The sequence below is a fragment of the Podarcis vaucheri genome (genome assembly GCF_965113315.1).
Source record: "Podarcis vaucheri genome assembly, chromosome: 6".
Taxonomy (NCBI): domain Eukaryota; kingdom Metazoa; phylum Chordata; class Lepidosauria; order Squamata; family Lacertidae; genus Podarcis; species Podarcis vaucheri.
The window spans coordinates 91,453,728-91,597,906 of record NC_138764.1 but is presented as its reverse complement, the minus strand read 5'-3'; the positions used below and the strand labels follow the sequence as shown (position 1 = coordinate 91,597,906).

At 43.9% G+C, this 144,179-nt stretch overlaps 2 protein-coding genes and 1 long non-coding RNA gene across 5 annotated transcripts; 2 read left to right on the top strand and 1 right to left on the bottom strand.

Annotated features, from left to right (window-relative positions):
* Nucleotides 1-7,601: 7,601 nt before the first annotated feature.
* LOC309534438 lies at nt 7,602-8,577 on the top strand. The gene is made up of 3 exons (XR_014220725.1): nt 7,602-7,700; nt 8,074-8,191; nt 8,386-8,577. It is a non-coding gene; the product is annotated as an uncharacterized lncRNA (long non-coding RNA).
* Nucleotides 8,578-30,851: 22,274 nt separating this feature from the next.
* Nucleotides 30,852-33,395, bottom strand: MC3R (melanocortin 3 receptor). The gene is made up of 2 exons (XM_082225364.1): nt 33,223-33,395; nt 30,852-33,000 (listed from the first exon to the last, which is right to left on the bottom strand). Exons 1-2 carry the CDS (start codon nt 33,374-33,376, stop codon nt 31,970-31,972), a joined length of 1,185 nt encoding a protein of 394 aa, XP_082081490.1. The 5' UTR covers nt 33,377-33,395; the 3' UTR covers nt 30,852-31,969.
* Nucleotides 33,396-47,837: 14,442 nt separating this feature from the next.
* Nucleotides 47,838-123,214, top strand: LOC309534067. Of its 3 annotated transcripts, none has more exons than XM_082225996.1 (17): nt 47,838-48,168; nt 74,581-74,715; nt 77,090-77,176; nt 82,435-82,608; nt 82,811-82,959; nt 91,512-91,685; nt 93,036-93,435; nt 95,558-95,720; nt 98,400-98,511; nt 100,003-100,093; nt 101,248-101,334; nt 104,437-104,589; nt 108,590-108,719; nt 108,849-108,881; nt 110,882-110,985; nt 113,761-113,844; nt 122,962-123,214. In XM_082225996.1, the coding sequence occupies exons 1-17, from the start codon at nt 48,133-48,135 to the stop codon at nt 123,064-123,066; spliced, it is 2,217 nt and encodes a 738-aa protein (XP_082082122.1). In that variant the 5' UTR covers nt 47,838-48,132; the 3' UTR covers nt 123,067-123,214. The 3 variants fall into 3 exon arrangements, with proteins under 3 accessions (XP_082082122.1, XP_082082123.1, XP_082082124.1); XM_082225997.1 differs by lacking the exon at nt 122,962-123,214 and adding an exon at nt 121,092-121,630; XM_082225998.1 differs by lacking the exon at nt 74,581-74,715.
* Nucleotides 123,215-144,179: the final 20,965 nt, after the last annotated feature.

The window sequence follows — 144,179 nt, the reverse complement described above, 5'->3', positions numbered from 1 at the left end:
TCCTGCTGTCAGACTGGAAGAATCAGGGAAGAATGGCAAGTTCTCAACGCCACCAACGCACATGCTCGGCTTGTCAATCCAAGTAATATTCTTTCTGGGCTTGGTGAATGAAAGCAGAGTATTTAGGACCTTGGACAACAACAATAGGGAGGAAAGGGAAGGAATGCAAATTGGTAGCCTTGACAGTTTTCCAAGGACTCCTGCTTCCTAGACTAATGGAACACATAGTAAACCAATGGCTCTACATTTTTCGAAAAATGTTTTTATTAAAAAATTCCTTGGGTTGCAGTTTGGCAGCTGTGGCTTTTTGTCACTTACTGGACAGTCCACGCTGGCCAAAATGACCACTTTAAGGCAAATATTTAAAGTCATTTTTGCATCTGTTCCATCTGAACCCTACTGGATTGCGCTCCTCCGCCCCCAGGGGTGGGGAAGGTTGGAATAGGAAGATGGAGTGGTTTCATGTTTTGAAGCTGCTGGAGGCTTCTGCCAAGGCTTTGGCAACTGTCTGCCTTGAAGGAGCTGGAATGTGTTTTAGAGCAGGATGGCTTCATTTCAATACCACCCATCATAACAGAATTCTACGGTCCACCAGCATGTTGCAATTAAGTGTGCACCTTCAGAATCCCTTAAGTGTTAAAACAATTAGCATCTGGCGAAATGAACCGTAGTTCATGGAAGTGTATGTCATAGTAAATTAGTTAGCCTAAGGCAGGGGTGTTGGCATTTACACAGCTAACTCCTCAGATGCCTGCCAGTGCATGGCAGAGAACTGCAGAACCAATTTCATTGTTTTGGAGAATGAAAAGCAGTAACTCCAGAAAATCTACCTCTGGCCTAAAGTCACAACCCAATCACACATTTAAAGCACTCCTTTACCACTTTAACAGCCATTGCTTCTCCCAAAGAATCATGGGAACTGTGGTTTGTTTAGGGTGCTGAGCGTTGTTAGCAGACCCCTCACAGTGCTACAATTCCCAGCACCCTGAGCAAACTACAGTTCCCAGGATTCTTTGCAGGAAGCCGTGCCTGTTACAATGGTATAAGAGTGCTTTAATTGTATGCATGCGCATAGCCAGGATTTTTGTGGTTTTTTTGAGGGGGGGGGCAGAACCTCAGTTAAGTATTTTTATTATTTTTTATTGAGTTGGGGGGCAGTTTCCCCCTTGCCCCCTGGCTACACCCTTGAATATATGGTGGGGATGTGATACTATGAGATCCTGCTGTTTTATAGCAGCTCAGCCAGTACAGCATGAGACTCTTAATTTCAGGGTTGTGGGTTCAAGATCCACATTGGGCAAAAGTTTCTTGCGTTGCAGGGGGTTGGACTAGATGACCCTCGTGGTCCCTTCACATCCTGTTGCCACAGTGGCCAACCAGATGATCATGGGAGGGATTCTATGGAATTCAAATTTTAATACAGTGCAAAAGAAGTAATTAAAGAAAATATACAATTACGTCGATCTAGCACAGTGCATTACGATTGCTACCACAGGCAGAAAAATCATTAAGTACAATGCCAGGAGTCTCAGAAATTATAAAGAGTCAGGGGGGTAGGGTGGAGTGGGGTTGGGAACCACTAGACTAAAATACAGTCCATGTTGCTTTCTATAATCTCAGTCAGTGCCAGTGCTTTTTTACCTTACCCAGTAAAACTGGCTGCTTACCAAGTTAACTGCAAAGATTTTTGCCCTCTAACTATTCCGAAGATGTTTTGTGGGTTGTTTCTTGTGCATGGAACCAAGATGATGCATTCTTCTAAATGAGCAGAGACTGGAGATTTGACTACATTAAGTAATTGCTTATCCGTATGTCACTTAAATTGCACAATGATGTTACAGTATGTTCTACCTTTGCACAATATGCATTCAGAAACCTGTATTGTTGAAATTTAAAGTTCCTCCTGAAAGCATATGGGAAATAGGGTACTTAGCTGAATGTCCCCCCCCCCCCGCCTTCTGCCAGGATATGTGTCTAGAACAGTGATTTGGCAGGTGGAAACTCAAAGGGTTTCAAACGCACAAGTACAGTGATGCTCTGCCAGTTGAGTTTTTGGCATATGCACCACTTTTAAAGAGCCTTTTCTGGGGGTGATGGGGGAGCAAACATCTGGCAACCTTAGCCAAAGCTTCTCTTCTACTTGCCAAAACATCTCATAGTCTTCTCAGAGTCTTTTAACATCCCAGTGCAAAATTCCATATATAGTAAATAGCAAATTCAAATTCTCCAGGTGCGGGTAAGACTGTTGGCAAAATGGCACTGTGGGTTAAAACACAGAGCCTAGGACTTGCCGATCAGAAGGTCGGCGGTTCGAATCCCCACGACGGGGTGAGCTCCCGTTGCTCAGTCCCTGCTCCTGCCAACCTAGCAGTTCGAAAGCACGTCAAAGTCCAAGTAGATAAATAGGTACCGCTCGGGCGGGAAGGTAAATGGCGTTTCGGTGCGCTGCTCTGGTTCGCCAGAAGTGGCTTAGTCATGCTGGCCACATGACCCGGAAGCTGTACGCCGGCTCCCTCGGCCAATAAAGCGAGATGAGGCTGCAACCCCAGAGTTGGCCACAACTGGACCTAGTGGTCAGGGGCCCCTTTACCTTTAAGTGCAAGAGAGAATGAACAGCAGGTCTGTGAGAACCCCAAGATCTGCAGAAGTACAAATATATATATAGGTGGAAAACCTGCCCCCAATCAAAAGAGCTCAGTGAGAAATATTTCTTTTAAGTGTACTGCCAGAAGAAATAGGGAAATCGAAAAGAACATTGTTCATGTACGGGATAAAAGTGGGCAGAATTTTAGTAGCAAGAAATTGGAAAAATACAACAATACCTAACACAGCAGATTGGCACATCCTAATGGCAGAATACCTGCAGCTAGCAAAGGCGACAGGAAGGATCAGAGGCCAAACAAAACAAATAGTCTATAAGGAATGGAGAATTTTTAAAGAATACTTACCTCCTGGCAGAGCTAGACTGACCCTTGTATAGTGTAAAAAGTAATTGACCAGTTCACAGGGATGTAAAGAGAGACTATATAAGAACTATGTAACTCTGCAGTATAAGGTAACCAATAGATAAAGTACAGTGAGACTAATTGGAAGTCATTTTTAATTTTCCTCTTTACAAGATCTATAATTATTTGCATTGTTGGGTGTATAAATAATGTTTGTTATACTATTGTTTTTTCTTTCTCTTTTTTCTTTCTACAAATGTATTTATTTTAAAACAATAAAGACATAATCTAAACAAAAAAACAAAAGAGCTCAGTGAGGACTTAATACAGGGGTACCTTGGTTCCGGAACGGCTTAGTTGTCAAATAAATCGGCTCCCGAATGCTGCAAACCCGGAAGTAAGTGTTCCGGTTTGCGAACATTTTTGGGAAGCCGAACGTCCGACGCAGCTTCCACTTGCCTGCAGGAAGCTGCTGCAGCCAATCGGAAGCCGTGCCTTGGTTTTTGAACGGTTTCAGGAGTTGAACGGACTCCCAGAACGGATTAAGTTTGAGAACCAAGGTACCACTGTATGTTTGTTGTGGGGTAAAAAGAAAAAAACAAAACATTTCTTCAGAAATAAGTGACGAACACTTATTTTCTTTTCTTCATATACTTTAAAATGTCAAGCCATTTCCCTGTTGTAAAAGTGACAGTACTGTGCTTAGTATTTGATGCCATATTCCAGGTTGTCAATGGCAAAAGCAGGACAGCTGACAGTGTCGGTTGAATCCAGCCGGACCCACCTGCTGTTTTAAAAGTTCATTTCTATTGTTTATGTGACATTTTTAATGATTGAATGCCAAAGCTTTTGATAAGGACCTGGAAACCTTCCTGGATATTGTGCTGCATTCTTTCATGGCCCTGCCCACTCCTTTTATTCTTTTTAAAACCTGGCCCTGACATGAGAAATTTTGGTTCTGAGTACAAAAGGTACAGGGACGCGGGTGGCGCTGTGGGTTAAAGCCTCAGCGCCTAGGGCTTGCCAATCGAAAGGTCGGCGGTTCGAATCCCCGCGGCGGGGTGCGCTCCCGCTGCTCGGTCCCAGCGCCTGCCAACCTAGCAGTTCGAAAGCACCCCCGGGTGCAAGTAGATAAATAGGTACCGCTTACCAGCGGGAAGGTAAACGGCGTTCCGTGTGCTGCGCTGGCTCGCCAGATGCAGCTTTGTCACGCTGGCCACGTGACCCGGAAGTGTCTCCGGACAGCGCTGGCCCCCGGCCTATAGATGTGAGATGGGCGCACAAACCCCAGAGTCTGTCAAGACTGGCCCGTTCGGGCAGGGGTACCTTTACCTTTACCTTTACAAAAGGTACAGGGGAGATCAGGATAGAAGTCCCAAGGAATCGATGAAATATCCTTAATAAAGTGTATGTGGAATGAGCAATGCCATCCAACCCAAATTGCTCAAGGAAATATTATTATTATTATTATTAAATTATTATTTATACCCCACCCATCTGGGTGGCTCCTAACAGAATATTAAACATGCGATAAAACATCAAATTTGAAAAACTGGCAACTCCAGGTAGGGCTAGGAAGTCTCCTCTCTTTCAATCCACGTAGACAATATAGAGATAGATGGACCACTGGATCTGACTCAGTATAAGGTAGATTCCTTTGTTCCTATGCTACACTTATCACATGCTTGTGGGGGCAGAAAGTATTTGGTAATAATAATAATAATAATAATAATAATAATAATAATAATAATAATTTATTATTAATAATAATACCCCACCCATCTTGTTGGGTTTCACCAGCCATTCTGGGAGGCTTCCAACAGAATACTAAAACCATGACAAAACATGAAACATTAAAAACTTCCCTAAAGAGGGCTGCTTTCAGATGTCTTCTAAAAGTCAGATATTTCCTTGACATCTGATGGGAGGGCATTCCACAGGGTGGGCGCCACCACTGAAAAGGCCCTCTGCTTGGTTCCCTGTAACCTCACTTCTTTTAGTGAGGGAACCACCAGAAAGCCCTTGGAGCTGGACCTCAGTGTCCGGGCAGAATAATGGGGGTGGTGATGCTCCTTCAGGTATACTGGGCCGAGGCTGTTGAGGGCTTTAAATGTCATCACCAACACTTGGAATTGTGCTCAGAAATGTACTGGGAGCCAATGAAGGTCTTTCATGGCCGGTGTTGTATGGTCTCGGCGGCCACTCCCAGTCACTCCCAGAATCTGTTGTATGCTACAACCAGACCAGTCCTATCACTGGGCAGAATGGGACAACTGTATCAGGTGGTAGATGCTGAGGGCAATGGTGGCTGCCTTCTGGTAGTTCCTCCTGAGACCCCTGCACATTTCCCTGTGTTGGAAGACAGTGCTGTATATGCCACATGGCCTTCTAAATTACAGTGGTGCCCCGCAAGACGAATGCCTCGCAAGACGAAAAACTCGCTAGACGAAAGGGTTTCCCGTTTTTGCGTTGTTTCGCTAGACGAATTTCCCTATGGGCTTGCTTTGCAAGACGAAAACATCTTGCGCTTTTTTTTAAAAAAGCCGCTTGGAGAGGCGCAGTTGCGACGGACCGTGCTTCGCAAGACAAAAAACATCGCAAGACGAAAAGACTCGCGGAACGAATTCTTTTCGTCTTGCGAGGCACCACTGTAGCCAGTTTCCCTCAGATGCAGTGGAGGATACGATTCCATTTCTAGTGTTGGTAGTCAGGGTGGCCACGAAGCCCCAAGTTGGACCACTAGACGCAGCTTCAGCATCGATATTGAAATCACCCAGAACTGTTCTGGGTTGCTCCAACACAAAATCTGAGGTGGCCTCTGCCAGCTTGGTGAGAGAAGCTGCTGGGCAGCTGGGTGGAAAGTACATCACCAGTAGTCCTAGGTTACTGTCTCCTTGGCCCAACTTGAGAAGACAGAGGGGTTTCCTGGTGATGGAAACAGAAGTTCTGTGGACCACTGCAACCCCTCCTCTGGCACTGCAGCCTGTGTTGATTCTGCACTGAGCATCCAGGTGGACACAGCTGGGTTAGATCAACTCCTAGCTCACCCACCCAGGTCTTGGTAATAAAATGCAGGCTGGCGCCCTTTTCATGATCAAGTCATGGATAAGTGCGACCTTATGATGTGCTCATCTAGATAACGAGTGATAATGCCTGCGTAGTCCAAACAGGGCCTCTGAGAAACACGAAGGAGGGTGAACACAGGTTTGTCAAAGTACAAACTGTTATGTACTGAAGTTTTCACCCTGGGCCAGCAGGGGGAGTTTTCACTCAGTTTTCACTCAGGTCCACATATGCAAATAAGGAATTGAAAGTGACGTTCGGTGATTGGATAGTTACAGAAAGTTGTTACTGTTGCTTTGTAGTTGAGCTCTTTTTAAGCAGGCTGGCTCAACCCTTCAGCCCAGTTCTGTTCTCGGCCTGTGAATAAACAAGAGCTGTTTGAAGAATCACTGTGTCATCTGATATGTTCACCCACAACTTACCGTAACACAAAGAGTCCTCTTCAAGGTCCAGGGTTGTATATGTACGTTCCAGTGAAAACACCTCAGTGCAGAAGGGTTCCATGAAGCTGTAAAATCTCAGAACCAGCGAATTAGCTGGCGGTCAGTAGACAATTAAAGGAATTTAATCATAAAGCAATCCATGTGCAGCCGCGTGCTGTCTGTTAATTATCTCGCAGTGCTAGAAATTAGAGAATTAAATAAATCCAGGTTGCAACTGGTTGTTGTTTTTTACCAGAGCTTGTACAAAGGAGCTTATTGGTAAAAGCATACAGAGGATAAGTGTTCATTATTGGAATGGTAGGAAGATAAACTTTAGTATTCCCAGCTGCTGCTTTATATTTCTTTTGCTCTCCTTTTCCCCTCTGTGTTTTGTGTTTCTGTGTGTAAGTGTTAGCACTGACCATTACTAATTAGCTTCATCCTATAAACAGCCTCATCAGTCTGCATTCAGAAGTAGATAGTTAATGGCAATTTTCGCTCTTCAGAGCCCTCTCAGTGTATGAGGAACAAACACTTGTCAACCAACTAATTGGTATACTGAGAGGCTTTGTGCAGGGTGGGAAGTGGATTATTTACATGCAGGTGGGGTGGGGGAGAAATTCAACAAAGTTTGCATTTAAAGGCAAACCAACCAAATTCGCACTTCCTGAAAGAATACATGAACCAAAACAGCCATCCTTTGAAATTCACACTTTCCCAAATTTTGCTGTCCATATGTATAAGAATTCAGCTATCCGCAAAAACAACATGCAAAATTACATTACATAATGGAAGATTGCTTTGTCCAAATAATGTGTCTATTAGGTTAAATTGCATTCAAAATAATGTGTTTATTAGGAGATAGTCATATCAAAATGCTGATGTATTTTCATGCGGATTTTTTTTTTTAGGTGAACAAATGGCTGCAGAAACAATTTGCATTTATTTATTTTATTTATAAAAGCTTTCCTAGACCACTGCATCATAAAAAGCATATCGCAGTGGCTTACAAAAATATAAATAACATAAAAGCAAATGATAACATCATAAAAAGTTAAAAACAAGTTAAAAGCAAAAAAGAAATTTAAAATGTTTTAGCCTTGATTCCTGTTTGAAGAATCGCTGTGTTGTCTGATATGTTCACCCACAACTTAACACAAAGAGTCCTCTTCAAGGTCCAGGGTTGTATATGTACATTCCAGTGAAAACACCTCAGTGCAGAAGGGTTCTCTGAAGCTGTAAAATCTCAGAACCAGCGAATTAGCTGGCGGTCAGTAGACAATTAAAGGAATTTAATCATAAAGCAATCATAAAGCAAACCCTTGGGGGTCCCTTCCAACTATATGATTCTATTAAACACCGATAGAGCATTGTGTACTCTTAAAGACCTGCACAGGGCTGGCAGAATTGCAAAGTTTTCAGCAGGCATTTAAAAGTTGGCATGGGATGCATCCGCTGAATCCCTATTGGCAGGGTGTTCCACAGGACAGGGCTGATGACATTAAAGGTGCAATGTGGGGAACTGAATTGAAGATTGGAAAAATGAGAAACTGAGCAAACTGAAACTGACAGATCCACCCACAGGTTTCTATCCTTCCCCCTGACTTCATAACATTAGCTGACAGGCTTTCGTGTATTTTCAGTCTGCAATGTTATGACCTTTTGCTCCCCAGCTGGAGAAGAATACTGATGACTCACACAGTGGAAGATCGAATGAGGATTTGTCATTCTAGCCCGGCAAGCGCAAGAAGAATTCTGTTTGTGAGTGCAGTACCACTTGAACCGCTTTCGTACTGGGCATTTGTTGTGAGGGGTTGTCGTGTGTGTGCTTTCATCGCTCCCTGTTAGTGGGACACAGCACCAGGAACAAAGCAGCCCCTCCTCTTATGTTTCCCCTGCTCATCTTCCTGTTTCTCTCTCAGGTACAACATTTAATCTTTCCTCTTCCTTCTCAGGAACCTGGGCATCAGGCACTGTGGCTAAAGCATCTGAGTTTCTTCCTAACACATGGAGCAATCCTAACTCCTGGCCAGGAGAAGTTCTGCCACTCAGGGTGGACTGTGGTGGGTAGCAAAATGTGGTTTTCTACTGTGCCAGCTTCTGCAGCAGACAGTCCTGGGATCAGACAAATTGCTACTACAGTGGTACCTCGGGTTACATACGCTTCAGGTTACAGACTCCGCTAACCCAGAAATAGTGCTTCAGGTTAAGAACTGTGCTCCGGCGGCGCGGCAGCAGCAGCAGGAGGCCCCATTAGCTAAAGTGGTGCTTCAGTTTCAGGTTAAGTACGGACCTCCGGAACGAATTAAGTACTTAACCCGAGGTACCACTGTATCTGGACTAGCTTAGGATTCTTCTTGCCCCTGCTGGTCACTATTGGCATCTGCTTGTCTATGCTTTTCACAAGTGTAATGAGGACATCCATGCTGGTGGAGGACCTCTGATGGCAGAGCTCAGAGTCTGACGGAGGGACACTTGTATGAGTCAAAGTGAACACCTGAATGAAATATCAGAGGAATGGGAGGGAAATTGGTATTGACCCAACTGTGATAATTTTTAAAGCAAACACCCTCCACTTGGGAGCAGGTAAATGGAAAGAGAATTTGTCCTCCATGTTTTGCTTCTAAATCAACTGCAACCTATTTGCAGTAATAGTGGATTTCCTACATTGGAAGGAGGAGGCGGTAGATGATACCTAAGTTCCCTTTTAGATACTGTTATAGATCGGGGGGGGGGATCCCCCTGAAGCCTAGGGATGAATAAATGCTAGGATTTTGATTAATTGGGATATGGATTAAAACATAAACTGCAGAGTTGTGCCAGACAGGGAATTCCTGGGCTGGCATATGCAAAACCAACCTGGTCCAGCTATGGCTGTCAAGAGTATAACTGAGGGCCATTAACTTCTTCCCCCAGGTGTGAACACTGGCTGGGGATTTGGGAGGTTGCCAGGGTAACTGCTCTGGGGGAGGGCAAAGGGTTTTCTAGGACGAAGAACAGGAGATCCATGCTTTTCCAGCTGCACTGGCTCCCGGTGGAGTACATGGTTAAATTTAAGGTGCTGGTTTTGACCTTTAAAGCCCTTCACGGCCTCGTACCTATGGGACCGCCTTTCCCGGCATGCCCCATGGAGGACCTTAAGGTCCATATATAGCAACACCCTAGAGGTCCCAGGCCCTAAGGAAGTTAGATTAGCCTCAACCAGAGCCAGGGCCTTCTCAACACTGGCTCCAGTCTGGTGGAACGCTCTGTCTCATGAGACCAGGGCCCTGCGGGATCTGATTTCTTTCCACAGGGCCTGTAAGACAGAGTTATTCCACTTGGCCTTTGGCTTAGAATCAGTTTGATTCCCTCCCCCTCTTTCTTTTTCCTTTCTCCTCCTGTGAAGAGGCTGCATCCTAATGTTTTAACGTTGTATTTTAATCTTGTTTTTTAAATTGTATTTTAATCTTGTTTTTTAAATTGTATTTTAATCAACATGTTTTTATTATTGGTTGTTAGCCGCCCTGAGGCTGGTCTTGGCTGGGGAGGGCGGGGTATAAATAAATAAATTATTATTATTATTATTATTATTATTATTATTATTATTATTATCTTGGAGGCGAGCGGCCTTATGGTTGCCTGCACTCCTGCCTCTGGAAATGTGTATGCCGTAAAATCTGGACTCCCTCCATGCAGACTGAAGGTAAAGATAGGTGAATAAACCATATTTCTTCTATTCTCCAAAGAGACACAGACCCTGTGTGTGTGTGTGTGTGTGTGTGTGTGTGTGTGTGTGCCTGGGACCCCATGGGCTTTTTGCCACCGCTTGTCAGAGAGAGAGAGAGAGAGGCAGGCACCTGGCTTTTGTGACAATACTATGACTCTAACTCCTTGCTGACTTTATTTATTATGTCAATACCCTGCCCCCGCTCCAAGGAGATCCATGTGGCATGCATGGTCCCCGACCCCCTGCTCTGTTATTCTCACATTATACAGTCCTGTGGGAGGTTATTTTATTTTATTTATTTCATAAAATTCATACGCTGCGTAATTGTAAAACAAAAACAAAACCCAAACACCTCAAAGCAGTTTATAAAAAGATGAAACAATAAAATCAAGGCTAGACTGCAAAAGTGTGAGTGGCTGAATATGAGCTTCATGGCTGCACAATGTTTTGAAGCTGGTTGGCTCCTACTCTGGCACTGTGTCAGAGCGCAAGTACTGGGCCACACTGACTTCAGCGGGTCATAGATCAACTTGCAAACATGCAGTCTTCTGCTTGATGGATAAACAGAAGCATGCTGTGCTGGAGAACTGTCATCTAGGACCTCTTCACAGCTGTAGTGCAAGCAAAGCCTGCTCTCAAAATTCTAATCAGGCGCCTCTCTGGATAACATCTGGCTTTTTGCTTTTCTCGACAGCGATAACAAGGCTTGCAATTATATTCATAAAGGTCCTGCAATGTATTATCAAGTGGGGGAGTGCGTAGTTGCCCTGTAACGCCCGTGAGCTCCATTAGTCATATATTACCATACGTTTATGAACTAAAGATGTTGGGCCTCTATTCTGAAATTGCAATAGGGGCCTTTTGTTGTTTGGGGCACAAACAGCATGCAAACAAGTAACACTGCGAAATTTACGTGGTTTGACTTGTTACGTGGTTTGAATCTACAGGGAGGGTTTTGAGGAATTGGAGATGGTGTTTATATGGTGTGGCAAGTATAGTGGGTGGGGCATTTCAGATGATGACCAAGATGGAGGTTTGGGGGGGGGGCAGGATGGCAACGCAGCGTGGATGGACTGTGGGAGCACTGGATTGATTCTGCCTGTCTGCCAGTGCTGCAAAAAGGAAGTTTACTTTAGGCAAGAGTTTTCCACTATGGTAAAAGCATCAGACAAGGCTGGTATTTTTCCATTAGCGTGAGATAAGCTACCTGATGACTTATCTCTGGGAACAGGAGCGGCAGAGCTCTCACAGCAGGAAACTGAAATATGAGAAATCCGTGTGTGCTTGTTGGGAGATGGCTAGCAGCAGCAGTTTAGGACCTCCCTCTGGGACCAGAGAAAGAAAAGTTTGCTGAACTGTATAAAAGACTGAACCCCACTACTCATTTACAATGTCTTACTTTGTTATTTTGCACCTTTTATCTTATTGTAAGGTAAAGGTAAAGGACCCCTGGATGGTTATGTCCAGTCAAAGGCAATTATGGAGTGTGGCTCTCATCTCGCTTCAGGCCGAGGAAACCAGTGGTTGTTGACAGGCAGCATTCCAGGTCATGACTAAACCACTTCTGGCGCAACGAGACACTGTGATGTAAGCCAGAGAGCATGGAAATGTTGTTTACCTTCCCACTGCAGCTGTACCTATTTATCTACTTGCACTGGTGTGCTTTCGAACTTCTAGGTTGGCAGAAGCTGCAACAGAGCAACAGGAGCTCACCCCGTTTTGCAGATTTGAACTGCTAACCTTCAGATCAGCAAGCCCAAGAGGCTTAGTGGTCTAGAGCACAGTGTCACACACATCCCCTATCTTATTGTAACTAGTATTTAAGAATGTTCCTCAGTAATGCTTTGAGGCTTGTTCTTGTGGTGGAGAAAATTCATTTCCACACAAGGTGCAGATCATGGACTCTGCTGAACAACTCTGGCATTACTCACCTTTTCCCTAAATGAAAACAAAAACTTCCTTTGCATCCTCCATTTGAATTCAAGAGAAACATCTATTCCTTTGAAGACACAACTTGAAATCTTTCTTTAGCAGTTGCCAGGGGGATGTCCCCATGACCCCAAGATGATGCAACTGCAAAAGAAAGATTTCAAGTTGTGCCTGCGAGGGGGACAGAGGATTCAGAATCCAGCCAGTTCCCCTCCGCTGCTGTAGGTTAAACTACCAGTGCAGTATAATACAGAAGGAAATTGAGAGATGGTAACTTACTTAAGACTAGGGCAGGGTAGGGAAATGAATGGATCTCCAAGTGCTGTTGGCAGCCAGAATAGACATGTGGTTGCCAGCATGGAGCCGTCCAGGAGCTGATGAACTACAACTCCCATAATCCACAGGCAGATTGGTCAGACATGATGGGAGCTGTAGTCCAGCAACACCCAAAAGGCCACAGATTAGCCATCCTAGAACTGTAGACATTCCAGTGAACACCTCGTGCTCTGATCATGCAATCCTATGTACAGTTTATTGGGAATAGGTCTTAGTAAACCCAGTGGGACTTACTTCTGAGTAAATATGCATACGACTAGCCCAGTGTTTCTCAAGCCTGGGTCCCCAGCTTTTGTTGGACTACAATGCCTATCATCCATTGGCCTTGCTAGATAGGGATGATGGGAGTTGTAGTCTACCAACAACTGGAGACCCACTCCACAACCTGTTAGCCACAACATCACCCCAGGTTCCACATCCCTGCTGGTGTTTTTAGGCATATACACAAGTTATAGCTAGGGAACACTTTGTTCCATCAGCTAATGGTGGGTTTCTGTGGCAACAGACGTTTGCTTGTAGTAGAGGCAGCATGACCTTGAGCAGCAGGGTGCCAAACCAAACAGGCAATCATTAGCTCTGTAAGTTGTCAAATGAATTCATGCAAAATGTGAAATCCATAAAATAATAAATTACATTGCTCGAGGCAAGCAGCGTGTGTTTTAAGAATTCACATTTCCTTGACAAATAGAGACTCCAGAAGTGTTTAACTTAAGTTCTCCATGGATCTCATGCAAAGAATGATTTTGGTACGGAAGTTGCAGCCGCACAATGCTATATCGAGGAGAGGAATGCCATGCTGTTGATTCCAGGTTTGGGAACAAAAAGAATTAGGTTCAAACTCCCTTCTCGGCTGCAAACATCAGGATGTTTAGCTGGCCATGGCTAGGGATGATTGAACTTTCCTGGCCTGGATTCAGAATGGGCTTGCCTATAATGTGCTAATTTGGGGGTAGTGCCATAGAGCCGTCCTCCAGATAGTGGTGTCACTGTCACTTAAAGTGGTGGCAAGATCAGGACAGCACTGGCAGACCGGCAGAATCAATCCAGTGCTCCCAGCAGTCCGTCCACCCTGCACTGCCATCCTGCCCCCCCCCCCCAAACAACACATCTTGGTCATCTGCAATGCCCCACCCACTATACTTGCCACACCATATAAACACCATCTCCAGCTCCTCAAAAGATTCCATCAACAGTGTCTGAAAAATTTTACAAACCACTTGAGAAGACAGGCGAACTAATGCCAGTGTACTGGAAGAAGCAAAGATCACTGGTGTTGAAGCAATGATTCTTCAACATCAACTTTTTTGGACTGGTCATGTTGTGCGGATGCCTGATTATTGTCTTCCAAAGCAACTACTCTATTCCGAACTTAAAAATGAAAAGTGTAATGCTGGTGGTCAACAAAAGAGGTTTAAAAACTGTCTCAAGGCAAATCTTAAAAAATGTAGTATAAACACTGACAACTGGGAAACCCTGGCCTGCGAGTGCTCCAATTGGAGAACAGCCTTTGCCAAAGGTGTCATGGGTTTTGAAGATGCTCAAACTCAGGACACAAGGGAAAAATGTGCTAAGAGGAAGGCACGCTTGGCAAAACCTCACCATGATCAACTCCCGCCCGGAAACCAATGTCCCTACTGTGGAAGGACGTGTGGAAACTGGAAAACCCTCCATGTGGAGTCAAACCACGTAAATTTCTCAGTGTTACGTGTTTGCATGCTGTTTGTGCCCCAAACAACAAAAGGCCCCTATTGCAATTTCAGAATAGAGGCCCAGCATCTTTAGTCTATAAGTGTATGGTAATATATGACTAATGGATCTCACGTGCGTTACAGGGCAACTACGCACTCCCCCACTTGGTAATACATTGCAGGACCTTTATGAATATAATTGCAAGCCTTGTTATAGCTGTCGAGAAAAGCAAAAAGCCAGATGTTATCCTGAGAGGCGCCTGATTAGAATTTTGAGAGCAGGCTTTGCTTGCACCACAGCTGTGAAGAGGTCCTAGATGACAGTTCTCCAGCATTTTGTGCACATTCAAACTTATAACTGTAGCAAGTAAGATGTGACATGACAGAATTATGTAGAATTATGCATAACATGGGGAAAGTGGACAGAGATAAGTTTTTCTCCTTCTCGTACAATGCTGGAACTCACAGACACCCAATGAAACTGAATGCTGGAAGAGTCAGGACAGATAAAACAAAGTACTCATTCCCAAAGGATGCAGTGATAGCTATCAAGTTGGATGACTTCAAAACAGGAGTAGACAAATTCAAGGGGGAGAATTGAAGGCACAAGGCTATTGGTGCTATGATAGCAATACTCTGCCTCCACGGTCAGAGGAAGGAATGCTTCTGAATGCCAGTTGATGGAAACCACAGGAGGGGAAAGGGTTGTTATGCTCAGGTCCTGCTTAAGGATTTCCTGCAGGCATCTGGTTGGCCACTGTGAGAACAGGATGCTGACCTAGCTGGACCACTGGCCTCATCCAGCAGGCTCTTATTCTGTTCTTAAACAGGAGCACACTCTTTAGTACAGTGGTACTTCGGGTTAAGAACTTAATTCCTTCTGGAGGTCCGTTCTTAACCTGAAACTGTTCTTAACCTGAGGTACCACTTTAGCTAATGGGGCCTTCTGCTGCCACCGTGCCACCGCCGCGTGATTTCTGTTCTCATACTGAAGCAAAGTTCTTAACCCGAGGTACTATTTCTGGGTTAGCAGAGTCTATAACCTGAAGCGTCTGTAACCCGAAGCATCTGTAACCCGAGGTACCACTGTACATTCTCAAGTCTTCATTAGCAACTAAAAGTCAGCCCTTGTTGAATTTGGCGCCATACAGAGCCACTGATAAAAGCATTGAATTCAAAAAGCCCCAGATTTTGGCTACAAACAAAGAATGTGCTCTTGATTTTCCTTCCTTTTAGCTATGGCTTGAACGTTCTGGCATCTTATATGATGTCAAACCGGGGGGGGGGGGGAATGGACACGGTTTGCAAAAAAATGGCTTGGCGAGCCAAGCTCTGAAACCTGGGAGACCCAATTAGTAGTGAAGGCTAGAGGTTCCCCAGTATTGCTCCACGGGACTGTTGTACAGTTTGAGATGATGAATGAAAAGCAGCTGATTTGTACTACATGCGAATTGTTGTTAAAAAACCCCCACAGAAGCGGACACAAACAAAGGCCACTTTGTCCAACAAGACATCCAAGGTAGAATGAAGCATCAATTCCATTTTTCTTTAGAGGTGAAACTGCTTAATTTGCACAACATGAGGACAGACACACAGCCATCCTGTGAAATTCACACGTCTCTGAATTTTGTGATGTGCTTCTCTAACCAAACGATGCTTGCAAAAACGCATCTGTGAGAGGAGATTGTATATAAAAATGAACATATTAGAAAAATATATACAAAAAGTATTATATTGGGGGAAATTGCTTGCAAAAATATGTACGCTGGTCAATACCGCATGCAAAAATGTGTTTATTAGGAGAAATTCATACTAAAACATTGACGAATTTTCATAAGGTGTTTTTTTAATAAAAAAAATCATTGTGGAAATGTGGAGAACTGCATTTAAAATAATAAAAATGAGAACTGGAGAGAATAGAAATGGACAGATCAGCCTTTCCCTACCCACCTTCTTTGAAAGAAGATACTTTCCATCATGCTCTGGGATAGATCTCATTCCTTGCTAGTAAGGGATATTTTCCATGTGTCAACAAGGGGTGGCTTTCAATAGATTGCAGTGAGAGAACTGCTGTGGTTTGTATGAAACCCTGACCCAGAATCAGGTAATCTACAAATGATTTAGGTCTGGGTTCCCCATGAACCTGCCAGATGCCACGGGCAAGAGGACGCTTCCTTTTCATCATGCTCCACTTCTGAGGGCACCCATGGCTACAATGCCATACTAGGACCCAGAAGACTAGGTTTCAAATGCCCACCTGCCCATGGAACTCACTGGGTGACCTTGGGCCAGTCACTGCCTCTTGGTTTCACCTCACTCACAGAGGAGTTGTGGGAATTAAATGAGGAGGGAAAGAGCCATGTATGTCATTTTGAGCTCCTTGGGAAAAAAGATGTAATATGAAAGGCAATAAAAAAATTAACTTAATTGAAAACAAATGAATCCAATCTGCGTGTGTATACAGATTCCTTTGAGGACATTACAGTGTATGACCATAGCAGGTTTTGAGCCCTGGATGCTGCTCCTAATATAGGCTTTGTGCTTCTCCTGAATGAAGTAAAATATTCTTTTATTGGTGACCTTCACCAGGTAATGGCTACCTTTGGTTGGGCTCTGTAGCTGAATATGTGCTGTTCAATTTGATAGCTGAATACTGCAGTTGAGGAGCCACTGACTGAGGAAGAGGGTACAAAGGTGCTGAGATTGCTTTGCTCGTCTGCCAGGGACAATAAGCATTTCCAGCCTAAATTTGAAGTAAGGGCTATTTGCGTGTGATTACTATAGTCTCAGAAATGTGCAGGCCAATTTACAATAGCCATCAGCGACAAATTGTGAGGAGAGAAGCATTTCAAAACAGCTGTGAATTCTGAGGTTCTCTGTGTCAATCCTGTTCTCACAAAGTGTTCTAGTTGTACTCTGTCTTTCATCCATTATGCTTTTTAACTAAACCCACCTTTGAGGACTGTTTCATAATTCATTTTCTCCCTTTCCGAATGCTCCATTTCCTTCAGAAGAGGTTGGCAGGGAAGCATTTTATTAGAATTGGATCTATTTGGTGGGGTCTGGCAAAGCTACAGCTATGCCGGGGGTGAACAAACTGGCCAATTTCAGTTTTTCCTCTATTCCTAATCTGAATCTTATTCATATATATGAATCTTATCCATTCACCAGCATTTCAATGGTCCTTTCTCCTATTAATACAAATTGCTGTATGCAATATACACTTTTTTTTCCAAGCAACTGACCTTCGTGTAATGCATTTGTGTATGTTACTTCCATAAATATATACATCTTTGCCCTAATATATATTTACAGGCACACTTTTGTATTGGTCGTTGTTGTTGTTGGAGAACCAGAACATAAAATTTTGAGAACTGCAAATTTTGAAGGATAACTTCAGTTTGCGTTTTGTTTCAGGAATGAGGTGGGTTTGCATTAAAATGTGAACCAAACCATTCGCCATCCCTAAACTAGGCTCATTTCATATAAAGCAGGCAGCTCATGAGCTGCAGCTCCCAGGATCCAGCAATCTGATCTGAAGTATGCAGAACCAGTGTGATGTAGTGATCAGATCTGTACCTGGGACACCCAGGTTCAAATCTTCACTCAGCCATGATGCTCACTGAGAAATACTGCACTCTTCGCCTCACCTCCCCGCACGGGTTTTATGATGATAAAATGGAGCTGGGGGTGGGGAGAGAACTATGTATGCCACCTTGCGTTCCTCAGAAGAAACGTGGAAGAAAACTGTATTAAATAAATATATTCACAGAGGTGCCGATGAATGGCTTCTTTCACCCCATGCACAATACAGGAAAACAAGATACAGTGCAGTAGAAATCATGTAAAAGGAAAACAAAATCTAATTATAACCCCTATCTACTAGTCTTCTTCTTCTCCTTCATCGATCACTTGTAGCCAGGTAAGATTGTCTTTCATGAACATGGTTTTAGCAGTGAGTTTGTAAGTGACTGTGGAGGCCAATTCTGGATCCACACGTCCTTCCACAGTGGGGACATAGGTTTCCGGGTTGGAGTTGATCACGGTGAGGGTTTGCCAAGTGTGCCTTCCTCCTAGCACGTTTCTGCCTTTCGTCCTGAGTTCGAGTGTCTTCAAAACTCATGACACTTTTGGTAAAGCCTGTTCTCCAATTGGAGCACTTGCAGGCCAGTGTTTCCCAGTTGTGGGCGTTTATACTACATTTCTTCTAGATTTGCCTTGAGATATTCTTTGAACCTCTTTTGTTGACCACCAGCATTATGCTTACCATTTTAAAGTTTGGAATAGAGTAGTTGCTTTGGAAGACGATAATCAGGCATCCGCACAGCATGACCGGTCCAACAAAGTTGATGTTGAAGAATCATTGCTTTGACACTGGTGATCTTTGCTTCTTCCAGTACACTGGCATTAATTCGCCTGTCTTCCCAGGTGATGTGTAAAATTTGTTGGAGACACTGTTGATGGAATCTTTCGAGGAGCTGGAGATGGTGACTATAAGTGGTCCACATTTCACAAGCATACAGTAAGGTTGGTAGTATAATAGCTTTGTAAACAAGCATTTTGGTTTCCCTGCGAATGTCCCAGTCCACAAACACTCTGCACTTCAATAGGGAGAAAGCTGCTAGTGTTCTGGTGATGACATCTATGAAAGAACAAAGTAATTGACAGCCCCTCCTTGCTCTGGCTCTTTCAATGCATCTCAGAGCTATTCTCCTCTAACTTTCCTCTCCACAACACCAGTGCTGTCAAGACTTCTTTGCCCCTGCTTGTTTTCTCTGTGATGCTGGAAACACAAGGAGCCAAAGATTGCTTGCTGGCATATGAAAGGGAGTATGGTACCAGGGGAAACAGCATGATAGGAAGTGCTCATTGCATCTGCATGCTAAGGAGGAAGAAATGATCAATGCCCTAAATGCATGAATTCAGAATTAAGACTTGGATGCATCTCATAGCACCCAAGATGTAACTTTCATTTAAACAGGAATGGGCATATGTGCAGAACCATAACCAGAAGTAAAACTCAACACAAGTCAGATGAATATTAATAGGCCATTCCTCCTATACCCTAGTGCAGTGCTTCTCAAACTTTTTTTCTCTGGGCCACACTTTCACAAGAAATTTTTTCTCACGCTACACCCGTTTTTTAATTGATAATAAATACATTAGAAAACAAAAAGAAATGACTCCCAGTAGTGCTTGATTTATAACACAGAACACAACTACTTTATAATATGATCATGGGACATTCAGAAAGTATACCAATGCAGCTGCATAAGAACATGAATCATCCGCAAAATATAATGAGGAACAAGCCTCCTACATATGTCCCTTAAGTAGGTATACAGGCTCAATGAAAGGTGTGAGCTTGCTTTTGCCAGGTAATCTCATTTATATGAGGTCTCACTTGAGACAAACTCTCATCTCCTCATCAACACAAAGAAGCCTTTCTCTTTTCTCGTCTTTCATATTTGTCAGAGATGAAATTCCCTGTTCAAAACAATATGTCGTAGAGTACTGTAGAAGAATAGCTAATGCTCTTGAAGATTTGTGTGTGTGTGTGTGTGTGTGTGTGTGTGTGATACTATACTGTACTATACTACACTGAAATGTTTAAATGTTTATTTGATTGTCCTTGAAACTTCCTGGCACACTGGCACACCACACCCTTTGAGAACTACTGTGCTAGTGATTTTTCCACTGCCAGGCTGGCTGCACCTTTCTCTGGCTCATTTGTTGAAAGTATTTCTGCAAAGAGATTGATTTGGTTTGTGGCTTGGGCACCACATGTTGAGCATGTGGAGAAAAAACTTAAACACGTTGCAGAGTTCCCAAAAATAGACCTGAGGCAATTGTACTTCATCCAGCAGAGCTTTACTGCTACTGTGAAGGCAAATGAGCATAATGGTCACAAATCCAATACATTCTGGCTTGGCACAGTCCATAAAAAAATTCAGTTGCAGCAGACTTATCTTAAACTAAAGAAAACTTGTAATAAGACTAAAACTGAACGCTGTATACAGAACAGAACACCATACCAGAACAAAGAGATAGAAAGAGTAAGTGAAACCCAGGGTCCTTCTGGCCTGACTATTATAATCAGCATGATCTTGACTGAAAGATAACAGAACCAGTTTAAACCAGCTGTACTCAGCTTCTCAGAAGGAATAACCCCAAAAAGAACCTTCTTTCACACAGAGTAGAAACCTTTCAGAACCCTCTTGAACTAAGCAGAACAGGAAAGATCTCTATACATTAGATCAATACTTTCTGTACTAAGAAATGCAAACTGACACCACAGTCCTCAAAAAATGGGGATTTAGTTTTTGGGATGGACTAAACTGGCTCATATACATGCAATCTGCTCTAGCTTTGATTAGGCTTTAGACTGGGTGTACCAGTTTAGGGGGTGAAATTAATTTATGCAAATTTCTTCAGTGAAGGGTCTTAAAAATATGTTTTCGGGTGTGAGGAATTCAAACATGCTATTATTTTTGTGGTTGGGCAACATTTAGCTTGGTAAGTCTACATTTAGTGAAGAAGTACATAAACTGCTTTCAGAAAGCCGCAGTAATAATAATTTTAATGTTACCTTCTGAAAATGTCAGGTTATGCTATGTAACAACAACAATTAATATCAATAATATAACTACAAGTACCTGGCAATCATTTTTAATGATTTATGTGCAATATTACACACATTGTCATGAACTGGCAGGACAAGGAGCTGGGACTGGGACACACCGGGGCAAGCAGGGGATGGGGAAGGAAGTACTCACAGGTGATGGAGGATTGCGAGGGGATGGAGGTCACGGCACAGGAACCAGAGCAGCAGAACCCACCACCAAAGCCAGAGGGACCTCTCTCAGTGTGGTGTAGTGGTAAAGAGCAGTAGTCTCGTAATCTGGGGAACCGGGTTCGCGTCTCCGCTCCTCCACATGCAGCTGCTGGGTGACCTTGGGCCAGTCACACTTCTTTGAAGTCTCTCAGACTCACTCACCTCACAGAGTGTTTATTGTGGGGGAGGAAGGGAAAGGAGAATGTTAGCCGCTTTGAGACTCCTTTGGGTAGTGATAAAGTGGGATATCAAATCCAAATCCAAACCATAAACACGGAGGGCTCTGAGGCATAGGGAGCAGTGGGAGGGCCACTCTAGGAGGCTGAGGCAGGCAAGGGCCCACAGCTTAGTTCCCCAACTGACCAGATGGGGCTTGCTAGCTCTGGGAGAAGGTGTGTGATTCTTCAGATGGAGTAGGCTTGGAACAGTTGAGGGTCACCTGACTCCTCTAGCCCAGATGCTGCAATAAGAATGGAAAGTACAAAAGGGAAGCAGAGCTGAGGTGCAGAATATGCTCAACTGCCCATGTCGATGGACCTTGCCTTGGATGTTCCTGCACTTCTATGGGATTGTGTTTTGGGATTGACTCTGGACTGTATCCTGACTGCTGGACTTCAGACTTGGCTACTTGGATTGACCCTGGACTGCATTTCCTGACCTTTGGACTTTGTCTGCATGGATTGACACTTTTAACTTTGGACTCGGCATACTGACTTGCTGCCAGGTAGGCCAGGCATTCAGGACACACATCTTACTTGCCAAGCAAAACTAAATTATATCAATCTAACTAAAATATCTTCCACATTCCCAAGTCACGTTACAACATTTTATCACCCATCGTTTCTGGAATTTGAAAGCTGAAAGATTCAACGTGCCAAAGTGAGTGTGATTCGGGGCAAACACCTTGTATTCTTTGCTCACAGAAATGTAGAACTTAGCATGCCGGAACAAGTCCCCAGTAAATAGACCCCTACTGCTGAGTCTCCCACAGGGCTCAGTGCCAGGGATTTCATATGACTTTGTAAAGCCCACACTCTTCAGCTCTAACACAGCAGGAGCTTGCTTTCATCTTGACACCAGCAGCTCAGGTTTTTTCTATTTTGACATCTTCTGGCAACCATGCTACTTTCTCTTTTCTCCTCAGCAAGAGCTCATGTTGGTTCTCTTAAAAGAAAAACGCTCCCAAAATGAGACTGGCAATTCACATTTTTACAAATTCATTATACTGGGATACTGGAGTTATGCCAGGAAAGGAGAGCAGCACGCTCTGGCTTCCATCAGGAGATGGATGGGCACGGGGTTGCTGTGTCTGCATGAAGGGGAAAGCTAGTCTGGGTCTAGGACTGGCCTGCCCGTGAGGTATGGTGAGACAATTGCCTCAGGGCAGCAGACTTGTAAGTTACAGGGAACCAGGCAGAGGGCCTTCTCGGTAGTGGCGCCCTCCCTGTGGAACGCCCTCCCACCAGATGCCAAAGAGAACAACAACTACTAGACTTTTAGAAGACACCTGAAGGCAGCCCTGTTTAGGGAAGCTTTTAATGTTTGATGTATTACGGTATTTTAATATTTTTTTAGAAGTCGCTGAGAGTGGCTGGGGAAGCCCAGCCAGATGGGCGGGGTATTAATAATAATAATAATAATAATAATAATAATAATAATAATAATAATAAAATAGGGTTGTAATTTTTTCTTGATTCTCTTCTTTTCTCTTTTGTAAACCACTTTGAGGGTTGTTTTTTAAAAAATAATAATCAAGCAGTGTATAAATTTTATTGACTAACTAAATAAAAATCTGAACCCCATTTTCCAGGTACCAATCTAACACACTAACCACTACATCACACAGACAGACCCTATTTTCCAGGGACGTCCCTGATTTAGAGACTCCGCCCTGGTATTTGAACTGATCCAGGAATGTCCCACTTTTCCTTAGGCTGTCCCTGTTTTCATCGGAGAAATGTTGGAGGGTATGCACAAGCTCTGAATTTCTTCCCTATACCTATATCGGGCAACCCTGTTTCCTTGGAGATACACTTAAAACTAAATGAACACCAGCAGGTAAATAATGCAAAAATCCCTGTGCAAGACCCTCACTATAGTTACAAGTCAGCAAATGAGCGTCTGTGAGTAATACAATGTGACTGAGCTACTTCATCTCTGAAGTGACAGTCACAAATAATGCTTTTTAACAAAGTGTAGCAGCTTTGGGCTATCCTTTCATTATGCTGAATGGAAGCAATTTGAAGTTGAAAATGGGGTTAAGGCCATTGTGGGAAACCATCCTTTGATAGTAGGTGGGGGAGCTCGAGGAAAAACTGTGATATGAAAGTCCTGACAAAAGGGAGAAGTGCATACAGATTAAAATGAATCCTGTGCCAAAACCTGTTGTTGTTGGTTTTTGGTTTTTTTAATTCTCTATCAGTTAACAAGAAAAGAAGCTGCATTTGAAAATTATCATAGAAAGTTTCAGTGAAATTTTCCTGGAAAGGGTGGAGGGCATTTGCTACACTTTCCTTAATTTCAGAAGGTGTTTCTAAGTGCCCTTTCACTCTCCAAATGATCTCTCAAGCGTTCTGCATTCTGTTGTCCTCCTGGGTGACTCTGTTAAATGAGAATTTCATGATGTACTAAGCTGCGCTTTCCTGAAATAATGGGGAAGCGGGGATACTTCTGTGATGTAATTAACACCTGTTAATTAAAAAAAATGAAGTTCTTTTAAAGAAATCACAAGGAAATATTTTTAAAAGAAAAAGAAAGGACTTCCCTTAAAATCAACATCAGCGATTTCATCGATCTCAGCAGCTCAATAGCCAGCCTTCCTGACCTCATGTACTTCAATTAAAGCTCAGGGGTTTATTTTCAAATTGTAGCTAGTTTTCAGTGAAATAGGGTTTTTGTTTTTTTGTTTTGTTTTTACATCAATTTCCTGTATGTGTGCAGCCCACAGCTTTTTCCTTCAGGCTATCAAACTCTATATAAGCTTTAATATCATGGTTGCTGTTAAACTAACAGAAAACCCATTGTCAGAGTGTGGATTCCTATATACCCAAAATGATGCTTGGTAGAAATGCCAATATTTTGACCAAAGCGTTAATTTTGACAGCTGTAGACCTCAATAACTGCTGGAACATCTTTCCAGTTTTAATGTGCCCTGAACCTTAAATCTTCTTCTGATACTTTTCTCCAAGTCCTCACTCTGAGGGAATTTCGGAGAATGTGCTCCCCACCTGTGGACAGCTCTTCCCAAGGAGGTCCACCTGGTGCCTTCACTGACATTTTTTCAACACCAGGTAGAGACTTAACTTTCACCAACCACCCAGAACTGAGATGATGCTTTGCTGTTAGTGTGTTGCCAAAGCTTCCTTGTGGCATTATGGAGAGGGGTTGTACATATATTAATGATTGCAGCCATTTTGTATGTGTTACTCCAATGGTATTGTACATGCCACCCCCAATATCTGCTGAACAAGATTCCAGGGGATTCTAGGCACTTACCGTTGGGAAATCGAGGCACAGCTGACACTAGTGTCTTTAAGAAATATGGTGGGTTTGGTTTTTTTGGACACATATTTACACCTACAGCCTTCAATGGAGGGGGTGCAGAACATTACATCCCAAGAGTTTTTCATTTTTCATCTCATAGCTCCAGCAAGTTTAGGCCCATAGTAACAGTCAGTCATGGCTCCCAGTCTCTTGGTGCAGAACTCCTCTGCATTGGAATTCTGCATGGAATTCTCTTTACTTCCTTCCTTGTTCCCAGAACACCTTGCCAAAAAACCTCTGTGTGACATCATGCCCTCGTTTCCCTAGCAAGCTTCCCCTCACCTTAGAGCCTTTTGTCTTGTAGATGGCTTAATGATATCATCTTCCTCTGCCCCTCAGAAAAACAAGCCCAGACTTTCAGCTCTCATTAAACCCTGGCACCCAATAATCTAGAGGGGGAAATTTGGCACCCAAGGACCTAGAGAATCTCTGTTCCCCAACTAACCCATAACTAGGACTCCCCCCCCAGCCAGAACTCATCAGAACTCACATGTAGGATCCATTGCCATTCTAAAAGAACGAGGGAACTTTTCACAGTGAGTTCTGGCACCTCCTTTTCTAGAAAAATAGCCCTGCCCATAACAGTATAATGTATTTCAAGAACAGCTCAAGAACAAAGAAAAGCATGCAAGGAGGGTGGGGAGCAGGGTGAGCAAACAGTATAGCCTTGGCAGGGGTCGTAGCCTGGCCAGAGTCCCAAGGGCCACTTGGAAGGGCCTGGAGGGGTACATTTGACCCCTGGCCCTGAGGTTCCACACCCATGCACTGGATCTTAGAATCACAGAATGGTAGAGTTGAAAAGCAACCCAAAGGGCCATCTAGCCTTTCAATGCAGGAATCACAGCTAAATTTGGGCCCCTGCAATTCCAGAGCCCATTGAATGCATCTGGTTGTGTGGGTCCCTGCTCCCTTCCAGTTGCTAAGCCATGCTGAGGAGGGGGGTGGGGTTGTTAAGCATTGGGACTATGGTGGGCAGGAAGGGATGATAACATTTTTCTTCCCCAGAGGCATGGTTTCAAGGAAAATTGCCCTTGCTAGCTGCTATTTGCCTCGGTAAGGACAGGTTTTCTTCTTGAATGAGGAGCATCTTCTGTGCATGTGTGATTTTTTCACCAGGGACTCAGTTAGGTAAAGGTAAAGAGACCCCTGACCATTAGGTCCAGTCGTGACCGACTCTGGGGTTGCGGCGCTCATCTCGCTTTTTGGCCAAGGGAGCCAGTGTACAGCTTCTGGGTCATGTGGCCAGCATGACTAAGCTGCTTCTGGCAAACCAGAACAGCGCACGGAAATTCCAGAGCAGCACACAGAAATACCATTTACCTTCCTGCCAGAGCAGTACCTATTCATCTACTTGCACTTTGACGTGCTTTTGAACTGCTAGGTTGGCAGGAGTAGAGAACGAGCAACAGGAGCTCACCCTGTCGCAGGGATTCGAACTGCTGACCTTCTGATCGGCAAGTCCTAGGCGCTGTGGTTTAACCCACAGCGCCACAGGGACTCAGTTATACAGCTGCAAATAAAACGTTTAAAATGTGTTGTAAAGTGCAATATACAAATGTGACAGTAAGCTATGCAAAATCCAATGTATTTTTCAAAACTTTTTTTGAAAAAGCATTTTCACAGCGCTTTATATATGTGTGTAGATTCCACCCTGGACTGCCTCATGGGGGAAAGGTTAACCCTCTTCCTTATGTGCTGTGATCCCAAGATCATTTTCCCTCCCACATGACTGCTAAAACTCCCATATACATAAATTACATGATCACATTTAATGCAACATGTAGTTTCGTCTTAAGAGCTACACAGCTCTTTGAGTTATAAGCAACCTCCATTCCTGAGGAATTTGTAATTTCTATGTTCATGAAGAACATTTTCAGAGAGTAAGAGCAATTGCGAAAGGAATGTGGTGAAAGGTTTTTAAGAATCACAAACCAGGTAAGGCTCTCTCAAGAGCCAATATAACTATAATTGACTTTGCTCTAAGGGGTTGTAATAGTAGCTACCCCTTGCTGGAAACTTTTCCTGCACACTAGAATGACTTGTCAATTATCAAGCTCATGCCCATTAATGTTGTATATGAAGCACAGAACCGTTGGCAGGTAATTTCAGAGCAGTTTTATTCAAGAGTTCATTGCGTCTTCTTTTTTCCAGCAGAGGAGCTTCAGAGAACATCAAGTACAAGTGAAATGAATGCCACAAATATGTTATTAAAATGACAACTCCCCCAAATGCAATTGGGTTCCAGCAGAGCATATAGCAAGCAGGATCGCAATAAAGAATCTTAAGAACGGGGACATACGGAGCTCAGATTGTCAAAGAAGCCTTGTTTATCCTCCATGAGCTGCTCTCCAGAGTTTCAGACAGGCCTTTTCCAGTCCTACCTGGAGATGCTGATGACTGAACCAGGACAGTTTGCAATCAAAGCATGTGGTCTACTACAGAATTGCAGCCCTTCTCCAAACAGTGATATTGATGCCCCCAGCATTTGTGGAACCCGATACTCGATAGTATTAGGCTGATGCCACACAAGAAACTGCTATCCAAACCTTGCCCCATAGATCTCTGCCTCACAAATGTGCTGTTCAGGGGTTATCTGTGTTTACGCGGCATATAAATTCTGTTAAATAAAGATCGTGAAACTGAGGCTCCAATACTTTGGCCACCTCATGAGAAGAGAAGACTCCCTGGAAAAGACCCTGATGTTGGGAAAGATGGAGGGCACAAGGAGAAGGGGACGACAGAGAATGAGATGGTTGGATGGTGTTCTTGAAGCTACCAGCATGAGTTTGATCAAACTGCGGGAGGCAGTGGAGGACAGAAGTGCCTGGCGTGCTCTGGTCCATGGGGTCACGAAGAGTCGGACACGACTAAACAACAACAACAAAGAAGCACTGCTGAGAGTACCACCACATGCTCCAGAGGTGCACTTAATTTACACTAGCAACAGGGTTTTTAGTGTTGCAGCTGCAGCCCTCTGGAATCAATTACTGTATTTTTTGCTCTATAAGACGCACCAGACCACAAGACGCACCTAGTTTTCGGAGGAGGAAAACAAGAAAAAAAATATTCTGAATCTCAGAAGCCAGAACAGCAAGAGGGATCGCTGCGCAGTGAAAGCATACACATTTCCCCTTACTTTTTAGGAGGGAAAAAGTGAGTCTTATACAGCAAAAAATACGGTACCAGGTAATTAGTCAGGTACCTAGCCTCTTATCATTTAAGTAGCTACTGTAGATGTTTGTTTGAGTGGGTTTTCCCTCTGAAGTATTGAATTTATGAAAATAATAAGAATGCCCCACATAATCGATCACATGACATGACCAGTTGAATGGCAATGTTCATTAACTTTGGGAGGGCAACCCCTTTAAATATTTTAGTGGGGGGGGGGCAAAGGGACCTCAGCCCCTAGGAGTTGGCTCCTATGTTTCTGGCTGTGAAATGGTTTATAAAAATGTTAAATTAATACAGTTGATTCCAACTAAGTTTCACTCAGTGGAGACTCATGGCAATTAATAAAGATAAGTTCGTCATGCCTATTAATTTCAGTGGGTCTAATGTGAGTTATAATAATACAGTGGTGCCTCGCAAGACGAAAGTAATCCGTTCTGCGAGTTTCTTCGTCTTGCGGATTTTTTCGTCTTGCGAAGCACGGATGCACCCTGGTACTGTATTATAATGGGATAGCGGGCAAAGCACAAAGCGGGTCGCTCCCCAGCAGGAGGAGTTTCCCCAGCCTGGAGGATCTGTTGCCGGGAAGAGGCAAAGACACCCCCTCCCACCTCCCCACGAAAACAGCCCCCCTTCCTCTGTCGCCAAGCCTTGCCGCGTCTTCGCTCCGCCAAACCGCGTCCCACATCAAAGCTCCAGCCCGCTCCTCTCCCTCTCTCTCCACGAGGTGCCAAAGGAAGTTCGAGCCCAGGAATCGAGGGCGGACGCACGAAGCACCCGGCGCGGACTCTCCCTTGCTCCCCCCGTTACCTTGTGCCATGCCGCCGGGCTCCCCACAGTCTCGGCAGCTGCTCCTGGCTTCTTCCCACCCCCACAAAGGCGCCTTTGCGGCGGCCAAAGCGCAGTGGATGCCTCCTCCTCCTCCTCCTCCTTTGTCCCGCCTCCTCCTGCCTTCGCGCAGTTAGGGCAAAATTTAGCAGCCACGTGGGGAGGGGGAGAGAGAGAGAGGCGGCGGCGGCGCAGAGACCCAGCCAGATCCGCTGGATCCCAGCCCACCTGCCTCCTCTGTGCCCTCTCCAGAAGAGGATCCCTCTGGAAAAGGTAGGTCGCTCCCTCGCTCCCTGCCAGCCCAGTTCCCGCTTCAAAAGGAAACAAACTCGCAAGACGTTTCGTCTTGCGAAGCAAGCCCATAGGGAAATTCGTCTTACGAAGCACCTCAAAAACCGCAAAACCCTTTCGTCTTGCGAGTTTTTCGTCTTTCGAGGCATTTGTCTTGTGGGGCACCACTGTAATAATAATAATAATAATAATAATAATAATAATAATAATAATAATAATAATACTATTTTATTATTTACACCCCACCCATCTGGCTGGGTTTCCCCAGCCACTCTGGGTGGCTTCCAACAAAATATTAACATACAACAATTCATCAAATATTAAAAGCTTCCCTAACTAAAATTGAATACAGCCCACAGTATGGGATGTGGGTGGCGCTGTGGTCTAAACCACTGAGCCTCTTGGGCTTGCTGATCAGAAGGTTGGCGGTTCAAATCCCCATTACGGGGTGAGCTCCCATTGCTCTGTACCAGCTCCTGCCAACCTAACAGTTCAAAAGTACACCAGTGCAAGTAGATAAATAGGTACCACTGCAGTGGGAAGGTAAATGGCATTTCTGTGCTTCCATCACAGTGTTCTTAGGGTTTTCTTCTAAGTTGAAAACAGAAAGTTATCCCCCTCCCTCAGGAGGTAGGAAGGTGGGGCTGATTATAGAATCAGCTGTGCATCAGTTCTCTCTAGGAGCAACTCTATGCAGTTGGTGTCCCGAGAATGCATAGAACAGGTTGTCCAGAAGAGGTACAAAAATGACCTCTAGAGAAGGGCCATAGCTCAGTTGTGGAGCGTTTGTCTTGCACATAGAAGGTTCCAGGTTTCATCCCTGGCATCTCCAGGTAGGGCTAGGAAGTCTCTTTCAATCCATGTAGAAAATATAGATTTAGATGGACCACCGGATCTGACTCAGTATGAGGTAGATTCCTTTGTTCCTATGCTGCACTTATCGCACGCTTGTGGGGGCAGAAAGTATTTGGTAATAATAATAATTTATTATTATTAATACCCCACCCATCTGGCTGGGTTTCACCAGCCATTCTGGGAGGCTCCCAACAGAATATTTAAAATAGGACAAATCATACTATATTAAACACTTCCCTAAAGAGGGCTGCCTTCTGATGTCTTCTAAAAGTCAGATAGTTGTTTATTTCCTTGACATCCGATGGGGGGACGTTCCACAGGGCGGATGTCACTACCGAGAAGGCCCTCTGCCTGGTTCCCTGCAAACTTGCTTATCACAGTGAGGGAACCGCCAGAAGGCCCTCGGAGCTGGATCTCAGTGTTCAGGCTGAACGATGGGGGGTGGGGATGGGGTGGAAATGCTCCTTCATGGCAGCATGGATTTGTTCCTGCACTTTGTTACAGAGAACAAGCAGCTAAAGGGACAGCATTTTCAATCCTTACTGGGGGTTGCTACTCATATCCCTTGGGGCACGGGTGGTGCTGTGGTCTAAACTACTAAGGTTCTTGGGTTTGCTGATCGGAAGGTTGGCGGTTTGAATCTGCACAATGGTGGTGAGCTCCTGTTGCTCTGTCCCAGCTTCTGCCAATCTAGCAGTTTGAAAGCGCACCAGTGCAAGTAGATAAATAGGTACCACAGTGGTGGGAAGGTAACAGTGTTTTCATGAGCTCTGGCTTCCGTCACAGTGTCCTGTTGCACCAGAAGCAGTTTAGTCATGCTGGCCACATGACCCAGAAAGCTGTCTGTCGAAAAATGCCGGTTCCCTTGGCCTGAAATGTGAGACGAGTGCCACATCCCATAGTCGTCTTTGACTGGACTTAACTGTCCAGGCTCCTTTACCTTTTACCCCTTTACTCATAACCTTTAAAAGACAACTATATTACATCCAATAAGTGTGCATTTTGTTTAAGTCAGGGTGTTCACACATTGCATCCAACTAGTGTACAATTTGTGTACCTGTGGACAAAATAGCTGAGCTGAACAAGGGGGCACTCTGTCACACAGGCATTTGCATACATGTAGAGACAGCTTGCGCCTGTGTTCATTGTGTACAAGCCTTCTGTGTACACAAATAGATTAGCTGCATGATCCTACAGTTATTCACATGTAACCTTCAATGAGTGTACAGTCCATGTATCTGTGTGCACAATAATTTATTTATTAAATTATATTATTTACCATGCCATAAAATAGCAGGTCTGTGTACAACAATATGTATGCAATAAAAGAGTTGAGCCGTACAAATAAACAGGTGTTCACTCTTTGAACAAGTCTACTGTCAGGGAAAGCTTAGCGAACACACCATCCAAGAAGCTAGAAAAGAACTGTGGGTTTTTTCTCTCTCTCTCAATAACGGAACAGCAATAGAACACACTCTTAGGAAACACATGTGATCTCAGATTTGCTGGTATCCTTTAAGGAATTAGAATGTTTGCAGGCAATGAAAGCTGTCACCTGACTGTATCTTTCTCATGTTTGTTCTGAGAACACAAGGATGAGTATCTAAAGTCTTTTCCAACAGCAGTTCTGTGACTTGCTAGCTTTTCGTCCGTCTGGCAAAAAAAGTGTGGCATTCATCATGCAGCCTGCTCCAGATAAGACCTTTAGCACAGTGCTGATGGCATGCACTGAAAAGCAGCAACAGCAGCAACTATGATTTGCTAGCACATAGTAAAAAGGATATTAGTTACATAAAGAGTAATATTTACCCTTATGTAATGTTCATGGGACTGCAGCCATGTCACACAGTTCTGTACATCTTTTTAAAACCAAGTCTTACTGTGTTCAAAGGAGCTCCGCCCCCAGTATGTGTAGCTAGGATAGCCAAACTTTCAGCCAATGTTAGAGGTTTCATAGATCCTTTTCATAGGTCCTTGTCAGGTGCAACTTGCCAAGTGCCTGCAGTGTCACACAACACGAGAAAGTATATCTGCTGAAATTTTATTATATGCAACAGTGAGAAGCACGGGTGCTGGGATACTGAAATTTACACCAGTTCCTCTCAAGTACTGCAAATTTGCTTCTGTGATCCCTACAAAAGTGCAAGCATACTTCATTAATGTACTCTTTTGCCATTTAGTTTTTAAAAACTGAAAGGTGGCGGCAGCGAGGAAATCATAGCTCTCCCCCTGTTACCCTCAGTCCTTAAGCTTTCCCCCTTTATCATTCTTAGTAATGACACTTTCAGACAGTATTTAGGATTTTTGCCTCAAAGCTAGCCACCTAATGCCTTCATAGACAGCAGAAGGTGAGCACTTCAGAGCATGCACTGTCCTGAGCCTATGCCGTAACAGCAGCAGAATATTTCCTTGAACGTCTTTCGCATCTCCAAGCTCCGGAAGGCATAAATGAGAGGATCAATGACGGAGTTGCACATGATAAGGACCAGGTATGTGTTGAAATGTGAGGTGTAGCAAACACAGTGTGGGTTGGTTGGGCAGGAGATGATCAGAATGAGATGAAGGAAGAAAGGAGCCCAGCAGACAACAAAGACCCCGAGGAGAATAGTGATTGTGACCGCCCCTTTCATACAGGTGCGCTGGTGGGGGGCTCCGTCCACCGGGAGGGCTGCGATGCGCTTGACGTGCAGGCGCGCAAACAGAAACATGTGGACGTACAGCGAGGCCATGAGGAAAAGCATGGTGAAGAACATGGTGATGAGGCAGACAATGACAGTTTTGCTCTCGTAGTAGACAATGAACATGATGCCGCAAAAGATGCAGGCGACCCAGATGAGCCCGATGAGAGCCAGGGCTTTCTTCACGGTCATGATGCTGTGGTAGCGGAGTGCATAGAAAATGGTAATGTACCTGTCGATGGCTATGACCAAAAGGTTGCATATGGAGGCAACCAAAGAGATGCAGATCATTGAGTCAAAGACATTGTCCATATGTTGGATGAAGCGGTCCTCCATGATGAGATAGCCATTGCTCAGGATGGCAATCATGATGGTTTCCAGGGCATTGGACATACTCACCAGTATGTCTGCTGCAGCCAGGCTACAGAGGAAAAAGTACATAGGGGAATGCAGGTTGCCGTTTTTGATCACGGCAAGGATGACGAGGATGTTCTCCAGAAGGCTGATGATCCCCAGGGTCAAGAAGACCTCGGCTTTAATGAACACCTTTTCGCAGAATCCATTGTCGCTCCTGCTGCCGAGAAGGACCGAATCGTTGAACTCTTCAGTGGCATTAACCAACATAGGCTGAAAAGTTAGAGCCCAGCGTACCGTCGTGTTCATCGTTAAGGGACGGCGTTCAGCTTTGCAAGCGGTTATGGAAACAGCATCTGTAAAAAGAGAGAATCGTTCAGAATTGCTCTAGTGCTCTTTATCGAATGAGATCAAGGAAGACTTGATTGGGGAAAAGTCCTCTTCATTCAACCCACCAGCTGGGGGTTTGCTGGGGGAAGAAAAGCCCCCTCTTTCAGTGAAATCAGATGAAACAGCAAATGCTACAGAAATTTATGAAAGTTGAAATCATGGCAACAATAGCCCCCTTTATGATTCACCTGTTGAATTTAAAGTGACTGTCCTTGTGATATGCTCCCATGTCCTGGGACTGCGGTTGGAGCGGAGATTTAAAAAGCACTTCACAGCATCTCTTCCTGATTCATCTGAGAGAAGGAGGGCAGGAACAGTAAAAGAGCATTGGGTTTTATACATTCATGAATAGGGGGAAAACACTCCTACTTAATCTTCTGTGTCTCACAATGACCATTGGAGAGCAAGTACCTCTTTGACTGACAGTTACAATTCCCATTGCTCCAAGTCTCTGCTGCAAAACTATTTGGTGCCCTCTGCAGATCAGAAAGATAATATGTACGCTTTTTAAAAAATCCTGTCATTAGTCTATTACATGACAACCGAGAAAAACATTCAAATATAGCTGAGAAGAAAAATTACAGGTTCTGGGTATATAATTAATCTACATTTAAAGTGCATTTATGACAACATTCACTCCTCACTGTTGTTTTTTCATTCCAAAAAGCTGCGAGTGGTTGCCAGGAGGAATAATGCATCACATTTTGCCAATCCAAGGATACATGTATCAGAGCAGTAAACTAAAGATGCAGTCTTAACTCCTAATCCATCTTGCTGGAAGAGGTTAGAATAGAATAGAATAGAGCAGAGGTCCAAAAGGTTTTTAGGCTACCTCCCCATTGGTTCCATAAACTCATCCCCTACCTTATTAGTAACGACTAATTTATTCGAAATCCAATTTTAACTATTTAGATTAATTCAACAAAATTAATGAACTTGATCCAGTGATACTAGCTTTTCAAAGTATGATAGTCATTTACACTTCAAGCACCCCCTGCCAACCCTTGTCTTCTTAGTGCCTCACTAGTTAATCTCCCTGCAGCCCGCAGGCAGCAGCACCCACTTGGGGAACCCGTAGAGTAGACCAGGGGTTAGCAAACTCTCTCAGACCTTGTTGGGGGGGACGACTATATTTTGAAGAAAAAAATAATGAACGAATTCCTATGCTCCACAAATAACCCAGAGATGCATTTTAAATAAAAGCACACATTCTACTCATGTAAAAAGGATGTCACATAGAGGAGGGAGAAAGGTTGTTTTCTGCTGCTCCAGAGAAGCGGACACAGAGCAATGGATCCAAACTACAAGAAAGAAGATTCCACCTAAACATTAGGAAGAACTTCCTGACAGTAAGAGCTGTTCGGCAGTGGAATTTGCTGCCAAGGAGTGTGGTGGAGTCTCCTACTTTGGAGGTCTTTAAGCAGAGGCTTGACAACCATATATCAGGAGTGCTCTGACGGTGTTTCCTGCTTGGCAGGGGGTTGGACTCGATGGCCCTTGTGGTCTCTTCCAACTCTATGATTCTATGATTCTATGAAAAACATCATAGAATCAAATAACCCAGAGATGATTTAAAATAAAAGGGCACATTCTACTCATGTAAAACCACGCTGATTCTTGGACCATCCGCGGGCCAGATTTAGAAGGCGATTGGGCCAGATCCGCCCCCCAAGCCTTAGTTTGCCTACCGATGGAGTAGACATCCCTATGCGTTTCTGACCTCCACCAGCAGAGGGCACCCTGCCACTAGGGAGGCTGCCCACTGCAGCTGCAGAAAACGTGGCCCAGAATGGCTCAGAAAAGGAATGGTATAGGAGCGAGAGTAGAGCTAGGCCAACCATAGGTTCCCCTGGATCCTAAGGCAGTCTAGCTCCTGGGCCAGATTCAGGCATCATGGCTGCACCACCTAGAAGCTGGTGCAGCAGAATTTGTCAACAAAGCTTTCCCCTGCCCTCTTCTGCCGTGGCTGGAATAAGAGGCAAGACTTCAGATGTGACAATGGCTCCCCTGCTTCTGCCTTTCTGCTCCCTGGCCAGAGTTAGGATTGCTCTGTTGCTCATTAACTGCTCATTATGTCAAAGCTTTCTGTATCATTCCCTGCTGAATGCTTTGTTATTATTTCCCCCACACTGCTATGATCATTTTCTTCACAAACTCTCAAGAAGCATTTTTTTTTTAATAACAAAAATAGTCCTCATCTCAAGGCTGTTCAGTGCATCTCATCTGTATCACTCCAACACTTCCTTGTCTACATGGCGTCAGCTCCTTGGATATCTCTCGTGGTTTTCTTCTGAGATGTTTCCTCAGCCTTGGCCATTGATGGTCTCTGTAATTACAGTTAAGGCAAACTGTCATGGACAAAATACTCCATTGCATTTTTCCCGTAGGGCAGAAATTCCAACTTTTTGCTACGAAACAACAATGCTCTTGAGAAAAGCCAAGGAGAAACATATTTTTTCATTTCTTCACACACCAAAAGTGGAAAAATCTGAAACGAAAGAAGAACGAAGATTGTATAAAGAGCTGGTACAACTCTAGGATTCTTGACCCATCACCCTCATCAATCTAAGTAAACCCTACAGGTGTTATTCAGTGCTAGTCGTACTCAGAATAGACATACTGAAGCTAATGGACCTGTACTTAGGTCTATTCATTTTAATAGGTCTACTTTGAGAAGAACCTAGTTGAGTACCACCCAATGTGTGCCATGGTTTGTGTTGTCCCATTTCCACCTTTTCATTGGCTGTCAGCTATGAGGGCGGGGCAATATCTAATGTCATGTGGAACCGGGAGTGAAGCAACAACTCTGTAACTCCTGTAACATGTATTTATGAAGGGAGCAATCCTAACTCGCCCCCTCAGCTTGGTGAGACCACTGCTGTGCCCATAGCCCTGCCACATATGGTGGCTGCAGTGGCAGGTAGCAGGCAGAGAGACTGCTGTGCCAGCCTGTGGCTGGACCTATGTTAGGCCTGATGTCATCATGTGATGGCAGCGGGGAAGGCTTGGGATTCAATGGCTCTTGGGCTACCATAGCCCCTGGTACCTGTTAGAATTCCTGCTCCATGATTGCAGTCATGTGATTTTTGTCTATCACATGACGGTATGTGTTTTGACTCCACAGAGTGGGAAGTGACGGAGACAGGATGTCTGTGTTACTGTGTTCCATGAAGTGGGACTATTGTCCTTTGTTCTTTTTCTCTTTGCTGTCTGATGCTAGAGAGAGAGGGAGCCATGTTGCAGTGCTCCGTGTGTGTTTATATGTAAATAAAAGTAGATTAGCCAAAATGCTGAGTTGCTGAGGTCTGTTATGCAAGTTGCGCAAACTCTGCAGATCCCTAAGTGTGCTGATGTCTGTTGTCATTGGTTGCTGTGATGTTCGGGCAGAAGAAAGCTTTTGAAGCTGCCGAAAGATCGACCAGGAGGGAGGGAACATGCCAGTTGGGCATGTGTCTCTGCCAGGGTCCTACTCGAGAGTAGGACGAGATTCTGACAGTCCCTCCCTGCTCCCAGAAAGGCCTGCATGTTTGGTAGATGGAAAGGGAAACTTTGAGCTAGCATCATTCCATAGGTGGTAACTGATAGGCAGCTGACTGAAACTGCCTGGGCTTGGTGGAGGGACACCTCAATGCTTTCTAATTCCACCCCATCCCAATCCAAAGGGGGTTTGGATTGCTTTGTTAAATTTGCATTCCAGCAGTTTGACTTCCCGCCCGTAAGGCACACTCCTTCATTGTATCGCGAGGCAGATACAATGTTAATTCAGAATTAAGTTCCATCGATTTCATGTTTGCAAAGTAAGTGTCTACCGCAGCCTTGGAATGGTGGAGAGTAATTTTATGGGTGGCGGTGGAGCAGGTTAAGGCATTTATATTCAACCCTTTAACTCCCTTCCTCCCAAAGAGGAATAGTTTCTGTGTGCTGACAGCCATCACATTTAATTTTTAAACACATATTGGATTTCCTATCATTTTAAACAACAACACAATTCAATCGTCAAATCATTAAAAAAACCCCATAAACAAACAAGGCGCGTAAACAGCTCTCTCACACAAAAACACACTTTTGTAGCTTCCAATCAAGGAATAAGTATGCAGAAATCAATTGTTAAATGGCCCTGCTTAAATCCAATGGCTTTTATCCAAAAAAGACCAGACACTCTTAGGTCCTGTAACATACAATGAGACAAGTTAGTCACAATTAATTTAATGGATTTCACTGGCGCTTTGGCATGGACAATCTTCTTTTGATAGAGGGCTATTAGATTTACATACCCTCCAAGGACATTAATAGTATAATCCTAAATCCTAAAGCTTTAGAGAAGAGAATTCACTCTGCCAAGAAGGGGAAGCAAACAGTGCTGAGGAGACCCAGCGTCCAACTCCAAGCGGTGAGATTCCAGGGGTTCCAGGCACTTACCCAGAGTTTGGTTCCCTTGGAATTGAGGTCACCTGAGACTGTGGTGTCTTTAGTATATATGGTTTATATAGTCGCTTGGTTTGGGAGCTCGGATTTTTCTTGCGTGATTTCCCGGGTAGTTGGCTGCGGTTTCTCCCATCTGCTGAGTTCTTCCACGGGAGTAGGGCAGATGTCGGCTTCTGGTGGAGTGACCTTGTTCATCTTATTTTGTCTTTTAGATGCGATCAATGGGCTGAGTGATATATCTTCAAAGTGTCGACGTGGAATAATTCCTTTCTGGGCTAAGTGAGCCTTTTCCCTTAAGATTTTGGTTGGAATTTTGTGACTACCAAATCTTAGTAGTACTTTTTTGGAGTATCCATCGTTAGTGAGCCTCTTGACTGCTTTTAAGCCAACCACTGCCTTTTTACATATACTTCAAGTCACTTATATGTTACTTTTTCTTTTATGGTTTTATCTGTACAATGCCTAATAAAGGTTTGATTTCATATATGGTTTATATACAACCTGAACATAAGGGGCTCACTGCATCAACACCCCAGAAGGTCTTGCTTCTCCCTTGGATTCCAGCACAAATCGAGCCTGAGCCTGTGTCCCAGCTTTCAGTCTGCTTTCAGCTCAGCTCACCCACAACTCATCTCCTATTGTTTTTCTAACAACCAGCCAGGTGGTACTTTTACCTTTACCGCTTCCTTGGATCCAGCAGGGCTCCTTTTATGTTTTATAGTTTCCTTCTGGCTGATAATTTCATTTTTAGGCAAATTGCTGGTTAATAGTCCAGAATGGTTTGCTGATGGAAATTAATGTTACAGAGGGTTCATTTCTTCATGCAAAGCAATAACTCTGCCAAGGAGCTTTGGCACCATCCCTTAATGTCTGCAATCATCTGAAGACACTGTGGTTTGAATGTCTTAGTCTCAGACTCTGCCCTCCTCCTACTCTGTCAGCTCAGTTTTCACACCAGTTCTAATGACAGTAAAGAAGGGTTTGGTGCCATCTTCTGGCTTTCACAGTTATTTTAAAGGACAACTTCCTGGGAATGGAGAATATAGTCACTGTGTTAGACCCACAAGAGTAGAAACACAGGGGGCAGAGAAGGTGAGGACTTCTACAGACCAACTAAGTCCTCCATCACAACATACCCATTCCTCCCAAACCAACTAAGAAAAATCCCCACAACAACAAACAGGTTTACACAGACTGTGCTCAAAGCATGGAAAGAAAAAGAAGGTAAACTGTCCCCAACCTCATCCCCTGGCACACCACCTACTATTCCACCACACAGCACAAAACCTCCAGATAAAAACCTGGCAGGCCAAAGGCTTATACCGCCTAGCAGACTTCTACAAAAAACAACAAACCCTTATCAACACAAGAAATAAAATACAAACTAGGAGACACCCAAATGCCCTGGTTACCAATTGCATTCCCTCTTAAGCAATCCAGTAGTTAAATTAGCAGCAATTAGGCTCTTGACAACCTCCGAAAACCTCCTCCTAACAACAAAGGGACATGACAAAGGGATGGTATCTGCAATATATAAAATACTACTCCAATATCCCACAGACCCCCTAGACATGGTAAAAAAACAATGGGAGGACAACATAGGCTATGAGATTGACCCCATCCAATGGACCAGAATGTGGTCTAAACCTCCCTTTAAATCCATATCAGTGAAAAGGAAAGAACTCACTCTGAAACTCACTTACAGATGATACCTAACACCATGGGAACTAGCACTAATACGTCCAGGAACCTCGCCAAAATGCTGGAGAGGATGCACCTCCACAGGCACATACTTCCACATGTGGTGGGAATGCCCCCAAATCCAACTCTTCTGGACAGCAATCATAAAAGAAATATGCAAAATAACTAAGCAAGTGTTAGAAGTCACCCCAGAACTGACCCTACTAAACATCTTCTAAGATAATGCCCACTTACAGCACAAAGAGCGCATAACACAGGTACTCTCAGCAGCTAGAAACATCATAGCCAGACACTGGAGAGACCTGTCAGGAGTAAGCATGGACCATTGGTATCAAATAGTATGGGAAACAGTCTTATTAGAAGAACAAACCAATAAACTGAAACTGACATGGGGACAAATAGAAGAAGATGACTTCATCCTGGTATGGCTCCTCTTTATAACATACACAGCCCACAAGACAATGACAAGAATCCCCTGACAGCATACAAATCAATATGGCTAACCTGATACAAAAACACCCGCCCACCCCACTCACACATGAAAACAAAGTTTACCACAGCCAATCCCAAACAAACAACCATACCCTAGGCCAACCCCAACCTCTCTCACCACCAAAGGAACACAAGCAAATAGTAAAGAGAACCCGCACAAGCGACGCTGACACAAAACCCCACACATACATTAAGTAAAATAGAAACATCGCCATCCGACTCCACCCCCATTCACCATGCTCTCCTCCACCTCTTCCCCCCTTTTCTTCCTAATGTAACAATAATGTCTCAACAAATGAAACTGATCTGTAGAAAAAAAGAGGTATTGCACTTACTTTTGTAAACCAAGAAATCTGTAACAACAACAATGGTACAGACCAACTACATAGATAAAAATGCAGGCTTAAGTTTGAAAGCAAAAAATGAATGAAATGGGGAAAATAATTTCGGGGTAGCTGTGATTCCTGCACTCAAGGGGGTTGGACTACATGGCTCTTTGTATCCCTTCCAACTCTACTTTGTATCCCTTCCAATTCTATAATTCTATGATTCTACTTGGTGAGATCTTGGGCTTCTTGAATGAACAGACAGAAGGGGAAGTGGCAGTCTTACCTGCAGTAGGAAAATGGAACTCTGATTTTGCTGAAAGAATTGGGTTGTGTTGCCTCCAGTGATAAAGTACTGCTTGTCACACAGGACCCTGGTCTCCTGACCCGAACACTTATCTAAGCTGGGGTGTCTCCTTCCAGTTTTATCCAAATACAAAGGGGTACTTAGAATGCCCACCGGGATACTTGGCTTGCATGGGAAACTAAGTCTGGCTCTAAGCCAGAGGTCACTTCCTCCAAGGAGAGGTGAGAGAGCCTTTAAAAAGCCTTGGTCCCTGACCATTGAGCCACATTGTCTGGGGACTGCTGGGCTTTGGAGTCTACAGGCTCCCCAGCTCTGTACTAGAGGGAATTTCAGAAACTGCAGCTTGCCGTGCCACAGGGTTGAAAGGGGAGAAAACAAATCTGAACTTGCAAAAATATCAATGAACACATGCTTGGGAGTAATTTCCACTGAAGCTACTGCAACTTTATTCATGGTTAGGGTTATGCTGTGAAGCACTGGTGATTATCTTTAGCACTGCAACCTTAAAGTAACAGGATTCCTATTTTTTATTATTTAAAAAGTGGCCCTCCTGAGTGATTTTTTTTATTATTATCTAAAATGGTATGGAATGCCTTGTCCACTAGATGTCTCTGTTGGCTTTCCATATTCACTCTCACGAGCTCTGCCAAAAGTTTATTCTACATTTAAACAAGACACACACAATAATTTAAATAATTAAATGCCAGGTTCTCCCCCCCGCCCCTTCTTTATTCAAACGTGATGCACACTAAAATCCCTCTGATTTGATCATCCTCAAGCTTTAATGCAAAATGCGGTCACACACACACGTCATCCCTTAAAAGTATATTGACAGCACATTGTGTCCTTCAGAGAATCATGGGAACTGTAGCTTGTTAAAGGCATTGGGAATTGTAGCTCCATGAGGGATAAGCTGTAGTTCTCAAGATTCTCTGGGGAAAATTGGATCATAATTTAACTGCACACATGGATGAACTTTCAAACTACATTTCATTGACAAGACAAACTAAAATGTAAGATATGATGCCTATATTTCCCATTAAAGTAAATGGGACTCACAGCACAATTCTATACAAGTCTTCTGAATTCAGAGGGACTTGCTTCCAGATAAATGTGCATACATTTTCTAGGGCAGAAATGGGGAGCCTGTGAACCTCTTGATGTTGTGGGACTGCGGTTCCCATAATCCATGACCGATGGCCATACTGGCTAGAGCTGCCACGTCTAATGTAGAACATGGTCTATATTCTGATTGCAGCTTTGATTTGCCTGGAATGTTGCATGTATGGATGTTTCATCTCTCCCCCCTTTGCCCTTCCTAATGTTGGAATGTGGCCCTCAAAAGGTTGGCTGGATTCAAATCCACCCCTCGGGTGGAAAGTGCTTCTCCAGGCCCTACCCCACCCCAGTAGAAGATATAGACCTTCACAACTTGTGGCTTCCTAATCTGAATGCAGCCCATCTGTTGGTTGTCCATGTGCTCATCTTTACAGAGGGCTGTCCTCTACTCGAAGGGCTGATAGAGGACAGTTGTATGTTTCAAAGACTATTCCCTCAGAAGGGCCACCCAGTCCAGGGCTGGTTTAAAGACAAAAAACAATAAGAGATACCATGGATATTTGTAGCTGCAGCTGGAGAACAAGCCAGCTACAGTTTTCCCCACTATGATAAGAGGGACTGCATTTCCATTTGTTTCTAAATTTGCAGCTAGACATAGAAATGGTCAGATGCATATTTTATGAAATCTGTATACTTTTTTTTAGCAATAAATAAGTGGCCACCCTACTTCATGACTTTTGTGGCAAAGTGATTGAATGCTTGCTCCTCCACTAAAGTAAAAAGAAAGAAAGAAAGAACAAAGGTTCTTCCTGACATGTCAGTTTTCTATTTATTTTTGTATAGAGATGAAATCCAGTAGTGTGATCCCCAACCTGCATTCTGAAGTGGTAAAGCCGAGATCTGAGTCAATGATTATCCCATTTGGAGCTCGGCTGCTGAACTGTGGCATTTAAGTACAGCAAACCCAAAGAGTGGGAGGATGTTCCCGCCGCCCTTCACACTCTCTCCTCCTGTAAATGTTTCTTGACCTGCCTCTTTATCCTGCCCAGGAGATCCATAACTGCTAAATGTATTGCTTTCCACTTCTTTGTGTGCTGAAGTTCAATGCAAAACCTCTGCTTTATTTGGTGCGTGGTCCATTGCCAGCCTTCCTTGTGATATTGCCGTCCTTGGAGACCCACAGTGTCACTGAACTGGTATCCTGTATCACAGCAAGTACCTATTAGCCAGGGCTGACTGATGGATTTTCTCTCTCCCCCCTCTTTTTGCAAAATGTATTTGCTTCAGTACATGTAGGATCCCCATCTGATCCTTGTTAGCTGAGCTTTGTTTTTCCTCACTGGAATCAGGAAACAAAAATAAAACAGTCCAGACACCTCTCTCTCCTCCAAACCTCCCTCCCCACCCCTTTTTGGCTGTTTGCATAAATGATGCCTAGAGGAGGTGGTAGTGTGGGAAAGAGTCGCATGACGTGCCTTCGAAACGAGGATTGCTCTTTCTAATAGGGCAGCTCAGCCACATAACCCTTCAGCTTATTTCTACTGTGGGATGTTTCCCATAACAACCACCTCCCAGATGTATTTGCCTGGACTGAAGTCTGGCAGCAGTTCATCTCTTCTTTTCTAGCACTCATCCAAGCAAACTGGGTGCAAACTAAAGTTAGTAGTCACCATCTATCAATGCTATTTTAAGCAAACATTTTATAATCAACAGTAACCACCAGTTCTATGGAAGCATAGAAAGAAAGAGTCCTCTTTCAACATGGAGAACAAGCACTGGGGGTGATGCCTATTGGGAATGGTAGGGCGGAAGACAGGGAGCTCAGAAGTAGAAGAGCCAATGATCCTGGTGGAGCCAACTATTCCTGGTTTTGGCTCCATTCTCCCTGTTGAGTTCTGCAAGAGCAAGACTGACACTAAGGAGGGAACGTCTGACAGCAAGTACCACCCAATGGACTGATTGTAAAGAAGGAGACAAGGCAGGTGATGGCTGTTGCTGGGACAATTTGCTCTACTGGAGAACAACAAAATATAATTGATAAATATATGAATGATGCAATCTACAGGTGAATGATGCAATACTAAGTTTAGGAAGCTGGCAGAATCTACATTGACTTGAGCGGATCTTGGGTTTGGCTTGTGCTGCAAGACATTAAACCCTGACTGTTACAGAAAAGATGTCAAATATAACTCTGTCTTGAAATTCTTCCCTTCTTCCGCCTTAGCTGTGCATGAGTGTCAGGGACTGGAAGGACACTGACAAGTGTGCACCGGGGGCAGGGGGGTTGGAGTCTGACCCAGGAGAGGGGGCCAGTGATTTGTGGAGACCTGTACCAGCCAGGAGGCAAGAAGCAGAGGCAGGGGAAGCTTCAGAGCTGGAGTATGGAGCAGAGGATGGGTCGTAAGAAGAGGAGGAAGAGGCAGGCCATGCAAGTCGGGGGGCGGCAGGTGCTTCCCCACCCCCTCCTGCATCCCAGAACCAGGAGGGGATTGAAGAGGGAAGAACAGAGACAGCTTCCACACATGTAATAGTAATTTATTATTTGTACCCTGCCCATCTGGCTGGGTTTCCCCACTCTGGGTGGCTTCCAACAAAGATTAAAAATATATTAAAATGTCACACATTAAAAACTTCCCTGAACAGGGCTGCCTTCAGATGTCTTCTAAATGTCAGGTAGTTGTTTTTTCCTTTGACATCTGATGGGAGGGCGTTCCACGGGGCGGGCGCCACTACTGAGAAGGCCCTGTAGCTTAGCTTCTCACAGTGAGGGAAACACCAGAAGGCCCTCGGCGCTGGACCTCAGTGTTGGGGCAGAACGATGCGGGTGGAGACACTCCTTCAAGCATACTGGGCCGAGGCCGTTTAGGGCTTTAAAGGTCAGCACCAACACTTTGAATTGTGCTCGAAAATGTACTGGGAGCCAATATAGGTCCTTCAGGACTGGTGTTATATGGTCTCGGCGGCTGCTCCCAGTCACCACTCTAGCTGCTGCATTCTGGATTAGTTGTAGTTTCTGGGTCATGTAGAGCCCCATGTAGAGCGCATTGCAGTAGTCCAAGCGGGAGATAACCAGAGCATGCACCACTCTGGCAAGACGGTTCACAGGCAGGTCGGGTCTCAGCCTGCGTACCAGATGGAGCTAGTAGACAGCTACCCTGGATACAGAACTGACCTGTGCCTCCATGGACAGCTGTGAGTCCAAAATGTGTGTGAGCAGTCTGTCAGGGGGAGGTACATAAGCTGGTGGAAGGCTGGTTGCTGCAACTGCTCCATAGAGGGCAGACCAGGGACTAACTCCTGGATGCTAGACTGGTGTGTATGGGTGTTCGGAGCTGTAGAAACCACTGTAGTTGTCCTCATTTGACAATAAAGAGTTAACTATCTGCCGTGTGCTTCTTTTGGCTGGGAGGCACCCATGACAGAGATTGCCTTCCACTTTGATCAAAACAGAAGGCACTGCCTATGGCAACAGATGAAGTTCAGGTAGGAATGAGGAAGTAAATGAAGATCTTCAGCAGCCAACACATAATGCTGTTTTTAGGTACAGCAAATACAGGTTGAAGCACACACATAAAGCCCTTAGGAAAATAAATCCAAGACTGCCCTTGGGGAAAACCCAGCTCAAGCTTCTTTGCTGCTCTGGAAGAATTAAAGCATTGTGTTCCACACACTGCATTCCCGGCACAGAGTATCCTGATGAACAGGAAATATATTTTATGTTGCCCTTTCAATGTTCCCTCTGCACCATTCATTTTAGACTCACAACAGCCTTATGAGACTGAGCTGGTAACTAGGAGTACTGTGGTTTTTTGACCTCAGGCGGTTGTGGTGAACTGCATTAAAGGACTCCCTGGAAGATACAATAGCCATCTTCAAATATCTAAAGAGCTGTCACATGGAAGGTGGAGCAAGCTTGTTTTCTCCTGCTCTGGAGGGTAGGACCGGAACGAATGGATTCCAGTTACAAGAAAGGAGAGTGCAACTAAGCATTAGGAAGAACTTTCTGACAGTAGGAGCTCTTTGACAGCAGAACAGACTCCCTCAAAAGGTGGTGGACTTCCCTGCACTGGAGATTTTTAAGCAAGGACTGAATGACCATCTGTCATAGATATTTTAGTTGAGATTCCTGCATTGCAGGGGGTTGGACTAGATGGCCCCTGGGTCCCTTCCAACATGGAATTATATGATTCCATGTTTCAGGCTTAATTCTAAAGGGAGAGTCACCTTACCCTGTAGTATATCTATATATTCATTATTAGAATGATGCATTTTTAAGTCAGCAGCCGGGGCTGTCTTAAGCATATCTGGCACAGTGGTGCGAAGATCCCTCTGGTGCCCCCCCCCCGTTTCCTAGAGTTGCCGATCTTTTTTAGGACAGTGCTGCCGGCAACGCGCCCAGCTGGAGGAGGCGGGCAACAGCTGGAGGGCAGCTCCTCCGCCGGGTAAGAGACAGGCTGGACGCGGCAGCTCCCGGCTCAGCTGGCCGCTTTGTGCCATGGTGGCCATGGCAGGCGGAGGCTCCGGGCGTGGCGTGGCATGGCGGAGGAGGGCGAGGGCGGTGAGCTGATGCTGGGAGACACCGCGTTCAGCCTCCGCCTCTTTCCTGGTGCCCTCCAGAACTTGGCGCTCAGGTGCCCTTTGCCACTAGCCTCTATGGGTAAGACGCCCCTGTCGGCAGCAACATCGGGAGGGGGTTTGTTGTACCAACTCAGATTGTTAGTTCAGTTAGCAGTTACTACTATTTGCTCTGTCTGGCATTATCCAGGGTGTCCAGCGAAAAGTCTTTCCCATCACCTTCTACCTGATCTTTTCAATCAGAGATGCAAGCCAATGAGCCTGAGATTTCTGCATGCAAACCATGTGCTCAGGTTAGGACTTGCCTAGACATACTAAATTTTGTTTTTGTTTTTATTTATTTTTTAATGACAGCTCTAGTTGTAGTGAGCAGACCTTCTGGCTAAGCTGTGTATTCTAACAACACGAGCCCTGTTCCTTCTTACCTGGCTGGCTGTTTCCCCGAAAAACCAGAAGGCATCCCCTGAAGCCTGTTGCAACAGTGATGGGGCTGTCCCAAAACATTCAGTTGCCTGAAGCAGAACAGGAAGGTGCACAATACCAAAGCCTCGCTCAGTTATTTTGGCACCTGAAACAGAAAATCCCACAAGCCTCTTCCTTTCCCTGGTTAAAAAGGAAAATAGACTAAATAATTAACAATTTGCTGTCCCTTTGTGACACTCAAAATCATCCACCTGAGGATTCTGCCTCACTCTGCCTAATGGAAGTGCTGGCCCTAAACAGCAGTCTGTAAAACGCAAGGTTGGTAAGCATTTTAGTTCTTTTCAAGAATTCATTAGTAAAATAAAATAAAATAAAATAAAATAAAATAAAATAAAATAAAATAAGAAAGGGTGGGTGTGTAATTGTACAGATCAGGCCTCCACAAATGCAGGTCTCATCCCATGTCCCAAATAGAAGCCAGACCAGTGAATATGATCAGTAATTGCTGTTGTTCTTGCTTTCAGTCTGCAAAAGATAGCCACTCACAAGATGCATGCCTTCCCCTGGTGTAGAGGTCAAGATCTGGGCTCCATGGCTTCTCCACAGCTGGAAAACAACTGTAACATTTCTGTAACATTTGAATACAGTGGTACCAACAGGGACGGGTGGAATTGTGATGTGTTCATTGTGTATTATTGTTGCAATTTCTTATTCCTTGCATATCTTGCAAAATCCTGGATAAAATATCATTGCACTGATGAAATAAGTTAGTTGGATACCACCCCAGGGTGCTACAACTGTGCAATCTTTGCTGCTTAAATGCTGTGCTCACTTTCTTATGAAATTGATCACTCCTAGAAAGGGCCATCTTTACTCAGGGGTGCAAGGGGTAAGGGGCACCCAGGCGCCAAATTCTGGGGGGCGCCAGGTGCCCGCTGCTGAAGCTGCCTAAGCTCTTAACTATCTACCTGTTATGAAATAATAAATAATTTTGATCAAGCTAGAAAAACAAAATACATATATACCTAGGCATTACCGAAATGTATACCTACTCTTTTACTAAAGGATTTTCGACTTTGTGCGCTCATTTACCAAAGACGCGCTGCACCAGCGGCGGCGCTTGTCATTCACAACAGCAACATTTGTCAGACTCAATGATGGCGCTTGTCATTCTCAATGGCTCCATGCACGCGAAATTAACTCTTACGTCAAAATATTATGTTACGTATTGTATTGAGCTGCTATGCAGCAGCGAGGTCAGTGGCACCTTTGGCACCTTTGGGGGGTGGCTAAACTAAATTTGGGGGCACTGGGTGGATCTTTGCACCCCGGCGGCGCATATGCTAAAGACGTTAGTGCTCCTAAACCTGTACCTGTGCTTGGAGAACTGAACAACCCCATAGATTACAGCTCTCCCAATTCAAATGTTGCTCCAGCAACCAACAGACACCGCTTTCAAATAAACCTGGGTGTATTTACTAGGTTATGTCTCTGATATATCCACTAAAAGGAAGTAACGAAAAGGGAAACCAGAAATAAAGCAAACAAGCTTTGTCCTCCCCTCCCTTCAGAGGTAATTACCAGAAACCGTCTGGGTAACTTCCCTTTCTCGTTGAGATATGAGCACATACGAGGAAGAAATGGTCAATTAATTAATAATTGTTCTGGTCGAGAACTTCTGAGAAGCAGAGTGGGAAAAGGGAAAAGCTGTACTGTGGAAAAGCAAGTGTTCTTCATAAATAAACAACAGAATGGACTCTTGTGGGAAACTGCTGAAATAAGGAGAAGCAATGGAGAACACAAAAGCTCTGGATGTCGTTCCACAGGTAAAGGAATACATTATTTCTCCCTTTAGCTGCCAATGGCATTTGCTAGGCACAACTAATATGAGCCTGCTTGCAAGCAACTTGTAAGCCGCATTGTCTGGGATTTTGTTATATGGAAGCCCCACACTCATGGGATGTTCCAGATTGTCTAACATAGGAAGAGGAGTCCATCAATTAAGACTGCAATCCTGTGCTCCTCACTTACATGGCTGCTGGGGGATAAGAATTATCAGTTTGAGTTAGCTCCTTATAGAGCGATCATACAGACTTCTTAATGCAGTATACTTCACAGGATCCACTTTTGTCCCATTGTCAAGATTAAGCAAGCTTAAGTGATTTGGAGATAGCAGCCTAAGAGCCTAGATAATCATTAAGTAACTGTTAGGGACCAAAGTAGATGTGATGGGCACATGTGCATTTATTCCTGTGTCTGCTTCATTCATGTATCAAGTGAGAGTTGTGGTGTGTGTGTGTGTGTGTGTGTGTGTGTGTGTGTATGCTATGCTTTACTTTAAGTGGATCCTGCAGGCAAGTCGAGTGAGGCCCCTCTGCTTTCTTCCCTCATTGCTCGCTGTTGCTTTGTATTTTCCCTGCATTGCTTCAGTACAGTGGTACCTCAGTTTAAGAACAGTCCGGTTTAAGAACGATTTGGTTTACAAACTCCACAAAACTGGAAATAGTGTCTTGGGAGATAGATATAAGATATATGTTCAAAAATACAGTAAAGGTTCACTATCTATGCTAGCAATCAATTGATGTGGGAAAGAGACTGAGTTGAGAAATAAGACCAAGGGTACATATTGATATAGGAATGTATTAGATAAAATGTAAAGAAATATACAATAATAAGAGTACATTCATTTGTAAAAAAGGAATATACAACGGGATAGACAGGCAGTCCAAAGTGTTGGTACATATATGATTTTGGAATAGTTCTTTGTCCTTGTTTTTCCCCCTTTCCCCCCTTTATTTTCTTTTAGTATATAAATTTTGTATACATGTTGAAAATTATAGTATAATAAGCCTTGTGATGTAATATGATAATGTTTACCGATGTAACATAAGAACTTTAATAAATAAAATAAAATAAAGGAAATAGTGTCCTGGTTTGAGAACTTTACCTTGGTCTAAGAACGGAATCTGAACGGTGGAAGGGCACTGGTGGTGGGAGGTCTCATTAGGGAAAGTGCGCCTCAGTTTAAGGACGGTTTTGGTTTATGAACGGATTTCCAGAATGGATTAAGTTCGTAAACCAAGGTACCACTGTACTCATTGAATCATAGAATTGTAGAGTTGGAAGGAATCCCAAGGATCCCTTGTCAGATTTAGGGCAGTGCAGGCAGTTTCCCCTGCATAGGGCACTGAGCTGAGGGGGTGCAACGTTGAGAAGATCTATAATTGAGAAGTTCCTTTTGGGGCATCAAATTTTGGCCTCAAACAGGATGCTGCATTAACAAAGATTGCCAAAGTCTGCCCCCACCAAGGAAGGATCATGGAGTCCAATCCCATAGCTAAAGAATCCCTGACAGATGGTCTTCTGTTTAAAGACCTCCAGTTGAGAGTCCACCACCTTCTAAGGTAGTCCAACTCCACTGTAGAACAACTCTGGCTGTCAGTAAGCTCTTCCTAATGTTTAGTTGGATTCTCTGACTAAAGTGAGCTGAACTGGGGTGGGAGTGGGTAGGTTACAATGCTATCTATCTATCTATCTATCTATCTATCTATCATCTATCTATCTATCTATCTATCTATCTATCTATCTATCATCTATCTATCATCTCTATAAAAATGTTTGGAGCAGTGGACCTGCATGTTTCATTACATGTTTAAAAATGAAAGATACACTTTCTGCTGAACAGATACATGGATATGGCTGGATCCTCACATCTAATCTGGCCCTAAGAACACCATTAGTGCCTCCATCTCCCAGTGTGAAGATACAAGAGTGCAACAGCTGTAAGATCATCAGCAATCTTTGGTACTTAGGGTCTTAGTAGGGAGAGCATCTGAGTTGAATACGGAAGGTGCCATGTTAATTTCCACCATATCAGAGTAAGGCTACAAGAGACCTCCGTCTGAAGCCTCAGACCTCCGTCTGAAGCCGATTCTGGTCAATATAGACAATACTGCACCAGATGGACCCTTGTTTGAAATGGACCAAGTTCTGCTTGCACAATGGGACTTTCCCCACTCCCCACCCCACACATGTGGGGAGCACCCTCCCACAGAGCAGCTGTAGGAGGACATGTGAGGGGGAGGAAGGGGGAGAAAGCCTCTTCTGAACTGGAGAGGAGGTGGGGTTGCGGGCTTCAGGCACAGCCCCCGCGATACTAAGGGAATCCTTGGATGTGTCATTCCCTCCTGCCAGCCAACCGGCTGGCACGGGGGGGGGGCGGGGCATGGCCCAGCCTATTTAGGGCCGGTGCGGCCAAGGACTGCCCTCTTTTCCTCTCCGCCTCCAGCTGATTGGATTTTCCCATCCCGCCGAACCGTTAGGCTCTCCGACCTTGCTATGGACTCCGGTTGGTCACTGTCAAGGGGCCTGGTAGGAATTTTTTCCAATTGGCAAATTGGCACCAGCCATTTGGCTTTTTGCCTACCTCGTAGCAATCGTCACAACTTCCTGGGCATTGGTAGGGGCATTGTTTTGCTGATGAGGAGGGTGGGGAAGGAAGTGCCATCACCTTTCCCCAAATCGAAGGGTAGTCCGATAAAGGATTCTGGGGGGGCATCACCTTGTCCTAAGCCTATGGAGGTGTGGGCCTATGGCACGCCCCCGATCTGTGACCCCGGGGGAGCTCCTAGTTGATGTGCATCAGCAGGACTCCCCCTACTGGTGGTTAACCCTTGCCGGTCTTCAACCAATCGGGCTGAAGCCGGTTAGCTGATAGGACCAATGCCTAAGCCAATACCCCTCAATTTCTGTAATCAATAAAGTTGTGGCCTAATTTGACCCATTAACCTTAAATTCTGGTGTCTCGTGTCTTTATTTCCATGGGGGGAGGCAGGAACTCGCCACGCAACATTCCCTTGTGCACAGAGAAATCCTTGTGCTGATGCAAAGTTTCCCTCAGGGCTACTTGAAATACGATCCCTAATGTAGATTACTATTATTTGATTAATTGTGGCAGCGGGCCAATGATTTCATTAACCACGGATTAAAAATGAGAGCTTTAAAATTGGTTTTTAATCAGAAATGCTTCCCCACGAGATGGTATTTCATGTTGGAGTCAGTGTCACTAAAACAGAGTGTTTGCTGGCAGAGCACTCCAAACCCTCTTTGCGCAGGGCTGGTTCTGGTTCTTGGGCTGCTGCCTTAGGTGATGCATTTTAAATGGTTTTCCAATTAACTAGTAAGATTGGGTTTTGTACTCTGTTATTTATTTATCTTATTTATTACACACACACACACACACACACACACACACACACACACACACTTGATGGTTAGAAAACCTCTAAGTGGGTAACATCATATTGGTATGATGGAAAACATATTTGTGCAGATCAGCTGATTGGATTAGAAAATGCACTAATTCAAAAATACCGCAGCTAATCTGTGTAGTAATGCAAACATTTAAATTTTCTATTTTGTGCCCCCTTTCCAACTGTCATTCTGCAGTTCCCTTATCCACCAAAGCAAATGCCCCACACTGTCTTGATCCCCATCTGCTTTCTAATTAGCTGAAATCAGGGATGGTGGATTTTCCCAGTTTATACAGTACAGTGTTACCTTGGGTTACATATGCTTCAGGTTACATGCGCTTCAGGTTACAGACTCCGCTAACCCAGAAACAGTACCTCGGGCTAAGAACTTTGCTTCAGGATGAGAACAGAAATCGTGTGGCGGTGACATGGTGGCAGTGGGAGGCCCCATTAACTAAAGTGGTGCTTCAGGTTAAGAACAGTTTCAGGTTAAGAACGGACCTCCGGTACGAATTAAGTACTTAACCCAAGGTACCACTGTAGTAGATTAATCAAGCTTTCAGCTGCCAATATGTACTTAAATCTTATTGGTGCCAACAGTGCTCCCCCCAAAAAAATATATTTAGGGGTACTCTCATTTTCCTACTCATATTGAAATACTTCGCTTCAATGAGGCCAAACTTAGATTCACAAAACGTTTAGGGGTATGTGTACCCTTGCGTCCCCCTAGAAAAAAAGCACTGGGTGCCGATAGCTTTTAACCAGCTTAATTTAAACCAGGGTTGCAGTTTAACTTTTATTTATTTATTTTACAGAGTACTCATGTCTCTGAATTGTCCCCCCTTTTTTTCTTTGCTGGATGGTGGAGAACTGGTGAATTTCTGCTTCATGCTGGTTCATGATCCTGTCCTGTTAGCCAAGGCTACCTTTTTGCTAACAGTCTGTGATTAATTTTTTTAAATTTATTTTTGCATTAATGGCTTACCCACTTAGTAAATGTAGCATCCTTAACTTCTGATTTGCCATGATTTATCTTGAAAAATGTACACTCGTTTTAGTTGGCGAAGACAAATATTAATTGGTGGGGCTGGGAGATAGGGTTACTCCAGTTTATCCGTTGATTCTATTTTGCTCCCAGTGTTCTACCATCATAGTAAATTGAAAAGGAAAAAAAAATATGGAAGATGCTCTTTCCTTGTAACAATGAGTGGTAACTGGGCATGTTGATCCAAAGATCCTGGATTGCTTGGTGGTCACTCTGCCACAGCCAACAGTGATATAAAGCAGTTGCAATCATATATTCCACCAGCAGCAAAGTCAACAGCCAAACAATATCCATGGAAGCAAATATTATTAGAGGAACATAGACAGCATATCTACCATTGACCGACCACTGTTGAGCCTCCATGTTATTCATGTACAGAAAGCACCAATCAATGTTAACAGTGATACCTGATTGACCCATAGTAAACCAGATGTAAACTGGCTTCTTCATGTGAATCTGGAGTGGTGAGCATCCATTTAAGTTCACTACAAGACCTCCCTACTAACTGAGCTTTTCTGGAAGGTCTTATTAAACAATTTCTCCAGTCCCTGAACAAAATTACATTGCAATGTAATGTTTATGAAAAAAAGAGAGTCTATGAATCGAGCTGCGAAAGATCTCTTTGGAGTCCATGAATATACATACCAAGAGATATAGATTAATTTTGCCTTATTTAAATGCAATCGATCACTTGCTGTATATATACAGTGAAAAATCAACCCCAAACAACCTTGCCAAGGACCGGTGGGGGGAAATCAATTGCATAGGAGAGGTGGCCTTTAACTAAAAGTCTAACAAAATTGATAAGAAGCCTGGGGAATATGGTGCCGCAAAGTGGTTGATTAAAACTAAGTGAACTATAAAGGGAGGAGGAACAGGTGATTTGGCTTACAGCCCTGATACCAAGAGCTGTGGTCTTCTCAGCATTCGCAAGATACAGAGCACTGGGGTTGAGGGAAGAGATCTACAAATGAGGCCATGAAACATCCAAATAATCTGCGGTGCATAACCAGGCAATCTGTTGTGATTGTGTGGGTGGAAGCTTTGCCTATGACTTGAGCATTGTAGGGGCACCCACAAAAGCAACCCTCACCACAACAGTGAGGCCAAAGCTAGGCATGCTGGGAGATGTGTGGCTGATGCTGAAAGCACTGGACTACCTCCCAGACTAATGTCCGCTGCAGCCTTTCCCAACCTTGTGCCCTCCAGTTCTTTTGGATTTACAGTCTCAGGTAGGGTGGTCAATAGTCAAGGATTATGGGAGTTGTATCCCTAAACATCTGAAGGCCAGTAGCTTGGTGGAAGGCTGGTCTAGCATTACAAAATGAGCAATATCACTGTGTGGTAATCAGGGAGGGATGGATATGTCAATTTTTGGTTTCTTGCAGTTTCTGCATGGCTTTGCAATATTTCTTTTAAAGTCCTCATGAAAACTTGTAAGCATCATAGTGCAAATTTCTCCCAATGCACACATTTTGGTTTGTCATTTTGCTTGCTACACATTTTTTTTTTTGCATGCAATTTCCTATAATATAATGGCATTCTTACGTGCTACTTTCACAAATGTATGCATTTTTATATTCCCCCCTCCAATATGAACATTGTTGTACGCATTATTTGGTTGGAGAACTGTGTCATAATATTTGGAGCAGCACGAAATTTTGCAAGACAGCTGTGTTTCAGTTTGCATATTGTCCTAGCATTTGGTAGGTTTGCATTAAAATCCAAACTAAACCAAATTTCTCCTGCATCCCAAGCTGCAAACTTTAGGATAAAGTGGAGACATTTCTTTTCCGATACATAATTCTCCAAGAAAATGGCAGGGGGCTATTTTGGGGTTGTATTGCTGGCGGAAAAGCCCCCATGTGACAAGTAGATCATTCAACGCATAATCCCCTCTGATGAAAGTGCTTCTGTGTTGATGCAATTTTGGCAGACTGCTGGTTAAAAGCCATTTAGATAATTGTGGCTCCAAAGTTGGTTTGAAGCATTACACCTATTTCCAGAAAGTCTGCCCATGTTTGATTTAACTGCTGGAGATATAATCCTAAATACACTTGGAAGTACATTCCACTGACATAATGGGCGTGACTTGCATTTCACATGGAGGCTTTCAATTTATTAAACCCCTTGAGGGAGCTGGTGCTGACGCCAAATGGACTTATTAACTCAGAGAAGCAGCCAAGGCTGGATTGCGCTAAAGAGTCAGGTCTGGTGTGCTATAAGAGGATGCTGGCAAAGCAGAGACCACAGCTGACTGTGACAGTGGAGCCTACATTGGGGAGAGTTAAGGGAGCTGTTGTAAATGAATGATGGCTCAGAGTGTAAGCTGGGGAGTCCAAATTTCACTACAGTCATGGACTTGTTAGCTTTTAAAAAAGGCCACTTTCTATTTTTATAAATTTATTTATTTGGTTTTTCAAATTAGAATTTTACAATCACATATCCAACATAGAATGTAAAAACAAGATTCCAAAGAATCTCCTGGACTTGCCTCCTCCTTTGTGGGTACTATTATTAATCGTTTCCTCCTGCATCTTTTATAATAATCCAAATCTTTTACATCTTCATTATATCCAAAATCCACCATTAAACTACAAGTGTTATTCCAATCCTACTAATGATTTCAACTGTTTACAATGGTTTTTAAGGTCAATTATAAAATTTCCCCATTCCTTATTAAAGTTTTGGTCTTCCTGATTTCTGATTCTTCCAGTCATTTTTGCCATTTCAGCATAATCCATCAACTTAATCTGTCATTCTTTGTCCTCTTTTCATCTCTGGGCCAATAACATCCGCACAGCTGCGGTTGCATACATAAATAATATTTTCTGCTCCATTGGGATTTTGGAACCTAGAATTCCTAAAAGAAAGGCTTCAGGGGTTTTTTTTGTTCTTTTTTTAAACAAACAGTTATTTTAAACATTTTCCCCTGGATTCATTATATATCATTTCCCAAAATTCTTGTACTACCTTACATGTCCACTACATATGATAGAATGTGCCACTACCTTCCCCCCTTACATTCCAATAATACTGACCAGCCTTATAGCATTAGAATGATCAATGAAAGAATGTATATGCAATGCATTGAAGGTCTTTATCCAACTCTAGTTATTTTTTGTAGTACCTAGCTAGCAGCTTCAGATAGGGATAGAAGAACACAAGAGTCGTGTTGGATCAGATCAATGCTTCATCTTCTCCAACCAGATGTTTCTGGGAAGCCTATAAACAGGACACAAAGGCAGCAGATCTTTGCTGTTCTTGGTCACAGCAGTTGGTATTCAGTGCGATAGGATCTGAATGTGCGGGTTGAATGTGTGACCAGTAGCCATGGATGGGCTAGTAGTTGCTATTAAGTAACTCAGTTCAACTAAAGCTCTGCTCATGTTCTCAAATGTTTACTTTGGCTCTGCTCTGAGCAATGAGCATGGCACCATTGAAGGGAACCATGTGATAGTTCAAGCTAAGTAAACTCCCTTCCAGAGAAGCTCTAGTGGTTCCTACAAAATAGCCTATCCATAATAGTTGGGGAATTCCCTGGGGAATTTTCCCACCATAAACTAGTGTGCATGGCTGATTAGATGAACTTTAGAAGTTTATGGTCCATGTCATGTGGGAGTAGGTAGCCTGTGTGAATTACATCCATTATCCATTTTGCTATTTTCACTTCCAGTATTGATGCTTCAAGCTGATAAAGCAGTTTCACATGCAGACGTTTTGGAGGTCCCGGGCCACAGGGGGGTTAGGCTGGCCTCAACCAGAGCCAGGGCTTTTTCGGCTGTGGGTTCAATCTGATGGAGCACTCTGTCACAAGAGACTAGGGCCCTGCAGGACTTGACATCTTTCCTCAGGGCCTGCAAGACCCTGGCCAGGGCACAGCCTGACCCCCTTCTTTGGCAATCCTCACAGAACTCTAACCCAATGGTTGTCATTAATTTGATTTGAACTGATTTCATAATGAAATGAGTTTAGAATGTTGTATTATTTTACTGTTGTTAGCTGCTCTGTGATTATCTGACTGATTATTTGATTGTTGTTAGCCGCCCTGAGCCCGGCTTCGGCTGGGGAGGGCGGGATATAAATAAAATTATTATTATTATTATTATTATTATTATTATTATTATTATTATTATTATCATTATTATTATTATTATTTAGGTTGATCCTTGTTGCTTCCTGCTTATAAGAGAAATAAGCAAGTCAATATTGGTGTTTCTAAACTAGAAATGTGCTTTGCAAGTAGGTCCGCAAAGTTCAGTCATCTCCAGAAAAGATACCCAGACCGACATTTCTTTGAATGTATCTGTAAGTTATTGGTTCACATGCGCACATGCACTAATAGTGTGGATAATAATAATAATAATATAATAATAATAATAATAATAATAAATTTTATTTATATCCCGCCCTCCCCAGCCGAAGCCGGGCTCAGGGCGGCTAACAACAATCAAATAATCAGTCAGATAATCACAGATAATCAGTCAGATAATAACAACATCCTCCATGATGTCTGCAAGACACACATCCATTAAGTTCTGTAGGGACTGGATATGAATGGCAATACACATCTGCATCCGTATGCATGTGAGTGCACAGATATCACTTGCTAGAGCACACAGAAAGCTGTCTTATACAGAGTCAGACCATTGCTCCATCTAGCTCAGTATTGTCCACACGGACTGTCTGGCAATGGCTTTCCAGGGATTCAGACAGGGGTCTCCCAACCTTACCTGGAGATGACAGGGATTGAACCTGGAACCTTCTGCATTTAACACTGGTGCTCTGTCACTGAGCTACAACCCTTCTGATTGTTGGAAGTAAAACAACAGTGCTTGCAGTTACAGATAGGTAGCCGTGTTGGTCTGCCATAGTCAGTAACAGTGCTCGCAGTAAGTTACATGAACCAGTAGGGGACCGATAGAAAAGACAATCTAGGGTAGGGTTACCAGATGTCCCCATTTCCCGGGGACAGTCCCCAGATTTGCAAATAAGTCCCAGGACATATTCCATCCCTGGAATATCCCCAGATCTCATCTAATGTCCCCAGGAAATGCAGCAGCGGCAGTCTCAGCAGCCCAAAGCAGTTGTCTCTGGCTGGCTTCAGGAGCTGCTCAGAAGTCCCCATCTAGGGTGGATCTAAACACAGGAAAAACCCGCTTTAAATAAGTCAGAAATTAGATTGTTTTAATAAAAGAAAAAATATATACCATATTTTTCACTCTATAGGACGCATTTTCCCCCTCCAAAAATGAAGGGGAAATGTGTGTGTGTCCTATGGAGCGAATGCAGGCTTTCGCTGAAGCCTGGAGAGCAAGAGGGGTCGGTGCGCACTGACCTCTCTCGCTCTCCAGGCTGTCGCGTATTCCACGCGGCGTTTTCAGCAAAACACTAAGAGTTCCAGGTTTTTCAGTGCAGTCCTTATTTAATGTGAGCTATATACAGGCATTTACAAAGGAAACAGTCCATACAGAGTACTTACAAACGAATACTCTCCACCACAGCACCACCACACTACAGCACAACCACCACACCCCCTGTTAAACAGGCTTTCCTTTTAAAACAGGTGATAGCCAATTACACTAAACACACTCCTGCTGAGTCACTCTGACCCAGCAGAGTATTGCATCATCCTGTTGAAGCCTGCAGACTTATCCAGTATCCTGTGAATCCCAACACAGGCTTCAGGCAGCTATCTGCGAGCCTTCGGAGTGCGGTGGGAGTTCCTGTCAGGCTCTGGAGGATTGCGGACAGCAGCCTGCAGCCTGAAGCCCAGGGAGCGCAGCGCCAACTTCCGCTGCACTCCCCGGGCTTCAGGCAGCTATCCGCAAACCTTCAGGCTCCAAAGGCTTGTGGATAGCAGCCTGTTCTGGGGGATGGGGCCAGGGGACGCTCGGGCTTCCCCCGCTCCCAGCCCTGCAAGCTGGGAGCGGCAGCAATGTTGTGCACAATCTTGCTGCCGCTCCTAGACCTGTTCTGGGGGCTGGGGGAAGCTCAGGCTTCCCCCGCCCCTGCCCCGCAGCTGGGGAAAAAAATAATTCCCCCCTTTATTTCCCCCCCTAAAAACTAGGTGCGCCCTATGGTCCGGTGCACCCTATGGAGCGAAAAATACGGTATATGGAAAACTGCATTTAAAATTTCCTGCTCTCTGGTGCCATCTGGTGTTGCATGTTTATAGTGCATCCAAATATAGTTCATCCAATTTGCCGTTTCTTTACTAATGAGCCGAGTAGCTATTCTTCCCTTGCTGATTCTTCCCTAACTTCTTACACATTGTTTTCTCTTTACTTCTCTCCTGCTTCTTCTTCAGCCGGTGAGTGTTGAGCCATCCCTTTATTAACCTCATCACTCCACGATGGCCATAGTTAAGTTTGTGCTCAGAATGGCTTTGTTTGCCAGGAGTATTAAACCTCCTTTATTCTTTCAACCTGCAGTCTTCCCAGACTATTTGTTTCTGCACTCCACTGCAATCTATATCTCTTTACCAAACTCCGATTGTGGCAACAAGGTCGAAATTGGACAAGATGTCTAATGAGACAAGCATTTAATACCCCCTCGAAAATGACTCGGCTAAACTCAAGCACTGGGCTGGCTGTGAATCCATCCCTGTCTCTTCACTCACATTTCTACAATGCTCATAAGCCAGATGGACTGCGAATCTTGGTTAGGTGTCACAAGACCTTTTGCAACAGGGTCATTCCATGAGTGGAGTTATGATGCCGATCTAGTCGGCAGCTACACTTCGTCAAAACATTTGGCAGCTAAAGTGCTCGGCCAAACGGAGCAAGAAATAATGATCAAACATCTCCAAGGAAATTGCTTGCCACTAGTGTCAGAAAGGCAAGCAGCGAGTAGCGGCAAACGGGGTGTTGTGAGTGTGTCAGGGCTGTGTTCCAGCAGATGTGATACACCTTCTGGTTTTATTACGCCTGACTAGATTATCCCAAGCCTTTATCAAGTAAGAAAAGAGAGGGGAGACCTGCAGGTCCTTTGTCATTATTACTTTGCTCATAGAGCCAGATCGGATGTAGTGTTGACTGACTGCTTAAGAATTCAAAGAGGACACGGCGGGATGGCAAAACCCCTCCCCTCCCTTTAGGAGTGCAAATTTCCCCGACTGCTTTAGCCATGCTTAAGCATTGCACACATCCAGACAGTCCTTGCTTCATGGGTGGGATTCACACCCAGATTCAGGGTGCTATATTAGTGTGGATCTGGCACTCTCAGACTACAAACCTGCTTCCAAGAAAAGAAAGGGAAAGTGGACTTTTGCAGTAAGGAAAGTGAGGCAGAAAGTGCCCTGCAGAGTGTGGGATGGCCAGTCTTTGATGTGACATCACTTAAGCCTTCCCTGCCATCAGAATGACTGTGCCATAAGCAGCTAACTTAATACAACCTTTCTGAAAACTTTGCACAAGCAAATCAGAAGGAATGCTCCATAAACAGGTTGCCTGGAAGCACCCATTATGTTGACAGTGTCATTGACTACTGATAAGGCTAATAAAGCATATTCAGCACACCTTTGAGTATTAGATACTGGGAAGAATCACAGGTTCTTGAATGTTCTAGGCTGGTTGCTGTTGGATCTTTTCAGGTGATGGGATAGAGGGAGTCAACTGCCAGAGATTATTTAGCTGCCATTCCCCATTGCAGGGAGTTCATTTGGGCTCCTTTGAACTCTACAATTCTATGATTCAATGAACTATGAATGAAATATTGGAGGGAGCTTCGTTTGGTGAATGCTCAGTAATTTCAAGGAGATTCTTCCTCAACCTCTTGTGATAAGTAGGTGCTGAACTGCTAATCTGAACATTCACTTTGATCAGGGAGCAATAGCTAGTTTTGTAGAGATGGCTGGATGTCAGGCATAGAAAATAACATTTTTTTCTCTCAGCTCTGGCATTATACCAGGATTGGCTCTGGCTTTGGGTGATTCTTGGATCTAGACAGGCTTTATAGTGGTCTCAGGGTGAGAATAAATATTGGGTGCCCTGCCCAATTCCAAACACACTAATCTCTGCTGTCAACTGTGCTTTGTTGTCAGATCGGGATCTGGAAAATGCAGTTACAAACACTGGTTGCTCAAAATTAGGGTTGTAATATTTCAAACAGTGAAAATCTGGACAGAAAAAGTTGAGGTTTTTTTTTAGTGTTTTCCCCAAAGTTGTTGAGCTTTTTCTGCTGCTTGCTTAAATGGGCGTTGGGAGTGGTATGATATTCTGACAACTTAAGAAACAAAACAACGAATTGCCTTAGTTAAGAAGCTGAGCAGGGTTTCAGAAGTGATGAGACTGTACAACAGGACTCATGCACAGATAGGTTTGGAAAATCTAGAACGGGCAAGATCACCAAGAACAGAAACTGAAGTTCTTTTGGCCTGTAAACTACAGTTAGCACAAAATGCTGCACCACAATTGCTTGTTTATTACATTTATATTATCCTTTACTGTTAAGTTGCGGGTGAACATATCAGACAACGCTGCGATTCTTCAAACAGTTCTTGTTTATTCACAGGCCAGAACAGAACAGAACTGAAAGGTTCAGCCAGCCTGCTTATATAGAGCTCCACTAGAACACAACAGTAACCATTTTCTGTAACTATCCAATCACTGAACGTCACTTTCAATCCCTTATTTGCATATGTGGACCTGAGTGAAAACTATCTACAGTATCCCCCTGCTGGCCCAGGGTGAGAACTTCAGTACATAACATTTACCTTCCAAAGAGCTCAAGGTGGTGTACCGTATTTTTCGCCCCATAGGACGCACCGGCCCATAGGACACATGGGGGTTTTTTTGGGGGGGGAAATTATTTTTCCCCCAGGCGCTTGTGGGGCAGGCAGCGGGGAGAAGCGCTCTTCTCCCCGTCTCCCACCTTCAGATCAGGTCCGGGGACAGTGGGGAGACGCGCTGCGTCTCCCTGCTGTCCCCGGAGTGGTGGGGCAGGCAGCGGGGAGAAGCGCTCTTCTCCCCGCCGTCAGCCTCCAAACCACTTCGGGAGACAGCGGGATGGCGGCGTTCCGCCTCCCTCTGTCCCCCGACCTTGTGGGGCTGGCGCTGGGGCTCTCCTGAAGCCTGGAGAGCGAGAGGGGTCGGTGCGCACCAACCCCTCTTGCTCTCCAGGCTTCAGTGAAAGCCTGCATTCGCCCCATAGGATGCACCCACATTTCCCCTTCATTTTTGGAGGGGAAAAAGTGCGTCCTATAGGGCGAAAAATACGGTACATGGTTCTCCCAGGGGCGCAGGAAGGAGGGTGGGGGTGGTCCGCTTCAGGTGTCACCACTGAGGGGGTGTGTGACAAAATGGCGGGCGGCACTCGCAGCGGGTCCTGCAGCGCACCTTAGCCACATGTTTCTCTTGGGAGTGACATGGTGGCTTGGGTGCCCGCAGGCACTGCGCTGCCCCAAACGGTCCACCCGCCACCTCCCCCTCAGCTGTAGAGCGGCTGAGGGGGAGGAGGCAGGCAGACTCCTCGGAGTCCCCATGGAGCGTCCTGCCCCAGCTCGCCCCACCCCGCAGGTGGCTGGCTCCGCCCCTGGGCACAGGGCACCCAATAGGCTTCCTCCACTGCTGAGTTCTCCTCCTTCCCATTTCATCCTCACAGCAACCCTATGAGGTAGGTTAGGCTAAGAGATGGTGACTGGCCCAAGGTCACCTAGTGAGCTTCATGGCTGAGTGGGCATTCGAACCCTGGTCTCCCAGGTCATAGTCTGGCACTCTAACCAGTATGCCACACTGACATTTGTGCTCAAATATATTCACTGCCTGCCAGTGAACTACTGGGCTGAGTTCAAGGTGCTATTATTGATATATAAAACACTTAACAGCCTGGGACCAGTTTCTTTATAGATTATGTTAGCCATATACAGTGCTACCTTGGGTTAAGTACTTAATTCATTCTGGAGGCCCGTTCTTAACCTGAAAGTGTTCTTAACCTGAAGACCACTTTAGCTAATGGGGCCTCCCGCTGCCACCGGAACACGATTTCTGTTCTCATCCTGAAGCAAAGTTCTTAACCCGAGGTACTATTTTTGGGTTAACGGAGTCTGTAACCTGAAGTGTATGTAACCTGAAGCATATGTAACCTGAGGTACCACTGTATGTTGATTTGAACACTTCAACAAGACTATTGAAAAGGTGATCTCCAGTCGATCATCTTGCAGTGGATAAACTGAGTGGCCAAATGAAAACTGGATTGCTGAGACCTAGTTAGGCTGGATCTTGTTCTTTTTCTTTTAAGTTAGACAGGTCCTCCAACACTTGCCCAAGTAAGCTATACATTTACATCTCCTTATTTCCTCCAAGGAGTTCAAGATGTTGTATGGGTTCTCCTTCTCCCTATTTTATTCTCGCAACAACCCTGTGAAGCAGGTTAGGCCGAAAGACAGTGACTGGCCCAAGGTCACCCAGTGAGTTTCATGGTTGGGTGAGGATTTTAATCCTGGTCTCCCAGGTTGTAGTCCATCACTCTAACCACTATGTTAAGTTGGAGGAAGGTCAGCACAATGCTTCCCTGTGGCTTCCTGATTTTGGGTCTGAAATGTCTGTTTAATGCCTTGAGTGAACTTCTAAGCAGCCCCTCTGTCCCTCCAGGATTCCAAGTCTCACAGCCTCGGCCAACACAGCCAACAGTCAGGGAACATGGGAGCCGTAGCCCAATAACATCCAGAGAACTGCAATTTCGCATACAGTGTCTGTTTTAGTGCTTAACAGACTGGTTCTCTCCCACTGAACAAGGCAGGTCAAGTATACAGACCTGTGAGCTCAGAGTGCACCAAACTGTCTCTAAAAATAATTAGGTGCCACTGTTTAACAACCTGATAATCATTGTTTCAACACAAGGCTAATTGGATTATCATGTTAATAAGCAATATGATAATACAGTTCTTATTACTTTGGATAATTTTAATCACTCATTAAAAGGCACAGGGCATTATTACCTAGGTAATGAACAGATGCAGGGATATGTCAACAGCTTTCTATATTATTTTATGCATAGTTCATTAAGTAATAAACATTTGAAACTGCACAGGGGGACTCTGTGACGGCTCAAGGAGCTAGCAGCAGAAGGTTTGGCAGTTTGCAAACAATTACGGAATGCCGCTTTCTGCCTCGGAGATGGGGTTAAAATTTACAGAAAATGAAAACAAAAATAAAAATAGGTAAGGGGTGTTATAGAGGTATTGTGGCTGTTCCATCAAAATCAATGCAGATTGTGGTCTGCTGGCAAGAAAGAAAAAGATGGTAATCGAGTGTTAGGAAGCCGGTAATGGTGACCAGAATTTTGTTAATTGAATGCTCAGTTGCCTGTTTATTATTTGATCACTAGCAAAATGTTCATTGTTATCATGGGCTGGATATATGTGGAGTTGTGGAGGCGATTATGACGGCTACAATTTGTACATAAAGAAGGCTGATCACCGAAGAATGGATGCTTATGAATTATAGTGCTGAAGGAGACTCTTGAGAGTCCCATGTACTGCAAGAAGATCAAACCGATCCATTCTTAAGGAAATCAGCCCTGAGTGCTCACTGGAAGGACAGATCCTGAAGCTGAGGCTCCAAGACTTTGGCCACCTCATGAGAAGAGAAGACTCCCTGGAAAAGACCCTGATGTTGGGAAAGATTGAGGGCACAAGGAGAAGGGGACGACAGAGGACGAGATGGTTGGACAGTGTTCTCGAAGCTACCAGCATGAGTTTGACCAAACTGCGGGTGGCAGTGGAAGGCAGAAGTGCCTGGCGTGCTCTGGTCCATGGGGTCACAAAGAGTCGGACATGACTAAACGACTAAACAACAACAACAACATGAACATCCACGGAATCTGGGCTGGTGGCTGCACCACCCAGTGTCAGAAAGTGTGAGTGAATGTAATTTCCTCTTGCAGTGCTTAAAAGCAAATGTTGATTCTGCCATCCCTAGGTTGCTACCTGCCAAACTCTGATCCACCTAACACAGAAATGGCCAACCAGTAACCGAGCATCGTGTTAATAATGTCTGATCTCCATTCATTTATATTTTGACTTTGTCTCACCTACTGTGTTGTGCCTGAAGCAATTTGCTCTGCAAGCGCTTTTTCTGACGAGGGCTTGCTCGTGGCACACTGCAGTTTGGATTGGGTAGCTCTGTCTGCTGAAGGGTGAGCAGTACTAGGGAAGGGGTCATAGCTCAGTGGCAGAATGTGTGCTTTGATCCCATGCACCTTCAGTTTTAAAGGTAGCTCTGGAGAGGTGCTGTAGGTTGGAGCGCACAAAGTACTGAATTGGATGGTAAAAGGTTAAAAAGATAAAGGGCCCTTGGATGGTTAAGTCCAGTCAAAGGTGACTATGGCGTTGCGACGCTCATCTTGCTTTCAGGCCGAGGGAGCCAGCATTTGTCCACAGACAGTTTTCCGGGTCAAGTGGCCAGCATGACTAAACTGCTACTGGTGCACAGAGGACTGTGACGAGTGCCAGAGCACATGGAAATGGTGTTTACCTTCCCTCTGCAGTGGTACCTATTTATCTGCTTGCACTGGCATGCTTTCAAACTGCTAGGTTGGCAGGAGCTGGGACACAGCAACGGGAACTCACCGCATCACGGGGATTAAAACCACCGACCTTCTAAGCAGCAAGCCCAAGAGGCTCAGCGGTTTAGACCACAGTGCCACCCGCATCCCTTGAACTGGGTGGACAGATAGTTGGATGCATTTTTCAGCAGTTTCCTACGCCTTGCAGGAAGGAGTCCAACTGGGTTGCATTTTGTCATTTTTAACATGATCCTGGGAAAGGGCAAAAGAAAGATGGAGACAATTTACAAGCCACCACATTCTCCTTTGCAACCCTCCTCCCCATCCTTCTGCCTGCCTGTGGGGAGATTGTTTTTAAATAGATCACCTATATATAAATTGTGCAGCGCAAACTAGCATTGTCTTGGGAGCTTGTGCATCAAAACACAATTTTTCAAAGAGGTCCCCCCTTTTTTTGGGAAAGGGGAGTGCACATCATCTTCTCCCTTGCTCCCTATTGCCCAGGCTATATTTCATGCCATGTTCAAATGGGATCTGGGTCCGTATGGAATGAGAGTGGGGGGAACCTCAGCATATTTCTCGTGATGGGTCACTTTGCTGCAAAGGGCTTTTCCAATGGGCCTTGTTCTTTGTTACTCTATCATGCCAGCAATGCTGAGGCAGCGTAAAACCCAGCCATGCCCTGTCAGCTCTGATGAAGTATTCTGTAGCTCCAATTGTAACAAAACTGTTTCCCTACCTCTTCCTTCTTGTTGTTATTGTGGCAAAGAACACCGTCCCTTGCATCCCATTCTGACAGCACAGAGAATGTGCACTGGCTTAATAAATGGTGATCTGCCAGGGAGATTCTTTTTGAAGTTTTGCTTGGGGGTGGGAGTGGGGAACCCATGGTCATATCTTAGTACGGTACTCAGGTCTGGGACTTAATTCATATGCAGAGAATGCTGCAATGTGGGTTACTGAATGAGCTGCCTGTTGATCTCATGGTGTTGATTCATTCTGTCCAGGGTGGTTGCTGCTGGCTGGCAGATTCTCCATGGCAGGAGACAGACTGCAGTGTGCAAACCAAAGGTGGTAGGATAGAAGCACCATTGTCCACGGAGAAGCATCAGTGTTCATGGAGTGAATCTTTATTTCATATTTACAGGCTTTGCAGGCTTTTCGGGTAGCACTTCAAAAACCTGCCAAAATCATTTGAGAAATGGAAATACAATAAAGGCACAAAGTGAAGGGTGCAGCACCTAAACATGGTGCCCGCAGCCTGGGTTCCTTGCTGCCATCCTTGTGTGAGATGCATGTCTCTATATGTAGGCAAACAACTCCTCCATGCACAGGGGAAGGAAAATAAAATATAACCTTTCTGGGATTGAAAAGTGGCAAGAGAAGTTAGAGCCAGAAGTTAGAGTGAAATGCTCTGCCCAAGGCAGAGGGAGGGGAAGACACTGGGGCAAACCCAAAATGATGGTAAAAGGGAGTTCAGAGAGGCAAGAAGAGGATGAGGAGCAAAGCGCCTCATGAACAACTTGCTCCAAAAAGGATTGGAAGTGGACTGAGGCCTTTTGAGGCCCCACCTTCAGGTGACCTGAAGGTGCACTGCTTCCTTGCTAGTTTTCTATATGCAGGGAGTTGTTTTTGCTGTAAGCAGGTGTGGACCTTGGTAATATGACACCTAATTGAGGCCATGGGCTCTTGCTGCCGTTGGGGTTTGGGAAGGAGGTGTGAGGCTCTGACAGGGTCCTAGAGCCCTCCCATCTCCTTCCCAATGCCCAGTAAGCACTTGCCAAGCTTGGGGATGGAGGAAGGAAGACTCCAGTACCCTGTCAGAACCCTCACGCCTCCTTCCTGAAGTCAAGCAAGTGCTTACTGGGATTTGAGAAGGCGCCCTCCTCGGCTGTGCACCTGGTGCGACTACATAGCTTTGTTGTTGTTGTTGTTTAGTCGTGTCCAGCGCTTTGTGAACCCATGGACCAGAGCACGCCAGGCACTGCTGTCTTCCACTGCCTCCCTCAGTTTGGTCAGACTCATGCTGGTAGCTTCAAGAACACTGTCCAACCATCTCGTCCTCTGTCATCCCCTTCTCCTTGTGCCCTCCATCTTTCCCAACATCAGTGTCTTCTCCAGGGAGTCTTCTCTTCTCATGAGGTGGCCAAAGTATTGGAGCCTCAGCTTCAGGCTCTGTCCTTCCAGTGAGCACTCAGGGCTGATTTCCTTCAGAATGGAGAGGTTTGTTCTTCTTGCAGTCCATGGGACTCTCAAGAGTCTCCTCCAGCACCATAATTCAAAAGCATCAATTCTTCGGCGATCAGCCTTCTTTATGGTCCAGCTCTCACTACATAGCTTGCACCACCCTAAATCCAGCTCTGTTGTAAGGGGCTACTCAGCGATGCAGTTTCCCAGGCCTGCTAGCAGCACCTGGAAGCTTATGCCAGCTGCCTAGACCCCAGTGCCCTAGCAGAGCCCCCCAGTTCTGACGTGTGCCTTGAGCCCCTTACAGTGGGCAGGCTCCATTTAAATTTCCCACAAATGCCTTGGAATGACACTGTGCTAAGCACTCTGAGCAATGTGGGAAATTAAGATGGCAGCCACCAGCCACTGGGGCCACCATCACTTGCAGCTAAGTCTGGGAGTGGGGGTGTCCCTCCACATAAGAGGGAGTGCTGATCCCCAAGTCCTTTGCCCCAAGGCCCACTCAGATATGGAGCCAGCTTTGCCCCTCCCACCTGGATTATGAAATAGAAGAGCAGACCTAGGAGGACTCACTGTGGGCTTTTGCCATAATGGGAACTCGTAACTTCTGGAGCAAGGACCACACATATTGGTCTATTGTAGATGCTCTCCCGTTCCATTAAAAAACCATTTGTATGTGTTTGCCTCTTATTTCAGTGACATGTTAGGATGTGCTTTGAATATTAAAAAAGGGTAAAATAAACTTTGCACATTTAATTCCTCACTCAGCTGACACGCTGATCAAATCTACAAACAATTTCAGTGATAGCTTTGTACTCTAAATGGTTTTAATGGACTAAACTGGCTTGATGATCGCTGAACGGAAGATATTGTTATATCTACATGAGTCACACATTTGGCATGAATATTTTACATTTTATAGTCTTGGGATATGAAAAGCAACATTTATTAACATTTCTGGCACTGTTTATATACATGTCTGCTGGCTTCATCTGCTTGCTTAAAAAGCTGGTTGATATTAATGACATTTGTTTGCCAGACAATTCCACATTTGTTCTCTTCTCATTGTCTGCAGTCTGTTGGCATCATTGTTTCTAGACTCATTACTTCTCCACAGTTACAAAAGGACAGCAACAAAAGGCATTTGCTCATTTGCATCTAAAGTAGAACCTCCTTGATCCATGGCAGTATACCCTGATGTAGCAGATGCCAAGGACAAACACTTCAGTTTTCCTGGTCCGCTTGTACGCTTCATGGAGGCAATCTGGCTAAGAAGCAAGATGCGCAGTGGTACTGTCAGAGCAGAAATTCAGGGCAGAAGCCCAGGTCCACACTCAGTGGAATGAGCTGGAGACCCCCCAAATGCAGCAAATAATTATCAAATGGGACATCTGATGACTGAGGAGGGGACAATCTGCCTCCCTATCAGGACAGATTTAAACCTCTCATCCCAACTCAGTGTTACATATACTTTGATGGGCAGAAGGGTGGTCATCCAGCTTCTTGGCTGGGGATTAGCCACCTCTGCTGTAATGGATATCATAGAATGATAGATTTGGAACGGACCCAGGGGTCATCTAGAGCAACCCTCCACTATGCAGGAATCCCAACTAATTTCGTGGCCTTGGTGGTGATGTTGACTGTGGTGGAAAAGCCGGTGCAGTGATTGGCTGAGTTGCCTGATTCTCACAGTAGGTCAGGCATGGCAGAATAGAAGGAGATGTTAGAGAAGACACCAGGTCCCAGACCAAGGGACAAAGTGCCAAAGATTAGAAGGTTGTAAAAAAGGCATGGAGAAACATGGACCACTTATAATATCTAACTCCTTGAAAGATTCCATCAACAGTGTCACCGAAAATGTTTACACATCACTTGGGAAGATAAGCAAACTAATGCCAATGTACTGGAAAAAGTAAAGATCACCAGTGTTGAAGCAATGATTCTTCAACATCAGCTTCATTGGACTGATCGTGTTGTGTGGATACCTGATTATTGTCTTCCAAAGCAACTATTCCGAACTAAAAAATGGAAAGCGTAATGTTGATGGTCAACAAGAGATTTAAAGACTCTCTCAAGGCAAATCTAAAAATATGTAGAATAAACATTGGCAACTGGGAAACATTGGCCTGCGAGCACTCCAGCTGGAGAACAGCCTCTATCAAAGGTCTCTTGAAAGACTTTGAAGATGCTCAAACTCAGGACGAAAGGGAGAAATGTGCTAAGAGGAAGGCACACTTGGCAAACACTCACCGTGATCATCTCCTGCCCAGAAACCTATGTCCCCACTGTGGGACGTGTGGATCCAGAACTGGCCTCCACAGTCACTTACGGACCCACTGTTAAAACCGTGCTTATGGAAGACAATCTTATTTAGCTACAAGTGATTGCCAAAGAAATGAGGCAGAGAGTGAAAGGGATGAGGATCACACGTCCTACTTTGCAAAGGTTAGCCCTCTTTTTGAAGGGTTGTGGGATCTGAGTCTGGTTTAAAGGTAAATAACCTTAGATGGGAGAGCACCTTGAAGTAATATAATGATAATAATAATGATGATAATAATAATAATAATAATAATAATAATAATAATAATAATAATAATAATAATTTATATGCCACCCATCTGACTGGGTTACCCCAGCCACTCCGGGTCGCTTGCAACAAATTAAAACACAGTAAGACATCAAACGTTAAAAATGTCCCTATACAAGGCTGTCTTCAGATGTCTTCTAAATCAACAGCTGGCCCACAGGCCATTGCCTTCTACGTATGGGAGGTACTGCGTTTCTATTTGAAGGACAGCAATTATTACTAAATTTGCACCTATACATATAAATGAGCAAAGCTTATGGGAAAGTGTGCCTTGATGTCTCCCCCCCCTTTTTTGTCTTTTTCTTTTTGGTGAGGTGTATGACGCCATCCTAACAGAAATAAGTATTTGTAAGGAAAAGTAGGAAAAAGAACAGGCAGGGATGGGAAATGCATGTGGCTGGGAGCTGCAGAAGTGACAGATTGTACTGCAACATGGAAGATGCTTTAAATCGCCTGTCAGTTAATGAGGTTTGAGTGTGAGTCAGCCCGCCTCTGTTCCAGGGGTTGCGCTAGAAGACCTTCAGCTGCCTCCCAGCACTACAGTTCAAGGCTTGCTCGATTGAAAACAAGTTGCCACCGAGTTCAGTTCGCGGCCCTGTGTCTGGTTCATTACATCTGGTTTCACCAGTCACATTCTGTTAGACCTCTGAACAATCATCTGTCTTTGTGACATTTCACTGGAAGAAACCTGTTATCCATTGAAGAACGGGGCGGTTGGGGGAGGAAAAGAAATGTTCTGAGCACAACGGAGAGGAGAGCGGGGAAGAAAAACAAACCATCTAGTTGCTAAATGAAAAATGTCAGGACGTACTTCTCCCTTTCAAGTACTTGTTTTCAAGTTTTAAAAAGAAATACTGAATTAATTTATTGCTGTCAGAAAGATCAGTTAAATCAGAAGTCTTCAGGCAAATAATTCTGAGAAATCTTGCCGACAGAAGTGTCATTTCCTTCTTTTATTTTGTTAAAAACACCCCCCAAAAAACACTCTCTTATCCCTCCAACATCTGCTTACAGATGTGCACTGAGATTGTGAACAAAAGCGACATCTTTTAAGAGAGCTCCCCCCTGCATTGTTTTCCTTTCCTCTGTCTCTGGGGAACGCCTCCAACAGCAGTAAGCAAACTTCATAACTAATCTTTCAAGGGGGGGGGGCGTGATCTACAAAGGAGGGGGGGGGAGAGAGAGACTTGTTTCCTTCCTGAAAATGCTTTGTCTTCATACATTATGAAGAGAATTAAGAAGGCCATTCCATGTTGCAGTCACACCGCAGGGAAGCAGAACTGTTTCAATTAAACATATGAGGATTTCCGACTAAGAAAAAGGATATTAGTCGCTGGGAATCAAAGTTGGGCAGTTTGCCACTTCACCCAGGTCCCGTTTCATAGAATCATAGAACTGGAAGGGACCCTGGCAATCATCTAGTCCAAACAAACTGCTTGCGGGCTTCTCATGAGCATCTGATTAGCCACTGTGAGGACATGAAGTTGGGGTAGATGGGCCTTTGGCTCAGTTCATCAGGGGACTTTGTTCTCATCTGCTTTACACCAGAGTTAGCTCACCATCCTCCACTCTGACTTGCTGTGGATCACGGGTAGAAGTTTCCCCTGAAGTGTAGGTGGGTTCCCACAAGACAAGACACAGTCATAACAGCAAGAACAAACTGAACAGGACAACAGGGGCAAAGCAACCGCTTATATACATTTCTTAAGGCCTCGGACACTCCCACTCCCAACGTGATTGGCTGTCCAAAATTCCAAGCTTCAAATCATAAGTCAGAGTCCCAAATCCTGAAATGTTCTGTGATTCGATATCATGTATTGAATCAGAACACAGGGGCTCAGAATCCTTAGTCCAGACTCAAGCTTAGGCAAACACTGACTGCTGAATACATAACACCCCCCATCACTTTTTGCACTCTAAGCATGGGCTCCGATCCCTCCCCAGGGAGGAGAATATGAGGAAGTGGCAATTAGAAAAAGAACTTCCTTCCCCCTCCCCATTGTTGGTGCAGCGCAACTGACTGTTGCTCCTCCTTGGAAAGCCAAGTTGGAGCCCCTAATGGACACCTGGATTGATCCCATCTGGAACATAGACATGGATCGTCTTACACAGAGGAGGAGGGCTTTAAAGGGTGTCTCAAAATGGGACAGCTTTGATTTCTGTTCTTTTGCTTCATAAAGAAGGGACAGCGTACTCTATATCTTCCGGCCTGTCAAGCCCCTACATGGAGAGGCTGTATGGGGGTTGACTGAAAGTAGGGTAATGCATGAGGTACAGGATTCTTTCAACAGAATGAATCACAGCATGCATGAGAGCAGAGTGCTTACCAATATTACACTGGTAGATACTTTCCCTGATTCTTTGCTGTGTTTTGCTTTGTACGGGCTTGCAAATGAAATGATTCTGCGTGGTTTTATAATTGTTGTTGGTAGTGTTTAATGAAAATAATAACAAATGGTTTTCTTTAAAAAAGGAAACAATAATGCCTTTATAAGCAGCTGTGGTTTCTTGAGCATTCATTCTCATCTGTTTGCAGGGAGATTAGATGTTATTGCCTATTTAATGAGCATCTATTTCTGATTTGCTTGTGGGGAAGGTAGATGATGTTGCCTCAAAAAAGTACTATCCCACACTTCCCAGTGCGTTTTCCTGTCACTTAACTTACTGCAAAAAGTATGTTTTTGCACAACCTGAATTTGCCGGTATGTGAATAAATACCGCACTCCAAATAGTGGCAGCCTGGAAGCAACCTGTGTGTGGCTGTGCACACCATGAAGAATTAGCCTGCAGCCATAGTCTTGAGCTCCCCTTTCAAAGGCTGAAGCCCTCAGCGATTATCAGATTGATACTGAGGTTTTTTTTCTACCAAACCTAAACAAAAGGATTTCCCTTTGAGAGAAGAATTGAAGGAGGAGCAGGAAGAAGGGATGCTTCTTTCCTTTTCAATTCTGGCATGGAAATGTTGCCCCCTGTATTTTCATACCTGCCCCCCAATGCAGGCTCCAAAATGAGACTTTCTTGCCTCTCTATCCTTCCCTAAATATACTCCTCTGAAACCCTGCGCTGGCACCACCACTGGTGGTGGAAGAGGAGGGCACCATCCCTGGCAGCGCGATCCCTGTGGGGTGCTATTGTGGCTGTCCCCCCGCCCGTGCTGGGCACCACACCCCTGCAGACGCCTTGCCCCGCCCCCAGGACATGCGCCAGCCCCGCCGCCACCTGCTCTCCAACCCCTGGTGCTGGAGCATGAAGCTCTGCCACTGGGCACCACATCTCTACCAAGATAACATCTAGTTCCATACTATTTTTTTTAATAAGCTGTGGGATGGACATATCAATTTATTATCAGGATCACTTTTGCATGTTTCTTACCTATTATTCTGCTCCAGTATGCTTCTGGGCTTTTTAAAAAATGTTTTAAAATATGTGTTTATTCTAATCCATTCTGTTTCAGCCCGAAATCTCAATTTACTCTATGAGATGTACTATATATATGTAATGTATTGTAAGACTATTAATAAAGCTTGTTACATTGCCCCCCCCCCAATATTACAAGATGCCAGTAGCCCTCCAATGGCCACCTTGCAATGGGTACCCAACCCAAGTAGAGTTGTGTCCCTGAAACCTCTTGCCAGTTGGAGGACTGGGGACCACATGACAGGGTTCTTCTATATCTGAACAGGCAGGAATATTTGTCTCAATAAAACTTGAGAAGTGTGAAACCCAGTGGATATTGATTTGCCTATTAGTTTCAAGATGTGCAGATTAGAGGTCATTTTGCACAGGAATTGGCAAAGACTAAGTTCATCAAGGACTACTGAATAACCTTTAACTCGTTTTGTGTAATCCTACCTGGCCAGGAAAGGGGGAACTTGAAGGCAGATTACCCCCCCCTAAAATCCAAAGCACTGCTGGTCTTGCCATGGTAGACCAGAAGGTTAGGTGGGGTGTAAGTTAGCCAAGTTGTTCCTTTAAAAAAAGATTTCCATTGTCTGCAAAATCCTATTACCCCCAGGATGCTCTCCCAGGGGCCACAGGATTGTGTTTGTTGATTTAAGAGCAATAAATAATATCCCTGTTGAGTAATGTTATGAACAGCTTCCCCTGGTTTTTTGTTTCATTTACGTTCAATGGGCAAAGTGTAACATTTTCCGACAAGTTTCAGAGACAGCTAAAACCTGAAGCGAATGCATTTCCATACACAAAACTAGCTGTGTCCCCTCTAAATATCTGATGTTACCAGTTTAGCTTCTTGCTATTTGTTATGCAGTGCTTTGTGCAAGCAGAGAGAGACTCCGGCAGAAAGCATTCAGAATTGATATCCTTCCTTCTTGCTAGGCTCAGCCAAGCCAGGGAGATTTCCTCGGAGCAATCTGAGCGCCAAATACTACCTCCCTGTCTTTCAAAAACATACAAAGCCCTGTATATTTGATATCTTGTAGGCTCCTGCTTGGCTTCAAAGGGAGATTATATTTGCTGGGCAAGTTGTCGATAAAACATAAAATATGAATGAAATAGTAATTTAATGACCGATACACTGCCAATGCAGTTGTCACAAGCCTTGCTGTAGCTGGACTTGCCAGGTGGGTAGGGCGAACACCGTTCTCCCCGCTCAATGATTTTTTATTGTTCAAAAACATTTCTCTCTCTCTCTCTCAAGCTAAGCCAAGGAAAAATCTTGAAAATTATGAACATGGTGAAAAACAAAGAACTGAGCGTCGAAGAAGCTCTGGATTTAGCAGAGAGAGAGAGAAATGCAGAAGAAAAAGAAGAAAGGCAGATTGCATTGTGGGCGGTAAGGTACCCCACCTTCCTTCCATGTGTGATATGTTTACTAACAAAACATATTTTATTTATTTTTATTTATGCATGATTTTATACAGTAATCATACATAATCAGAAGCTGCCACTTCTCTCTGCCACAGACTCTCCCAACTCACTAAGTGTCAAGGTGGTGTTCCCTCTTTGCAGTAACACTCCAGTACACTCAGCGTGATATTTACAGTCTTTATTACATACATACAAAAAGACAGCTACAGTTCAAAATCATGTGTCCGAACCTGTTGAGTCAAATTCGGGGAGTGGCTTCTTTCGATTCTGGCGCCAACAAAGTAGGCGTGGAAACCTTGCGAGACGTGTTTCATTTCCCTCCTTGCTTGTGCTGATGTGAATGCTCCCCCCCCTTTCTGAGTCTGAACTTCCTTCTCCCGGCTCTGGTGGGTTATAGGGCTCTTCTCCATCTCTGACCCCCTGCTCTGCCTGACTACTCTCTGCCCCCTGTTCTGCTTCATGCGTCATTTCCCTGTCTTCCTCTTCTGACAGTTCCTGCTCAGAAACCTCCCCTGCTACTGACGAAGCAGCACGTTCTGGCTCTTCCCTGACACTAAGCCCGGTTACCTCTTCATCTTCTGACACCTGCTCTTTCCCAACCTTCTCCCTCTGATTATTCATTGTCATCCCACCACCCCGGCCTCTGAGCCTTCTTCCCTTGGGGATTCCCAAGCTGGCTCCTCCCACTATTCCTCCGCATCCAACCAGTCGTGACATGTTGTTTAGTTGTTTAGTCGTGTTCGACTCTTCGTGACCCCATGGACCAGAGCACGCCAGGCACTCCTGTCTTCCACTGCCTCCCCCAGTTTGGTCAAACTCATGCTGGTAGCTTCAAGAACACTGTCCAACCATCTCGTCCTCTGTCATCCTCTTCTCCTTGTGCCCTCAATCTTTCTGAACATCAGGGTCTTTTCCAGGGAGTCTTCTCTTCTCATGAGGTGGCCAAAGTATTGGAGCCTCAGCTTCACAATCTGTCCTTCTAGTGAGCACTCAGGGCTGATTTCCTTAAGAATGGATCAGTTTGATCTTCTTGCAGTCCATAGGACTCTCAAGAGTCTCCTCCAGCACCATAATTCAAAAGCATCAATTCTTCGGCGATCAGCCTTCTTTATGGTCCAGCTCTCACTTCCATACATCACTACTGGGAAAACCATAGCTTTAACTATACGGACCCTTCATGGATCACTGCCTTGCCGTGGTGAAGGGGCTTAATAACTCAGAGAAGCTACGAGCTATGCCGTGCAGGGCCACCCAAGATGGACAGGCCATAGTGGAGAGTTTTGACCAAACGTGGTCCACCTGGAGCAGGAAACGGCAAGCCACTCCAATATCCCTGCCAAGAAAACTCCATGGACAAAGTCGGTGACATAATGGGACCCAAACAACTGCCCAAGAAATTCCACATGTTGATGGCAGGGCTGCGTTCAATCTATCTGGATCTTACCTGGTGAGAGAAGGAAGATTGTCTCTGATGCAGAATCTCGTTCTTCCCTGGAACTTAGCCATTCCTCACCTTTCAAGGTGCCCCTCATCCATCCCTCAGAGGGGCTCTGAACAGTCTGAGATTTTGCTCTGTTTCAATATTCCCTTGGGGAAATGCTACAGGGAAAGCCAATAAGGCATGGCTGCAATTCATACATGGCAGCTACTGATTATCATTGTTCATTGCCTGTTCCTTTTCTTCCCCCCTTCTTTTTGCAGCCTTCTTTTCATTTCTGTTGTTGTTGTTGTTGTTGTTGCTGCTGCTGCTGCTGTTGTTGCTGCTGCTGCTTCCACCAATTGTTTGCTGCACATGCTGTGTGGTGTACCTGACGATGAAAGTTATGGCTCGTGTTTGGCAGCTCCGGGTCAGCTTGAGTTGCAAGCACAGTACATAAAATTGCGCCACTGCATTGATACAGCAGCCACAGTAATTGGCTCCAACAGCAGCCCATGGAATCGGGATAACTTTCAATAGCTCTTAGGAGAGCTATTGAAAGTGTTTACAATTTGCCAAGTTACTCAGATTGCAAACATAAATAGGATTAAATAGGCAACTTTGATTTGTGAATATGGAACACCTTGTTTCTGCATTATTCTGAACTATCGGCCTGCCCTTTATCTGTCTTGGCTGGTTTGCTTACAGATCCCTTCCTTTTCCTTTTATGCTCCAAGTTCCCACTGCTCACAAATCATTAGGATTTGTGGATGCTGAACACTTCCAAAAATCAATCCATTAAGGTGCTACAATTCATCCCAGGGCAGATGTGCTGCAAATCATGGAGACACAAAAGGGAACAGTGCAGTAAGATGAACAGAAGGAGAGCAATGACTTATTCAAGTACGCTAATCTCTTGCAGGATTCCCTGGACTTGCCAAACAGCTCGCAATTCAACTTCATTGTCTACAAATATAACCGCTACCGGTGGCAGAAAAGGATTTTGCAGGTAACTCTACAAATGTAACTTTCCCCCTTTTCCAAACACAACAGTTTATGGATGATTTATGTGTTCTAACTTGCAGGTTAGGTGATGGATATCTATGATGAGTCTTGCCAAAGTCAAAGGGCCAGGCCATTCCTTTCCACTGAATTATAAGTGGTAAAGTGTTGGAAGTGCAACAGAAGGGATCATTCAGTGTGTAACTTAAGGGTTAATTGCCTTCACAGTATTAGTCAACTACCCAAGAGGGTGGAGGTGGTGGTGTTTAGTGACCAGGCAGCATGGCGTGATCTTCACTGAGGTAGCATGCACCTTGAGGGAGTTTTTCTTCTATGTGTTTGGTTGAATGGCTGCCTGAAATGTAAGAAAGATAAAACCTCTTTGCTTATGTCTCCTCAAGTCATATATTTTTGTCCAGATTTCCTGTGTTACCACAGTACAGTGTAACCAGGATTTATTTTCTCTCTTGTCTCCATCTGTGTTATTTAAGTGACTTTGCTAAGATAAATTTCTTCCTGGACTTCCAGTTGCAGGTGGTTTGTGTGTCTATGGAATGGAATTTCCCATCTAAAACATTTCAGCACCTACAGAACAGGCATGCTAATGAAAACGTTTCTTCCTGATTTGCTCTTTTTCTATGCAGGGATTTTATTTTTTCCATGCATGCATGCAGTCAAAAGTGTTGATCCAAAAACAGTATGCGCATTTCAAGACATGGAACAGGAACTAAAGCAGCAAACCTCACACCGTTTCCCAAGTAGTAGGAGAAACTGACCTGAATCTTTGCAACAAATTCATGCACAGTACAATTGCATCTCACTCGCATTTAACTTGTGCGATTTCATACAATTTCACAAGTTAAATCCAAGGAAGGCAGAGACCTTGAAAACTCTATTTGCACTGGGCCTGCTTGGGTTTACTGGTGCAGAAAGAGCTTTTAAGCTCTCTGCCTTGCTTTGGGCCGGGGGGGGGGGTAGGGGTGGAGTTCAAGGCCTGCTCAGCATGCTGGTTCTGTGATGCTTTTGCAAGATCTCAAGGGTGCAAAGAGTTCTTGTGAGAGCATCCCTAGCTTTCTCTCTCTCTCTCTCTTCCCCTCTCATCTGCTAGCACTGGGGCAGCTCCAAGGGTTTGGATATGTGATTTTCATGTATATACAGAACCCTTGGAACTGAAAACCCATTTAAGACGCAATCATACCATAATAATCAGGCATCTTCCACATCCATCTTTGGACAGAATCAGGCAGCCGCAAAATTAATTTAGGATTGTTTTGTTAAAGTTGGCGTTCAGCAAAGTTTGAACGTTCACTGCAATGCACACACACAAACAGCAAAAAAACTGAACCTTTCTCATCATTCATACTTTGACCCCTAATCAATTTCCAGTCAATGGCTTACCAACCAAACCTTTGTTTGCCATCAGGTTCATTAGAAGCTCTGCCCTCCCTTGCTGCTGAAATTTGGAAGTATTTAATAATTAGTCGGCAGGAAATCACAGTGTGTAGGTTTAGTGCTACTGCTTAGTTGTCCAGCCTGGAGTGTGTTCTCTCTTTCAGCCACTTACTACATTTTCACACATGATTAGAAATCAATGCTGTGTACTGGAGTGAGACAGTCAATACTCCTGGCTGTGATTTTCATCTCTGACTGTATCCTGCTGTGCAAAGAACTCACAGCAAAGGGGAATTCTTTGTTTGAAGATACCTCCTTAGCTTGCTTTTCACTGGTCATTTCCTAGCAGAATTACCCTGGTGGAGAGGTGGAAAGTACCCTAGGGCAAGGCATGATGTCATCACTTTTATTCAACACCGAAACAAGACATTCTGGCCCTTTGTCAGCAATACATTGTGGATAATCTTCCAGTGAGTTGCCTTCAGATAATCAGATTGCTTCTGCATGGTATCTATCTTGGAAAGCAGAAGTCAAACTGTGCGAAAGTATAGCAACCGACTGGTGTTATAATGGCTTGTCTAGCTATAAGCAACAGCCTGCAAATACTACTGTTCTGGGAAGTACACTCATAATCAACTCCTTAACCTCTTTTCACGTTCTGCATAGCAACTAGAGTCAGAATGGCTTGTCAGTCGGTACTCAGTGCATGTATCTGTTGCCCAGTAAAACTTGACCACAATAAATTCATTTGCCACATAACAACAAAAATGGAAGGAAGCCATTCTGGAGAGGAGCAGAGTTGGCAATCTCCTCTCCCTCTGGAAGCGGTCTTGGATCTTTAAGCAGCTAGCCAGCCAAATTCAATAGTACAAATTCAAGGGTAACTTTCCACCTCTCTGTCCTCCCCCCTCGCAAATTACCACAGCAGGAAAAGTTTCAGATGCTTACCTCTCAAGGCAGTTTACAATATAAAAAATACATAGCTACAGCATAGCAAAAGCAGTCAATAGCAATAAATTAAACTTAAAAAAACAAAAACAAAAACAAAAAACTGAACCATTTCCATGTAAATCACAATGAAACTAAAATAAAGATGCAAAACACCAATAGCCACAACACCCCAGCCCAAGAATCTGTTTGGCAACCTCAGCTGTTGTAGTCAGTCAGTTGGGGTCCTTCCCTTCTAGGCCAGGTGGGAAATGCTCTGCAAGGCAGGGAGTAGGCCTTCAAGTATTCACAGCCGGATGGCAAATGGATAATTCATTTGCTAATAGTAAGCACCAGCAAATACAGGGTTAATTTAGTTCAAGACTGAGCTCAGCAGGGAAACTCAGTGGGGAGGCTCAGCTTTCAACATCAAAGCAAAAACAAAGCAGCAAAAGGTTGCCCTTTAGCATGGCTGGTGGTGTACAAGCCCACTGGGCTTGGCAGAAGACAGACACCCAAGATCTGAAACACCTGGATTTCAGCTGATAGGGGCTCGCTTGGAAGCTGTCTGCTCAGCTGTAGTTTCTAAGCGGGTGGAGCATAGCACATTCTGCCTTCTTGCTGAAACAGGCAAGCAGGGGTCCTGATCCTATGGAAGGTGGAGGGAGTAAAGTTCCAGTGCATTCAGTGAGGCTTGTGTAAGATTGCGGCCTAATGCAGCTCATTTCAGTTCAATTAAAAACAAACAAACTTTCGTGAGTTATTAAGCTGAGATAACAACCCCCACCCAACCTTCCAATGATCCTTGTTTTCTTCACATTGGTACATCTTTCAAACTTTATTATTATTATGGCCACAGATCAGTAACTAAGTTACAGCCAAACAAATGCAATTTGCGATTTGCAGTTTACAGAGCAGCAAAAGAGTGTTAGGAATTAGCAGCACACCATAAAAAAGGACTAAGTAATGTGTGTGCGTTGTCACTCTTAGAATGCATTGCTGAGTGTTGGTTTGGTGGGTAGAGAGATTTAACCATCCCGGGGCTGACACACAGAATGCTGCCACTTGGTTAGTGATTTCAAAGCGACAAAAGGGGAGGGAGTTGTAAAAATTATCTACCTGGGAATTTGTGAAATGGGTGTGATACATAAGGAATGAGTGTCCTCTTAATAGAAGCAGTATAGTAATATAAGTGCCTTGGTGAATATGTGAAAGATATTCCTTGGTGAAGGATGCTTTTTAGAAAATGTACTAGCATGGGATACTAGAGTGATTCTTCAGATTTCATTTTTCTCCAAGCATGAGCCGAATGTGTGTTCAGCTTTGGGGGAAATGAGACAAAGAGGAGATGCAGATAGGGGGTCTGTGTGTGTCGAGTGCTTTTCATAGAATCATAGAATCATAGAGTTGGAAGAGACCACAAGGGCCATCGAGTCCAACCCCCTGCCAAGCAGGAAACACCATCAGAGCACTCCTGACATATGGTTGTCAAGCCTCTGCTTAAAGACCTCCAAAGTAGGAGACTCCACCACACTCCTTGGCAGCAAATTCCACTGTCGAACAGCTCTTACTGTCAGGAAGTTCTTCCTAATGTTTAGATGGAATCTTCTTTCTTGTAGTTTGGATCCATTGCTCCGTGTCCGCTTCTCTGGAGCAGCAGAAAACAACCTTTCTCCCTCCTCTATGTGACATCCTTTTATATATTTGAACATGGCTATCATATCACCCCTTAACCTCCTCTTCTCCAGGCTAAACATGCCCAGCTCCCTTAGCCAAATGTATTGCTCTGCCAAACTTTGACCACATCAGTGAGGCTGTGGGGCTGGGGTGTCTTGTCATCTGGGTAGCCCAGGACCTGAATACACACTGCACAGCCTTGGTGCTGCTAACATAGTGGTTTGACTGGAGGTGTACTTCATTGTCTCTTGAGACAGACATATGCCAACAACTAAATACAAACAACTGGGGGGGGGGGGAGAGAGAGAGAACACAGAGGAAATTGTGTGTTCTTCCCCACCAACTGCTCCCCACATCTTCAAGTATGTCCATGCAGGGCTGTCTTACTCATAGGCGCTAGGGGTGTGGGGCTCTCAGGGGTGCCAGGCTGAGAGTCCGGGGCCGGAGATTTGAGTCCAGGAAATAGCCCGCCCGTCAGCCGGAGCACCGTGGTGGGCTCTTTTGCTACAAGGTGCTCCGCATCGCGAGTTCGGGGGTGACTGAGCCAGTGAGACGCTGAGGTGGCTGGCCGGTTCCACTTTCCTGCATGCCTGGGACTGGGCAATCGGGGCCGAATGGATGCCGGGCGGATCTTTGCACCCTGGGGCCGCCTATGCTGAAAACAGCCCTGTGTCCATGCCACTCTTTGTGAAGCAGGGTATTCAGAGTCTAGACTTTATGGTCTCCCTCTTTTAGATTGCAATGCATATTGCTTCACTTCAGGACGAGGCAAGCCAGCCTAGCTGCATTTGGAGTCCTTTCTGTTAAAGGGCCCCTGGACATCTGCCCTCAAATCCTTCCCTGATGGTGCAAGTGAAGGTACTAGACTGAATCAAGCATTTGCATCTGGCTAATATCCTTCCATACAAGCTGAGGTTCTTGCCTTAGGTAGAGCAAGAGGCTGGAAAATTTCAAAGGAAATAACACTTCAAAATGATAAATCGATGCATATTTATCACAAGAAAACGGGATAAGGAAGCAGCAGACAGAATCAATCTCTATTCGGTCACTAACTTAAATAAATATGTTATGGTGACTAAGTGATGAAGAGAATGTTTGTCTTGATTATTATCATCAATAAAAAGATACATTTTCTCAGTCTTTTTTTTAAAAAAAAACCCAAATGGCTGCGCATCTTAATTTGAGGAGAGGCTGTTGGCTCTTCACTAGGGAGAAAAGACTGGCCGTGAAAAATACCTCACCGAGTAAAATCACTGTTTCCCCCCGCAGATTGATCTGAGCACCAAGACAATTTTTAACATAGAGAAAGGGATAATCAAAAAACAGTTCCCGTTTCCCCAAGTCAAATCCTGTGCATACAGTGAAGGAAGACGTTTCAGAATTAACTTCCATGGACGCGAGGACTATATACTGGAAGCAGCATCGGTGGATGATAAAAATAAGGTAAGTGATGTTGAAAAGCTCCCAGCAATTCCATTTAGTCTGGCTGCTAACCAGAAGGCTGGTGGTTCAAGCCCACCCAGGGACGGTTGTGGGCAGAATTCCTGCATTGCAGGGCATTGGACTAGATGATCCTTGGGGTCTCTCCCAACTCTACAATTCCACGATTCTACGAACCCTGCTTCTTCCAATGTTTGCTTTGCAGATAACACATCTCCTGAGTAAGATTATACAGAGTAACGCCTGCAGAGGGCTGGCAGAACCTTGCTGTGGTGAGCCTGAAAAATGTGATGTGATCCACGAAGGAATTTTGGATCTACAGCTAGAGACGCCAAAGTCCATTAAATGGGTGAAGTACGAAACTTAGAGATAACTGAAGTAACGACAGTGCCTTATTTACAGTGCACTCCTATGCATGTTTGCTTGCAAGCGACTCCCATTAAACACTCAAGAAAGGGCTCACTTACATTTCTGCTTGCCCTATCCCTAGAAAGCATGGGCCCAAGCAGTTTTCTGCTTATCGCATGCTTTCAAGGCATGGGTCCCAGCAGTTTTGCCTTTGCCCCACTGTTTCACCCTGGAAAACCTGCTCTCTAGCGCTAAATCGGAACAAACACCAATAGCGTCCAGAGGGCAACAGGTCCTCCATTCCTGTAGCTTGGCCTTGAGTTTCTGGTCCTTTTCCGCAGATCTGATCCAAAATGCAGTGGTTTCATGCACTGAAGCCAACTGTTAAAAAAAGAATGACTCAAGCAAAGCGGTATCTCATGGGAGCAATGGGAGACTTTCATTATTTGTGTGCTTTGCTGCAATACTGAATGAAGGTTAATTGAGCCAGACATGTCTTCAAACACATTTTGGGTGCTTGGGGAGAAAACACTTACTGTCCCACCGGGCTCTTCTACATAGCTGTTTATATACCAAACGCTCCCAAGGCCACCCAAAACTCAGAACTAGCCTTCTTTGATTTCAGTCAATTGCCCCACAAACCCAGGGTGTATTTTTTGCTGTCTCCACCAGCTCCCTTTGCAGCTTGTTGCCTTGTGTTAGAATGGAAGTGTGGAGTAAACCTGGAAAAAGAACAAGCTTTAGAAGAAAGACAAGGGATACGATTTGAATTCCTAGAGCCCTAGAACTCCACTTTACCTCCCTGGCTTTTCTACAGACTATTCCTGGACTTTATATATTCCAACTCAAGCAGTAGAGAGTCTTTCACTGAAGAGAGTATTTTTATGCACCACCCCAGTCTCCAGGAGACACCAGATGGGGCTGAGCTTTACTCAGAGTTTGGTTTCCTTGGAATGAAGGTCAGCAGAGACTCTGCTGTCTTTAGGATATATGGTTTTATTTACACATATATAAAACCTTGGCATAAGATGGAAGGGCTCACAGCATTAACACTCGCACAGATTTTGCTTCCCTTTTAGGGACTCTCAAAATCCAGTACAGAGCAAACGTGTTTCCCTGTCTCCAGTTTTCAGCATCCAGCTTTTCAACTCTCTCTTTCACACACACAACTCTGGCTAAACCCAGTGAGGGTGTTGGGAAAAGCCCACCCATTTGTTTCTATGACAACCTATTTGGATTTGTAACCAACTTACTTAACCAACCAGCCAAAGCCATTACCTTGACAAAGGAACTGATTCGGTATGCTTGCTCCTATATATTCTACTCCCACAGATAGAAGATCCCAAGAATTGAAAGGGGCCTAGGCCAGGTACCACCAGACTGATTCCCCCCAAAAACTGACAAGAGATGAATTGTTCCTATGGCCAGTCCATCTCCCCACCTTTTCCCAAAAATTCACCTCCCCCGTCATTTCCTGAACTTCATTGTAAACCCTTCTTGTACTAATACCTCTTTTGAAGCTAATATCTAACCCACTCTTGAAGCTTAAAACTATTTCTTTGGAGAAAAAACACCTGAATTTGCATGCCTATATTGGAACAGGTATCTCTCTGGTGCCAGTTTTGGGTAACAGCAAAAGCAGAAACATGAAACTGTCCCCCAACACACAAGCGAATTGACAAGGATGCCATTTTTTTGTAACACTAAATGCAAGAGATTTCAGTGGAGAGGGCAAGATTCTTAGTGAGAGACCTGCTCTTGGAAACTTTCAAGGCTGAATGGTGAAAAAGAGACAAACTCCATAATCTAAACAAAAACTGTAGTGGCCACAGGATGTAGTTTAGACAAATCAATGGAGAATAATCGTTCAGCCTGGACACTGAGGTCCAGCACCGAGGGCCTTCTGGCGGTTCCCTCACTACAAGAAGTGAAGTTACAGGGAACCAGGCAGAGGGCCTTCTTGGTAGTGGTGCCCGACCTGTGGAATGCCCTTCCAGCGGATATCAAGGAAATAAGCAACTTCTTGTTGTTGTTTAGTCATTTAGTCGTGTCTGACTCTTTGTGACCCCATGGAACAGAACACGCCAGGCGCTCCTGTCTTCCACTGCCTCCCGCAGTTTGGTCAAACTCATGCTGGTAGCTTCGAGAACACTGTCCAACCATCTCATCCTCTGTTGCCCTCTTCTCCTTGTGCCCTCCATCTTTCCCAACATCAGGGTCTTTTCCAGGGAGTCTTCTCTTCTCATGAGGTGGCCAAAGTATTGGAGCCTCAGCTTCATGACCTGTCCTTCCAGTGAGCACTCAGGGCTGATTTCCTTAAGAATGGAGAGGTTTGATCTTGCAGTCCATAAGCAACTATTTTACTTCTAAAAGACACCTGAAGGCAGCCCTGTTTAGGGAAGTTTTTAATGTTTAATGCTGTATTGTGTTTTTAAGATTCAGTTGGGAGCCAACCAGAGTGGCTGGGGAAACCCAGCCAGATGGGTGGGGTAATAATAATAATAATAATAATAATAATAATAATAATAATAATAATTAATAATTAATAATAATAATAATGGCTAACGAAGGGCTGCAAGTCATGATGGCTGTGCATTGTCCCTGGTATCAGAGACAATGTGCATGTCTCCATGCAAGTTGCTGGGAACTGTGGGGAGCACAAGTGGGGAGAGAGATGTTTCATTCATGTCCTACTTGCGGGCTTTCCATAGGCACTTGGTAAGCCACTGTAAGAACAGGATGTGAGACTAGATGGACCTTTGTCTCGAGCCAGTATTAAGCAGCACTATACACTATTGATTGGGAACTTAATAAGATCTGCCGAAATGTAGTTGGCCACTAAGCAGAGAATGCGAACAGCTGAATAAAGCTTGGCATGTTGTGAGCGTGTCAAAGATTACTGAGATAGTAAGACTGAGAGGACGGCATAAGCCGGAGCAGTCTGAAAGTCCATGATCCATCAGTTATATGAAAAGTAAATACAACTCAATATGATTTGATGCATTTTCATTGTGAAAAATAAGCTAGGGGGACATAGATAAATGGCTAAGCATAATTTCCTTGAGAGACGAGAATAAGAAATCTAGGGTGGCATTCAGCTCAGAGCAGAGCAGTTGGAATCAATGGGCCTAACACAGTCATGTCCATTCATTTCAATGGCCCTGCTTTGAGTAAAGTCCTCCATAAAGTTGAACATCATATACTGTATACACATATGGCAGTGGTTGTAATTTATTATTATTTTATGTTTTCCCTCTTTTCTTTGCCTAGGTGTACATTTATATTCCTTTAATAACATAAAAAGAGCATTTGGTGAGATTACTTTTTAAAATATATAGCAATGCCGTCAACATAAATTGTAAGAAAACAAAAAACAAAACAAAAGGGCTTCCCTCCCTCATTAGGAGGATTTCTGCCTTCCCTAATAGAAAGTGCATTTGTCACACACAGGGAAGAATTCAGTATAACCTTATGGCAATTGTTCTGTTGGCGCCAGAGTTACAGCCTGCCGGACCAAATGACCCCAGTCTCCTTCCCCAACATGCTATTCTCTGGACCCACTTGAGCTACTTTTTTGCAGGGGGGGGCACAGGGGAGAATGTGGGGGAGGGACTGCAGAAAAGCCCAATTGTGTTAGTGAAGGTCCTTGCACGGGGGCTTCCGCTAGAAGGACTTGCTACCTTAATTTGGCCGTTAATCCCGTTTGGCTTCTTATAATGAAGTCATTGTGCAGTGGAGCAGCGGCCTTGGGTGCTTCCAAATGTTTCTTAATTGTGGGATGAGCATGCAATTTTTTTCACAGCATCCATGTAGCACCACTGGCATCAAAATGCCCATTCCCCTTCATGTGGATTTACCCTTTCTGGTTGAATATATAATGTTAAGTTGTGGGCGAACATATCAGACGACACAGCGATTCTTCCAAAGCAGCTCTTTATTTGTAAGCTGGAACAGAACTGAACTGAGGAGCTCAGTCAGCCTGCTTATATAGAGCTCCACTAGAATGCAACAGTAACCATTTTCTGTAACTAACCAATCACTGAACGTCACTTTCGATCCTTCATTTGCATAACTATCTACAGTATCCCCCTGCTGGCCCAGGGTGAGAACTTCAGTACATAACATATAATACGATAAACAACAAAACATCATGCGTTAGAAGCGATCCATTTGCAGTATCTCACCTTGGGTTAAGGCCCCATCTAGAAGCACGCTTCGTGTGATTAGCGATGATGAATAATCATATAGTGTCTGAAAAGCAGAGGACACAATAGACCTATTGAGGTGTTCAGTTTCTCACATGAGTGGGAGAGTGAGTCTATATTTGCTGGTCTCTCTTTGTCCATCACATCCCTGTTTCTCAGCCCTGCTGCCCTCCATGTGTTTGAGAAGAAAGGGGTTATGTAGCTCCCTGTGTGATGTAGCACCCTGGTTGCACAGGGTTCTACATTTACACAAATCCTACATATATGTATAAATAATATACATATTATTTATTGCATTTATATCCCAGATTTCCTCTAAGGAGCTCAGAGTGGCAAGCACGATTCTGATTCTTACAGCAATCCCGTGAGGTAGATTAAGTTGGTAGACAGTGACTGGTCCAAGGTGAGCTTCATGACTTGAGTGGAGGCTTGAATTCTGGTCCTCCAGGTCCTAGTCCAATGCTCTAACCACTGCACCACACTTCTCTCCCCACACACGGATGGCCATGGGAACACAATGTTTTTTTGTTGTTCACCTTGTGGAGCAAAGCCCAAGTTTGCTTCCTTCATCAAAGCAACTGTTTGGTAAACAGTGAACAATTAAGCTGCAAGTTCTTTGTGAAAGGAATTCGAATGCAATAAGACGGCCAGCTCTGTTCAACAATACGGAGAACTCTGACTCTGCACACTGATGTAGAGATAATGGATGCTTTCAGTTAGGAGTGGTAGCCAAAATGACTTGAATTCTTTATCTTTCAGCTAAGCTTTCAGGAGAGACACTAAATAAATCAGAACTAAACACAAAGGGTTGTATCTAATGCTAATTGTATTCAGACTAGACCCATTGAAAATAATGACCATGACTAACTTTGGCCTATTAATTTTTGTGGGTTTACTTACTTAATGCTTAATAATGCTTAGCTGGATAGAACCCACATAATCAGTAGTCAACTGGAGCCCTCTTGATGCTCCAGTATTTGCCCCACACTGGAGTGGGGGCTTGCCAATCCACCCTTGAGCCCTAAACTTCATATCCATCTGTAGTGACAGGGCCTTCCTACATGTACCTGTACATGCAAAGCATCCCATGTAATCCAGAACTGTGCATGATTGTGAGTCTGAGTTATGTGCAAAGATGTTCACTTATGTGTTCCATCTCCAGAATGGAAATACAAAAATACAATCAGTGGTTGTTTTCAGTCTGCAAATGGTGGTTAATTGATGACTCCTGCTCCTTTCCCTTTGCACTGAATTTCCTTTGAACTGAAATGAGCCAGTGTGGTGTAGTGGTTAAGAGCAATAGACTAGTAATAATATTTTATTAGCTTTTATCGATAGAAAAGTTAGAAAAAACAAAAAATACAAATTCAAAACAAATACAAAATACAAGAATACAAAAATACAAAATACAAAAATACAAACATTAAACACAAAAAAACACATGTAAAAGAAAAACAAAAATTCCCTCTTTCTTCTCTCCACTTTAATTAACTTATTTTCCTGACTTCCTCACGTCTCCCATTTTTGTATCCCTTTTTAAATTTAGTTCAGCAAATTCATATTCCATTAATTTATCTATTATTAATCCTCTCATACTTTTTGCCTTGTTGCTAGAGCCCCTTCAATTCATTTCAATGTCATCAGCATTCAGAAATTTTACAGTGTTTCTGCAAATAAATTTTAAAATTCCTCCAGTCTTCTTCCACCGACTCCTCTCCCTGGTCTCGGATTCTGCCAGTCATTTCCGCCATCTCCATGTAGTCTATTAGTTGCATCTGCCATTCTTCCAAGGTGGGTAGATCTTGTGTCTTCCAATGCCTTGCGATGAGAATTCTTGCTGCTGCTGTAGCATACATAAAAAAAGTTCTATCCTTCTTTAACACCGATTGGCCAACAATGCCTAGGAGGAAGGCCTCTGGTTTCTTCGGGAAAGTATATTTAAATACCTTTTTCAGTTCATTATATATCATTTCCCAGAAAGCCTTAATCCTTGGGCACGTCCACCAAAGGTGAAAGAATGTACCTTCAATTTATTTACATTTCCAACATTTATTATCAGGCAAATGATATATTTTTGAGAGCTTGAGTGGGGTCATGTACCACCTGTACATCATTTTCATAATATTCTCTCTTAGGGCATTACATGCCGAAGAGCAATAGACTAGTAATCTGGAGAACCGGGTTCGCGTCTCCGCTTCTCCACATGCAGCTGCTGGGTGACCTTGGGCTAGTCACACTTCTTTGAAGTCTCTCAGCCCCACTCACCTCGCAGAGTGTTTGTTGTGGGGGAGGAAGGGAAAGGAGAATGTTAGCTGCTTTGAGACTCCTTCGGGTAGTGATAAAACGGGATATCAAATCCAAACTCTTCTTCTTCTTCTTCTTCTTCTTCTTCTTCTTCTTACTTAAGTATGTAAAATTCTGCCACGGTGGATAGCAAGATGAATAACTTTGTTTTTGTTTTTGCTGGAAGCCAGACTGCAGTGGAATGGAAGCAGCGCTGCATGTGACGAACACGGGTCTTAAGGAAAATAAATTATTTCTGCTTCTGTAGTTGAACTCCCCCCTCTTCCCTGTATGTCCCCACAATCTGTTCTTGGGGTTCCCTCAACCCTCTGGAGCAGATCTGAGAAGGGCATGGGGGGCGGGGAGAAGCAGGGAAAGTTCAGTAACTTGATGGGACAAGTTAGTTTGCTGCCATCCATTACTTCATTAATTTATGAATCTCCTTCCCATGAGTCTCAAGGTGAGTTATATAAAAACAACTGAAAAGTTTTAAAACCAGTACAAAATATAACAATTAAGAGAGGTTTAAAGCATGATAACAACAACAACAACAACAACATCAATGCAGCCACTTAAAGCAAAGAAGGGCAGAGTAGGGCAGATGGGAGCTATCTTGAGTGTTATCTTTTAATGTAGGGATGGGGAACCTGTGTCACACTGTATATTGTTGGACTGCAGCTTCCATCAACGCTAGCCAGTATGGCCAAGGGTGAGGGTTGATGGGAGTTATAGTCCAACAACCTCTGGATAACTAGAGGCTCCCCATCCCTAGGTTATACCATAACCAGGGAGCTGTCATTGAGAAGACCCCTCCCCACTGTTAATAGCAAGAATTGTTACGATATAGAAGCAATGAGGCCGCGAGCTGGTAGCTTGAAAGCAAAACATAATGGGAATGTTGGGACTGTTCCGTGGGAAACAGAGGGACAGTCTATTCACAGTGCGAAGCACCGGAATTAGCTCAGAGTGTAATATGAGCTGTACAGGAAGTACAGGAGGAGTTTGTCTCTTGGCTGTTGGAGTTTGAAGAGAGCAGACATGTTTTCTGTAACGCTGCAAAGACAGAAATAAAGGCATGTAAATACGTTTCTGTCTATCTCTTTCCCCTTCCCGGGGGGGCAGGAAAGAGGGTGTGTGTTCTTCTCATGCTGAGAAGGATCGCCTATCGTGACCTAGCCTGTATCCTGCCGGGGAATGCAGACAGGGAGGTCAACCGGAGATCAAGCCGGGTGCCTGGAGAGTGGCCAGTTTCTCTTGATAAAGGCTTGATTCCCAACAAGAATAAGAGTACAGTTAACCATTTCAAGAAAGACAGATTTGGAGATAACTGAGCACAGCTACTCTATTTTCGGGCTAGGGAACCTATATCTATTTAGATGTTGCTGGGCTACAACTTTTGTCATCCCTGATCATAAGCTAGGCTGGCTGGAGCTGTTGCTGTTGGCACCTGTCTGTCTTGGGAGATAATGGAAGGGTGTTCCTTTGGGGGTAAAGTCAAACCGTCAGAGAGTAGTTACAGTGTCTGCTGGTGGGGCGCAGGTTCCTCATCCCCGGGTTTGTGCAACAAAGAAAATGTTTTGCAATATCTCGTCTTCATTTTCAGTCCAATGCCTATCCCTGAATTTCTATCCTGAAGTTCTTTTTAAAAAAGAAACTTCTTATTAATTACAGTGTTCATTTCAATTAGAAAAACATAGTTCACTTAATAAATTTAATTGAGGAAGCACAGAGCATTATAGCCCCGTATTAGTGAAACCCTGAACACTTCAAATGTTTCAGATGCCATTAAGACAGACTAGCAATTCACAAACCCTTTTAACCTAATAAATACAAAGCATAGAGCACCAAGATACATCAAAACACTCTAAATGTTTTAGGCTCCATTAATGAGGAATCTTTTAACCTCCTAAGTTGATTCACAAACCATAAAACAATAAGGTCCTTCGCAAATCCTTTTAAAAGAAATTATTTTCACCAGTATGAAATGTGTGTTTTTGCATTGAATCAAAGGATCTAAATACCTGAGTTTGCCAGCACCTTTTCTTTTCTTTTTCTTTTTTTGTCCTCTAGACACTTTGTTCAGCTGAGCGAACGGGAGCTGAGCTTACATTGCATCGACCAACGCCAGATGGAGGCGGTGGCTCCTGTAGCAAAAACAATTAACTTGTCAAGTGGAGATGCAGTTGTCAGCGAGGAGGATGGTTCTGGCACCTTCATGCTTCGAACAAAGGAAGCTAAGTACTTGTAAGTGTACCTAATACAGCGGAAACAAATGGAATAATAATAATAATAATAATAATAATAATAATAATAATAATAATTTATTTATACCCCGCCCAGCCCAGAAGGTCTAAGTCAAGGTTGCACAAGTGGTACCAACCATGCTAATTTATGCTAGTGAGCTTTGCGTAATGTTCTGTTGTGGATGCTGTGTAGGGAGGAAGAGAAACACGCACACACGCCAAGACTGCTGGGTAACAAAAAACAGAAAATTACTCTGGCTACATTTGCACCATACATTCTAAGCACTACGATACCACTTTAAACAGTCATGGCTTCCTCTGTAGAATTCTGGGATCTGTAGTTTGTTAAGGGTGCTGAGAGTTGTTAGGAACTCACAGAGCTACAATATGTAGATATTCCTGGGAAGAGAGATTGACTGTTAAACCAGTCTAGAAATTATAGCTCTGTAAGGGGGAATAGGAGTCAGTGCGATGTCGGTGAAACAAAGCTGTGGGGAGTCATTCATGAAGCTGTTTCCTCCTTGAATTGTTTCACATATGTTTGATCACCTTTTCTTGCCAGCTGTAGTCTGCACACACATCAGTTACCACACATTGTGACATCCATATACATGTACACCCAAATTCAATAGGCTCTAATATTACCCTGGAGATTGTGTGAAAGAGCTGAAGGCTTGGGAATAAATGAATTGTTAGAAGTTTTGCTTTCTTAGTTTCCCTAAAAGTAAAGCTAGGCATGTCAGATTAGTCACTTGAATCCAGATACACAATTTCGGCATTGAATATATGATTGGATGTGCATGTTTCATATCTAAAATAAGAGGTGCTAAGTTTTCATCACTTATTGATGTGGGAAGGACACTCTGCACATGCTCAAAAGCATGTTAATATGCTGGACATATTTCAGTTCCAGTTCCTAGTGGCTAGCCAAGTCGACATATCTCAGTGTCAAAAACATTCTGTTCCTTGCTCACAAACCAAAGAAGGATTAATTAGTAAATTGACTCACGTGAAAAATCTAAATGCTGGAGACAGTGTTTAGCTGTAGCTGTGTCTTCTCAGAATGTAGAAATGTTCCATTTGACCCCAGAGGCCACAAAATTATACGGAAATTGTTCACCTGAGTCAATATGTTGCAATATATATCTTTATATCTCAGCATTCTTGTTTCTTTCAAAGTCTTAGCAATTAAGTCAGCCTGAAAAGGTCAGAGTCAGCACTGCTGGCCTTCTTGAAAAGTAAAACTGTCTGTAACATCAATGAGCATGAAACAGAAATGGTTGTGGTTGTGCTTATTGCCATTTCATGTGCACTATTTTGGGTTCACAGACTCACCGTTTTTGAATTGTAGATTCCAAATACCCTTTACTGTCCAGAACAACAAACTAGAGGACATTACCAAGCTCCGAAATGAGTGGATGCTGCTCATAGACAGATACTGCTCATTGCCAAAGGCAGAATCCCTGACTCAGGGGAACGTCTCAGAAGCGGTGTGTGAGGAAGCTCCCTGTTTAAATGAAGGGAAGATGGAACAGCCCATCTGTTTCGGTTTGGAATCTCCTACAGCTCCAGAGGCTGTGACCTTAGCCCACACTCTCCAGGAGAAGCGTCCTTTGGTTTCAGCATTGGGTCAGCTTCCTGGAAGAACGGCAGATGGGAAAGCCCCGCCTCCTTTTCCCAAGTTGTCCAGCCAGCCTCCAACATCAACAAGAACAAAAGTGTTCCACTGGGAAGTAGTTCCTCAGGAAAAGGTCTGAAACTATATTTTGCATAGAACAGGGCGCATACAATCCATGAGTGTTTGATTCTCTGTTGTTGCAAGCTGTCATCATCATAATCATAATGTGGTTTAACACGAGATTGTTCATCCTTCTACAGAATAGAAATGCTGTCCATGTAGGAATTTAGCAACAAAATAGAGAAAGCAAGTAATACACCAGGGTGACCACTGAGGTTCTTTCCAGATGTTTTGGACCAAGCCTCCCATTGTTTCTCAGTATGGGAGTATGGGAGAAATCATCCACATCTGGAGTACACCAAGTTGGTTACCCTTGTAGTACGTACACTTCACATGCCCATTCAAATAATCCTGACAACTTATGTGATGTAAGCCTCCTTCGCAAAGGAGAGTATTGTGGTCATGGTAGGCATTTAATGGAATTAAATTGGCTGGTGGGGAACCTATCCTTGCTGTCTTGAGTTCCTTAGGAGGTAAAATGGGCAAGTGGCGAACACCATTGGTTAATAAATAAATGTTGGGAATGATCTATAACCATAGTCCCTATCCTGTTAGAGGAGGGCTGAGCAGAAGCAGCCAGCATTCCACAGATCACGTGACAGGTGGGTGGATCTGGCTACCTGCTAATCAGCTGATGGCATCGGGTGCCAGGTAATGGTAACTTCAATATGCAGCTGCAAGATTCTTCCTTTGCAGTCCCAGCTTGAACTGCAAAGAAACACGGCCTGAATTCAAGAAGTCAAACTGCAGCTGCAAAAATTCTACCTCTGCAACTATGGCTTGAATTGCAATGGAATTTTCATTTGAATTCAAGTCAGGTCTGCAAAAGAAGAATCAGGGGTCCATTTAGAGTGAACTCCTGATTCTCCCTTTTGAATATGGTGCTTTTCCAAGTCATGCTTTTACCCATAGCTGAAGTCATCTGATGCTGGGTGATGGACAAGTGGCTGTGGCTTGCCTGACATTGCCCTTGGGCCAAGTGGGAATAACTTGTGGGCCTAATTAGGATCATAGGCCAGAGGTTTCCCACCACTGTCCTAGATATAATGAGCACCAAGCCACAGAGAGGTCATGTTCCTATATCGTGAGTCAAGCTCTTTTATGGCCTATTTAGATGGAATCTCCACCCTGCCCCTTGCCCACATACAGTCCCCTAGTAATCATTCAGTTGGAGGAATACAGTGAAAAATACTATGATGGAATTCAAGATCTACGTGGATTCCCCATGGGAATCTATTGTCTTTTTATGGTTACGACTGTCCATAAAGAATGTCATGACTACCATTTACACATCACAGGGTGACCTCAGGAAGAAGGTACTTGCGATTCCTAGGACTCCTCCTATATGCTAAGTTAGGTGTTACAATACCCAGTCAGAAACATGGGATCCTACTTGGATGTCCTATAAGATAGTTATACATTCCCTTGGCTCACCAAATCCCATTTTTTGAATCATGGAATTCTCTAGTCTTGGGCTTCTCGGCTAATTATTAGCCAAGTTTGGTCTTCACTCATAATTAGTTTAGCCCCAGTTTCAAAACCAGCATATAACACTTCCATGGTTGACCCCTTCCATTTCTGGCTGAAATTTACCTGGCAGCAGTGGTAAGGAGGGCTGTTGCAACCTTCATTAGGCCATTATTAAGTGACAAGACTGGTGGGAAATGTTGTTTCCATGGCCTTTGAGGTCCTCACAAATATCCTGGAAACTACAGGTCACCAGAAATCAGCTACCAAAAGATACATAGGGTATCTATAATTCTCAGGGTTCCTGGTGCATTAAGGCTACATTTCACCATTGTAGGTATGCTTTTTTACAGGGATGGGGGAATGTGTCAGAGAGGAGTATGAAGGGTCTGCAGGACTCATCATATTCCCTAGTGGTTGGAGGATGTGTTGGGAGTGGGGATACTTCTCATTGCTTTGTGTGTTTACAAAAGCATCCCTGAAAATATGAGGAAACCTGGAGCTTGGAATATGTGAGCTTAAAATGAACTAATTTTGGACATGAGCTGAACTGCGTGCAAAGTAGCTTGCACTAGGTAAGCTCATTCCAAATCAAGCCTTGGGAACTTGCCCGTCCTAATTATAGAGATGCCATGACATATTTACTTACAGCTTTTTAATATTTTTAGATAGAGAAATCAATCTGGACATCCTGCCACCTGGGCCAGAAAACCATAGATGAGGTTCGGCTTCACAACCAGTTTCGTATTCAAGAAGTGGTGGGAACTCATGGCAATGAGCCTCTCCCGACACAACAAATTATGTTAAACTCAAAAGTTGCACATAACTTCAGTAAGTGTGAAAATGTCACTTTGCTTACTAGGAGTAGCCCCTTACTCGTGAGTCCTAAGATTTTTAAGAGGCTCAGAAGGAAATGCTGTGGAATTTCAATTGAAATTTTAGTTATACGAAAAGCAGTCCATCAAATGTTATCCTGTGATCACAGAATCATTGACATAAGAATATAAGGAGAGACCTCTTGATCAGGCCAAAGGTCTACCCAGTCTAGCATTCTGTTCTCCTAGTGATCAAAGAGATGTCTGTGGGAAACCCACAAGCAGTTCATGAGTGCAATAGCTCTCCTGTAACAGATGTTTAAAGGAATACTGTTGTCAGCTGGCTGTTGTGGTTGCTTGAGAGTAACCAGGCAGGACTCCGACCTGTGTTTTACAGGCTTTATTTGGGTGCAAACTATTTACAGTGAAGAGCCCCAAAGCTCATGTCTGGCTCAATCGCTAGCAGAATCTGGTAATGGTCTTTTTTTGGACCTCCCCAACATAAGGGTTTTGTTACCCCCAAACCTCTCCTCCCCCCTCTGCGCCTCAAATTACTGTGCAGGATGGGCGATGGCAAGGGCGTGTTTCCCTCCTGTCCGGCTTGCCCAGAAGGCTCCCACCAGCATCCTCTGGTCCTTGCACCTCTTCCCCACTGGAGGTGGGGCTTTCCTCCTCCCCAGAAGAGGAACTGCTTCGCAAGATTTTCAGAGGCTCTCTGTAACACAACTGCCCTTCTATTTCTCACCTCTGAGCCGATGGCAGTTCCCTAACAACTGTCTTTGATCCTGAGGTAGTACACAACCATCGTGACAAGTAGTCATTGATGGCCTTATCCTCCATTTCTAACCCCCAATTTAAGCCATCCAAGTTGGTGGTCATAACTACATTTAGTGGTAGCAATTTACGTAGTTTAGCTGTGTGCTGTGTCAATGAATGCTTTGTTGTTGTCCTGAATCTCTTGCCATTCAGCTTCATCCGCTGACCATGAGTTAGGAAGCTGCCTTCTACTGAGTCAGACATTGGTCCCTCTAGCTGAGTACTGTCTACACTGACTGGCCGAGTCTTCACAATTTCAGACAAGGGTCACCCCCCTGCCTTTTCTGGAGATGCCGGGGATTGAATCTGGGACCTTCAGAATCCAAAGCAGATGCTCTACCGCTGAACTTTGGTCCTTCCCTCAAGTACCAATGGATGAGTCTGTCAACATCAGTTTCTCATTTTTCCAGTTTTTAGTTCTCCGTATTTCTCCATCAAATTGTGATTTTTTTTAAAATTTAATTTTTAATTCTAAAAAATCCACATGAAAATTTGTAAACATTTTGTATTCAGTTCTGACAAATATGCATATTTTTGTAAACAAATTTCTCCCATATATTGCACTTTTGCATGTCATTTTCACTGCTGTGTGCTTTTTAATGCATGCAGGCACACATTTTCTGGTTAGTGGACCGTATTGTAAAATTCAGAGAAGTGCAAAATTCAGAGAAATACAAATTTCAAAGGATAGTTCGTGTGTAAGCTTGAAAACTGCACCTTAGGTAGTTTCTCATTAAAATACAAACAAAACCAAGTTTCTCCCCCATGCCTACTCAAAAGTAAGCTAAATGCAGCCAAAACAGTTCACCCTGCCCTTTATAATTACTCCAAATTTTCATTTGCTCTTTGATAATTTTTGAATGCATTTCCCCTCTCAGTATTGGAACATGGTCAAGAAGAAATGGGGGATAAAATTTTGGCACAACACTCTAAGTGTATGTGTGCTTTATAGTACTTCCCAGGATCCTTTGTAGCACTTGAGGTAGCTGCACAAGGGGCCTCCAGCAAACACAATTGGAAATCCTTTGTGTGAAGTATAAACCTGTGAAGGATTTGCATGAAGTAAATTTGGAAGGGTGTAATCATTATGTTAATTGGGACACCTGGGCTGGGAAATTATTGCATCCATTGACTGACACTAAAGTGGTGGTGGTGGGGAAGTACATGTTAAGATGTTGTTAGTGAGGATAAAGACATCTTTAAATAGTGCCTTTTAATCCTCCAAATTAGTCTTGTTTCTTCCAGGAAATCACTCTTTTCTACTACGCAAATTGGGCAAGCCCCTTCTTTTAGCAAACTTAAGACTCAAAACATGCTTGGGGGAAAAACTGGACAAATTCAGGTGTGGGTAATTCAATAAGGGTATCACTTTTCATTCAGAGGCAGTGTACCCCTGTTTACTTGATGCTTTGATCACATGACAGTGAGAGCGATTGTCACCTTTCCACCTTGTTTGTGAGCTCCCAGGGGTAGTTGAGTGGTCACTCTGGAGAACGAAACAGTAGGCTCTATAAACTCAATCCCAGAAGCAGCAGTACATTTTTTGTATACTTAACTAAAATAATTTTCAAAGTAAGGTTTTGAGTGCCATCAGGAGACACTCTCTTGATTTATTCTTCTGACTAATGGATTGACTGCACTTCAATCAAATACATCCATATGGATACATCGATGCCATTCGTACTAGAATGCTAGGATACTATTTGTACAAGATATTAGAGCACTGACTCATCTTAGCTTTTAGTGGGCACAAGCACAAGCTAATTCTGTGGGCTGAACAACAGTATAAATGTCCCAGTGTTCTTTCTCTGCTTCCTCCCCCCCCCGCTCCCCTGTGCATTTATCTACAAGTAATCAAAGAACCATTCTCCCCCTCCAGACATTTTTCTTAAAAGTTTCCGCATAAAGCCAAGCCAGCTGAAAGAAAAATTATACATTATACATGAAGACAGTGGTGGACTTAGCATTGAGCAGATTACAGCACTAAGAAGGTAACCTTTTGGATAGAATTCTTTATTTATGATAGATATTACTTTTTGAAAACAGCATCATTTTGGGCAAATGAAAGGAGAAGCGAAAGGATGTGTTTACTGAAGCACCTGATGTACCTAGCTCCTTGCATTGGAAATTACGGATGTAACTTAAAAAAAATACATATGCTCTATTACTCATTGTTCTCTGGAGGAACCGTAAGCCACCTTGCTGCTTGTAATGCTGAGCTTTAAGCAAAGTGAGCAACAAAACAATTCAATCCAGTTGAGCCAAATGGCTTGGATTTAAAATAAATTAATCCCATGCTTGACATGATTATGGGCCACCCTTTTGCATTATTTCCCCCAACCCATCCAGAGACAGCTTGAAATAACTTTCCACGATGCCTTAGGGACATAGGAAGCCATCTTCTCCTGAGTTAGACCATTGGGTCCATCTAATGCAGAATTGTCCACACAGATTGGCAACAGCTCTCCAGGGTTCCAGGCAGAGGACATTTCTACCTGGAGATGCTGGGGATTGAACCTGGGGTGTGTACATGCGAAGCAGTTGCTTTAGCACTCAGCTATGGCCCTTCCCTGTAATGTGGTTCACCTCTCCCCACTTGCTTTGTGTGCTTGGACCGGGAAGATTCCATGGTGCTGCTTTGCAGACTATCGGAGGCAGGTGAAAGAGGCATGTGGATTTACAGTGGTGCCTTCTGGGTGATGTAGACTCCAACTCCTGCCAGCATAGCCAGAGGTCAGGGATGATGGGAGCTGAAATACAGCAGCATCTGAAGCGCACCATGGTTGGTACCCCTGAACTACAGTACCTACTCTAGCAGTCACAAGGGGAAGGGAGAATACAGAGACTGCTGAAAGAACTCTCTGTGTGTCAGAACAAGTTTGTGTTGCTTGGTCTAAATAAATAGGGAGGTTTGATTGGTGCCAACTCTCTGTATTCTGAATGCCAAGCAAAGGGCTATTTATTCAACAAGACATTGTTTTAAACTCTGACATTTAACTGTGCTTTTATCTGCTACGTTTATGTTTGTATTGCATTATGGTGGGTATTGTGGCTTTTAAGTTTTGTAAACAGTGCAGGCAATTTGGCTATGAGGCAGCATAGAAATGTATTACATCAAACAAACAAATGAACACTGTTAGAATTTGTTCCACCAGTGGGAAGGCCCAATGAAAGAGTTCTAGCTGTTGTTGTTTTCCCAATCTGAAGGTGGGCAGAAGAGGAAAAATACACATATGGAATGTAGTTAATTATTCAAGATGGCAGTGGTTAATGAATTTGAAACAAGCCAATACAAAAATGCTATGTTTTCCCCCAATTAATTAAAATGGGGAAACGTTCATTGTCGTTTACTCTGGTTTAGCACACAAATGAGCCCATGTTTTAAGTATTCTGTTGAAATTGTTACCATTGTCTGCAAAATGCCCATATTTGACACTGATGTCTTGGAACCAGGAATGCTAATTTGTATCGATTTCCCATAGATACCAGCCCACCGCGAAAGATATAGAAATGTACATGTCGTTCAAAGGGTCTCCTTCAGACCTGCATCTGGTGGATCAATTTATGCTAGAAGTAAGAAGTATATCTATGGTTTAAGTCGTGGTTTTGTACATGCCATATTGTCTGCTTCTTGCTCTCTGTTGATTTTATGCTGAGTTTAAAACTTGGGAAAATGCAACTCATTGAACTTTCTTGGAACAAAGAAATCCTTTGCAGCAGCTGGGTTGCTTTATTTATTCAAACATCCTCCTCTGTCTCCTTAACACAGAAGACTGTGCAAAAGACACAGTGTTAGAGTATTAGAATTAAGTTCAAACTGAAACGTTAAAAAAGCATTTCTAAAATATTTCATTTGTGTTTCTTAAAGTACAGAACAGCAGTTGTGTGACTTAAGGTCAATGCATTGTTGAAGATGCATGTCTGTAGCTGATATATCCCAAGGTGGGAGCTTTTACCTAGGGTTATAGTTCAGTACGGATGTGTCTGGTTCCAAGTTTAGCCTCCAACATCTTTGCTGGTGCTATGCCAAAACGTGTCCCCAAGTTTTCTTCCACTGCAAATGAGGCTGCCTCATTCTCAGGACACTTTAGAATTTTTAAAAACATTTTGTGGCTGTGGAATTGAGCTTTCGTTATTGTTGCAAGGTGGCTGTGGGTAGAATGGGCATATGCATTTTTCATTTCCATTTCTGCAGCACTTTGTAGTCTCTTGGCTCTGTATGGGAAAAGCTCTGTCATCTTACTCTGAGTAAGCTGGCCATTGAGCAGACTTCAGGGGTTTTCAGGAAACACTCAGGAAGGCTGCAGAGTGCAGGCCACTGGAGAATTAAACTGAAGACTGAATGAAAGGGCACTCACAAATGCTGCTTCACTACCTTGTAAATGGGTGCCTTGAAAGTGAGAGAAATTCAACAACAACCCTGTAGCTCATGCTTGGGAATTCCACCAATTTCCCTCTCCCTTTCCATTTTGATCATTTTTGAGCACAATTTTCTCAGGAATTGATGAGCTGGTATCAAATGAATACATTCCGTTGGAGCAAGGATTTATATTTGTTCAGTGGACCTTCCCTTCATCTCCTTCCTCCATGCATACCTACTCCAAACCCTCTTCAAATCTGCTTCAGAGGGTTGTGGAAACCCCTAGAACAAGATTTAACAAGGCAGCTTAAATTTTTTTTATGTAGGACAACAGGCATCTTTTCTGAGTTTCCTTTCCTTTATGCAGATGTGTAAAATACCTAATTTATGCAAGAAACTTGACCTCTTGCATTCCATTCGTGAACTACCAGAATCCATGGCTGAACTGGGGCCAGTAAGTATCATACCTTGATTTCTGTGGGTAAGCATATTATATTTGTTTGTGTGTGTGCCTTAAATAAATTTAAACATTGAGCTTGCTGTAATCCTATCCATACTTACATTGGATAAAGTCCCTTTGTACTCAGGGGACTGGGATGAATCTGTCAAACTTGCTTTCTCTTGGTGTTTTTGTCCCCCCGCCCCCAGTCGTAAGTCCACATTAGCACATCAGTTTGGATAAGCTAAATCGAAGTTATCATTAAGGGAACCAAATGCATGTTATAGCCAAAGATAAACAGGCAAATATAAAATAAACAGAAGAATTATACATTTCAATACGTTCTTTTGTATATGTTACTTGGCTGGAGAACTGCACTGCAAGCTTTGGAGAAGCACAAATTTTGAGGGATGGCTGTATTTTGGTTTGCATTTTGTTCCAGAAAGTGAGAATTAGGTAGGTTCACCTTTAAATGTGAACTAAACTGAATTCCTGCCGCCGCCCCCCCCGCCATCCTTACTCCTGAGTCAACATGCTTAGGGATGCACTATAAAGCACCAGATGCCCTCCATGTCAATTTTAAAAGCCGGCGTGTCTATCTACGTATGTGTGTGAGCAGAGATTTTCCTTGGAAAAAGCAACTCACCCGTCATGTCGTTGACATTCATATTGTAATAATGTGGGCAGCCTGATGTATAAGTTGTCATTTCACTGCATTATTCAAAAGAAATGTGGGGAAAGGTTTTGATGATCTATGTGTTGCTCCTGGATTTGATAGCCAAGAGAGTCATAACTAGCATGAAAGTAAATTTGAGATCGTCTAGATTTTGAAATACAATATGCGCTACCTGCTGGGGTATCTAAAATAGCCTTGGGCAAGTCAAAACCTGAGAGTTCATTAGCGGAAATAGCACCTCCAGAAGGTAATACCTCATGAACGATGACACAGTCCATGCCAATCAACACAGCTGATACCTTGTAGATATTGTTTGAAATTTAATTTTCGAGATATTTGTCATTCTTGTTTACCTATGGAAACACAGTCTAGGTGCCCAAGCAATACATCCAACATTGACTGTTTTGTTTTACATAATAATGAAAATCTGGTTTGGGGCTCAAGGTGTCCACATCTCAAAAAGACTGCCAATCATCCAGTTTGAAGAGGCTGCAGGGAGGGAGCTGAACTTAACCTGAACCCCAAAGGCTGGTTCAAAGGACCTCCTGCATTGTCTCAATTGCAACTAAGCATCAATGCTAAAACCTCTCTGGAGCCTTGAACCTGAACTAGAGCCAATTGCTCCCAGATACTGGTTGAAAATAAAAGCTCTCTGTTGGGTGCTCCCAAAGTCATTCTATTTTTGGAAAAGCAGGTATGGGGCACCGGTTTTGATTGGGGTCACAGCATGAGGAGAGACACACTTTTCCCCACACCATAGCCCTGGTCCAGATTACATACACCCCTTATTTAATTGGAGCTGCTATAACTTGTGGATGGGAAAATATGAAAAATTAATTTTTAAAGTCCACATGTTTCTCCCTCTATAGCTAATAGCAGCTCTAGGGAGGCAATCCTTCTTTAATTAATGAGCTCAATATAAGGAAGGGTGAAAAATATACACCCATATTGGGAGAGACAAAAGAAATAAAGAAAAAAGAATAACCAACCCAACAAGATCTGAACAAGTTAAAATTGCACATCCTTTTTTCATTATGGAAATCAGTTTTGAAAGAGCACACTGGGGTCAAAATAAGAATGTGTTGGGATTATTGACAAGTGTGCACTGGGAGAGTAAGAGAGAGTAACCTTTTGCACCCTGTTTTTGCCCTACTGTGTAGTTGCAGAAGTCGTGATTTGCACAAACCCTTCATAGGAAGACACCTGTGGTCTGGGTGCAGGGGGACATATGATTATGCACATAAGTGGCAGATAAGACAAGCTACTGCCTGTATTGAATATTCAGGCTGCTATTTCTTCCTGCTGATTTTTGAAACTAACAGTGTATCTCTTTGAGAACACAAAGCATGAAATGACTGGCACATTACCTGCCAATAATGTGTCAAAGGCCATCAAAGGCTGCTATTTCTAAGCAAAAGCAACTTTGCAAAGGGAAAAGTTACACATGAAGTGGAAAAGTGGCAGCAATGGTGGCATATTAACCTTTTCCTTGCCTGTTGGTTTTCTGCTCAGAGTTGCCCTTTCACGGCTCTTATTCTGCCTGTGAGGTCCAAAAAGCAGACTTTTTCTTCACAGATCCCTCAATCTGTGTCTGTCACCCTACAGAGGAGGGAAGGGGAGGGAAGATTAGGAACATAGAAGCAGCACATCCAGCTACCCCTTCTCACCACCTTTACTGCTCCAAATTGCCCTTTCTGAAGCTGCTATTGTATGTAATTACTTTCCAAGTCAAGTGTAGACAACATGGTGCCCACAGGACTAACAGAAAAGCAGCCTTGCAGGACAAATGGGGAGGCCTGTGGGGCAATCTTGGTCTACCAGTTTCCTCACCTGTTATAGCACAAAAGTGCCTCTCCACATAGCAATAAACGTATTAATATTAGGGAAGCATTGCAGGAACAACTAATAATTGAGAGCCAGTGTGGTGTAGTGATTAAGAGTGGTAGACTCATAATCTGGGGAACCGGGTTCGCATCTCCGCTCCTCCACATGCAGCTGCTGGGTGACCTTGGGCCAGTCACACTACTCTGAAGTCTCTCAGCCCCACTCACCTCACAGAGAGTTTGTTGTGGGGGAGGAAGGGAAAGGAGAACGTTAGCCGCTTTGAGACTCCTTCGGGTAGTGATAAAGCGGGATATCAAATCCAAACTCTTCTTAATAAAGTGGTCCAGTGTAAATCTACCGCTAATACACTATTATTGCATCAGTGACATGTTGCACAATGTGCCCACAAGCGAATGCCGAAGATCCCTGCCATTACAGTGCGTGAGAATGTAGCAATCTTGACTATGAAGTCTTCATGGAAGATCCCTACAGAGGCCCCTTTTATGGCTTGAGATTCCCATGGTCTAGATTAATTCCTGACTGACCAGAAACAATGCAGAGAGCCCCATTTAGTCACCCTTGACAATTTAATCAAACGATGCCTCCTTGTGTTCCAGCTCATAAACCAGAAGATCAGGGCATGCAAACAGCTGCAGGACAACCCGAGATTTGTTGCTGTGCTGGAATATATCTTAGCCATTGGGAACTACTTAAATGAAAATGCTGGGAGAGAGAAGGCCAAAGGCTTTCAGCTGTCTTCTCTGGCTAAAGTAAGTGGTTTTGCTGGGGAAAGGCTTGGATTGTAGGAGAGTACAATTTCCCTTTAAAAAAGTGTTTAAATCTCTCTCTTTTTCTCCTGAGTGCAGATAAATAATACAGCAATGTCATTCCCATCAGATGAATGTTTTCTAGATGCTCCAAACCCCTCAAAGAAATGCTGAGACTCAGTGCAAACTACTCTGGCAAATTCCAAACCCTCCAAGTGTCCCTATTTCCCAGGGACAGTCCCAAATCTACAGAAGCTGCCTTAGTTTCTGGTTTGATCCTGGAACATCCTGCTTTTCCTTAGGACGGCTCCTATTTTCATTGGAGAAATGTTGGAGGGTATGGAGTTATGTGATCCCTGAGCCAAGGAGATAAGTTACTATACAACCTTTAGGAGACATCTGAAGGCAGCCCTGTATAGAGAAGTTTTTTAATATTTAATGCACACACACACACACACACACACACACACACACCATATTTAGTAAAGGTAAAGGTACCCCTGCCCGTACAGGCCAGTCTTGACAGACTCTAGGGTTGTGCGCTCATCTCATTCTAGAGGCCAGGAGCCAGCGCTGTCCGGAGACACTTCCGGGTCACGTGGCCAGCATGACACCGCTGCTCTGGCGAGCCAGAGCCACACACGGAACGCCGTTTACCTTCCCGCTATAAAGCGGTCCCTATTTATCTACTTGTACCCGGGAGTGCTTTCGAACTGCTAGGTTGGCAGGCGCTGGGACCGAACAACGGGAGCTCACCCCGTCGCGGGGATTCAAACCGCCGACCTTTCGATCGGCAGGCCCTAGGCACTGAGGCTTTTACCCACAGCGCCACCCACGTCCCTAACATACCACATTTACTCGAGTGTAATGCACCATCGAATCTAATTCACACCTCAATTTTCAGAACCTTGAAACCAAAAAAAGTATTTGCTGGTGAATGTAAATGTACCATCAAATCTAATGTGCACCCTAATTTTCACAATGTAATTTGGCTCAAAAAGGTGAGTACTGTATTAGATTTGAGTAAATACGGTATATTGGAAGCTGCCCAGAATGGTGGCTTCCATCTGGTAGTCTTCACATTGCAGGAATATCATTAAAAATGTGTGGACATCTGCAAAAAACAAAATTTTGTCCGAAACAGAAATTAATGAACAACAGTTTCTGGCCAGAATTAAGATGCAATAGGATATGCCCATGTAAAAGTGACTTTTTTGGTTGTATTATCTGTGATCCATTTGCAGGACTGATGATTTGCCTTTGAAAATGTTGGCAATAAGAGCAGTTTCCTTTGCCTCAAACTCTGTGTTTGGCTGCTCCTATTACTGACTGCATATTCTCTAGGCAGCCTTGAACCTTTAAGCATATTATCAAATTCTGCCACATCTCTAAATAGAAGTGGAAGTTATTTTCCCCCACCATGGCACTTCCCAGGGATTTCAGTATATTGAGTGAATGATTTATGATGCAAGCGACAATTCAGAGCCCCAATTTGGATGTTTGCCTTTTTTTATATTTCTGCTGAACTACCACATTTATCATTATGAAAAATATCTACAAAAGCTTACTGTGCCAGACGACATCTTTCTCGATCCCACTATGGAGACTTAAAGCATTGTTTTACATGAACTATTCTTACTGTTTTACACTGGAGTGTGAAACCTTTTGTCACTGTCTAGGAAATATATATGTCCCATTTTCAATGTTAAAATCGTCCAGTGGGTTACTCCCAAGACCACATTACCTGCTTTCCTTTTTGTACATGGGTGTACAGCTATTTTTGCCAGTCAAGCCCCCTTCAGACATTTTCTCTCTCTGTATTTAAAGCATATGTGAGGGAGCAGCACCCCCAACACCTCCATCCCTGCTGGCAACACCTTAATACATTCAAGTTTTCTGCGGGATATCAGAGAACCCGTGGAGCATCAGTAGTCAGCTTGATGCCCTCTAGATATTGTTGTTCTCCAGCTTTCATCAGCCTCAGCCAGCATGGCCAAAGGTCAGGTGCAGAGAGCTGAAGGTATTCAATTTTGGGAGGGTGCCCTGTTGCCAACTGGTGTGGAGGAATAATTTCTGGACGGGGCTTCTGTCTCTCTAGTGCATAAACCCCCACCCACCCACCCACCCCAAAAATGGATGAATGGGACAAATACCAAAAGGTGAAAAATGCATAGGTTATTGTATCTATTTAAAATATAAAACCTTCGGAAGAATTATTCCCAGGAGTAATATTTACTCAGCAGAGAGGACCCCCTTGGTAGTTCCTCTGCCCTCAGAAGCTTGGTGTGTGTGGCAGCCTGGCAGAGGGCTTTCTTCAACCTTTAAAAGGTTTCTCAGAGCAGCTCAAAAGTGATAAGAACATCCTAAAAAAGCCCAAAATAGCAGAGTAGTGTAAAATAAACTTTAAAACAGAGGCAATGTTAAAGCACAACCCAAAAACAAAATTTATAAGTCAGATAAAAAGGTCTTCATTTGGCACCAAAAATACTCAATGTCAACACCAGGCATAGAATCCAATGTGGTGCCTAGATCTCTGTTTCTGTCAGTGAAAGCATTTCACAATGTACTTTTCACCCCTCCTCCTGTGCCCCCTAATTTTGTTTTAAGAGTTTTCCTAACCTCCTGGAGTGGGTTTGTGGAGGACACAAGTCAGGTGAGGAGACGGGAGGAGTCCCATTATGAAAGTGGAAAGTCTTGAGCTGAGTTAATAGAATACTGCTCATGGCAAGCTTCCCTGGGAAAGGTATGTCAGACATGGGTGTCGCAATGGAGAAGGCCCTGTCCGAGATCACCACCTACCTCATTTCTGAAGGCAAGAGAAAACACTGAAGGGTCTCTGAAGAACATTGCAATAGCTAGGCTGGTTCTTAGCTGTGGTAGTATTTCTCAGCTTTAGTTCCTAAGTGGCATTGTTGGCACCTGACTGTCTCAAGAGACAGTGGAGTGCACCTCCAGCGGTAAAGTCAAACCACTGCATTAGTAGCACCAAAGTGACCTCCCCAGGACACAAGCCTGGGCAGGGTGTATGGAGGTCCTGGGCTGCCCAGAAGACAAGACTCCTCTCTTGGCCTCACTGATGTCTTTCCAGGGAAAGCAGAGCTATACATTAGAGGTGTTGGGTAGTGGTGGGGGACACCTCATGCTCCTTCTGAGGTAGTTCACCCACCTTTGGTCCCCATCCTGAACTCAGCTCTCAGCACGCAACAGTGGTCATACCCTGGGAATGGCTTCAACTGGCCAATTAAAACAGGTAAGGGTAGCCATTGGATCTCAAACCATCTATGAGTTAGGGACTTCCCTTGTATCCCTTGGCTCTGGCAGACTGAGCGGACAAGACCAATGGCCTAGACGGTGGTTTCTGCACATGCTGTAGAGGGAAGTAAGGGACAGGTGGGGCTTGCCAACCTGGGAAGGAAGCCCATCTAGGAGAATGAAAATCTGATCCTAAGCCTCTGCTGCCTTGTGGAACATCTTCAGGAGAAGAAAAGGCTAAGAAGTAAACCCTACACACAAATCCAGATTGGAGTCCCTAAGGTGGTAGGATGGGGCCTTGTACACCTCCTTCTGGCAAATCCTACAGTGGTACCTCTGGTTACGAACTTAATTCGTTCCAGAGGTCCATTCTTAACCTGAAACCATTCTTAACCTGAGGTACCACTTTAGCTAATGGGACCTCCTGCTGCCGCCGCGCGATTTCTGTTCTCATCCTGGGGCAAAGTTCTTAACCTGAGATACTACCTAATGTGTTTGTAACCTGAGGTACCATTGAATTCACAACATCCTTCATGAGGATGCAGTGAGAAAGGTAGTACAGGCCCTTTGCAGAAAGACCTCTGAATCCTGTTAGGTTGGATAGAAGCTTAAAGAAATCTTAACCCCACTTTTCTGCTCTTATTAAATTTTCCTTGGAGCTATAACATTTCCCCGCTGCCTCCATTTTTGAAAATAATACACCCCAAATCTAGGCAAGCCTGTCAATTACATTGCTGTCTTCTGTTTGTAGTTATCATTGCTACGAGGGAAGGAGAGGAATTTCACCTTGCTCCATGCCCTTGTGGAACAGATATTCTTACACGAGCCTGATTTGGCTACATTTTCTCAGGAGTTGACAGAATTTAAAGCTGTTTCTGCTGGTAAGAGGATTGTTTCCCTTCCCTCCTTTCTTGCAAATATTGTTTTTTCTCAAAACACCCATTTCCATATTAGATATGTGTGATACTTATCTGGGTTCACCATCTGACTTCTTTTCTGCTTCGCCACAGCTTCCATCAAAGGTCTCAGTGCTGAAGTTGAAGGTATGTAAATATGGTTTCAGAATTCACCGAAAGCGTTTTTCTCACATTGGGAAGTCACCTGGAACTGGGTTCCATCGTGTTGAGCTTGTAGGTCTCAAAGAGAAGAGCTTTCAGGGTTTGTTTGATTCTTTAATAATAATAAAAAACACATTCAAACTACTGAGGGGTGGTGGTTGCCATGGCAATATTTTAACCTGTCATGTCTCTGCAAGGGAATTTGAGAAGAAATATCTAAGTAATGGCCATGAAGTTTCCAAATTGTGCATAGAGAAGTCAATTTCATTTTGCCTTAAACCAGTGCTCCATTGACCTTTAGAAGAGGTATGGGAGGCAGAAGAAACTTAGTGTGGTTGAGAAACAAAGACCCGGGAAGTAATTTAAATCAAAACTTTGAGTTAGGCATTGAGATAATGGAAATATGCAGCAAATCGTCCCAGATCTCTCCTGTCCCCGGGACTAACAGGTAACGTGTCCCCATCCTGGCTCCAGTGCTCTCTGCTAGGCATGTAAGGAAGAGATGCTAGCGTTGGCCAAGGATGCAAGGAAAGTTCCTGAGACATCTTGTTGGCTGCTGTTGAAAACAGGATTCTGGACCAGATGGTGCCTCCAACAGAGGGCTCTTCTTATGTCCTTACAGAAAATCTCTCTGGTCTCATTCTGAAGAAGGCACCCAAGTAGTGCCAATCCCTGCAGGAGGCCTACTGTGCAGGTTGAAGGAAGCATGGTCTTTATTTTCCATTGCTCAGTAATAGAGCCCCTGCTTTGCGTGCATAATATCCCAGCTTCAAATCTCCAGGGTACTGCTGCCGAAATACTTTGCCCATCAGAGTAGATCGTACTTCTCCAGATGGAGAAACTGTCTTACCGGCTGGCATAAGGCACCTTCCTATGTAACTTTATGATTGTCCTCAAAATTACACTCTCAGAAAGATCTGGCAACTTTAGGTTTCAGAGCCCAAAAACCTTTGAAGATGGAACAGTCAGAAAGAATTCAAAGAGGCATGTGTGCGTATCTTACAAAATGAATTGCATGCAAGAAAGAGTAGTTAATTAACCAACCAACAAAATAATTTACCATTTCCAAAAATGCATCCTGTCATATGCCGAGAATCAAATATACAATTACAGTACTTATATCTTAACTATAAACTTCCTATAACGTATACTAACATATAATCAATTATTGTACCAGCAATATATCAAATTCCTTTATAATAATCTGTATTATTGGATTCCATTCACACATTCCAGCTGCCTTGTTTGGAGGTCTCTGAATGTTAGTTTAATGATCCCTATCCATATCCAAATTTTCCTTACTAATTCCTTTTTAATTCCAGCTTCTTTTGACTTTGACTTTTCAAAAAGTATTTTTGGAAGTGCAAGGATTTCTGCGTTTCATATTTTTGAATATGTATTTGGTCCCAGTGCTTATATCCAATCCCAGTTGAAAAGGGACCAAATTTGCTGGCCAAATGCAAGATAGAAGTTGGGAGAGCTATGAAAGAGAATTTCAAACCAAATTGAAAAACCATAAGGTTTGATGGGAAGACTCCAGTTGACTGATTGCAGTGAGATATTGATCAGATGCTTGCAAGTAACCAAAGGCATAAAACTGTCAGAGAACTTCAAACTGGGGTGGGGTGGAAAAGATCAAGAAGAAAAAGCAATGATTTGGGGGAAAGCCAGTAGCCTACTTTATTGTGTTGTACAGAAGGTATGCTATGCATGTTATGAGAAGCCCACTATGGACATTCCTTTTCCCATATTGATGCCTACTGTCTTCAAGTGTTGAACAGGATATTGCAGGAAGAAGCACCACATGCTCAAAGGACGTGCTTAAAGGTTCACATTAAGCTATCATTCTTCTCTGATTGATTGATTGATTGATTGATTGGTGAGTGCCTGAGAAGTATCAGCTCCTGAAACAAATAGAATGAATAAAGTCAGAACAGTGTGATAGGCAAAATGCCTCATTTTCTTCCTCTCTGTTTTGTGATTAGTTTTACGGAAAGAATTAGACAGCATTGCTGAGTGCAGAAGACTAATGAAACCCAAGGTTATCAAGGCAGGAGCTGTGGAGACACAGTTCTACAAAGAGCTGAAGGTAACTGTGGTCAGGAGTATGTTTAAATGGGTATATACCATGCAGAATTTCAGAGATCAGATGTGAAGGGGTTTTTTGGATGCAGGGAAATAAGGGTTTATGACAAGAATGGGGAAATTTTGAATGTGGCCCTACAGCCCCTTGCGACTCTTCCTGGATTACCCACCCTCTTTCCAAGCCACACCTCTCACAGTACATTTGCTTTCTGGAATGAATGAATAACTGAACTGAGATAATGCATTTTGCTTGCTTAGATGGAGGATAAAGAGGCATGGACAGATTTGCATGGCTGAAATGTGTCCTGCTGTATGTAGGTATGGGTCACATCCACAGAGCTGCCCATTTTTGCCTCTGGCTTTGCATCCTCCATGGTCTGTGTCCCCCAGAAAATTCCCCATGGGGGAATGAAAAGGATTTCCCACTCCTCGTTCACAGAAACTTGTCTTCAAGTCACCAAAAATATGGGAAAAAACAAGCAAGATCTAGACCACAGACTCTGGGATGTCCACTAGTGATATTTGGCGGCCCACCATGCACTCAGCAAACCTCTTGGATTTTGTCCCTACCCTGGGACTTTCTGCACAGAGGGGCCATCTGACTGGTCATGATCCATGTCAGTTTGACGCCATTCATGTTACATGTTGTAGATTCCTGTTCTAGAAAGTTGCATGGCTGCAACTCCTAGCATGACGTAGAAACGACGTTAAAGAGAAGGAAATAAGTATCCAATCTCCGTTTGGCTATTTTCCTCATCCTATGACTAGCTTCAAGTTGTCACACATAAGAAGAAAGCTTGAAAGCCTCACCATCACTTGCCAGAGCAAGGAGATGCTGTCAATTACCCTACTGCTCCAGGAGAACATGTTACTGCTATTGCTTAAAGTTTATGTTCCTCTAAGCCCACCATCAAAGACATCACTGCAGTGGAGCATTTTCCTTCTTTGTCCAGGATCTGAAGATGACCTGTCATGTAATTTGGTATAGCCAAGCCAATTGTCAGTCTTGATCAATAATCCTCTGCGTATGCCACAGACTCATCTCTATGTGATTGTGTATTGCCAATTTCTCCTCTAGCTGTAGCCATATGCATTTTTTTGAATGCCACACCAGAGGGTTCTCTGACCTTGAGGAATAGCGTTTCAGAGGGTTATTACTGGAATTGAATTTATTATCTATTTACAGCCCAGTTTATACTTATACCATGGTGAGATAAGCAGCAGGCTAGCATGTGTCAATTTGCTAAAATAGATATCATCATCATCATCATCATCATCATCAAATGAATACAGAGAAGAAAGATACACAGCATAACAAGGTTTTTTAAAAAATTAAAATACTATGGCTGCAATCCTAGTACCACTTACCTGGGAGCAAGGCTCATTGAATAGAATAGAACTTACTTCCAAGCAGATGTGGTTGTGATGATGATGATGATGATGATGATGATGATGATGATGATGATATTTATACCCTACCCATCTGGCTGGCTTTCCCCAGCCACTCTGGGTGACTCTCAACAGAATGTTAAAAACATGATAAAATATCAAACATTAAAAACATCCCTAAAGAGGGCTGCCTTCAGATGTCTTCTAAAAGTCAGATAGTTGTTTATTTCCTTGACATCTGACGAGAGAGCATTCCACAGAGTAGGTGTCACTACCGAGAAGGCCCTCTGCCTGGTTCCCTGTAACTTCACTTTTCACAGTTAGGGAACAGCCAGACGGCCCTCGGAGCTGGACCTCTGGTTAGGGTTGTTAGCAGATAACATGGTGGGCTTGTGCCCTTTCCTAGTGCTGGTATGAGAGGAGATATTTGAACTTCTGCTCTCAACTTGGTGCTGTGTGATGGATAGTTTGTTTAAACCTGAGTGGGGGACCCTTTACAGGGTGAAGCCTACATTCCCTTGTGGGCAACCTTCCAGGAGCTGGGGCCAGTGGCAAAAATGGAAAGCTGCATCTTTTATGGTAGGCTACATTCCTTCCAGGGATGCAGGCGGCGCTGTCCACAGAGCCTAGGACTTGCCAATCAGAAGGTCGGTGGTTCGAATCTCCGCAACGGGCTGAGCTCCCATTGCTCGGTTCCTGCTCCTGCCAACCTAGCAGTTCGAAAGCACGTCAAAGTGCAAGTAGATAAATAGGTACCACTCCGGAGGGAAGGTAAATGGCATTTCCGTGCGCTGCTCTGGTTGGCCAGAAGCGGCTTAGTCATGCTGGCCACATGACCTGGAAGCTGTACGCCAGCTCCCTCGGCCAATAAAGCAAGATGAGCGCCGCAACCCCAGAGTCGGTCTCGACTGGACCTAATGGTCAGGGGTCCCTTTACCTTACATTCCTTCCACACGGAGGCCACACTCACATTTCTCCATTCAGGCGAGCAAGAAGTATTCTCCCAGCTCATGGGCACCTTCAAGCCAGGCAAAAGCTTTGAAGGAGGCTGCAGAGCACACCTGGTGAGGGGTGTGGATTGGAGAAGGGCATGGCCTGAGAAGAATCCTGACAGGGAAGGTCTGCAGGATGGCCTGAGGTTCTCTACTCCTTGCTTAAGCCTTCCTCTCACCCCACCACTATGATGGAGAAGTTAAAGGAGTGGAGGATGCCCGTGTGTGTGTGTGTGTGTCTGAGTGTGGTGCATGTGTGTGCGAATTCTGAACATTCAAGTTTGACTCCCTCCAACCCAGTGTTTGTGATCTTTTTTTTTACTGATGTTTGCAAGTGGCTTTGAGGTCGCATTAGACTTTAATGTGACACTCATTCCAGATTGTGCTTTATGTTTCAGGATTTGATTCAGGCATATGAAGGCAACCTTTCTCAGTTATTTAGAAGCTGTCAAGAAATGAAAAAGGCCTATCACAACATACTGGTACGTTTTATTTTAAAATATAAGTGTCAAATAAGCTGTTTTCTCATCAACAGTGACCTCTAGAAATGCAGAGAAATATCACCTTTGACAAATATGATTCTTAGTGTAGTGTTTAGGCTGCATTCTCAAACACCCATTCTAGGGAGCGAGCTCTTGAGCACAGTGCACTTTTGAGTAAATGTGCATTGGATTAGGTAATTATTGAAGGCAGCAGTCCTGCATACATGTATTAAAAGGTAAAGGTAAAGGTACCCCTGCCCGAACGGGCCAGTCTTGACAGACTCTGGGGTTTGTGCGCTCATCTCACTCTATAGGCCGGGGGCCAGCGCTGTCCGCAGACACTTCCGGGTCACGTGGCCAGCGTGACAAAGCTGCATCTGGCGAGCCAGCACAGCACACGGAACGCCGTTTACCTTCCCGCTGGTAAGCGGTCCCTATTTATCTACTTGCACCCGGGGGTGCTTTCGAACTGCTAGGTTGGCAGGTGCTGGGACCAAACGACGGGAGCGCACCCCGCCGCGGGGATTCGAACCGCCGACCATGCGATCGGCAAGTCCTAGGCGCTGAGGTTTTACCCACAGTGCCACCCGCGTCCCAACATACATGTATTACATGGGAGTAAATCTCATTGCATATAGGAGGCATTTCTTCTGTTCCACTAACTATGCTTAGGAATGCACCATCTATGTTTTAAATCAGATTGCTGCTGTTCATTTAATCAACTTGCACAGTTTATCTTAACGTGTCTCAGTGCTTTTTCAAAATAAATAAATAAATAAACAAATAGATAATACTTAATTAAAGTAACAGGGACTTCTAGCAAATAACACTAAGTGACACAGACAAAAACCTTTATTGTATGGAGATTCCTAATGCATTTCCTGAATGAAGTGACTCTTTGCATCAACACTTATTATCTTTGAATTTCCTTTCACGGGTGATGAATCCAATTAAAAAAAATATGATGAATGCATGGCTAATGCAAGGTAGTATGCAAGAAGAAGGATGCAAAACAATTCTCCATAATTTTCCAGCTGCGGTAAATCTCAATGCATTGCACTCTCTCTGCACATCTTGACTGAACATGCTGTACCTACTTTATGTTTCAAGTTCATGTTCTCACAGTGGCAATGACTGCTGGGGTTAGGCCACTTTGGATGTTGCCTTTAGCAATGTGAGAGCTGCTGCAGCAAAGCTGCAAAGCCAGTGTGGTGTAGTGGTTAAGAGTGGTAGACTCGTAATCTGGTGAACCGGGTTCGCTTCCCCGCTCCTCCACATGCAGTTGCTGGGTGACCTTGGGCTAGTCACACTTCTTTGAAGTCTCTCAGCCTCACTCACCTCACAGAGTGTTTGTTGTGGGGGAGGAAGGGAAAGGAGAATGTTAGCTTCTTTGAGACTCCTGAAGGGGAGTGATAAAGCGGGATATCAAATCCAAACTCCTCCTCCTCCTCCTCTTCTTCTTTCTGCTCTGTTTGTCAATGGAGGAAGTATGGATGACGAGCTTGCAGGGTGGATGCTAGTTATTCCGTAAAGAAGAAAAGGTGCTCTGCATATGCTCTCTTCTTTATTACCGCTCCATGCAGCTCAAGGATGAACTCTGATGTTGTTGGGAAGAGGTTCCAAGGCTAGGATCCGGTGAGCCCCGCCTCAGATCACACCCATCATGGATGTTCATGGCTCTTACTTTCTGCTGTAGACATCTGAGCCAGCCTGAGATGGCTAGATTTCACCAGGCCCTTGATAACCTCCATGGTGCTTGACTACTTAGACTGTGAGCCAAAGTTCCCAAGCACAATTCAAGGTGTCGGTGATTATGTATAAAGCCCTAAATGACTTAGACCATGGCTATTGGAAAGACCATCATTTATCCTTTGGGCTTGGAGATCAAACATAGCTTTCCAGGCCTCTCTAGTTGACTCCTTGAGTGTTGCCTGGCTGGAACACCTCCTTGAGCTCCAGTGATGTTTCTTGCTTCTTTGGATGGAGTACAGAGAGGGCTGTGAGAGTATTTGTAATAACTAGCCTACTGTAAGATTCACATTTGTTGCCCCACCCACTTTTGCCTCTGGCTCTGCCCACCACTGTCATGTGGCCCCTGGAAACCTTCCCATAAGGCCCGGTGGCCTTCAGACTGGAAAAGGTCCCCATCAGAGGCTATGCTCCATGTTCTTCAGAGACTTATCTGGTTGGGATTGCTATTCTCAGTATGGGAACAAAGGTTATAAAATTTGGGAGAGCAGGTGGATCTCATTACCCCCTCCCCCAGTCTCTCCCTAGTACCTGCAAACTCCTCCTCCTTTCCTGGGTGTCCTGCCAAGAAAAGACTATCCTGGTTCAAAATGTTTTGCTCTGGGGAGCCCACTGGGGCAAGAGTTTTCCCAAGAGGTGGTTACCTCCTGGGACTATGACCCAAAGCCACCTCTTGGACCATAGCAACTCCTTGTGTTTAGGTGAATTCTCCCATCTGTGGTTTTTAATGTTGGGTAAGGTTTCCGCTCCCAGGAAAGCTCTCCTGAAACTCTGTGCATTGATATGGTTTTCCCGCTGCATGGGTTCTTCGATGTAAAGTAAGTTGACTGCTTACACTGAAGCTCTTTCCACACTGCGTGCATTTAAATGTTTTCTCCCTTGTGTGGGTTCTCTGATGATGTGAAAGGCAACTGCTTACACTAAAGCTTTTTCTGCACTCCATGTATCTCCATGCCTTTCCCCACATCACATGTACTGAGGATGCAGCCTTGGATCACAAATGATAACTCTCAAACCTAATTTGCTATGCCACTGTGTAGCTACACTTTTTAAAATAAAAGACAAGAGAGACACTGAAAAAGACCTTGACATATTCTTATGAAAAGGTTATTTTCAGTAAAACCTCACTAATTGCATTTTTCTGGGTCCAGCATTGCTTTAATCTTCTGCTCCTGTTCAGATGATGCTCCCAAATGCTTGAGGGGCCTCACCATCCCTTTCTGTAATGTTTTATGTAAAACTGAGAAGCAATCACCTCTCTACATACACATTCTCATCTGCAAATAACATTGAATATGCTCTGCACCAGAAGCGGCTTCCTAGAGGGAGTGGATCAGTTTTGCTAGCTTCCTAGAGGGTGGGTCACTGTTGTTTACTGAGACGAAAAGGGGACCATGGTGTGGACATCAGCATAGTGCGCTGGTGGGAGTGTTGGATTGGTTCAGCTCATGCATTTGCACCATGCCAGGCTCCCTGATGCCTCACCCATCCTCCTCATAGTAAGTATCAATAATCCACCTGCCAGGGAGCTAGTGCAGGGTCTCTGCCTGACCAGTGGCGTAGCATGGGGGGTGCAGGGGGGCCGGCCGCACCGGGCACAACATCTGGGGGTTAGGGTTAGGGGGCGCAAATCCACGGGTTAAGGGGCGCAAATTACTTGCCTTGCCCCGGGTCTGACAACCCACGCTACGCCACTGTGCTTGACTCAGCTAGCTCTTTCTGCTCTGCACCTTAAGGTAGGGTTACCAGCCATCCCCGGTTCCTGGGGACAGTCCCTGGATTTGCATATCAGTCCCAGACAAATTCTGTCCCTGGAATGCCCCCAGATTTGCAAATCTGTCACTGGGAAATGTGGTAACGGGAGCCTCAGCAGCCCGGAGCCAGCCTGGTAGCGCAGTTGGCTGTGGCTGGCTTCAGGAGCTGCTAGCTGCTGTGGCACCCACCATTTTTCCTCTCCGAAAGTCCCCATATGGTGTGTCTTGTGTGCAGTTTTTCTACCGGGCAAGGTGCAAAGCAGTTCTTTCACACCCTGTGAAACATAAATGTGCAGGTTTTTAAAAACTAGGCTACAGCGCGCTGCCCACCTGCTACTCCCGAGCCTCCCCTGATCTCCTGCCCCCTTCCCTCTTTGTTTGGACAGATCGGGGGAGGCTCAGGAGTCACAGGCGGGCAGCTGTTGCCCAGTTTTTAAAAAACTCTGCACATTTATGTTTCACGAGGTGCGAAAGAGGGGCTTTGCACCTTGCCTGGTAGAGAAACCATGTGCCTTGCGCCCCTCCTGGGCAATGGCCGCCCGCCAATGGCTCCCAAGCCTCCCCCAATCTGTCAAAACAAAGGGGGGTAGGCTCAGGAGTCATGGGTGGGTGGCGTGCCATTGCCCAGTTTTTTTAAAAAAAACTCTGTGTGTTTATGCTTCACAGGGTGCGAAAGAAGGGCTTTTCACCTTTATCCAATATGCATGTGTGCTTGGCCCCAGGGTCTTTTGCCTCACCATCCCCACTAATGACTCCCTGTTGCTACTCAGCTTCAAAGGTCCCCGGATTCATTGAAAAAATCTGGTAACCATACCTTAAGGTTGCAATCCTGCGCATGCTTGATAGGAAGCCAATGCTATGAAAGTGAACAGAATGCAAAGTTGGATGGATCTGTTGATTTCAGTTTCTCTCTGTTTCATTCTCCTCTCATTTCTGCATCAGTTTATTTTAAAAACTCTCTCACACCACACACAAATTATTTGCTTTTTAAGTGCATTTTTCTTACTATGCACATATTTGCAAGCAGCACTCCTAAATGATCACATTGTTTTCACTCAAATAATGGAGACCATCTTCACAAAATTCGGAGAACTGTGAATTTCAAATGGTAGGTGTGTTTCAGTTTGTTTATTGGTTCAGGAAGTATCAGTCAGGCTGATCCAACCCCTTCGCGTCACTAGTGTATTGTATTTCCATTGAGTCTCACTGAGGTTTACTTCTGAGTAGGTGTGCCTAAGTCTGCAGTATGAGTTAAGACTAATCTTTGTTGGATTCTACCTGGAGGCTGTGATTTTCCACCCATTTCAAATGGGTGCTTAAAAATCTGTTGCAGAACACTGACACGCAGCTGCTCAGAAGCTTCAAGCCATATCATTACTATAGCTTTTGAATTAAACTGTGCAACTACAGACTACTATGTTACAGCCTTTGAGGTTGTACTCTTCTGGTTATGGAACAGCCTTCCCAGAACAGAATTACCTGGTGGACATTTTGGTGACTAATGACTACTTTTTTAAAAAAAATAAATAAATCACATTTTAAGCAACTAGCATTCTAAACAAAAGCTGGATGGGGTTTGACTAAATTGTCTTGCACAATTTTTCTCCGCCTCCCTTCAATTTTTTAATGCTCAGATTTTTTTTTGGTTTGTTTTGCTTCTTGGATTTGAACATTTTATTCTGAGTAGCTGGGGAAATACAGCCAGATGGGCGGGGCATAAATAATAAAAATATTAATTATTAATTATTATTATTATTGATAGGATGCTCATAAGGGACTGCTTATAAAACAAGCAGCCAAACAAGCACATGCATTAGTTGGATGTGCTACTCTTCCCACTGAACATCTATAGCAAACAGAGTTCCCAAGCCTGTCAATACTCCTAAGAGTATCCCACAGCTATTGGTAGCAACTGCATTATCAACAGTGTAGATAAATCTATTGGTTGCTGCGCTTCTTACTCCCCAATTTTGGGGTATGTGTGCGTGCTTCATCATAAGGCAATATGATGGGATTAACATCTGATTCGCGTAGGATTGCCTTCAATTTACCCCGCTGGAGATCAACACCTTCTAGATGTTTGGTCGTTAGCTGTAGAAATAGTATCTTTTCTTCACTACTGCTTAATTATTGGCAAGCCTTTCGTTGGCTATGTTATCATCTACAGGCTTCCATCACCCCAGAGGTGCAATTAGGAGCTCATTGTGAGAGCTATTGATTAGTCACTGATAGAGGAAGTTTAGTTGATTGGTGAGTGAATTAGATTTGGAATGATTTGTGACTCTTTGCTTTGGGTCCCTGTAAGAGTCTGTTGTCAGATTATGCGTTTTATTGATACGCCAAAATAAAGAGAAACAGAGCAAATGAATAATCAATTGACCATCAGAACAAAGGATAAGGAGACTTTGCTGAAACCATTCTGTGCAATTGATGATGGGCCATAATGCAACTTCACAGTCCTCACTTTGCTTAGAAGTACAAATTCCATAGTGTGAGTTTGCTTTTTAAGCAATGCTATATGATTATTTGATGAGGGATCAGTAGTGAGGTTCCAACTTGGTATGAAGGAGAAATTTGATTTCATCTGAAGCAGAATCTATTAAATTGTCACTTTCCAAAAAATAAATAAATATGTGAACCGAAACATAGCTACCTTTCAAAATTTGCACTCATCTGAATTTTGCTATGCAGTTCGCCAAGTAATGTTTTAAAAATGCATATATTAAGGGCAATACAATAAATAAATATATTGGTGAAAGCATAACAAAGAAATACATTATATTAGGGCAAATTGTTTGGAAAAAATGTGTACATTAGTGAAAACTTCATATAAAGATGCGTTTATTAGGTGAAATTTGCACTAAAACACTGATGGATTTTCATGAGGATTTTTTTTTGGCTGCAGAATGTGGAGAACTGAATTTAAGATCAGAAAAATAAGAAACTGGGAGAACCAAAAGTGACAGATCCTTCTAGTTTCTCTGATTCTAACATGGGCATGCCACAACAGCCTGTATATCTGAAAAATGCTTTTGCAATGCCTCTCCACCATTTTTTCTCCAGACAAAATATATCCAACCTTTCCTTATAGCAATTGGACTGCAGGTCCCTCATCATCTTTTGCATTAGTACTTATTTGACTGTATTGAACAGTTTGGATGTTTGGAATTATGTATTGTTTTATGTAACTTCTTTTAGTGGTCACCATTTTTAGGAAAAAATCCTTTGAACAAATGGCACATATATTGGCTAAAAGAATAAATATTTGTTGCCCTCCTTTGAGCTGACCATAAGTTCTACCATTTTCTCTTGAGATAGACTCTGGACACCCTTCAGCTGGTTTGGATGGTAATGCCGACCGGAGCGTATGGGAATTGTAGTTCAAAACATCTGGAGGGCAGTAGGTTGAGAAAGGCTGTTCTGGACCCCTAAGAGCTGTACCTCAATCCTCATCATCCCACCCATATAATGCAATTGTGAAAAGCACAGAGCCTCCACCAGAAAAAAGATGGCAATATTTCTTTCCATCTCCCTTTTCTTATCCTAAATGCTTGGGGCAGAAATTGCAGGTTAAGACATATAGAATGTTGTAGATATAACCAATGACAGAGATAGCTTTTCCTTATACTGCATCCAGGAACTGGGCAAATTCCAAGTATGGATTTAATGGCTAACTTGTTAACTCTGGCCAAATTGTTCTTTCTCCAAATAGCTTAAAAATGTTAATGTGATTTTCTCACTTAGGGCAGTGGATTGGTTGAACAAACTGTGAGAAACAGATGAAGTTGACAAGTTAACTATCCTAATTTTAATTAGGGAATGCACTGAGGATACAGGTGTGCTTATGTATTCAATTAATAGTATCTACTTTCTGAATTACTGGAATAATAATCGAAAAGGAATTTGATGTGATTTAGAATTTCTCAAAGATTATATATTACGGGTGTAATTCAAGAGTAAATCCTTGCTTTTAATTTTTGTTGTGCAAGTGAAACAAGCTAACTGCCCATTACTCTATTTAACACTTAATCCCAAATAGTGGTGGAAATAATTTTTAAAATCTAGTATTCTTTCAATTGATGCCTGGGCTCAAATTAGGGTGCCTCTCAGGAGAAGGGAAATCCATCATTGTGAAACAGTCACCAAAATGACCTATACAGTGGTGTGAGATTAGTGAACCAGGAGGACTAGGCCAGTCCCCTAAATGTTTCCCTGGCGCCTTGTTCCCAAAGCCTCAGAAGCTCCTGTGCAGCTTTGGAAGGAGGTGCGACGCTCACATGCACAACTTTTTTTTTATAAGATATTTATTAAAGTTTCCAATTTTATACAAACAAAAAACAAAAAACAAACATAACAATATGAAAAGACACATAAATTTCACAGCCTATTTTCTTATAGCTTATTTCCCCGACCTCCTCGTACCTCCCCTTCTTGTATCCCCAGATTAAGTTGTTTATACAGCAATTCCTTATCTCAACATCTTAAATTATTATAACTTCAAATTCTTACTTAAAGAAAAAGAAAACCATTTTATCATAGTTACAGCTTGAAACCACTTAATTCCAATCCAACATCATTCAGCATTCCTTAATTTTGCAATATTTTTGTAAATAGACCTTAAATTTTCTCCAGTCTTCTTCTGCCGACTCTTCTCCCTGGTCACAGATTCTGCCAGTCATTTCTGCCAATCCCATACAGTCAATCAGCTTCATCTGCCATTCTTCCAAAGTGGGTAGGTCTTGTGTCTTCCAATACTTTGCGATCAGTAATCTTGCTGCTGTTGTAGCATACATAAAAAAAGTTCTATCCTTCTTTAACACCAATTGGCCGACCATGCCCAGGAGAAAGGCCTCTGGTTTCCACATGCACAACTTTGTGACATCATGCACACATCCTTCCACAGTCATCCTCACAAGCTGCTGCCTCTGGCCCTTACTGTTCTGCTATGAAAAATTTCACCGCATAGGCTCAGGTTGTATATATGTGTAAGTAAACCATATATCATATAGACACCACAGTCACCACTGTGCCTCATTTCCAAAAGGAAATACGAATCCTGGGTGAGTGCCTGGGACCCCTGGAATATCACACTTGCTTGGAGATTGGTATGGCATGCAACAATACATATCAATAAGGAATCAGTACATGACATCTTAGAAATGTAGAGGCAATTGTCCTTGTTTAAGTGTGGCTGGGTCCTGTATATTTTGATCACAAAGAGGCCTGATTCTCACTTTAAGATACATGTGGGAAATGCAGGAGAGAACATAGAGGATGGAATAGCATTTCTGCAATGTGGTGGATCTGCTTATCTTGACCTTCCTGCCATCAGTTGCCATCCTTATACCATTTGTATTCAAAATGCTTCCAGCAATAAATTCTGCTTGTAAACCATTTGGGTTTGGCTTTTTGTAACAGAACGTTCCAACACAGTTTAAGTGCCGTTTTGCTTCCTGGGCCTTCATTGTGACAAACCCTACACTCACATAGAGGAAGCAGGCTATATTTCAGCTCGTCACTCTTGCCTGATCTCTTCAATCCACAATAATCTTTACATGGCTCATATGTGAATAACAGTAAACATCTAGTCTTTATTGTTATTATTATCTTGCAGGTGAAATATGGGGAAGCAGAAGATCGAGACTCAGAAGAGCTTTTTGCCTGGATTTCAACTTTTATCAGTGATTTCAGAAGAGTCTCAGCCGAGATGATACCATGAGTGCAGTCACTGATTCGGCAAAACTGAACAGTGTTGCCTTGAGGGTGTCAGCAGAAATCGGATGATTTGTGGGGTTATTGTTTTAGTCATTTGTACATCAATGAATTTCTGCTTGAATGTAACTTTCTTAATGACCTTGCAGACCCTGTGCTGAAAAACCACTGCTGCCAGGAAGACCCAAATGGGATTGACAATAGTTCTTCCAGCTAGGTAGAGTAAGGAGAACAGGACAGTTGATTTGTACTCAGGCCTGAACCAGTCTCTGGGTGTAAGCCAAGAACTTCCTAACTTTGTGAAAGACCATGGACTATATATGATTCGCCACTTTCTCCAATGTGCTGCCCTTCAGATGTTCTGGAGCGGTTTTTAAACATCCAGAAGGCATCAGCTTGACAGAGGTTTTTTCACACACAGAAGAACAGTGATGTTCCACTGTAGCCCTGCAACTTGAAAGCAATATAAAGCCCTTTTATGGGCCACCTTTGGTATAAATTATAGAAATCTATCACTTTGCCCTTATTGTATGTGGATAACAGAGCAGTGCTTTCTACTGACCTCAGGTATCCTGAACTAGAGAAAACAGCATCCACGTGTACAGGTGCCCTCAGTGCTGGCCCTAGACCAAAGAGTGCCCCAGGTGAGGAGCATCCTCAGTGGCCCTCTATTGAATACCTTTTTTTCTGACTGCATTCAAAGCACAGTTGATTAATGCATAGATTGGGTGCATGGCTTCCAATCTGTGGTCATCCTATCCCTGACTACAAGAACACAGTTACAGATAGGTAGTCGTGTTGGTCTGCCATAGTCAAAATAAAAAAAATTCCTTCCAGTAGCACCTTAAAGACCAACTAAGTTAGTTCTTGGTATGAGCTTTCGTGTGCATGCACACTTCTTCAGATACACACTGAAGAACACTGGAGTGTATCTGAAGAAGTGTGCATGCACACGAAAGCTCATACCAAGAACTAACTTAGTTGGTCTTTAAGGTGCTACTGGAAGGAATTTTTTTATTTTCACAAGAACACAGATCACTTCAATGCAAGCTGATTCCACTGAACGGGCAACTGTTGTTTGAAAATGTACTCATAATAAAAATAAACAATGCTGCAATGCTGATCATGAAAGTAAGTATTGCCATCTTTTCAAATGAAGAAAAATTGGTTGAATTACTGTTGTTTTATTTATTTATTTTTAATAATATTTTATTAGCTTTTATCAATAGAAAAGTTGGGGGGGAAACAAATACAGTACAAGATACAAGAATACAAAAATACAAAAATACAAAATACAAAAATACAAACATTAAACACAAAAAAGAAAAAAAGAAAAAACACATGTAAAAGAAAAACAAAAATTCCCTCTTTCTTATCTCCACTTTAGTTAACTTATTTTCCTGACTTCCTCACGTCTCCCATTTTTGTATCCCTTTTTAAATTTAGTTCAGCAAATTCATATTCTATTAGTTTATCTATTATTAATCCCCTCAAGCTTTTTGCCTTGTTGCTAGAGCCCCTTCAATTCATTTCGATGTCATCAGCATTCAAAAATTTTACAGTGTTTCTGCAAATAAGTTTTAAATTTCCTCCAGTCTTCTTCCACCGACTCTTCTCCCTGGTATCGGATTCTGCCAGTCATTTCCGCCATCTCCATGTAGTCTATTAGTTGCATCTGCCATTCTTCCAAGGTGGGTAGATCTTGTGTCTTCCAATGCTTTGCGATGAGAATTCTTGCTGCTGCTGTAGCGTACACAAAGAAAATTCTATCCTTCTTTGGCACCGATTGGCCAACAATGCCTAGGAGGAAGGCCTCTGGTTTCTTCGGGAAAGTATATTTAAATACCTTTTTCAGTTCATTATATATCATTTCCCAGAAAGCCTTAATCCTTGGGCACGTCCACCAAAGGTGAAAGAATGTACCTTCAATTTCTTTAGATTTCCAACATTTATTATCGGGCAGATGATATATTTTTGAGAGCTTGACTGGGGTCATGTACCACCTGTACATCATTTTCATAATATTCTCTCTTAGGGCATTACATGCCGTAAATTTAATCCCGGTGGTCCATAACTTCTCCCAGTCAGCAAACATAATATTATGTCCTATATCTTGTGCCCATTTTATCATTGCAGATTTTACCGTTTCTTCCTCAGTATTCCATTTCAACAGCAAATTGTACATTCTTGAAAGTGTCTTAGCATTGGGTTCTAACAATTCTGTTTCTAACTTTGATTTTTCCACCTGAAAACCAAGAATTACTGTTGTTTTAGCTGTTGAGTTCTACCCCCAAGCCCAGCATCCTAGGTCAGGGGTGTAGAAGCGTAGTCCTGGTGAGCAGGAAGATTTTGTGGCAAGGCCTACTGGGAAGAGTTGTTGTGCTCACTAAGCCTGAGCTCTTTTGTTTCTTGGAATAAAGAGTTCACTTCACTGACATGTGAGTTATTGCTGACCAGCTCCCGGCTCCCGGCTTGACATCAAGGTGGGTCTTTACAGCATAACCAGGATCCTTGTTCCTGTTTTGGTGAATACAGGCACTATTAACACTCATGTCTAGGTCTAGGGCTCAAGACTTCATCAAATCTCACTTGCAGCCCTCAGCATTTGACTGCCAACATACAGCAGTAGTCAATGTGTGATAGATGTGCAATACATTTCTCATATCAGGTCAAATTCAAATTCATAAATACATAACAGTGAATTCCAAACTACAGTGGTACCTCGGATTAAGTACTTAATTTGTTCTGGAGGTCCGTTCTTAACCTGAAACTGTTCTTAACCTGAAGCACCACTCCTGAAGCAAAGTTCTTAACCTGAAGCCCTATTCCTGGGTTAGCGGAGTCTGTAACCTGAAGCGTATGTAACCTGAAGCGTATGCAACCTGAGATACCACTGTATGGCATTGCATTTCAGGTTTGTTGTTTGCTTAGTCGTCCCATGCCTAGAATGGAAATCAATCCAGTGAATGTGATTGGTTGCTGTTGCTTTCTGTCTGCAAACAGTACGTAACTGATGACCTTTCTTTGTCCATTGGCATTGTGTTTCCCTTGTACTGAAATGAATGGAGTGGAAAAATGCAACAAGGTCGCTTATGCAATTAATCATGTAGGTTACATAAATTCAAAACCAGTAGGCAGTGAGATGAATAGCATAGTTTTGTGTGGAAGACGAATTGCAGTGGAACAGCCACAGTGTCGCATGCAATGGATCCAGGGTGGAACAGAAAAAAAAGCTTGGAGTGGAATGCCCATCCTGGGCTTCCATTTAAGAGTAAGTATCTGGATGAGGGCATGGCTGGTTGGAAGGAAGGAAGAAACCTTGAAGAGGAGCACCTTGAAACTAAAGATACATTGCAATGTCTCGTTGTCGGTTCCAATTGCATGATATTGCCCTACCTTTTTTAAATAAAAAGAGAGAGAGGCTAATACCAGTTTTAGCATAGTTCACTGTCGGAGTGATTCAATATACTAGTTTTGTGTTGATGGAAGGGGCAAAATGTAAGGAACAGAAGCAAAAGTTACAAAAGCAATTAGTTTCACAGAATCGTCACAATGCATTTTATAGCTAACTAACTTGCCTCGCTAAAGAAATTTGCACTTCCCCCAGATATTTGCCGGTTTGAGTGTTGGTTTTAATAATCACACAATAAATGGAAGGATGGCAAATTGCCTGTGAGATCAGGGGGATGGGGCATAAGACTTGCAAATGAACAGAGAAAATTATTTTTATCATGTTAGTGGAAAAGGGTGTTACATGTGCTATATATAGTGACTGGGAAAGGATAACTGAGAAATGTTGTTCTGCCCTATCTTTCTACTCTGCTCCTGAAATAGGAAGAATGAACCTTTAGCCGAACAATGGGGCAGCTGCTAACCGTTAGATGTTCATGCAAGATAGCACCTCATTGATTTGGTGCCTATTGGGATGGTTGGAAAAGGAGACTACAATCTTCATATTACCATCCAAAACCCCCAAAACATAGAAATTCAGCAGGTGCCTTCTGTTTCAACTTTTAAACCCCTTCTGAAAAACTGTCTATTCTGACAGGTAATTAAGAATGCATCTTTTCATAATATCTGATTTCCAATTTTGACTTTCTTACATGGTTTTTATTGCGAGGTTTTATGTGTAGCTGTCACAAACCTCTTTGATACACACTGTGGTAGATGGACCAAGGGACTGACTGAGTCCTACTCTTTGGAGAAGTTCACAGAACATTTCCAAGATAGTATGAGGCAAGCTTGGGTGAGGTTTTTTTTCAAATAAATAAATAAATAAATAAATAAATAAATAAATAAATGGTATTGAGAAAGTGGTAGGTTTATAGTTTGATGGAATCCAATAATACTATTCTGTCTAGCCAATCACCTATCATGTATTCTCAACTTTTCATTCTTTTGTATTAGAATACAAGATTTACTTGAAACAATCTGGTGGTTTTTTTCCTACTAGGAAGGGTTGGTTCTACCTGGATTGTTAAGCCGCACTGCCATATCCTTCAACATTCCTCAGATGAAAATAGGAGTATTTCTCACTTTGCCCCACAACTGGTCCTCCTCAACCCCCCATTTTTGTGTGTCCCCATGCCCTCCCATAGAGAATTTCCTATCAGAAGAACTTTGACTGCCACCACTGCTACACCAGTGGGATCCAGCACACATACCCTCCACTGCCCTGAGAAAACTCCTTAATCACTTTGCCGGTGGCCTCCCCTTTCCCTGCACGCCTGCCAGCTGTGCCCCATCAACCATATGGCTGCTGGGCATGCAGCTTGCCTCCTAAGCCTCCGCAGGAGGAGAGCGATCCCTGCAGAGGCTTCAGATGGAAACTGTGCCCCATGAACTATATGGTTGGCGGGTGTGAAGCTTGCCTCCCAAGCCTTAGTGGGAGGAAAGCGATCCCCGCAGAGGCTTGGGAAAAGGTTAACAACACTGGGAAAGGGGGGAGGTGCCGGAAGGATCTTTGCACCACTGCGCCGGATATGCTTAAAATGGCCCTGGCCTTGCCTTCCCCTTAGAGCCAGTGTGACATGTGGGGCTGGGCCTTGGCAGCGTCAGCCTCTCCTCCTCCCCCGCCCCTCCCAAGGGAGGAGACTCCCTCACAGCCTCTGCAGCTACCATCGTCATCGCTTGGGACAAGCGCTGGCTCACCCTCTTCCCCAAGTTTGGCACTGGCAGGGAAACTAGGGACATTCTGGGATCAATCATTTTCCAAATTCCAGTGTTGCTTCAAAATTAGTTTATGTGATGCAGCTGGACTATTTTTTTATTCTTATTATAAAAAAATCACTTTGCCAAACACTAACATTGTTGTTGTGGTCCAACACATTCTAACTACCTTTTCTCATCACTTTCTTCTTTCCCTTCATTGCTGTTTTATAGATTGCAACAACCCACAATATTCTACTTATGGCTACCCATGATGTCACCGCATAGAATTGTGACATTATTGGCGGTGAAAGCAAGCAAGGCCCAGGGGCAGTGAGGGCATAGAAAGGGGCATCGAGAAGTGGCAGCAGGCAGAGTAATGAAAGGGTGCTGAGCAGCACCAAAGCAATGCTAACATTTTAAAAATGAACATGCTAAACTGCTGAGAGCTGAAGGATCCTTCCAGCTTGCAATCGTGAATATGACGCAGAGTGAGTAGTTTTAGCTCAGCGCTAATTTTCACTTAGCTGTAATCCAGCCTGAGCCTTCAGAATAGAGTAGCAAGTAAATCTTAACTAACTAAAACTATCATTGGCTGCGAACCTATGCACTTTGTGGAACAAGCCGCTTCTTGCCAGCTAATTAAAATGAGCCTAAAATGAGCCTCAACTGCTAAATTATATCAAAGTTCAACTCTCAGCGGAGTGTTAATTAAACTTCGCTAAACTTAAGAAGATAGCTGGATAGGTTGGCTCTATATCCGGTAGACAGATTTCGGAAGACCTTAGTTCATCTACCCATGCATTAAGAAGTAGCACTACTCTGTGCTTTGCCCTTCAATTTTCTAGAAGCTTTCTTCCCCTAAGAAAGTGGCCTTTGTTTTTCTGCCTCATTTGCACGGTGATTTAGATTTTATTTTTATTTTTTTAAAAAAGGATGGGTGCAGGGTTCAGCTTTCATTAGCGGTATGAGATGGCCAAGGGTTGTGAGTGTGTGTTATTTTCCATTAAGAACATCGCCAGCTCTCTGCAGCCTCCGCAGCTGGTTGGAGGTATGGTTTGAAGATATAGGAATATAAGCAGCCCTGGGTCTCATCACTGCTCAGATGGGAAACTGCTTGGGATGGGAACCGATCAGTGCTCAGATGGGAACCGCAGGTCTTTATTTATCAGATTTCCTCCAAGGGCTCAAGGTGGCAGCAGGCATGGTTTCCCTGCCTCTCCATTTGATCCCTGCAGCGACCCTGTGAGGTAAGGTAAAGGCAAAGGGACCCCTGACCATTAGGTCCAGTTGTGACAGACTCTGGGGTTGCGGCGCTCATCTCGCTTTATTGGCCGAGGGAGCCGGCATACAGCTTCCGGGTCATGTGGCCAGCATTACTAAGCCGCTTCTGGCGAACCAGAGCAGCACACGGAAATGCAGTTTACCTTCCCGCTGGAGCGGTACCTATTTATCTACTTGCACTTTGGCATGCTTTTGAACTGCTAGGTTGGCAGGAGCAGGGACTGAGCAACAGGAGCTCACCCCATCGCGGGGATTCGAACCGCTGACCTTCTGATCGGCAATCCCTAGGCTCAGTGGTTTAGACCACAGTGCCACCCACGTCCCTACTCTGTGAGGTAGGTTCAGCTAAAACACAGTGGCTGGTCCAAAGTCACCCAGTGAGCTTCAGAGAAGAATGGGGATTTGAACGTTGTTTTCCCAGGTCTTAGCCCTAGTCCAGCACTCTGACCACTACACCACATTGGATCCCATGATGGGGGAAAAGGTTGACTATAAATGGAAGAAAATAAATTAAAACAAAATAAAACAAACCCCTGGAGGAGTTAGAATCATAGAATTGGAAGGACCCTGAGGATCCAGGGGTCAGCAACGTTTTCTGAGGCTGGTCCAGTCCACTCCCTGGCAGACCTCTCGGTGCACGCATGCTATTTCTGGCGCTTGTCCGACCCGGAAGTCGGTCCCTGTGGTGAGGGGGGGGGGGAATGGTGATATATATATGTACCTAAGATTACAAACTTAATTCGTTCCAGAGGTCCGTTCTTAACCCGAAACTGTTCTTAACCTGAGGCACGCTTTTGCTAATGGGGCCTCCTGCTGCTGCCAGCACACAATTTCCATTCTCATCCTGGGGCAAAGTTCGCAACCCGGAGCAACTTCTTCCGGGTTAGCGAAGTTTGTAACCTGAAGCATTTGTAACCTGAGGTACCACTGTATATATAATGGGGATTGAACCTTGGCATTATCAGCACCATGCTCTTATCAGCTGAGCTATTCAGTAGGTTATGTCTCATGATATCGTTCTCCAAGCTTTAACTGAGAGATGGGAAGCCAGGGAAACTTCTTTTTTTTTAAAAGTGAAGTCCTTTGTTTTAAAAACAAAAAGGTTACCACTGTGATTTCTTTAAAAGCAAAGAAGACTTTACTAAGGGACAGCTGTTGTGTACGTGGCAAGCAACTTTTGTACCTTCCAACCTCTACAGGTAACCTTAGCTGAGGAACTGACAGGGTTTTTCATTAAGTGGGACCATCAAGGATGTAGAGAGATGGTTTGTAGAATGAAAATGAGGACACTCCCAAACACCAATCTGCCACCTCAAGAGTAAGGCCAGTGCAACAACAACAACAACAACAAAACCTCTCACACCACCCAAGAGAAGTTATCCAAATTTTTCTTTTCCCTTTGCAAATTTTAGAATTTAATTTCTTTCTTTTTTCATTCATTGATAGATAATGGTTTGATAGAAGAAGAAAAATGCGGGGTGGTGGGTTTTTTTGGCGCAGCATTACTAAGATGACTAGATTCAAATCTTCAAGCGCAGCAGAGTTCTGAAGACCTAAAATTAGCATTCAGCCTTAATGCACATAGTTATCTGAAGCAATGCAATGTTTTGCTTTTCAGCATACATTTTGAAATATGTTTGGCATAAATACAGATATTGAATAATCTACCAGGATTTTCTAGGCTTTCCTTTTACTGTGGGTCATATTCCTCATTGAATGGATGAGGAATGCTATGCTATCGGGTGGGGGAGTGGAATTAGACATCTTTATGCATTCCTACTCAGAACTAAGCCCTATTGAATTCAGTGGGACTTACACCCAGGTAAAGTGGTGCTAGGACTACAACCTGAACACGTTAAAAGTTTGAAATCTTCATACGCTTACATCATGCAAAGATAGCAAATGACCTTTTCTTCCAAATATGTACCCTGGGTAGCTACTGATGGCTAGAAGGTGCTTCCTTACATGAATGTTGATGGCTGGTGGCTAATTAGATAATAATAATATTATAATAATTTATTATTTTTACCCCACCCATCTGGCTGGGTCTCCCCAGCCACTCTGGGCAGCTTCCAACAAAAATTAAAAATACATTAAAATGTCACACATTAAAAACTTCCCTGTCTTCTAAATGTTAGGTAGTTGTTTATCTCTTTGATATCTGATGGGAGAGTGTTCCACAGGGCGGGCGCCACTACCGAGAAGGCCCTCTGCCTTGTTCCCTGTAGCTTTGCTTCTCGCAGTGGGGGAACCGCCAGAAGGCCCTCGGCACTGGACCTTATGCTAAGATGAAAGCTGAAGCACAAAACTTTGGGCACTATTCAGCTAGGTTTTACTCAGGAGTAGACCCACTGAAGTGGATGAACATGACAGAATTAGGACAATTACTGGCAGTGAGACAATTACTTTCAGTGAGTTGAGTACCACCTTTTGAGTTATTTGAATGTGATGAGTGAAGGAGAAAGAGGTAGGACTTTTGCAGCTGGAAGAGATGGTTGTGCTTGCAGGGTGTGTGTGTGATACAGGCATAGTGTTTATCTTTGCGGAAATGGAGGCATTTCAAAAGTCTAGGTATTTATGCAGCCACTTTCCCCCAATGTTGCACTTGCATATTATTAAGTAAACAGAAACTGCAAAGCACAACAGTTCTCTGATACTCTGTCCTCTCAGGGAGTTCCCCACCAGGTTGGGATGACACATCACACAGCAATATGCTGAGGCCTTCTTTCCTCTCATCACCGAGAGCATTTAGTCCTTCTTCATTGCATGTGATGTTTCTTTGCCAGCCAATTATATTGAATGGCAATGGGAGACAAGGTAAGATTTAGGAAGCTGTCTTCTAAAAGTCAGACAATCAGTCCACCTGGTTCAATATTATCTACCCTAGCCAGCAGTGTACGCATGGACTGCACCTCTCCAGGGCTTCAGACAATCCCCCTATCTGCTGGGGATTGAAATTGGGACGTCCTGCACTGCCATTGAGCTACAGTTCTTCTCCAGCACTTGGATCAAGGTGGGGAAATGTGATGAGCACAGAGAACTTTTCAGGAAGATGCTATTTTCAGGTGGCTGCCTACGGTCAAGAGTAATGGATAGTATTACCTTGGAACTTCTTAACACACAAAGAAGTGGAGGGGAGCCATGAAAACATGATGCTACAAGTTGTGGCAGGAGGGTTACTCCAAATGGTCCCCTGAGTCCCTTCCAATTCTTGGGATCATGTACCTGTGAGGGGTAGAATGCGTAAGAGCAAGGTTGGCTAGCAAGCTTGGATGAACACCATAACTGGTTAAGCACCATGATTGTTGTTGTTTAGTCGTTTAGTCATGTCCGACTCTTCGTGACCCCATGGACCAGAGCACGCCAGGCACTTCTGTCTTTCACTGCCTCCCGCAGTTTGGTCAGACTCAGGCTGGTAGCTTCGAGAACACTATCCTACCATCTCGTCCTCTGTCGTCCCCTTCTCCTTGTGCCCTCAATCTTTCCCAACATCAGGGTCTTTTCCAGGGAGTCTTCTCTTCTCATGAGGTGGCCAAAGTTTTGGAGTCTCAGCTTCACAACCTGTCCTTCCAGTGAGCACTCAGGGCTGATTTCCTTCAGAATGGATACGTTTGATCTTCTTGCAGTCCATGGAACTCTCAAGAGTCTCCTCCAGCACCATAATTCAAAAGCATCAATTCTTCAGCGATCAGCCTTCTTTATGGTCCAGCTCTCACTTCCATACATCACTACTGGGAAAACCATAGCTTTTACTATACGGACCTTTGTTGGCAAGGTGATGTCTCTACTTTTTAAGATGCTGTCTAGGTTTGTCATTGCTTTCCTCCCAAGAAGCAGGCGCCTTTTAATTTCGTGGCTGCTGTCACCATCTGCAGTGATCATGGAGCCCAAGAAAGTAAAATCTCTTACTGCCTCCATTTCTTCCCCTTCTATTTGCCAGGAGGTGATGGGCCCAGTGGCCATGATCTTCATGGACATGACTCCATGGACAAAGACAACAAGCTCCATGATTAGCTTAGCCAAAGAAGTTCCTCTGTGCCATAGAGCAACTGGGTGGGCCTTTCCGCCACCCCACCTAGCTACTAGGTAAAGGTAAAGGTAAAGGTACCCCTGCCCGAACGGGCCAGTCTTGACAGACTCTGGGGTTTGTGCGCCCATCTCACATCTATTGGCCGGGGGCCAGCGCTGTCCGCAGACACTTCCGGGTCACGTGGCCAGCGTGACAACGCTGCTCTGGCGAGCCAGAGCCGCACACGGAACGCCGTTTACCTTCCCGCTGGTAAGCGGTACCTATTTATCTACTTGCCCCCGGGGGTGCTTTCGAACTGCTAGGTGGGCAGGCGCTGGGACCGAGCAGCGGGAGCGCACCCCGCCGCGGGGATTCGAACCGCCGACCTTTCGATCGGCAAGCCCTAGGCGCTGAGGCTTTAGCCCACAGCGCCACCCGCGTCCCCTAGCTACTAGGTAGGAGAACTATAGCCAGAGAAGTGTGTGAAAGCTAGAGACAGGCTTGTTCTGTGCTAGATCCAAAGCTGCAACTAATGGAGAAGCAATGTTTTCAGGGTGTTAAATGCTGTGAGCCCCACCATCTTATACTCAACTTGTATATACAGTCGTACTTTGGTTTTTGAACAGCTTAGTTCTCGAACGTTTTGGCTCCTGAACATCGCAAACCCAGAAGTGAGTGTTCCGGTTTGCAAACTATTTTTGGAAGCCAAACATCCGACAGGGCTTCCAATTGAGCACAGGAGCTTCCTGCAGCCATTCAGTAGGTGTGCTTTGGTTTCCAAACATTTTGGAAGTCGAATGGACTTCCAGAATGGATTCCGAGCTACGACTGTATGTGTAAACAAAACCACACATCCTAAAGACACACCCCAGTCTCTGCTGACCTTCATTCCAAGGAAGCCAAACCTGGAACCCCTGGAATCTCTCCCATCTCGGAGATTAGGGTGACATGAAACGATATGTTAGTTTGGCCAACAGAAAAACAAGCAGATGTACAAAGGTTTTGCTCTGCACCAGGGGTCTGAGTAGTTATTCCCCTCACCCAGGACCATGCCTTTCACTTCCCAATATCTCTCCTTGTTTTTATCACCATCATTTGTGGCAATATGCCACCTTTAATCAAAGTTAAGCTGATTTCAGCATGCACACTATTTTCTGTGGCTCATTAAGTTCCTCCCATTTGAAATGCTCTTCATTTATATGTGAATCATGTAAAACTACACTGAGCACAATTGCTATTTCCATGGTATCCGGATTCCCCACATCCCCAAACAGCATAAGCTATGGTCACGATCATTTTCTTTTTCTTCCTTCCTCTGGGTTATTGGGACCACCAGGAGGCCCTTTAGAAAAGGAGGAGGGGGAGTTTGTTTATTTTTAACAGTTGTAAAACCAGTTGGCATGTTTTTCTACACACACACACACACACACACACACACACACACACTGGCAGAAAGACCCCCCCCCCCGCAAACAAAAAAAAGGCATAAAGGGAACAGGGAGCAGGCAGGCTATAGAAATTCCTATCAGTTCATTTGCAAATGAATTTAAAAGAGCTTCTCTGTATATTTAAAGCAATGTAAACCACACAGCAGCAGGTCACTCTCTTGACTCAAATTCCCCGAGAAAGCCACTTGTTGTGAACATAAACTGCTTTCTTACAATTTAAGGTGTGTCATGACATACAACTACTTCTTCCCTTTAGGAGGCAGAATGGGGGCCAACAGAAAGCATCTCGGAACTGCTAGCCAATCAAAAATGGATACCAACGGCTGCTATTGTGCAGGAGAGAGGGGGGGAGTGGGGGGGAATATCCCTAACATACTGCAGAGTTGAAGGACCCACTCTGAAAAATGACGCAAGAAAGGAAGCCAGCGTTCAATATTTGCCTCACTTTCTTCCAGCATTGAAACCAGGCAATGGAGACACAATGAAACTATTTCATTGGCATATAGTCAAGTGTGCATATCAGATGTGAAAACCGGAACCTGCAAAGAATAATATGATTGGGGTTGTTTTTTTTTTCCTTTAAAAAAAAATTCTATTGGAATGCAAATGCCATTGGCAAACCAAAGCTCAGCTCAGGTGGACCACTCTCCCCTTGATTGCATGAGTTGCACATGGTAAAATATTGCATGGGGGCGGGGATTGCATGCAGAATTTTTATGTTGTGTACCCCAGCTAAGAACATGTGAACCTCCCTGAGACCTGCAGGTATAGGGCAGTATATAAATTCAATAATTACCGTATTTTTCGCTCCATAGGGCGCCCTGGACCATAGGGCGCACCTAGTTTTTAGGGGGGGGGAAATCAAGAAAAAAAATCTTATTTCCCCCGCCCCGCCCCAAAGAGCAGTGTACAGTCTGTGCGCAACCTCTCCCTGCCGGAGGGGTTGCACGCGGCTATGTCACAAGCCAAGGCAGCCAGCGGGATCCATCCCGCTGGCTGTTTTAGCTTCCTCTTTAGCCCCACGCAGCCTCTCCCGGCAGGGAGAGGTTGCGTGGGGCTAAAGAAGCCATAGCACTGTGCAGCCTCTCCCTGCTGGAGGGGCTGCGCGCGGCTATTCCTGAAGCCTGGAGAGCGAGAGGGGTCGGTGCGCACTGATGCCTCTCGCTCTCCAGGCTTCAGCGAAAGCAACGCGAAGCCTTTGGAGCACGGAGGGAGTGCTCCCTCTGCGCTTCGGAGGCTTAGCATTGCTATCGCTGAAGCTAAGGAGCCTGTATTCGCTCCATAGGACGCACACACATTTCCCTTCAATTTTTGGAGGGGAAAAAGTGTGTCCTATAGAGCGAAAAATATGGCAATAATAATAAGAAGAACATAAGAGCAGTCCTGCTGACTCAGACCTAGGTTCTATTGAGTCTAACATTCTGTTCCCTGCAGTGACCAACCAGATGCCTATGGGAAGCTCACAAGTAGGACCTGAGTATGAAAGCCCTCTCCTGTTGTTGCTCCCCAGGGAAATATTCACACACTGGGTGTTCTGGAGGTAACATCACCACCACCACCATTAATTACCTGCCCTTCTCCCAAAGGTCCCATGGAGGGTTGCAACATTAGAACACAGTGTTTAAAAATACAATTTAAAGCAAGTCACAATCACAAAATTAAGGTGGGTCTTAAAAATATGCACCTCAGGTGTCAAGTGGGTAAAGAGATATACATCTTCTGGAGAATACTGAAGACATAAGGAAGGTGCCAGATGTGGGGAGGGTGCTCCATTACTTAGGGCCCCGCCACAAAGAATTTCATCTCCAAGGCAGCCAGCCCCCTGAGGCTCTGAGGGTTTAGGAACTATCAAAATGAGCCCCTCTGCTGTATGGAAGGGGGTGGTTTTCATGACAAGTAGCAACTGATAGCATCGTTCTCCATCAATTTGTCCAACACCCTTTTGAAACCATCTAACTTGACAGCCATGGCTACCTACATCTTGCAATAGTGAAACCCATAGTTTATGCGTGATGTGAAGTAGCATTTAATTTTGTCTGCCCTAAATATCCCACTGGCTATTGGATGACCTTGAGTTCTACGGGAGAAAAACATTTCTCCACCCGCTTTCTCCATGCTGTGGGCATAATTTCACACACCTGTCCACACACCCCTTATCATTTTCCTCGCCCTCTTTTGAAAGAAAGGACACTCACAAACAATCCTCAGCCCCCTCAAAAATAAAGTAAGTGCAACTAAACCTCAGCACCTGAGCTGAATGTATGGGAATTTCACTAATTTTTTCTCGCCACCTTTGATCATTTTGAATGCAGTTTCTTTTCTCATTAACTGATAGAGAATGGTTAAAGTAACGAAGCAAGATACAATCTCAGTACAGGACTAATAACAAATGGACAAAGTACATTAGGAACCATTTCTTGAAATAAGGGGCATATGACTCTCACATGATGTTCCTCTGTTTTCTTCAGGTGAGGAAACTGCTCTAGAGAAGAGAATCATGTACATGCTTTCCTGGATGCATGAGGTTCCTTTAACTGGAGATACCAGGGACCTTTTGCATCCAATTCACCTGCTCTATTCCTGGGTTATGCCCCTTCCTCTATTTATCTGCCTAGCAACATTGCTCTCCCTATCCCTTACTTCTCTGTCTTTCTTTCCGGTATGCTTGGGAAACCCCCAACTTCTTCTCTCCTCTTTTTCTACCATCTGCACGATATACCGTCATCAAACTTAGGCACCTTTCTGTCCCATTGATTTAAGCACATGCTTTAAACTCTCTTAGTGAAATCAATGGAACTTAGCATTGCTTTAGTTTTGTCTAAATCCTGCTTGTAATATTCTCTATAGACCTGACAATGGTGTAACCTTCATTCACCCATGACCACATCAGAGAAACTGCCTCATTTCTCTTGATCCCCATTTTCTGCCCTGCTGTGGAACTTGTGTGTGTTTACCGAAGAATGGAGGCAGACCTGGGCTACCAGTTCATGTGTTTCCAGAGATTCTGAATCCAGTGTTGTTATGCTTCTTGTTTACACCAGGTTTTGGTTCAACTGGTGCAACCAAAAAAAGAGTCTCATTTGAAGGTCTACTACTGCCTCCCCCATTCCACCTTTAGACTGTGAACCAATGCAGACACAAGGTTTCATTTTCCATCCACTCAACCTCATCTTGCCTGATGAAGTGTTCCAGAGCTTGCAGATTATTTTGTGATATTTTGATTGGGCTACCAACCATGCTGTAGCTATCAACTCAGGGTTACAAAGATGTCTGCAAACGAGACATGAAGGCTGGCAATATCAACTCCACCATGTAGGAATCCCTTGCAGATGACTGCAGGGCCTGGAGACAGACAATCCAGAGGAGGAATGACCACTGGGAGGAGGGCAGAGAGAAGAAATGTTATGGTGCATCTGCCCAAAACTGAACGCCTTCATCTGCCTTAGCTGTGACAAAGCATGTCTCCTCACATTGGTCTCTGCAGGTACAGCAGGCACTGCAACTCTCCAGCAGTTTGACTTCAAAGGCGCACTCCTTCATTGTCTCCCAAGACAGACAGATGCCAGCAATATATCAGCTAGGGATGTATGGATCTCAACTAGCTATGATGGCTATGAACTGCCTCTAAAACTGGACGCAGCAGTGCTTCTTAATACCAGTTGCTGGAAACCACAGGAGGTGAGAGTCCCCTGTGCTTGGGTCCTGCATCTGAGGGGCCACAGTGAAAATAGGATCGTGGACTAGATGAGCCATGGCCTGATTCAGCAGCCTCTTCTTACATTCTTAAGGATCTGTCAGGCTCCCCACTCTCAGTTTCTCATTTGCTGAATTCTTCACATTTTTACATCAGTCTGAGAATTTTTTTTTAAGCCCCAATAAAACTTCATCAGTGCTTAAGTGCAAATTTATCTTAATATACACATTTTGTGTGTGTGTGTGTGTGTGTGTATGTGCAATTTCCACCCGTATACAGTGGTACCTCGAATTAAGTACTTAATTCGTTCTGGAGGTCCATTCTTAACCTGAAACTGTTCTTAACCTGAAGCACCACTTTAGCTAATGGGGCCTCTTGCTGCTGCCGCGCCGCCGGAACACGATTTCTGTTCTTATCCTGAAGCAAAGTTCTTAATCTGAAGCACTATTTCTGGGTTAGCGGAGTCTGTAACCTGAAGCGTATGTAACCCGAGGTACCCCAATATTTTTGCACACATTTCTTGGCTGCAAATTGGAGAAGTGCAAATTCTGAAGGATAAGTTGTCTTTCGATTCATCTACTGTGCGAATTAGATAACTTGCTTTGAATGTGAACTGATTCAAATTTCTCCACCATCCCTACTCCAAGCACACTCTTCTAGTCTGTTTCATACTACTGTTTTCCTATGAGAAAAAGCAACATGCATTAAAATGAAGGAAGGGGAGCTGCAAGTGCTAAAGCCCTTGTATTACTGGAAGTCTCTGCATGTGGATGAAAAGCTCAAAATATGCATATTATTTGCCTGGATGCTAAATGCTTCAGCTACAAAAAGTTCTGCCATTTTATTAGTATTCAGCAGTTGAGCTAAACAACGCTCTGCCAGTCTTAAAGGGCTGCCAGGGGCTAGTTCACTTTGGAAAGTCTTGCTTTGCTTTGCTTTTTTAAATAATTTCAACAGATGAGTCTTCTTGCTAAAAAGGGTTGGCGATTCTTTTTCACTAATAATAAAAGCAATAATAGCAATAATAACAATACATTAGGCAGAAATGTAATAATAATACATTAGGCAGAAATGTTGGCTGCAGACAAAGAGATGGAAAGGGAAATTTGTCAGTTTGTGAATATTAAAGGCACTTTCTTGATCTAACACTCAATAATTGCTAGATAAAAGTAATGTACATTGAGGGGAAATGACTAATGCACACATACTGTATACTATTGATAGCATACTATTGTATCCCATGCTAGTTATACTCTGAGCAGGCCCATTGGAATTAATGGTCATGATAAATTTGGCCTATTAATTTCAATGGGTCTAGTCATGTAGAGCTTAATTGGAGATGACACAATGCTATGACACAATGGAGTGGGTCATCATGGTATGGCTCCTTTGGATCAGGGAAGGGAAACAAATGCATTGATTGTTGTAAACTACTCTGGAAACCAAGCTTTCTATGGAATGTTTGAGGGCAGAGGCAGTTTTAGGGTAGCATGCATGACTGGTGCTTTTGCACTGGGCGTTGCACTGCAGGGAGCTTCACAACAATGCTGTAGAACAGAGGTGGTGATGGTGGGCAAATTTTAGCATTGCACAGGGTGCCATTGAAATTTGAGAGCCCAAAGTCTGCCGCTGGTTGAGGGAGTTGGGTATGTTGAGCCTGCAGAAGAGAGCACTGAGAGGTGATATTGATAGCCATCTTCAAATATCTGAAGGGCAGTCACATGGAAGGTGGAGCAAGCTGTAATATATGTGAGTGCCTGCATTTGAAAGCTTCTGCTGTCGTTGATAGCATTTCAAATTTCCCAGCTGAGGCAGTTGTGCTATTTTGCTTCACGTTAGGACCTAGAGTCAAGTATTGCAGGAGGTGGGGATACAATGGGAACCAATTGTCTTGGACCCAAAGTTCTGGAGAGAGATCTCAGAAGAGATGCCCCTAGTCAGAGTTTGTGCCTCTCAGTCCCACATCCAGATAGTAAACTGGTCTGCGAACCTCCTATTGGGGGTCCTCCTGGGCTGCCTGTAGACATGAACTACACCAATGAACCCTTTTGGGTCCTATGTGGGAAGATGCTTTATATTGAGTCAAAACATTGGTCAATCTAGGTCAGTGCTTTCTACACTGACTAGCAATAGCTCTCCGGAATTTCAGACAAGGAGTCTTTCTCAGTCTACCTCGAGATGCCTTGGATTGACCTGTGACCTTCTGCATGCATAGTAGATGTTCCATCACTGTGCTATGCCACCTTCCTACTGGAAGACTGCCCAGTCTTCAGAGATGATCTCCTGGCAAAATTATGCTTCAGGCAGGTCTGCATCTATGTCCAGTTTCCAAATAAAAACAGAATGGCTGTAGTTCTCTACTCATTTGCCATGTACCTGCGTATTGTCACTGGTGACGGCAGCTGCTTCAGCTACATCAGGGTTAAGAGAAGGTTGTGTAACTTGGGTTTCTTTACAGCCTAACAGAAAAACCTGAAAAAACATCTCTATAAATAAAATCTTTTCCAATTTACTAAGCACCACAGCATATTTCATTTCACACAAAATGTGCCAAACTTATCAGGTAACTAATTTGTAAACACGTATAGATGTAGGGCAAATTACAAAGGGAAGAAGTATGAAGCCCAATGGAATTCTGTTTTTATAATTAAAAAAAAATACCTAGCAACACAGGAATATAGAAAGCCAACCTGTATACCAAGTCAGACCACTGATCCACCAAACTCCAGCACATAGAAGAGAGGTTTTTCTACAGTGGTTCCCCTAATTATGGAACTCAGTTCTGCATTATGTCAGGCCAGCTTCAGTCTTTTTAAAATGGGCCTTAAAATTTCACCTCTTTTCCTTGGCTTTTAGGGATTACTTTAGGATGCTGGATGTTATGCTGCTGATTTAAGAGAATTACTTTGTATTGCATTGTATTATGTCTGTCTCTCCTTAGCTACCTGTCTTAGGGGTAATGTAAGTTGAGCGGTTAATGTTCATAACAACCAGCCATTTATCAGTTCACATAGGGAATCTGCTGATGAAGATGGAATCTTCCACATTTCCTGGCCGTTATATGTACTCTCCAAAGGACTTTGAAGAATCTGCATCGCTTGACCACATTTTATATATTCTCTGGCTAAAATGCATAATCCCCAGCCAGCCTCAGTGGTATGAGCATATCTCAACATTCCTGAGTCATTATGCATAACCCCCACCTCTTTCTTTCACTCTAGCTTTAGATGTTTTATTGATATGTGCTTATTTGATTGTAAAACTGCTTTCAGAGGGAGTTTTGTTCACAAGAAGCAATACGTAAGCCCAATCAACCAATGAGCAAACTAGCTAGCAAGCAATAAGCAAGCACCCAGCAGCCAAGCGCACATGGTCAGTGAGGAGATTGCTTTTGGCTTGGTGGCTACACAGGCCTCTTCTCAGATCCATAGCTGTCAACTTTCAGATTTGAAAATAAGGGACCAGCAGCCTCGGAATTAAGGGATCAGCAGCCTCACCTGTCCCGGGGACAGTCTATGGGATGTCTAACTATCCGGGATAGCAGCGGGAAGCAGTGGGAAATGGTACAGGAATAAGGGAATTTCCTGCAAAAAAAGGGAAGGTTGACAGCTATGCTCAGATCATCAATGACAATAATCTCTTTTAGCATTAAAACCCAAGTGATGTAACGGTCAGAAAATTGCAGTTAGGACAAAGACACCTATTCAAATTCTTGCTCAGACATACAAACCCTGCCTACATGACCTTGGGCCATCTAACCTACAGTGTTACTTTGAAGATAAAAGGAGGGAGAAATCTACTACATACTGCCCCAAACTCTTTGGAATGAAGGTTCAGACAGATATATGTATGCTAGTAGTGTAAGTGAGATCAGGACTGCTGCTTCAGTGCTCATCTGTGCTACAAACTGGAACTGAAAATGTCCCCACACACCCCAATTAAATCAACATCAACCGTGGAGATGGTGGTTTTGTGAGGGTTGTTGTGACTCTTATGTGGTAGAAGGCCCTTTCTGAAGTCTCTTGTTTGGGATGCATGCCGGTGAAACCGGTTTGTCCCACTTTACACACATGGCATCTTGGCACATCTCATTATCAGCTCATATTTACAAAGTAAACTACATACATAAATGTGTTCAGGATGGAGATCTAACGAGCAATATTTGCTTAGACAACATTACCATCTGTCCAGTGATATTAGCCACTAATCACTTTGGCTTGGGGAAGTAATATTCTTCTTGAAGTGCAAGCCAAACTGGGTAAAGTGCTGAATTTCACCTTTGGCAGATATGCTTAACTAAAGTTGATTGTCAATCAGGGAAGATTCAGGGCGGGACATTATAAGCCACATAGAAGAACCAGAGTCATTCTGTGCTGCTTTTTTTCTTCCTGGTAATGCTATTCCTGCTCTTTAACAGGGTTGAATTTGCTTCTTTCTCTCTCTCATACGGTAAGGGTGTTGGGGATCACATGGGCAGGAATGCTTAATGGGAGGGGAGCAATCTGGATGTCATTGAATCCTGCTCCACCCATCCACCTTCTTTTGCAGCACTCAGCCTCGCTCCCTCTACAATGTGGGCTTTTCCAGGGGCTAAGAATTTTTTTTTTGAGGCGGCGGGGGAGGGGGAGGGGGAGGAGAGACCTGATTGGCTTTTGAGATGTCCCCTTTTCACTTGCTCCACACTGTAGGATTCTTTGATTCATATGCACATCACCACCTACTGCAAAACAATTTAGGGCCCAAATCATCATCTTCATCACCATTACAGTACATCTGAAGGCAGCCCTGTTTAGGGAAGTTTTTAATGTGTGACATTTTAATGTATTTTTAATCTTTGTTGGAAGCCGCCCAGAGTGGCTGGGGAAACCCAGCCAGATGGGCGGGGTACAAATTATTATTATTATTATTATTATTATTATTATTATTATTATTATTAATTACATAACCATCTGTTTCTTACAAAAATAATATACATCAAGAATATTATCACTATGTTCCATGCAATGGTGGAGTTTGGAAATCTTTGGTAATTTGAGCAAGGTCAAAATTTGGTGACCCCAAATGGATCTTCTCTGTTATGGGTTGTCTCAATTTTGCACCCCCTCGGCTTGGTGCCGTGTGTGTGGGGGACCCACCTGCATCGCCCTAAATCCACACTGTTCCAAGAGAGAAAGTGGAGGTTTAGTCAAGAGTATCTAGAACATTTTTTTTTTTATGCATCAAGATTTGAACACACAGTTCCTACTTGTGCCACCTATTCTCACGCATGTTTATGAGAAATAAGTCCCTCTGAGTCTAGTGGTGTTGAATCACAAGTAAACACACTCAGGAATTTATGAACTACAACACCTATCATCTCTGACTATGGGCTATGCTGGCAGGGGGTGATGGGAACTGTAGTTCAAACCACGTGGAAGGTCACAGGTTCTTCACCCTTGCCCTTCATCTTCCCATGCACAATGTGGAAAGGCAACTTCTTGAAAAGCCAGGTCATTTCATCTAACTGATAGTGAATAGTCATGTAGCTAAGAAAGTTA

What these genes read in the sequence shown, in the direction of transcription:
- MC3R (XM_082225364.1), bottom strand. Translation starts at nt 33,376, where the DNA reads ATGTATAAAACCCAATGCTCTTTTACTGTTCCTGCCCTCCTTCTCTCA. An exon ending in AGTCACTTTAAATTCAACAG is followed by an intron (nt 33,001 to 33,222) that starts GTGAATCATAAA and finishes CTCTTTTTACAG; the next exon opens with ATGCTGTTTCCATAACCGCT.
- LOC309534067 (XM_082225996.1), top strand. Translation starts at nt 48,133, where the DNA reads ATGGAGAACACAAAAGCTCTGGATGTCGTTCCACAG. An exon ending in CCATGGCTGAACTGGGGCCA is followed by an intron (nt 101,335 to 104,436) that starts GTAAGTATCATA and finishes CTTGTGTTCCAG; the next exon opens with CTCATAAACCAGAAGATCAG. An exon ending in ATTTAAAGCTGTTTCTGCTG is followed by an intron (nt 108,720 to 108,848) that starts GTAAGAGGATTG and finishes GCTTCGCCACAG; the next exon opens with CTTCCATCAAAGGTCTCAGT.